The sequence below is a fragment of the Podarcis liolepis genome, assembly GCF_965112155.1.
Source record: "Podarcis liolepis genome assembly, chromosome: 2".
In the NCBI taxonomy this organism is placed as follows: domain Eukaryota; kingdom Metazoa; phylum Chordata; class Lepidosauria; order Squamata; family Lacertidae; genus Podarcis; species Podarcis liolepis.
The window spans coordinates 20,301,130-20,411,468 of record NC_139555.1 but is presented as its reverse complement, the minus strand read 5'-3'; the positions used below and the strand labels follow the sequence as shown (position 1 = coordinate 20,411,468).

Here is a 110,339-nt window from a genome sequence, read left to right as displayed (position 1 = left end):
ATATATCGCAGTAAGCCATAGTGAATGGCTTACTGTGATATGTACTTGACCATAAAGCACAGAACCCTCCTGCTTTTCCATTCATCTGAGTGGCAGTAACAGACCACAACCTCTGGGTTAGCATTATGGCTGAATGGGAGATAATAGTGTCTTACTCCAAACAAACCACAATGTGAAGTTAAGATTTGTTCTTGGTTTACCAATCATGGTTTCTTCGTTTGAAGTAAACAAGTTATACCCCCTGGTTTAGACACAGTACTAAGCCAGGAATCATGGTTTGTTGCCCCCACTCATGCTAGGGGCAGAGTGAAGTGGAAATGCTCTCCCCTTTCACAGTACACCTTGAGCTGTCATACCCACGTCGGTCACAGAGGACCTGTGGAGGTATCGTAGCAAAACCACTAACAGCACTGCACTTGCTGATGTAATATGTCAGCTGAGGTGATCACAGATATGATGCGGAACTTTAAAGCCCTAAACAGCCTCAGCCCAGTATACCTGAAGGAGCATCTCCACCCCCATCATCCAGCTCAGACACTGAGGTCCAGCTCTGAGGGCCTTCTGGCAGTTCCCTCCCTGCGAGAAGTGAGGTTACAGGAAACCAGGCAGAGGGCCTTCTTGGTAGTGGTGTCCACCCTGTGGAAAGCCCTCCCATCACATGTCAGGGAAATAAACAAATATCTGACTTTTAGATATTCTGCTGGGAGCCGCCCAGAGTGGCTGGGAAAATATAATAATAATAATAATAATAATAATAATAATAATAATAATAATAATAATAATAAAAATATCAGTTCTTGTGACTTTGGCAGCTGGAAGAACAGTCCATAGGAACAGCTGACAGACATGACCGTGATCAGTCTTTATATCCATTTTGCCTGTTTGCATGACAGCTGGCCCAGAGATAGTCAAGAATCTGTGTTTACAGATCAAGCAATATGTGAATCAAACCTTAAACTTCCTATACAGTGGACCCTCCAGTTGGTACCGCTCTGGTTACATAACTTTCAGATTACGAACGCAGCAAACCCGGAAGTGTATTCTTCTGGGTTTCGCTGTGTGCACATGTGCAGAAGCGCTCTGCGTGCCACACTCATGTGCCGAAGCGCTTTTGCCGCATGCATGCGCAGAAGTGCTCTGCGCGTTGCGCTCATGCGCAGAAGCACTCTTACGCCGTGTGAGCGCGCAGAAGTGGGCTTCTGGTTACGGATTTTTCAGGATGCGCATGGACCCCTGGAATGAATTAAATCCGTAACCCGAGGCTCCACTGTATAGGGAAGTTTTTAATGTTTTATGTTTTATTGTGTTTTTAATATTCTGTTGGCAGCTGCCTAGAGTGGCTGGGGTAGTATAATAATAATAATAATAATAATAATAATAGTTGCCATCATCATTGAATAATGGCAGCTCCAACATCAAAAGATATAATCTCCTTCCCCTTTCCCATAACTGCTGTGCTCTTCGTTTTAAAAATTGTAAGCATCTCATGATGATCTGATGATATCTGACGTGTTATGGAGCATATTGGGTTGGCAAGCACACTGATTCCTCTCTTCTTCTTTAAAAAAAAGGAAAGGGGGAAAAAAGGGTTTCAGAAACATCAGCAAATCTCATGCCAAAAGCACGAACAAATATCATGAGGTCTGGGAGCACATAAACAAAGCAGTGTTAAAGCTGGCATGGCGAAAAAGCTGTCTCAATGTGATTTGCTCATGCGATTTATGACGCTGGGAGTGGCACAAAGAACTGGATCATATGCAGCTTCCAGCACACTCTGTTCCCCTTTGGCCGAGAGCGATTGGAGTACAACATGGTGATAGCTGTAGCGAGGGGGACGAGAGGGATCAATCATCCAAAAATGTTTAAGTTCAGCTCCGGGGGAGTACACAAAAGTAAATTGCTGGAAAGATTAGGCAGGGGGAGTCTGGGTAATAAATCAGGTAGAGAGAATCGGAAAGCACTCAATTATCCCCTGCATTTAAATCTGAAGCAGCGGCAGTTACACACAAGCACAAATGATGTGTCATCTTAATGTATTATTGCTGCACAACTGAAGAATTGGCAAAGTACATCCCCTTGTTTAATCAAGCAGTTGTTTCTCATTTTCATGCCAAATAACATGAGCTGGGCTTACCAAGGCCACAGTTTGTGTGTGTGTGGTGGTAATTCTGTGGCGATTACCGTATTTTTCGCTCTGTAAGATGCACCTGACCACAAGACGCACCTAGTTTTTGGAGGAGGAAAACAAGAAAAATATATATTCTGAATCTCAGAAGCCAGAACAGCAAGAGGAATCGCAGTGAAAGCAGCAATCCTTCTTGCTGTTCTGGCTTCTGGGATAGCTGCATAGCCTGCATTTGCTCCATAAGACTCACACACATTTCCCCTTACTTTTTAGGAGGGAAAAAGTGAGTCTTATAGAGCAAAAAATACGGTAGTTATGAAGACATATCCACTCAGCCTCTTTTTCAAGAGTTTATTTAAAATCAATGCCTGCTTGGGTTTGTAGTGCTTGCACAACGCCAAGCTAAAACGTTTAACATGGCGGCTAAGAGATTGAGCTGGGACCTGGGGCTGTGGTGGTGGTTCAAAGCTTATGAACTCACTAAGTGGTTTTTAGCTGGATTTATGCTGGCTATGTTGTGTCATGGCCCACGTGGAAGTCCTCACAGACCCATGCTTTCTAGATGTGGGATAAGTTTGGATAATCTGAAAAATGAGAAATGGAAATTGACAGTTTTACCTGTCCATTTTTAGTAACCAGTTTTATGAAACAATACATTTCAAAAAGAAAAGAAGAAGACAAAAAGTCTCTGGAAAAATACAACCTGAAAAGAAATCAGAACAAATACTCAATATAACAGCCAATGTTGTATAAACTCATAGCAAACTTTGTGCAAATAAATCAAGGTGAAATACAACTCATCGCCTAGAAGCAACTACAATGTGTTGTCTGTAAAACCACTCCAGGATTCTCAAAAAATCACTCTTTTGTGTGAGCTGTCTTTAGAGTAACTTGAAAAAACATTTCAGTGCTGTATCTTGAAAAGTGAACTTAGGAATACAGTGGTACCTTGGTTCCCAAACTTAATCCATTCTGGAAGTCTGTTCCAAAACCAAAGCGTTCCAAAACCAAGGTGCGCTTTCCCATAGAAAGTACAGTGGTACCTCGGGTTAAGTACTTAATTCATTCCGGAGGTCCGTACTTAACCTGAAACTGTTCTTAACCTGAAGCACCACTTTAGCTAATGGGGCTTCCTGCTGCTGCCGTGCTGCCAGAGCATGATTTCTGTTTTCAAGCAAAGTTCTTAACCTGAAGCACTATTTATGGGTTAGCAGTGTCTGTAACCTGAAGCGTATGTAAACTGAAGTGTATGTAACCCGAGGTACCACTGTAATGCAAAACGGATTAATCCATTCCAGACTTTTAAAAACAACCCCTAAAACAGCAATTTAACGTGAATTTAACTATCTAATGAGACCATAAAATGAAAGCAATAATTATTGTACTGTACTATAAAATAAATAAAACAGTATTGTAGATGAGATTTTTTTTTTTAAAAAAATCTTACCTGCACTGATGATAGTCATTATCCATTTCTGCAGTCACTCACTCACTCACTCACTCAATCAATCAATCAATCAGTAAAAAGGAAAAAACAAAAGCACCAAATATAAGCTCCAAGTATCACCCCAGAACACAGCAATTGGAAGTGGAAGGCTTGAATTACAATGGGGGGGAAACACAAATTAGCAGCGCAACAGGAAACACAGGGGGACTCAAAATGGATCATGTTCAGCTTCTGAAAAAAAGTTCGAAAACCGGAACACCTACTTCCGGTTTTGCAACGTTCGGGTTCCAAGTTGTTCATGAACTAAGCTGTTCAAAAACCGAAGTACCACTGTAGGGACAAACCAGCCACAGTAAAACGAATGAAAAATACTAAATGCTGCCCTCTGTCAGCATCTATTCCCATTACATCACACCTGAAAAATGCCAAGGCTTAGCCTTTGATAATCCTCCATAGAAGAGAGCTTCAGAATTTCATTCAGCCACATGTCTATCTGCTCATAATATTTGTAACTTGACCGCTGGCCTGGCAATTGCAAGAGATAATTAGCGTAACACTGGTAGCTGGTATTATCGGGCAAGCAAATGCAGACAAGGGAGAAAAATGCTTATAAAAGACAAGAAAGCCATGCAGCAATTTATTACCAAATTTACTAATCTACTAAGGAAGCAATCCTATGATCGCTCTGCCCCCCTGGTAATTCTCACCCCCCGAAGAAAAATCAATCAGAATTGCTCCCACTTCGTTGCTCATCGTTATGTTGGATGAAAAGGTTCATTTAAGATGCTGAATGTCTCCTCCCCCCCCCAATCTTTGGGTCTTTGGCAGCAGCCAGTTACAGAACATCACTGTTTTATTTTTATTTTTCAATAATGCTAGAGGCCCTTTCAGAACACGGAGGCAGCTGGTGTTCACTCAGTTAGGTTGTTTAAACAATCTCTTCATTTTTCGATCCCTGTTCATCTTTACTGTGGTAGGCTTTCTGTTCTCTGCTCTGTGGAAATTAGTGTGCCCAGTGCTATTTTTCTAGAAAAAGAGGTGCCAGAACTCACTATGAACACCTCCCTCATTCTCTTAAAATGGCAATGGTGCCCACCTGAGAAGTGTCGGAACTGAGCTCCTGTGCGTTCCCCCTGGGAAAAAAGCCCCAAGTGTGTCCCAAACAGTGCATATGATTGAATGTACACAGGTTATCAAAATAAAAAAAAATTCCTTCCAGTAGCACCTTAAAGACCAACTAAGTTAGTTCTTGGTATGAGCTTTCGTGTGCATGCACACTTCTTCAGATACACTGAAACAGAAGTTGCCAGATCCCTCTATATAGTGAGAAGGTGGGGAGGGGTGTTACTCAGAAGGGTGGTGGGAATGGGAGATTGGCAGATAGCTGAGATGAGCCTGTTGACGACTCTTAACGACTGCAATAGGTCTTACAGGAAAAGGCAAGGGGTGAGAAGGTGAAAAATGGCTTAGTCATGTATAATGAGATAAGAATCCAATGTCTTTGTTCAGACCAGGTCTCTCCATGGTTTTAAGTTTGGTAATGAGTTGCAATTCAGCAGCTTCTCTTTCCAGTCTATTTCTGAAATTCCTTTGTAGTAAAACAGCTACTTTGAGATCTTGTATAGAATGTCCTGGGAGATTGAAGTGTTCTCCTACTGGTTTCTCTGTTTTGTGATTCTTGATGTCAGATTTATGTCCGTTTACTCTTTGGTGTAAGGTTTGGCCTGTTTGTCCAATATAGAGAGCTGAAGGACATTGTTGGCATTTGATGGCATACACAATGTTAGACGATGAGCAATTAAATAGTCCCGAGATGGTATGTGTGATGTTGTTGGGGCCAGTAATGGTGTTGTCCGGGTGTATGTGGCAGCAAAGTTGGCATCTGGGTTTATTGCAGGCTCTGGTGCCAGTGTCCGTGTTAAGTCTGGTTGTAGTATTATTGTGGGTTAGGAGTTGTTTAAGATTGGGTGGCTGTCTGTAGGCAATGAAAGGCAGACCAACACGGCTACCTATCTGTAACAGGTTATCAAAACAGGCATACTTCATATTCATCTGTCGTAATTTCTCATCCCCCTTTTATTTTAGAATTATTGCATAATACTCTAGCATTAACAGCTTAATACCTTCCCCCTTTCTTGCAGAGCGCTGTTTGTCAACAGACTGAGGTTGAATCCCGACAAGACGGAATACTTTTTCTGGGGGACAGGGGGCAGCCGGTTGTGGGGGATTCCCTTTTCCTGAATAGGGTAACTATAATCTAAAGGACCAGTGCACAGCCTGGGAGTCATTTTGGACTCACAGCTGTCCATGGAGGCACAGGTCAGTTCTGTGTCCGGGGCAGCTGTCTACCAGCTTCACGTGCTGGTACACGGGCTGAGACCCTACCTGCCTGCGCATTGTTTTGCCAGGATGGTACATGCTCTGGTTATTTCCTGCTTGGACTACCAGAAGGTAAAGGTAAAGTTAAAGGTAAAGGGACCCCTGACCATTAGGTCCAGTCGTGGCTGACTCTGGGGTTGCGGTGCTCATCTCGCTTTATTGGCCAAGGGAGCCAGCATTCAGCTTCCGGGTCATGTGGCCAGCATGACTAAGCCATTTCTGGTGAACCAGAGCATCACACAGAAACACCGTTTACCTTCCCGCCGGAGCAGTACCTATTTATCTACTTGCACATTGACGTGCTTTCGAAAAGCTAGGTTGGCAGGAGCAGGGACCGAGCAACGGGAGCTCACCCCGTCGTGGGGATTCGAACCGCCGACCTTCTGATTGGCAAGTCCTAGGCTCTGTGGTTTAACCCACAGCGCCACCCGAGTCCCTATCCGGAAGGTAGTTGGCGCTAGATCTTAGTGTCCAGGCTGGAGAATTCACCTACTGTGTGGAGAGACCATCTTGGCGTTCACCTCACTTAGAAAAAATGGTTGACCGGCGGTATAAAAATCCAGTTGGCCAACCAACCAACTTGGGTTTAATCCACCATGTTAAAAACTGACTAGAATATGGTAGTGAAGTTGTGTTAAGGGAAGCTGCATCAAAACATGGTTTTGAAAGAAGGAACTCTGAGATGCCTGTGGATTCCAGCTGTGTATGCGGAGTCAAAAAACGAAGGTGGGAACGTACTGGAGCCAGATTAACCACGAATGTGTACACAGCCCCAGTCTCCTAGCAGGCGTGAAGAGCTTCTGTTTGTTCAAGCAGCTATTTAGGGAGAACATGTTGGGACTCCTTTAAGTTTTCCTGCCTTGTATACAAGCCATAAATAATTATCAGCTGGGTGAGAGTGGACAGAACAGCAGCTACAGTCATGGCATATCACTCTTCCCTCCACCGCCACCTTAAAGAATCATTTTCCCGTATGCCAGCCCTGACGGGGAAGACTGCAGACAGATGGCTTCATTCAATGTGTAGTTGGAGACAGTTTTCTACTTGCATCTTATTTTGAGATGCCACAACAGGGTGAGGCACAGACCCTGATCAGTCTCTTCTTCTCTTTCTTTTCCACCCTTCCTTCCTACCCCGAACAGTTGTACAACCCCAACATTGTGCGTTCAGTGTAGTGGGCCCAAACCTGTGGAACACTCTCCCAACTGAGATTAGACAGGCAAACTACAGGTGAATGACTAAGACTATCTTGTTCCAACATACATGGAGGTGCAGGTCAATTCTGTGTCCAGGGCAGCTGTCTACCAGCTCCATCTGGTATGCAGGCTGAGACCCTACCTGCCTGCGGACTGTCTCGCCAGAGTGGTTCATACTCTGGTTATCTCCCACTTGAACTACTGCAATGCGCTCTTTGAAGGTGACTTGGAAACTACAACTAAGCCAGAATGTGGCAGCCAGACTGGTGACTGGGAGTGGCCGCCAAGACCACATAACACCGGTCCTGAAAGACCTACATTGGCTCCCAGTATGTTTCTGAGCACAATTCAAAGTGTTGGTGCTGACCTCTAAAGCCCTAAACAGCCTCAACCCAGTGTACCTGAAGGAGCGTCTCCACCCCTATTGTTCAGCCTAGACACTGAGGTCCAGCTCTGAGGGCCTTCTGGCAGTTCCCTCATTGCGAGAAGTGAGGTTACAGGGAACCAGGCAGAGGGCCTTCTTGATAGTCAAGGAAATAAACAACTACAGTGGTACCTCTGGTTCCGGAGGTCCGTTTGTAACCTGAAACTGTTCTTAACATGAAGCGCGCTTTTGCTAATGGCGTCTCCCGCTGCTGCTGCACCGCCGGTGCGCGACATCTGATCGCATCCAGGGGCAAAGTTTGTAACAAGGAGCATCTACTTCCGGGTTAGCGGAGCTCGTAACCTGAAGCATTCGTAAGGAGGGTGGTACGTAACACAAGTTTCCACTGTATCTTACAGTGGAGGTTCCACTGTATTTTAGAAGGCATCTGAAGGCAGCCCTGTTTAGGGAAGTTTTAATGTTTGATGTTTTATCACATTATTATTATTATTATTATTATTATTATTATTCTGTTGGGAGCTGCCCAGAGTGGCTGAGGAAACCTTGCCAGATGGGCGGGATATAAATAATAAACAATAATTTATTATTATTATTATTATTATTATTATTATTATTATTATTATTATTCACCCTCCACCAACAGGTCCCAGAGCAATCTCAGAATTCAAGATTAAAAGCAATTAAAATAGATTACAAGCGCCTTGAAATTTTGTTTTTTTATTTGGTCCTGTTTTCTGTGGATTGTTTCACCCCTGAAATTGAAGGTGAAAGGAGCTAAAAAGGAGCTTCCACTTTGGGTTCTCTCTGGATGTTAAAAAGCTAAGTAAAAACGTGAAGAATACAGTAAAAATAATCATGTAGTAGTCTTGATGTTTACATTGACAAACAGTTTTGGATCGACATCTTGAAAGGATGCTGGAAACCTCATGTACTTTAAATTGAGGTGGCATCTGCATCTTGCTGTGACTTCATCATGAGTTTCTGCCGCCATGTACTCATCCTGGCTTTGGCCATTGCCTGGAAACCAAATCCTGCATTTGATGTTGGGACCATATGTCTAGCTCACCACAGACGGGAAAGCTTTGAAATTATAGTAAGCAAGTGCCCAGGTGTGACTCAGAACTGATTCCCAAGTTGAGCTTGCCGTAAGGCAGACTGGATAACTTGCTTCGGAGTGCAGGTGGAACTGAGCACCACACAGGTAGATGGATATTCAAAATTCTGCACAACAGGTACCACTTTTTAGGACGCTTCTCGTTTCTCCAGTTTTATGCCAAAGCGCCAAGACGCCCAGAAAGCTCCCATGCGGACGTCCTCTAAATAGCATTGGACACCATTCAGATACCAGGACCTCAGGCAGAACCTCATCCAACAACTCATTATGACAAAATAACTTGGCACGCACTTTTTAGGGCTGTAGATTTTCATAGAATCATAGAGTTGGAAGAGACCACAAGGGCTATCGAGTCCAACCCCCTGCCAAGCAGGAAACACCTTCAGAGCACTCCTGACATATGGTTGTCAAGCCTCTGCTTAAAGACCTCCAAAGTAGGAGACTCCACCACACTCCTTGGCAGCAAATTCCACTGTCAAACAGCTCTTACTGTCAGGAAGTTCTTCCTAATGTTTAGGTGGAATCTTCTTTCTTGTAGTTTGGATCCATTGCTCTGTGTCCGCTTCTCTGGAGCAGCAGAAAACAACCTTTCTCCCTCCTCTATATGACATCCTTTTATATATTTGAACATGGCTATCATATCACCCCTTAACCTTCTCTTCTCCAGGCTAAACATGCCCAGCTCCCTTAGCCGTTCCTCATAAGGTATCGTTTCCAGGCCTTTGACCATTTTGGTTGCCCTCCTCTGGACATTTTGCCAAGCAGTTTTCCTTTGCGATGCACAGGCATTGTGCCGCATTTAAACTAATTTAAAAAACACTTAATATTCTAAATATTGAGTTTCCCCATTTCCTTTCCAAAAGGCTCTGGCTTTATTAAATCTATATTATTTCCAAAGCAGTCACTTTTTAAAAAAAGATTTACTACAATTCTTAGTTTTTGTATTTTATCCCTACTTTTTTCATTGCATCCCACTCCCCCATCTCCCATTTTTTGTGTGATTTGTGTGTGTGTTGAATGTGTCTGTTTGTTCGCACCCCACCCCACAAATTTCTGTTAAATTTCCAAACTGGCTTGATATACTTCACACAATATAAACCTTTCCCCTAACCTGAGAGGAAGGCACAGGTGAAGCAGACCTCTTTCTTGAAACGCTATGATATAGAGGTAGTTTGTAACCTCTCAGCAATATTTTTACTGTTCTTAAGGGACGCACACAATTTCTTCTGCTTGGAGTGTTTATATCACAATATCTGATTGGTGTCCATGATGCTAGTGTGAGGGAATGTTTCTTGTGACTTCAAACATTTTTAGATCACGTATGAAAGGGTAAACAGATCAGGTTTTCTCAGTTCATGCAGCATAGTCAGAATAAGGGATGGAAGGATCTGTCACTTTTGGTTCCCTCGGTTTCTCATCTTCCCAGTCTTAAATTTAGTTTTCAACATTCTTTCCTTTCCTTTTCCTTCCTCTGAACTCTGGGTTTTCTAAGCACATACAACAGTGGGTAGCAATGGGTAGTGTTTTGGCCTTCATTTGTTTTTCAAGCCCAGTGAACAGGTATTGTGTCCCAGCAACTTTCAAATGAGAGTACAGTGGTACCTCAGGTTAAGTACTTAATTCGTTCCGGAGGTCCGTACTTAACCTGAAACTGTTCTTAACCTGAGGCACCACTTTAGCTAATGGGGCCTCCTGCTGCTGCCGTGCCGCGTGAGCACAATTTCTGTTCTCATCCTGAAGCAAAGTTCTTAACCTGAAGCACTATTTCTGGGTTAGCGGAGTCTGTAACCTGAAGCGTATGCAACCTGAAGCGTATGTAACCTGAGGTACCACTGTATTTCCAAATAGGAAATGAGAACAGCATCTGAAAAGCCAAGCCAAGCCAAGCCAAGCCAAGCCAAGCCAAGCCAAGCCAAGCCAAGCCAAGCCAAGCCAAGCCAAGCCAAACCAAACCAAACCAAACCAAACCAAACCAAACCAAACCAACACACACACACACACACACACAGAGAGAGAGAGAGAGAGAGAGAGAGAGCAGGACTTTTTTCCAGCCGTAACTTGCCGGAACTGAGTTCTGGCACCTCTTTTTGTAGAAAAATAGCACTGCACACAAGCATCTCAAAAGGCAAATGAATTTTTAGCTAGTCTGAGCTGTTAACATACAGTGATAACCAAGCCGGAGACAGAAATGAAGTAGATGCCAGTGATGGCTCTTGGGAGCAGGAGTTTATCAGCCTCTTCTATGGTCCTCCATTTGCTTTTAGCTATTTAGAAGTTCTGGCCTGGGTAGACTGGCCTTCTCACCCAGCTGCCTTCTTCCACTTTCTCTGCCCCACTCTCAATTTCTTCAGGAAGTCTTCAGGAAAATTGTTCAGCATGTTAGTGTGAATTTCTCCTAAGACACACATTGCTGTCTTAAATTTTTCCTGATATAAACATTTTGCAAAATCCAGAAACATTTTGAAAGCTGTGTTTGAGTTCACATACAAAGTCTGCCATGTTCATTTTGAATGCAAACTGACTAAAAGATTTCTGCAATATCCTTTCCTAATAAGATTGACCTAATATTGATATGTCGGCTGCTTAGTGTGGCTGCCTAGTGTTCTTTAAGTTTATAATTGTCTAAATTGAAATTGAAATTGTTAGGCTTAGTAGTTGTGAAAGTGGCTTGTTTTATTTTTTTCTAGTTTCACTAGGATTGCTTTTTAAAATCTAGCTGATGTTTCTCCCCTCTGGCTGATTCTAGTCAATCACAGATCACACAGTGAAAAACATGATGTCACAATGCTGTGTAGTCAATCAGAATGGGCAAGCCAAGTCATTTGAGGAGAAAGGCCATGCTCCCTATATTAGTCACATCTAATCAGGACAGCAGGACGCGGGTGGCGCTGTGGGTTAAACCAGAGAGCCTAGGGCTTGCCGATCAGAAGGTCGGCGCTTTGAATCCCCATGACGGGGTGAGCTGCCTTTGCTCAGTCCCTGCTCCTGCCAACCTAGCAGTTCGAAAGCATGAAGTGCAAGTAGATAAATAGGTACCACTCAGGCGGGAAGGTTAATGGCGTTTCCGTGCGCTGCTCTGGTTCACCAGAAGCGGCTTAATCATGCTGGCCACATGACCTGGAAGCTGTACGCCGGCTCCCTTGGCCAATAAAGCGAGATGAGCGCCGAAACCCCAGAGTTGTCTATGACTGGACCTAATGGTCAGGGTTCCCTTTACCTTTTAATCAGGACAGCAATGCCTCAAGGACTGCCTCTCTCCATATGAACCTTCCCAGACCCTGAGATCATCATCTTGAAGCCCGTCTTTGTGTCCCCCCTCCACAAGAAGTCTGGAGGGTGGCAACACGAGAAAGAGCCTTTTCTGCAGTGGCTCTCCATTTGTGGAATGCTCTCCCCAGGAAGGCTCGCCTGGTGCCTTCATTATACAGTGGTGCCTCGCAAGACGAAAAGAATCCGTTCTGTGATTCTCTTCGTCTAGCGGTTTTTTCGTCTTGCGAAGCAAGCCCATTGAAGGATTAGCGGATTAGCGCTATTAGTGGCTTTTAGCGGCTTATTGGCTTATCGGATCAGCTGATAAGCGGCTTAGCGGCTTAGAAAAAGGGGGGGGGGAAGGAAAAAAACCCCGCAAGAACTCGCAAGACATTTTCGTCTTGCGAAGCAAGCCCATAGGAGATTCGTTTTACGAAGCACCTCCAAAACGGAAAACTCTTTCGTCTAGCGAGTTTTCCATCTTGCGAGGCATTCGTCTTGCGGGGCACCACTGTACATCTTTAGGCGAAAAATTTCAACCAGGCCTTTGGGTGATACCTTTTAAAATGTGTTTGCGGGAGGGGTTGGGGGTGATTAGTTTGTCCTTGTTTTTATTACGTATGCTGTGTTTTTATCTTTAGCTAGCCCTGGGGATTATCTAAAGCTTATTTCCCCTAAACTGATTTTTGAGTTTTGAATTTTTTTGTTATTCATGTTTTTATACTGTATTTTATGCTGCTTTTATAATTAAGTGTTTTAAATTTGTTGTTAGCTGCCCTGAGGCCGGTTTTTGAACCGGGAAGGGTGGGGTATAAATAAATAATAATAATAATTATTATCTTGAATTTTTACATTGTGAACCACCCTTTAATGAAAGGTGGTATAAAAATTTAATAATAATAATAATAATAATAATAATAATAATAATAATAATAATAATAAACAACAACCAGGAAGCATGCAGTTCATACATGAAGGGTGTTGACATTCTGGTCATCTAGAACAATACCAACTGAGTTCTTCAATCGCTATGGTGTGCTTTTTAAATATTATTTTCTTTCTTTGTGTTTTGTACTTAGAGAGGACACCTGGTTACGATTATAGACAGCATGCCTCGCTTGGTGTCCGCAACGCAGAAGTCTCCCGTGTGAGGAGCCACATTTCCAAAAGCCGTCGCGGCAATACACTTGCTTATTGCAACTCTTGGATTCTTCTTTGAACTCGATAATCATCTGCAGCCTGTCCCCCCCCCTCCATATTTGCCCATGATTACTGGAGGGAGCAGGCTTCCTCATCCTTTCTCCATGGTAATTGGTCTCAGTGCAACCAGGAGAGGGGAAGGAGAAGGAAGATTCCTTCTTTTCCTCCTACCTTAAATTGATTCTTTTGTCTCGGAGGCTAAGCAAGCCTCACTTCCTGGTATGCCCCAGGGCTTGGAAGATGGAGGCCGCTTGATTGATAGGCCCAAACAGAGTAATGGGCAGTGGTTATACCAGACATGACACAGACACAAAAAGTAGTCTGCTACAAGCAGCTTCTGATGGATGTCAACATGAATTATTCACCAATCCGGATGTGCGTTCGACAGTAGCTTTAGAGCAGCACGAAAATTTCATAACGAAAATATTCTGGGGTTTTTTTTGGGGGGGGGGGTGCGTGTGTATGACTGGTGTCCATTTGTTCTTTGCTGTTGTTGTTTAGTCATTTAGTCGTGTCCGACTCTTCATGACCCCATGGACCAGAGCACGCCAGGCACTCCTGTTTTCCACTACTTCCCGCAGTTTGGTTAAACTCATGCTGGTAGCTTCGAGAACAGTATCCAACCATTTCGTCCTCTGTCGTCCCCTTCTCCTTGTGCCCTCCATCTTTCCCAGCATCGGGGTCTTTTCCAGGGAGTCTTCTCTTCTCATGGTGTGGCCAAAGTATTGGAGCCTCAGCTTCAGGATCTGTCCTTCCAGTGAGCACTCAGGGCTGATTTCCTTCAGAATGGAGAGGTTTGATCTTCTTGCAGTCCATGGGACTCTCAAGAGTCTCCTCCAGCACCATAATTCAAAAGCATCAATTCTTCGGTGATCAGTCTTCTTTATGGTCCAGCTCTCACTTACCAGAAGCCCCAAAATAATGTCTTTCTATGGATCCACCTTCTGCCTGATGCACAGGGAGCTTCTTAGTGCATTTCTTAGGCATCAGTGGTGGCTGGTGCTAACTAGACCTGGTGTGCAGCTCGGAGGTCACAGGGCCATGGCGAACAAGGGGTCACAGGGGTGTGGCCATGATCTGGCTCCTCCAACATCTTCCTCCCTTGCAAAGCTACCATTGGCACTTAAGCATTGCGATCTTTCAACTAAACTGAAAAGTGTTTTTCCAGAAGGGGTTCAGACCCTCGCAAGTGTCCCTATTTTCCAGGGACAGCCCCGGATTTGCAGAAGCCATCCTGGTTTCTGATTGGATCCTGGAATGTCCCGCTTTTCCATTGGACATCCCTATTTTCATCAGAGAAATGTTGACGGGTTCGGTAGGACATCCCTATCTTCTTTGGAGAAATGTTGGAGGGGATGGAGTTACGCGACTCCTGAGCCAAGCAGATAAGTAACCATGCAACCTTTAGAATACATCTGAAGGCAGCCCTGTAGTGGGAAGATTTTTTTTAAAAAAATGTTTTTTGACGTTTTTATATATGTTGGAAGCTGCCCAGAGTGGTTAGGGCAACCCAGTCAGATTATTATGGAATAGGATGTTCCTATGTTCATTGGAGAAATGTTGGAGGGTATGAGATATAGACACAGACATTTAATGTGGCTGGGGCAACGCAGTCAGATGGCAGAGTATTATTATTATTATTATTATTATTATTATTATTATTATTATTATTTAGGACACCTCTGTTTTCAAATGTTGGAGGGTAGGGGGTCCCTGTCATTGCAGTTGCAAAGGTTTCTGTAGCCTATACCTGTTTTGGTTTTCACCCAATCTTCCCCCTTTGCACAGAAACAATGGGCACTTTCTAACTTTTCTGGTGTCTTCATGTAATTTTCAAGTGGGAACCTAGAGATGACCCACAACCAGTTGGTTGGAAAAGCAGCGATTCACTCTTTCCCCATAGCCCCTCACCTCATGAGCTTAGATCTTTAGGCCTTCATTCTACTTGGCACCCGCCCACTCTCCCTTGTTGCAAAAAAATAACATTTTCTCAATCTATTTGAACATACCCTTTCCTGGTTACGAAAGTAAACGTTGATCAGCTGCCGATTACTCTCTCCTCCTGCTCCAGAACCTCACAAATAAGTGTGTTTGGTGGTCAAGGCTGATGTGGAAGTCCAGGCAGGCATAGACATCTATTCACCCAACTATTCATTCCACAAGAAAAGCAAATTTGGAACGCTTATTACAAGGTTGTTGACTAAGCACCCCAGGGAGCTTGCTCTGTGGTTCAGTTACAGTCCAAGAGGTCAATCCTCACATAACTGGCTCAAGAGTCATTAGCTGAGTCAATGTGAGAGATAAGTAATTTCCTATTTCTATTCACACGAAAAATGACAGTGAAGTGAATAATAATAATAATAATTTTTTTAGATTTATATCTTGCCCTCCCCAGCCGAAGCTGGGCTCAGAGCGGCTAACAACAGTAAAATGATACAACATTCTAAAATCATTTCATTATAAAATCAATTCAAATCAGATTAATGGCAACCATTGGGCTAGAGTTCCGTGAGGATTGCCAAAGGCCTGGTGGAACAGCTCTGTCTTGCAGGCCCTGTGGAAAGATGTCAAGTCCCGCAGGGCCCTAGTCTCTTGTGACAGAGCGTTCCACATGGCCGGGGCCACAGCCAAAAAAGCCCTGGCTTTGGTTGAGGCCAGCCTAACCTCTCTGTGTCCCGGGACCTCCAAGGTGTTTTTGTTTGAAGACCGTAAGGTCCTCCATGGGACATACCAGGAGAGGCGGTCCCGTAGTTACGAGGGTCCTAGGCCGTATAGGGCTTTAAAGGTTAAAACCAGCAGCTTAAACCTGATCCTGTACTCCACTGGGAGCCAGTGCAGCTGGTATAGCACCGGGTGAATGTGATCCTGCAGCGAGGACCCCTTATGGAGTCTCGCCTTGGCATTCTGCACCTGCTGGAGTTTCTGGGTCAGCTTCAAGGGCAGTCCCACGTAGAGTAAGTTACAATAATCCAGTCTGGAGGTGACCGTTGTGTGGATCACAGTGGCTAGGTCAGGGCGAGAGAGGTAAGGAGCCAACTGCTTAGCTTTGCTTTTTTCACTTTTTGGGATGTTCAGTTTGCAACAAACACCTTAGATTTTCGCCCTGTAGATTTTTCAGCAACTGAGCAGGCCTTACTGCCTGTTATCATGCGCCGATTGGTCATTCCTAGGTAGAATTTCTATCTCTGCTTAAATTGGTTTCCCTCAAAATAAATTTGTAGATTAGGATCTGTCTGCTCTAAGCTTTTTTGGTCCCCCCCCTCCAGGTTGGACTGTTTCATCTGCCAGTCAACCGGGCCATAAACAAGTTGCACCATAAGGATGAATGTCTTAAAAACAGGTCTAAAGTGCTTGACTCTCTCTCGCTTTCTCTTTGGGGCAGCAGATAATTAGAGAGCGGGAGTTAGCAACGCATTAGTGAAGAGTGTTTGCCCTCGGGGTGGTTTCTAATGAGTTTTGTCTTTAAGTTCACAGTGTCTGTTTTCTCATGTTGTTGAGAATTTCACTTCTGCCTTCTTCACTCATCAAGTTTCCACTTGTCCTTTAGTCCGCAGAGAAGCTGCAGCTCATAAGAGAATAGAAGGAGGGAGATCAGACCACAAGTCCATCTAGCCTAGTATTCTGTCACCAACAGTGGGCAGCCATCTGGAGAGGATAGTAGAGACAACCATTCCCTGTTGTTTGCCCCCAGTGTCTCCTTCACAGTTTCCCCAGCTCCTCAGATTCCAGCACAGGTTACTTTGCCAGCCTAATCTAGAGGATGGGCAGCCTTAAAATAGGTTTGATAGACATGTATGGAGCACCATAGTGTAGACTTGCAGAGCTCTTCAATCATGGGTCCCTAGATATTTGATGGACTACAACTCCTATCATCCCCTGACAGGTTAGCCAATAGCAGGGGTGATGGGTGTAGTTGTACAACATATGGGGACCCAAGGTTGAAGCACTTAGTTTCTAAAATGACATGGCAGGGCTCAGCCTTGCCAGGACATTCAATACACCAACTGGCACTCTTATTCCTTCTCCCACCTGTGTGCTTACCGCTGGCAATTTCTCAGGGCTGAGGAACAGCACATTCTTCTTTTTTCATATATTCATTTCACTTTTAATTTGAATGCAGCCTTTCTATATTGCTACACGCAAGGCGGTTTACAAGCTGAGGAGACAACAAAATAGCAGAGACCTCACACCGAATAATCTGATCTAATACAAAAAAGTCGTAATAAAAATGTAACTTTAAAATAAACATATCAGATAAAGCAATATTCAATAACCCATTAGAATGTAATAGCAAGCCATAAAATACCAGCAAATAATAATTAAACAGTTTTCACTTAACAATTGCAATAAAGAATTACTAAACTACAATCAATAAAAATAACGGCAAGTCAAAATGTGTAAAATACAGTTGTATCCTGGAAGTTGAACGGAATCCATTCCGAAAGACCGTTCGACTTCCAAAACATTCATAAATGAAGGCGCAGCTTCCAATTGGCTGCAGGAAGCTCCTGCAGCCAATCGGAACCCGCATTGGACATTCAGCTTCCAAAGAACGTTCGCAAACCAGAACACTCATTTCCGGGTTTCCGGCGTTTTGGAGCCAAAATGTTCGAGTTGCAAAGCGTTTGACTTCCGAGGTACAACTGTACCACAAAACATACAAATCCATGTAAAAGGTTGTCAAACTGAGAAACAAGGGCACACAACTTACATTATTATTAATAATAATAATAAAAATCCCTGAAGTCCTCTCTTCCCAGCTGCTTTTGCTGTTCCTAAAGCCATGGTCTGGGAAAGTCTCCTAGGGTTGGAGGGCAGGGCAAGGCAGGTGCAAAAAGTCATTGCTTGTCCAGCACAAAGTCTCTCTTCCAGTGCCGGGGTCTGCAACTACAAACTGGTCTCATGGCGGAGTCTTGGCTCACATTTAATCTTGTCAACCTCTTAGAATTGATGTGGACAACCTCCTCTGCTTGATGGGGCTACTTCCTTTCCTCCTGTTTCCCACCAGAGGGTGTTGTAAACAAAACCTGCCCTTATAGAGTCTTTTGTAGGTTCTCCATCGGTAGGAGAAAATAACAGAGGCCAACCAGAGAATATTGAGAAGCAAAGCAGCTAGTAAGCCTGATCTTTATTAAAGCTGTTGCAACAGGGTGCTGCCCTCACACAGGAGAGTGGAGGAGGACCCAGCACAAAGGTGTGCCCGCCTTTACGTATGCAGTGGCGTAGCGTGGGTTGTCAGCACCCGGGGCAAGGCAAGTAATTTGCGCCCCTTAACCCGTGGAGAGAGTGAGTGAGCCAGGTAGGGGCAGAGAGCTGCGAGTGCGAGCGCGCCCCCCCCAGATGTTGCGCCCGGTGCGGCCGGCCCCCCCTGCACCCCCCACGCTACGCCACTGTGCGTATGTATACATTTTGAAATTCCCTGCCCTGGAGCTCAAGACCACCCCTTCATACATCATACATACATACATCACAGAAGAGGTGGTCTACAACAGAAATTTGAATGTTGTTGTTTTTCCTGTCTGCCAGGTTATCTGATAATGCCTTATTTGATTGCCTTTTCTGGTAGTCTGGGCATTCCTTTGAGATGGTAATTACTTAATTCCTGAGACAATGGGAAGGTTCCCTCACCCCCTCCCTCCTTCCAGAGAAACATTTGGTCAGTTTGGGAGTCAAAATGGTTTCAGGACGGTCTTCCTGCACTGCTTCAGACATGTAGTTTATATATTTATGTTTGCTTGGTACATTTATGGACATTTATTATATATATATAAGACCTTAATTTTTTTCTTACAACGGCCTGTTGAAATCAACCCTGTACCTAACCCACCTTTTCTGATGATGGCAAAGGGCACTCTGAAGTTGCAGCCCCACCTTCGCCCTTGCAGGTGAGGTGAGCCCTGCCCACATGGAGCTCAGATTCGTCTCATCGGCTTGGACGTTTGACTTTTCTTCCCATTGTTTTCTTTTGTTGTAGCAATGCTGCTGACAAAGCACCATCTTATTCTTTGTTCTGCTTCCCCTCCACCCTGCAGGCTGCTGGGTCATCGCTGAGCAATCAGTCAGACTTGCTAAAAGCCATTCCCTCCATTCCATGTGGCTTTCCTACTTCCAGATGGGGTGAAGAAGGAAGGGAGGGGAAAAAAAAAAGCTATTTCCAGTGTTTATCAAAGGGCTGAGCTACAGTGTGCAAGCAAACCATCATTGTGCTTTATTGAGTGTGGGGCTCATGGGATTTGACATCACTGCAAATCCACGTCTGGAAGAAAAACCCAGTTAGCGGAGAGAAAAAGGAAAGAAACACACACAAAAGAAACACGCACATCACAGGCTAAGCAATTAGTGTGATGCTTTGAAGCCTCTCAGGATTTTATTTTATTTTTTGTTAATGAGAGGTCAGGAATGGGGCTACAGGGCAGAGCCCTGGGTCTCATCTCTGATGCTACTTTTATGAGCTGCTAGGCTAAGAAGTCAGCAAAAATGCAGAGCAGAGCAATCATATCCAGGTACCGCTGGTCCTGGGTGCTGATCTTTCTTATCAGCTTTGTTAAAGGGATAGCTGTACTGTAAACCTAAGCAGGTTTTCCATCAGCTTAACTCTCACAGCTTGCTCCCCCCCAGAGAATTCTGGGAATTGTAGTTCAGTGCTAATTATCTGAGAGAGTTGCCTTCAAAGAATCATGACTCCTAAGATTCTAGGGGGAAAGGGAAGTTGCTATTCAATACAATCCCTATGTCGATTTAAGACTACAAGATCCATTATGCAGTGCAATGGTGGATGGAAACATGCATTAAAATATGTATAGTGTTATAAAAGATGCTGTTCTCATTTCCTACTTGGAAATGCTGTCTTTTGAAAGTGGATGGAATAGAATACCTGTTCAGTGGCTATGATTAGTTAAAGGTAAAGGTAAAGGTAAAGGTAAAGGGACCCCTGACCATTAGGTCTAGTTGTGGCCGACTCTGGGGTTGCAGCGCTCATCTCGCTTTATTGGCCGAGGGAGCCGGCGTACAGCTTCCGAGTCATGTGGCCAGCATGACTAAGCTGCTCCTGGCGAACCAGAGCAGCGCACGGAAACGCCATTTACCTTCCTGCTGGAGCGGTACCTATTTATCTACTTGCACTTTGATGTGCTTTCGAACTGCTAGGTGGGCAGGAGCAGGGACCGAGCAATGGGAGCTCACCCCATCGCGGGGATTCAAACCGCCAACCTTCTGATCGGCAAGTCCTAGGCTCTGTGGTTTAACCCACAGCGCCATCCACGTTTAATAACTAAGAAAGGTTTTCAACCTTTGAAAACCTGAGGTTTTCAACCTTTTTGAGTCCATGGCTCCCTTGACCAACTACATTATTTCTGTGGCACCCCTGTGGGGCTCAGGAGTCCAGTTAGGTCACCCCTTGCCTACAGAACCGGCAGCCCCTCACCTCTTGTGGAGCGTTCTCTCAGCCTTCTCTCCTCTCCTGTCTCATTGGGAGTTCTCAGGGCAGCCACAGCTGCCACCCCGGTCCCCTGCCCCAAAGAGAGGTGCCTCCTCACACTGCCCCACAGGGGCCTGGGAACCACCCACTAGCCAGCCCCAGAGGCACCTTCACCTGGGGAGCTTGTAGCCAGGGCTGCTGCAACAAACCGCTGTGCAAGCCTTTGGGAGGCAGAGACGCAAGAGGGCATCAGAGGAGGGAGGGAAGGAAAGAAGGACAGAGGCCAGTGTTGCCTGGGGCACCCCTGACTATCATTCAAGGCACCCCAGGGTGCCATGGCACACTGGTTAAAAACCACTGGCCTATCTAATAAATACAGCATGGTTTGGGAGTGTTCAAGGTTACATGCAAACCTGGACCTCAAATCCTTTTGTCTGAGAATGTCTGCAGGCACTTATTGGCATGTTTTAACCAGTGTTAAAAAGAGGGAGGAAGGCTTGTGCAGAATGCCATTCCCTCCTCACCCAAAGAAACCCTAGCTATAACCACTATTTCCAACAACCCAAGTTTACCCCTTTCTATTTTGCAAAGTGCCCTGGAATCTGCTTTGACTTATTTAAATGTTAAATCAATATATTCGCCTAAGTTAAACGATTCCACCCTCCCCTCCCCCTGCAATAACCTGTGATTTTTGCTAAACCAAGAAGAAGGGATTTAATTTGAGTCAGGACCCAACAGGACGTAGCACCAGAACCTGCTTAGCATACCATGGCTCTGTCGTCGAACAGGAGCCAGAGCCTGACTGTCTTTCAAGGCCGTCCTGCAAAAACAGCCTGCGTGTATTCTTAGTAACAAAACATGAATAGCTCTTTACAAAGTTTAATCTGCCTTTAAGGGAGAAGTAGTCATATCTGGATCCACCCTTTGGCAGCAGCTATATGTACACACACAATACACACACACACACACACACACACACACACACGTATTTGGTAAAGTTTAGCACATCGAACATCTGCAGTCTTTAGTGGACCTTTGATTTGATTGTGGCACAGCTGTTATGTTCTTAAGAACAGAGCAGGTACACACCCAAATTGCTCCCAGCTTAAATGAGTCTGAATATATGTTGCGCTTGAGCATGCCAAAGGATGAGGCAAGTATATACCAGGAAGTATATATAATATATAACAAGAAGTTGCAGTGTGAAGTTCTGCTTTCCAGGATTCTAGCCACTTTGATTCCACCTATAGGCACCAACTCCTAGGAGCTGAGGTCCCTTAGACCTCCCAATAAAATATTTGAGGGGGCTAGGCCCCTCTAAAATAGATAGGCATTGCCATTAAAATTGTGTGCATGTGCCACATCATGTGATCGATTATGTGGGGCAAACCTAAAGGTAAAGGGACCCCTGACCATTAGGTCCGGTCGTGGCCGACTCTGGGGTCGCGACGCTCATCTCGCTTTATTGGCCGAGGGAGCCGGCGTACAGCTTCCGGGTCATGTGGCCAGCATGACCAAGCTGCTTCTGGCGAACCAGAGCAGCGCACAGAAACGCCGTTTACATTCCCGCCGGAGCGGTACCTATTTATCTGCTTGCACTTTGACGTGCTTTCGAACTGCTAGGTTGGCAGGAGCAGGGACCGAGCAACGGGAGCTCACCCCGTCATGGGGATTCGAACCGCCGACCTTCTGATCGGCAAGTCCTAGGCTCTGTGGTTTAACCCACAGTGCCACCCGTGTCCCGGGGCAAAGCTTAACCCCCCCATATTTTACTAAAGTTGGCACCCCTGATTCCACCTCCCCTTGATTCCACTCTTCACCATTGCCAGTGATTCACCGTATTTTGTGCTGTTTCCAAAAGGACCAAAACAGTCTCTCTCCCCCCTCTCTCTCTGCCCCCTCTCTCTCGTGCCCTGGCAATTTAAATACAGTGGTACCTCGGGTTACATACGCTTCAGGTTACAGACTCCGCTAACCCAGAAATAGTGCTTCAGGTTAAGAACTTTGCTTCAGGATGAGAACAGAAATCGTGCTCCAGCGGTGTGGCAGCAGCAGGAGGCCCCATTAGCTAAAGCGGTGCTTCAGGTTAAGAACAGTTTCAGGTTAAGTATGGACCTCCAGAACGAATTAAGTACTTAACCCGAGGTACCACTGTACTGACATTCTGGGCACACCTGAACTAGAGTATACGCTTGCACTGGTGGCAGGGCACGTATTTTGGGGTGGAATTCAATCACATACAGGCAAATTCCTGTTGCACAATTAAAGTGGATTTGGAACTCTAGCAGAGCGACCCTTTTTCACCCAAAGATTGGACTTGTTGCGAGAAGGGAAGTGACAGGAAAATGGAAAGTTTTAGGATAACACTTGCTCTGCTGCGATGTAGCCTCTAATCTCCCTGAAAACAGTTCAGGATCAGTGCTAACTAAACTGGTTGTCTGAAACCATCCTGACTTTGGAGTAAGCCTCAGTGATCACATCAGGACTTAGTGTTTAGTAAACATGCTTAGGATCATAGAATCAGATCACAGTCTATGCCACGTAGAGGAGGACATGACCATGTATTTGAATGATAATCCCACCTGAACGCAGTTCTCTGCTTTTACTCTTCCCATTCCTCAAGCAAAAACCCCCCATTTATCCTCCATAACGATGTGTAATGGGGTTTCTGCTGCAGAAACAGCCAGGGCAGAATTAAGGGACATTCGACACGTTGAAAAATAGGGTTTGCTAAAGAGAGGAAAAGCAAAGCTTGATTGTGAAAGACAGCACAACATGTGTTCTGTAGCTCCACTTTTAGGACAGCAATAAAGACAAATGCAAAGTTATGGGATGGGAAGGCTAAATGCGGCATAATAGCTCCATTTATTTTCCTTTCACCCTGTACACATTAAATGTTGGCACCTAGAGCTGACAGCTAAACAAACTGTGCTCTCTTTTAGAGAAGACTCGGAACAGCATTGCACGTTGTCAGCTTTGCGGGCCAAAAAATAACAAACACAGATGTACGAGACAGAGAGAGAAGAGCTGGGTGGGGGGACGGCCTCTGAAATTGAGAATGAGAGAAAGAGAGAGTCAGAGGGGCTGGGTGTGTAGTGCTGAAATATGGGCATTCCACCTCATTTATTAAAGCGGGTTTAGCTTGGTTGCTGTAAGGCAGTGGTGGTCATCGATATACACAAGGAAAAGCCGGCAAATATCTTTTGAGGGCTTGTTCACAAACTCCAGCCTGAGAGGTTACTGTTGTAACCTTTGTCTGCATTGACAAAACAATCAAACCAGGAGTTGGGTTCCAGGGTCTCTGAAGTTGCATGGGGACCCTGTGGACCCCACAACATTTTTTGTGTGGGTGCTTGGTATCTATCATCTATCTATCTATCTATCTATCTATCTATCTATCTATCTATCATCTATCTATCTATCATCTATCTATCTATCTATCTATCTATCTATCTATCTATCTATCATCTATCATCTATCATCTATCTCTATCTATCTATCTATCTATCTATCTATCTATCTATCTATCTTAAAGGTAAAGAGACCCCTGACCATTAGGTCCAGTCGTGACCGACTCTGGGGTTGCGGTGCTCATCTCACTTTATTGGCCGAGGGAGCTGGCGTACAGCTTCTGGGTCATGTGGCCAGCATGACTAAGCTGCTTCTGGCAAACCAGAGCAGCGCACAGAAACGCCGTTTACCTTCCCGCCGGAGCGGTACCTATTTATCTACTTGCACTTTGACGTGCTTTCGAACTGCTAGGTTGGCAGGAGCAGGGACCGAGCAACGGGAGCTCACCCCGTCGCGGGGATTTGAACCATCAACCTTCTGATCGGCAAGTCCTAGGCTCTGTGGTTTAACCCACAGCGCCACCTGCGTCTCTATCATCTATCTATCTATCATCTATCTATCTATCTATCTATCTATCTATCTATCTATCTATCTCTATCATCTAATCTATCTAAAAAAAGAGGTGCCAGAACTCACCATGAACGCCTCCTTTGTTCTCATATAATGGCAACGGTGCCCACCTGAGAAGTGCCGGAACTGAGTTCAGGTGACTTCCTGCCAAAAAAAGCCATAGTGCTTGGCCACCCAGAGCCCCTGATGGTTGGTGTCCCTGCCAACTACATCTGAACCATTAAAGAAATGAAAGCCACCTAGTCTAGACTATTGACCCGAAATTTGCCAAGCAATGGAATGGTCAGCCAGAGGCCTGAGCTACCTATACCACCTCGAAGTCTGGATAAAACATGCACTAAACTTATGTTGTTGCACGAATACAGTTGCAAGAGAAATGTAAACTAAGTCACAGTGAGCTTGTAGGAAAGTCTGGAATAGAACTTAGTTTTTCTGGCTCCCAGGAGCCATCTCCATATGTTCTTAATCAGAAATTATTTCAGTACAAAAGCACTAGTTAAAAATTACGTGAGGTCTCAAATGGAGCTAAGAAAAATGATGTTAATTAGGGAATCATTGTGGCACAGTTATTTATCCCAAAGTATAAATGCAATTAAATTTTTAATCCCTGCCCTGCTATATTTACGACACATAACAAATCACAAGTTGTCCCTTTTTATAATTTACCACCCAGCAGATTCTAAATATTTTACTTAGACCATGCTGAGTGGGAAGTTTCATTTATTTTTTAAATGTATCCTGCCTCTTTCTGGGTAAAAAAAACCTAGAAAGAGGGAGACAGAAAGGAAGGGTTATCTTAACTTCTGAATATGTGTCATCTGGCCCTGATCCTACCTATGTTTACTCAGAAGAGTGAGCAGTAGCCAGTGGAGTCATTCTGCAAGGAGTTAGTCTTCAGACCAGCCCTCTGCTAGGAAGCCGGACAGCTTCTTAACATGGTGATGTCAGACCTTGGTGGAAGGTTTAGGTTAGAGGCTTCGCTGAGCTCACAACTCTTGCCTGGATAATTCCCACATCAGGGGTGGTGTTTGCTTGCTGAGACCCCAGCTTCTTAGAAGGAAGTTAGCAGCCAATTCACTGCTGGAAGGTGGGTGGTGACTTGCAGCGAGGGCCGGAGATAGTTTAATTGGAGACAACATGTCTCTCATATGTCACTGGACTTTTTCAGACATATGAGGCTGAGGCCAAAAGCAGCAGACGAGATCCTATGTATTCTGTTAGAGTGTAGAGCGAGTGTTTCACATGTTCTTGGGAATCCTAGGAATAATAATTAGCAGCATTTCTCCCATGCCTACTCAGGCATTGAAGATATTGTCCATGCCAGCTGTTTTCCTGGGGACGTGTCTCTTGACATAATGGGAACAGCTGGTGAAGTCAGAAGCTTATCCACAGAGGACTCCCCATCTAGGGCTCCCCTTCCAGGTTGCATGCTGGGAAAGCCAGTGGTGTTCCATGAAGGGGGGGGGACTAATTTCCTAGCCATGCTCCTCATAATACCAAGTCATAAACAACAAGGAGCAAGGTGCATTCTCTACCCATTAGAAGATAAAGTTGTACAGTGGTACCTCAGGTTACATATGATTCAGGTTACATACGCTTCAGGTTACAGACTCCACTAACCCAGAAATAGTGCTTCAGGTTAAGAACTTTGCTTCAGGATGAGAACAGAAATTGTGCTCCAGCGGCGCGGCGGCAGCAAGAGGCCCCATTAGCTAAAGGGTGCTTCAGGTTAAGAACAGTTTCAGGTTAAGAAGGGACCTCTGGAACGAATTAAGTACTTAACCCGAGGTACCACTGTATGTGGATGCTTCCAGACGAATGTTTGTTGTGGAATCAGTGCTACTCATATACGTGAGTTTTTCACACCCATCATCAAAATGCCAGCCCACTATTATGCTATAAGATCCACTATCCTGTAACATTACATATGGTATGTACAGTAGTTTAAGGTTTTTTTAATATCATTTTTGCTGAAAAATGTGTGAGATTACGATATTGTATTTATTTGCATTACCTAGAGCCTGTACTACTGATGAAGCCTAGGATGACGAAACAAGGCTAATATTCCGGAAATCCTTGTCTTAGACTCTGTGAAAAGATTCTGTGGAACTGTAACAACACTTCATGTGGATTATTGGACTCTATGAACAGACAGGTGGAATAGATACTTATACATGTATGGACCTTATGCATGAACTGACTAGAGAATGAACTGATCCACTGGGTCTTCTGCTTTTTTTGTTGAACTTTATGAGACTTCTGTTGAAATCTACAATCTGATACAATGAATAGTATACCTTATTTATTCAGAAGTACAGCCAGTTACGTCTTGTGTATTTATTGAGTATGTTTCACGTAATCATAGGTTTGATGTTGTTTTGCTGATGTGCCTGAACAGCATGGAGCATGCAGTGGCAAGGAATGACATTTCAGGTACAGCACGCATGCTTATGACTCCTCCCTGAATGCTCTCTGGCAGTGAAAACAGCTCTCCAATGGAGCTGTAACAAAACTGATTCTGTGAGGAGGCTTTGGGATTTTTTATTTTTTAATAATCAGTATCCTCCCCTGTAGTCCTCATGTGTGGAGAGAGGGTTGCTTGTCAGGAGATGTGGGCATTTTGCACTCGCTGGCTTTGTTTTTGCAGTTGTCTGCTGTTCACAGAGCCTCCCCGCACCCCTAGATTTCTCTGTACGGTCACATTGTCTGATCGTGCGCAGACAACTGTCTAGACTCCGCAAGGGGAAAAAATATTAATGCATCTGCTACACCGTAGTGAGTCTCACAGGGGGACACAGAGCGCAGGCAGAGATGCATGAAGACACGGCGTGGAAAAGATGTGCGAAACCCAACAGCTGCGGAGGAAACATGCCGGTGGCCAGGCAAGAATAACAGTGCAGCTAGTTAATAATCAGGCCTTGACTTATCCATTAGTCTTTGCTAAGCCGCATTTTTTAGTCAAAGCTTACCTCAGGTATTCTATTTCTGATGATTCACTGTTGGCAAAGAGTCAACAGTGGCAGGGGTTTTCCCAACGGAGAACTGTTGGGATGTCAAGAGTATCCTATAACATCTGTTCTTTTTCTGTGGTGTTCTGTGGAAGAGCAATGTTCTGTGCTGTGTTGGGAAAAATGTAGAAAAACTAAGCTGAGATCTGATGCAACGGCATTGTTACAGGGGCCTAAGCTCTCAGTCTTTGGCACCAGGTCTCCTGCAATTTTCCCTTCCTTCCTTCCTTCCTTCCTTCCTTCCTTCCTTCCTTCCTTCCTTCCTTCCTTCCTTCCTTCCTTCCTCCCTCCCTCCCTCCCTCCCTCCCTCCCTCCCTCCCTCCCTCCTTCCTTCCTTCCTTCCTTCCTTCCTTCCTTCCTTCCTTCCTTCCTTCCTTTTTCCCTAGCATAGAAAGCTACACTGCAAAGTGCAGTCCTGAGCAAACATTCACCATATTTCATACAAATTGTTTCACAGCCTGCATAACAACACCTCACAGTGCTCTCGCTGTGGTGACGCGCAGGCCACAACCAATTTGGCATCAATCTGGGCATGCGCAGAGTAAGACCTGTATGTGGGGCAAATTTCATTAGCTTAGCGGGTAGCGCTGTGGTCTAAACCATTGAGCCTCTTGGGCTTGCCAATCAGAAGGTCGACGGTTCGAATCCCCGTGACGGGGTGAGCTCCCATTGCTCTGTCCCACCTCCTGCCAACCTAGCAGTTCGAAAGCATGCCAGCGCAAGTAGATGAATGCGTACTGCTGTGGTGGGAAGGTCAAATGGCATTTCTGTGTGCTCTGGTTTCCATCATGGCGTTTCGTTGCACCAGTAGTGGTTTAGTCATGCTGGTCGCATGACCTGGAAAGCTGTCTGTGGACAAACGCCGGCTGCCTTGGCCTGAAAGCAAGAATGAGCGCCGCAAGCCCATACAGTGGAACCTTGAGTTGCGGACGTAATCCATCCCAGAGGCATGTTCGCAACTCAAAGCGTTCACATCCAGAAGCAATGCGTCTGCGCACGTGTGCAGCGCTATTTAGTGCTTTTGCGCATGTGCGAGCGGTGAAACCCGGAAGTAACATTCCGGTACTTCCGGGTTGTCGTGGGATGCAACTTGAAAGACGTAACTTGAAGCGGACACAACATGAGGTATGGTCTCCTTTGACTGGACTTAACCATCCAGGGGTCCTTTTACCTTAAATGACTATTAAACCAGTTTTCACTTCTACCAATTTTCTAGTGCATAAACAGCACACGTTTCTCATCTCTCTCTCTCTCCCCCAGGTGAAAGAAGCCTCCCACACCATCTAGAAAATGTTTTGGTCACTGATCCTCTAAAATAAACCCCAAATGTATCCAAACTGTTGCAGTGGGATTAGTCAGATGACCTTCTTAAAAACTCCTGACAAGCTCTGCATACTCTTAATCCATGCAGATAAACAGTTCTGGCACCGATTAGATAGCAGTGCCGCTTCCACGAAGAAACGCCCCCCGATCTGGTTTGCCTGTTGGCTTTAGGCCTTGATGAGTCAGCAAGAAAGAACACAGCTCCTCTTCATGCACATGTATTCCCACCCCTTCTGTTTTTGCATGCATTGACCTTCTGCACCTTTGGAGTCACAAGATTTATTGCACACTCACATTGCAGCGTTTGGGCGTGTCTGTTTTCTGGCATCCTTCATTCCTTTCGCATCTGGGGAGTCTGGATTTCTGTGACCAGAGAATCTGAATTTTTGGTTTATTTGTGCCGTATAAAGTGTTTTTATTTAGTAAAATAAAATCAGGTTTTTTAAAAACCTGATTTTTCATTTTTATAGAACTACTCGAACACTGGATGTGACCTTGCTTGGTGGCTGCATATGAGTTGTGAGCCGTGAAGTGGCCACTTGGGTATAAAGCCTTTAAGAGTGTTTCTAGCACGATGGTCTAGGGACGCGGGTGGTGCTGTGGGTTAAACCACAGAGCCTAGGACTTGCCTATCAGAATGTCGGCAGTTTGAATCCCCATGACGGGGTGAGCTCCCGTTGCTCGGTCCCTGCTCCTGCCAACCTAGCTGTTCGAAAGCATATCAAAGTGCAAGTAGATAAATAGGTACCGCTCCGGTGGGAAGGTAAACGGCGTTTCCGTGCACTGCTCTGGTTCACCAGAAGCAGCTTAGTCATGCTGGCCACATGACCCGGAAGCTGTATGCTGGCTCCCTCAGCCAATAAAGCGAGATGAGCGCCGCAACCCCAGAGTCGGTCACGACTGGACCTAATGGTCAGGGATCCCTTTACCTTTACTTTAGCATGATGGTAATGAGCCAGCAGTGGAATGCGGGAAATGGGGACTGCTGAAAGTAGAAGCTGGGATTGGGGTACACCAGGTCGCCATGCGCCCCACCTTATAGAGGACAACCCTCTGTTTGAAGATGCCCTCTGTTTGAAGGTCTGTCCAGTCCAAGTCCAGATTTTACCTTTAATCTGGATGGTGCTGGTATAGCTCAGTTGGTAGAGCATGAGATCTCAGAGTTGTGCTCTCAAGCCCCACCTTGGGCAAAAGATTCCTGCATTGCAGGGGGTTAGACTAGATGACCCTCGTGGTCCCACCCCAGTTCTCTGATTCCTTCAAGCCAGACCAGGAAGGGTCTTGAAGTTGCCCATTGACAGTTATCACATGAATGAACAGCAGACTGAATGGGTGCACAAGTCATCGAGTCAAAGTCTTTCCGTTAAGCTGAAATGTGCAATATTTCCACTGCAATGATAGATAGCAATTAAATTATTTCTACATTTGTAGTTGTACATGAAAATTAGCGTACAGTCATACCTTGCGTTGCATCTGCTTCATGTTGCGTCTTTTCGTGTTACGTCCTGTGGCAACCCAGAACGGGTTACCTCTGGGTTTCACCGTTCGCAGATGTGCAAAGTGCTAAATTGCACCATGCACCTGCACAGACGCAGTGCTTCGAGTTGCGGGCATTTCACGTTATGGACTGGCCTCTGGAACGGGGTCCCATCTGTAACACGAGGTACCACTGTATGCAGATTTCATGTAAATCACGGTCCTCCTTTTGGGAGATACATTAAGTGGCTACTGTAGGGATTGCTGGATAGTACCGTTTGGTCATGGCAGCAGTAGTGTGGGAATGCAGAGATGGATCTTCAACCAAGGAAGAATTTCAAATTTCACTGGTAATTTCCCTTAGCGAGCTGTTACACTGAGCAATATGTTTGACTTGGTCTCCATCCTCTGGTTCTCTCCTGCATCTCTCTGCTCTGGATACTTCCTCCTGTCCTCTACTCACCTGGGCTGCTTGGCTACCCACTGGCTCAGCAGCTAATCACGCGGTAGCTCACAGTGCCACCTGTCTGTGGCCAAGCGAACTACAGTGTGGCGACAACCTTATGATTTTTTAAATATATATATCAGAGAGACATTGGCAAGGAAGTGTTGCTATTCTTACAGGTATGCCAATGTTATTAAAAAAAAATTCCTTATTGTTTGCTTCTCTCCTTTTATTGCCATCTCTACCGGAAAAAAGAGAAAAGATTACACTGCTTTTCCATTTGACACATCTTCCCTTCTCCCCCCGCCTTCTCTTTGGTTTCTATTCCTTTGTTCTTTGAAATAAAAGATTAAAAATTAACCCTAGTAGTCTTTAGAGCTGAATATGGAATATTGTATTATTATATCTTTTTTAAAAAAAGCAAGAAAAAAGAAAAAACACAAATACCAAATTACACACAGGAATAACCATAGACACATAATTTTCTTAACAAACAATAAAACATATATTGGTCTTAACACTAAAGACCCAACCTCCCGTCTATTCCATATTTCGATTTCATATTACTTATTGCCAATACACACTTTTATCATAATTAAACTTTTTCTTAATATATCTAATTTCTTATATCTACCTTGCAACTATTACTGAAGTTCCTCGAATGCTGCAACAGAATTTAAACTGCTATATTTATTTTTCAAATAATCTTTGAAAACCTCCCATTTTGAAACAAATTCCTGTTTTGATTTGTTCTTTATTTTTTCTGATAGACCGTCTAATTCGGCATATTCTGTTAGCTTTTGGATCCAATCTTTTATTATACCCATTTTATTGGCACAAAGGGCAATTTGAGTTTCAGCAGATTGCTGTTGGCTGTGATTCAGCAGTAAAGAGCTAGGTTTTGTGGGGAAAGCACCAGGGCAGAAAAAGAAATGTGCTCAGACAGAGAGCTTTAAAGTGCTGTTCTATGCCTAGAAGCAAATATAAAGGTGGATGAGCCCATCTGTGCAAGCCACATTTTACGACTGCACTATATTTGCTGCTTCTACTCAGTCCGCTCCTTTATATTCTCTACACGTACGATTGTGTCGCTACTCACCCTAGTAATAGGGTTGTCAAATTTGCAGATGACACAACTGTGATTGGGCTCATCCCTGAAAGGGAGGGTGAAACGGATTATAGAGATGAGGTGGAGCGGCTGACAGAGTGGTGCAGAGCTAACAACTTGCTCATAAATACAAGGAAGACAAAGGAGCTTGTGGTGGACTTCAGGAGACAGAAGAGCAACGTCCAGCCACTTTTGATTGATGGGGTCTGTGTGGAGAGGGTAACAACGTTCAGATTTTTGGGCATTGAATTACAAGAGGATCTGTCCTGGAGTGTCAACACAAGGGGGCTTGTGAAGAAGGCGCAGCAGAGACTGTACTTTTTGAGAATACTAAGGAAAAACCATCTTCCGCAGAAACTGCTGCTTGCCTTCTATCACTGTGCCATTGAGAGCGTGCTCACTTATGGCTTATGTGTGTGGTACGGAAGCTGTACTACCCAGGACAGGATGGGGTTGTGCAGGGTTGTTAAGGCAGCAGAGAGCATTGTTGGCTGCCCACTCTCCACCTTAGAGCAGATTTATGCCACAAGGTGCCATAGGAAGGCACTGGACATAGTAAAAGATCCATCGCATCCTGGTCACTGTCTCTTCGAGCTCTTGCCGTCAGGACGGAGATACAGGACGATGAAGACAAGAACGAGCCGTCTTAAGAACAGCTTCTTCTCCAGAGCGATCTCGGCCCTGAATGGGAAGCCCGGACTTTGAAAGTCATCTAATCTCCCTTGCTGTATTATACTGTATTGTTTAATTAGTGTTTTTATGGAGCAGTCAAGTAATTTCGTTGTCCCCGAAGGGGGCAATGACAATAAAGATATTATTATTATTATATTATTCTAGCTGCTGCATCAAGCATTAAGTGACACACTCGTGATGAAATCTTTGCTTTCCAAAGTTCATATGAAATTTGAACTATTGACCACATATATCCACACACTGAGGATGCTGTATGTCACCCGTGTTATGCAATGCAGTAATAACTGGAAATTCCCTAGAATTACTGCATCGGACAGATCCATCAATCTTTGGAAATATCCAAGGATTTCAACAGTCTCTGCACCGTTGTAGCTTATTCAGTTCCTCAACTAATGCAGTTAGAAACCGGAATCACCACCGGTTGATTTTCTTGAATTTCTGTCTAAGGCTTAGAAGATGCTTTGAATTTAGAGGACCTTTCAGCTGAGAGAAAACTCTAGATTTTATTTAGACACAATATGTCCTTAAAATTACAAAGCCTCTGGGTAAGACCTTTAATGGCAGCAAAACTGTTTATAGCCACCAAATGGGGTGAAAATTGTTACAGCCACCAATATATCTTTTCATTCTGGCCTTCAGACCTTCTTGAGGTTGTCACCAGATTTGATCTGTAGAGCAGTCTATGGAATTGTTCCCTTGTTGCTGTTTTACAATTGAAGACGGTTTTATGGTTTTCTATTTGTCTGTTATGAACTGTGTGATTGCTGAATCACCCTGGGAAATTTTTTTTAAAATTAAGGCTCGTCTATAAATGCATTTAATAAATAGAAATAAATAAAATATCTAGCACACCAACATAAAAGGAACGGATTAATATTAAAATTCCTTCAGTGGTAAACCTAACAGAATTTGTTTATGTGAAAGTAGACAATAACCGCTCACACCTCTGACTGTGGGCACCATTTGCGAACCAGCACACAGCACCTCCGATGCCCCTTGTGACATGCCAGGTTTGTTGGAGCTGGCCTGCCTTCCCAGCGCTGCAGACCATTGGGGTTCCTGCCAAACCCCCATTCAAATGAGCCAATCCGTGGCACCGCTGGGGGCAAGGCCAGGTGAGAGGACCGAAAATGAGTCGGCTTCACTCCGCTCCGCTCCAGGGATTTATAAGCGAGGCAGAGAAACAAAAAGTTGCGCAACTATGCATGCCATTTACAGTGGTACCTCGTGTTGCGTAACTTCCTGTTACAGAATCTTCAGGTTACGGCCGCAGCAAACCCAGAAGTGTATACTTCCAGGTTTTGCCGCATGCGCAGAAGCGCTCTGCGCATCATGCACATGCACAGAAGCACTCTGCATGCCTTGTGTGCGCATAGAAGCACTCTATCACGCCAAACACATGCACAGAAGCAGCACCTCTAGTTACGGATTTTTCTGGGTGCACACAGCACCCCAGAAGGGATTAAATCCGTAACCAGAGGTACCAATGTATTTAGCATATGAAACAGCTCTGTAATGTGGATATTTATAAAATAAGTTGAGCTTTCGCCCTCCTAGTATGATCTGGTTGCTAACATAACAGCTTAATGAGTCATCTATATATCTAATTGTCTACATGCAAATTGAGTAGGTAGCACCCATTGGTGTTAACTTCCTTTATGACTATTACCCAATATAGTTATATACTGTGCATTTTATATAGTTACAGGTATCACCATGCTATTACATTAGCCTATGGCGTGCCTACAGATTTAGAATATTGCGGTCAGCTGGATGACCGTCTCAACATGGATGTTGAGGATTTAGAAGAGATCATGGAAAAGGATGACTAAAATGATTAAGTGATTGGAGCATCTTCCCTTTGGGAACTGCAACAGTTTTGAATCGGAATAAAAAACTGTGTCAGCCAAGGAAGAAAGGAGTAATGGGGAAATTTACAGTTTCATGCTATATTATCTTGCATGCAGTATCCTTAGATTCTATACGAGAGAAAGAAAAAGGAGATGCAGGAATGTTTTTTTTGGCTACAGCCTTGCATCTCCTATTAAATTTAATTCATCAACTTTGGAATGTGCAAGTTCATAGTACGAAGTGCTTATTGGTAGCATAAGACTGGGAGGGGTCTGTACAAAGACAGTTAACAGAGCCAGATGTACTGCTGTATTAATATGTATTAAGATTCCCTTTATAGTTCTGGTAAAGTTGCCAAGTACTTCTTTTCTTTAGGAGATTGGCTGATAGGTCTCAATAGTTGGATCTTCATCAGGTCATCTGAATATTCTGTTATCATGCAAGCTATTTCTCCCACAGCAGAAATCAAAGGCAAAGGACCCCTGGATAGTTAAGTCCAATCAAAGGCGACTATGGGGTTGCGGTGCTCATCTCGCTTTCAGGCCGAGGGAGTCAGTGTTTGTCCACAGACAGCTTTCCAGGTCACGTGGCCAACATGACTAAACTGCTTCTGCTGCAACGGGACACCGTGACGGAAACCAGAGTGCACGGAAATGCCGTTTACCTTCCCGCCGCAGTGGTACCTATTTATCTACTTGCACTGACATGCTTTCAAACTGCTAGGTTGGCAGGAACTGGGACAGAGCAATGGGAGCTCACTCCATTGCAGGGATTCGAACTGCTGACCTTTTGATTGGAAAGCCCAAGAGACCGCAGCGCCACCCATGTTCTGGAACACAGCTGGCTGGTGGGAATTTAGCTCAATGGGAGCAATGGGAGCAATGGGAACCATTCCCCACTGTACCCTTGGCTCTGTTCTCCTGGAGCACAGGATCTCGCCCACAAACTGGCACCCCTTCCAATATCAAAGGAGCACAGCATGAGTGACTTCAGATCATTTAGTCAAGTATTGGAGTGTCCTTGTAAAGTATTCAGGGAGCAGCAGAATGAGACCACTGCTTCCCGACAAATGGAGTTTTATTGAGAATGAATAACAAAACAGCAATTTGATAGGTAACTGCAAAGGCTGTCCTAGAGATCGAAGGGAAATCTGGAGAAATGTGGAGTGAGGCAGCTGCTAGCCATAGAGGCCGCTTGGTGGATTGTTTCCAGGGAAGAAGAAGGGGAGAATTGATGCTGAAATTAAAAGCTGACCAAGGTGATTGTTGGGGGGCGGTGGTGGCGAGCTGTACCTTTCCATCTATATGCTGTGTCCACACAGCAGAGGGTCTGAGGATCCTTCATATCAGAGTAAAGAAAAAGAAGATAACCAACCAATCAACCAAACAAACCCATTGGTTTCTGAGAGTATTATCAAGTGCAGTTCATTGGAAGTGGGAATGCAAAATGTAGCCCTCAGAGCCAGGGGTGTAAAGTCAGTCTGGCTGAGTTGATCCATCCCGGCAAGAGCTTTCCAGAATCAGTTTGGGGGTTCAGAGATGCAAGAACAGGTACCCAGCCAGAAAGTCCAAAACTTTAGGCCGAGTGTGTGCCAGCAAACAAAGGACACGTGGGGGAAACTTGGGGGAAAGAGAGAAACTTAGTGGACGCCTCAAGGGAGACTCTGAGCTCAGGAGTTCTGGGTCTACAGTGGTACCTCGGGTTACATACGCTTCAGGTTACATATGCTTCAGGTTACAGACTCCGCTAACCCAAAAATAGTGCTTCAGGATGAGAACAGAAATTGTGCTCCGGTGGCGCAGCGGCAGCAGGAGGCCCCATTAGCTAAAGTGGTGCTTCAGGTTAAGAACGGACCTCCAGAACGAATTAAGTACTTAACCCGAGGTACCACTGTATTGAGGGACGCGGGTGGCGCTGTGGGTAAAACCTCAGTGCCTAGGACTTGCCGATCGTCAGGTTGGTGGTTCGAATCCCCGCGGCGGGGTGCGCTCCAGTTGCTCGGTCCCAGTGCCTGCCAACCTAGCAGTTTGAAAGCACCCCTGGGTGCAAGTAGATAAATAGGGACCACTTACTAGCGGGAAGGTAAACGGCGTTTCCGTGTGCTGCGCTGGCTCGCCAGATGCAGCTTGTCACGCTGGCCACGTGACCCGGAAGTATCTGTGGACAGCGCTGGCTATAGAGTGAGATGAGCGCACAACCCTAGAGTCTGTCAAGAGTGGCCCGTACAGGCAGGGTACCACCTTTACCTTTACTTTACTACCACTGTATTGAGAAAGACACTCAAAATATCAGGACTCTCCATAGACAATTGATATATAATTGCTTTGATCAGATGAGGAACTGTAAGAAGACTGGACATTAACGATTTCAGGAGGTCCAGTGCTTCACAGTTTGGACAGGAAACATTCAAAGTGCATTTTGTCTCTGTTTGTTAGATCCTTTCTAGACTAATTAACTTTTCCAGAGGAAATGCAGGCTTCTGAGCCAAGATGCTCATAAGGGGATGCCCGAGATGGTTGCAGAATAGTGCTCTGGCAACTTCTTTCCAAAGAAATTAAACCTGAGACAGAGCTGGACCCCAGGAATCTCTTACCGCTTGGAAAAGTGGTTCAAGCATAACAGTATATTGAGATTCTGTAGCTAGTGAGGGTTTAAGTCATGGTAGGCAAACTAAGGCCCAGGGGCTGGATCTGGCCCAATTGCCTTCTAAATCTGGCCCACGGACGGTCCAGGAATCAGCGTGTTTTTACATGAGTGGAATGTGTCCTTTTATTTAAAATGCATCTCTGGGTTATTTGTGGGGCCTGCCTGGTGTTTTTCAATGAGTAGAATGTGTGCTTTTATTTAAAATGCATCTCTGGTTTTTTTGTGGGGCATAGAAATTCATTCATCCCCCCCCCCCAAAAATAGTCTGGCCCCCCACAAGGTCTGAGGGACAGTGGACCGGCCCCCTGCTGAAAAAGTTTGCTGATCCCTGGTTTAAGTCAACCAGTGGATCCATGGAATTGTTAAAGCACACCACAGTTGATTGGCGAAATAAAATGTAAATGGGCCAGTGACAATTTAATAATAACATTAAAAAATGGCACCTTTAGTGGGTTTCCCCAGGATTCATTATTTTTCTCAGCGAACAAGGAGAAATAGCCAAGGTTTGCTGCTATTTGCCAGAAGAACTCTGAAGGGGCTGGCTGTTCCTTACTAAATCTGACTAAGCCAAGCATTCCTGTACTGTCATTTATGCAGCCTTTGGGAATGGAAGCGGACGGCCCTCCAATGGTGTCATTCAGTAGATGTAGCACCTTTCCCTGTACAAATAACAAGCCGAAAACCTGGCACAGTAAAAGTGAGATATGCCGAGCTGACCCCAAGCCCTTATTATGCAACACGACTTGATCTGGATGCTGCCAAGCTTCACTGTTAAAGAGAGCAGAGAGGGACCTCTGGAATAAATTAGGAGTTCGCATCCTAGCTCCCAGTTCCCAGAAATGCTGCAGCGGCATCCCAGCTCCCCTTAAAGGGGACATTTGCACGCTTCCCCCTTTGATAGGCCAGATGTTAAGGCTGCAAATCGGAGTCGTGCAGATAGCCAGGTTGCCAAGGCCCGTCGCGAGTCTCATAATATCATTCATGGTTTTCCCTTGTTGGAGCCCGGTTCACTGAGTCATGCGAAAAAAATCTCTCGGCTTTCAGGCGCTTCCTAGTTTCCATGGCTCAGGAGGCTAAATAAATATGAATCCTCAAAGCTCTCAAATCATGGTTAAAAAATAAAAATTTAAAAAAGCTAACTGCACCAAATAGAGCCAGGTTTCCTGTCGTAGAGCAAAGTACGGTTTGCTGAAATGGAGCTGTGCAGCAGCGAGTCATGTTTGCTAATCCTGCACAGCAGTGCTATGCAGACCAGATTTATGCAGCTCAGGTGGATCAGCTGGAGCCCTGTGCAAAACAGTGACTCAAGGGAGCGGACGTGGATGTTTGCTGGAACACTTTACCAGCTGTGCTCCAGCAGTCCCAGTCGCTTCAGGTCTTTATCAAAGCTCCGAAGACCTGTAGCAAGAGAAATGGATGAGTTATGCAGAATTGGCTAAATTGACACATAAACTGCCTGATAAGGACAACTGTGACTTTAAGGGACAATGGGAACTTTTTACAAATTATCTAAAAAGACAACAAAATGAACTAGACTCCTTGGCAGGTTTTGAATAAACATACACAAATGTATTGGTTGATTACATGATAGATAAGGCAAGGATATATATAATTTTATAACATGCAGAGAACAATATGTGCGGAGAAATCAGAGAGAGGAGCTGAGGGAAGTCTTTGGGGGGGGAGGGAGGGATTGAAGGGGGGAAAGGGGAAAAAATAACGTATGTGATTATATGGATTGACAATTTGTTATGTTGGAATTGTTTAATAATATTTTTTTTTTTAAAAAAAGAAGAAGCTCTGAAGACCCCATTGTGTTTGTCTGCTTTTTTCTTGAGTTGTGTTCTGCTGACAGTTATTATTATTATTATTATTATTATTATTATTATTATTATTATCATTATCATCATCATCATCATCATCATCATCATCATCATCATTTTTGTAGCTACGTACTGCATTTTTCTATTGTCTGGGCTGCATGTTTACGTTTTATTTCTACTGGCTTTTATGGGTTTGAATATCGTGGCTGTATTTTAATAGTGCACTGCCTTAGGAGTGTCTCTCCCCCCCCCCCTTAAAGTCGGTGTGAAAATATTTTAAATAATTAAGCAAAATATTTAATATAAAAAAGACTTCCACTTGCATCCTGGGGCAAAGTTTGCTACTGGGAGCATCTACTTCCGGGTTAGCGAAGCTTGTTACCTGAAGTGTTTGTAAGGAGGACGGTATGTAACCCAAGGTTCCACTGTATTTCTTATGTGTTCCAATATCTAAGAAGAAGATTGGTGGATGGTGGTCTTGTAGGAAGGTTGAAGCTTACTGGGAAATGGTATACAATGAATTGAAAAGGATGTTCAAAATAACTTTTATATATATATAAAAAACCAAAATGGAAGCTTTTCTTTTGGGGAATTATAGGGACAGAACAACCTAAATTGTATAGAAATTAATTCATGTATGTGACTACAGCGGCAAGAATGTTACTTGCCCAAAAGTGCAAAGAAGCAGAAGTCCCAGCAAAGGAAGAATGGGTACAAAAACTTGAGGAATATGCAGAAATGGCGAAACTTACCAGAAGAATAAGAAATCAAGATAACAAACTTTTTATAAAGGAATGGAAATGGTTTATTGAATATTTACAGATAAATTGCAAACAGATAAAAACATTGGCTATTGTAATAAACCGCAGCTTCATAAGAGTATATTTAAAGTAGATAATTAAATGAGCAAATTAAATGAATTTGGATATGCAGAAGATCTTAAAAAATAAATTTACGGAACCGCAGAAAGAGGGGGAAGGAAGTCAAACTTTGAAATGTTAAATTGATTGTAAATCTAATAAAAGGTATAAACTTGAAAAGTATAAAAACTTTTTTGTTAAAAAAAAGAAGAAGATTGGTGGAACGAATGCTGTTCTCTGTTGCCAGGTAGCGTAGAATCACCATAAACAGCGACGATAGCAGCAAGCACCTCCCCTAGGGCATACCATGACCACTTTCCCATAATTGTTGACTCTGAAGTTCCTCCAAGCCATACCAGCATTCCTTCTGGATAAGCTTCAGCAAACAGGGAGCAAAAATTCAGAATTATGGTAATGGGCTCAGAGCAAGCCCATGGATCTCAGGTTATATCTCAGGTCAGGGGTCAGCAAACTTTTTCAGCAGGGGGCCGGTCCACTGTCCCTCAGACCTTGGGGGGCGCGGACTATATTTGTGGAGGGGAGTGGAAATGAACAAATTCCTATGCCCCACAAACAACCCAGAGATGCATTTTAAATAAAAGCACAATTGTACTCATGTAAAAACACCAGGAAGGCCCCACAAATAACCCAGACATGCATTTTAAATAAAAGCACAATTGTACTCATGTAAAAACGCCAGGCAGGCCCCACAAATAACCCAGAGATGCATTTTAAATAAAAGGACACATTCTACTCATGTAAAAATATGCTGATTCCCAGACCGTCTGTGGGCCGGATTGAGAAGGCGATTGGGCCGGATCCGGCCCCCAGACCTTCGTTTGCCTACCCATGTCTTAGGTTATACAGCATCAGCGACAGTGACAGCTATAGCAACTTTTTAAAAGGGGCTGGGATGGTGTCCAGGAAAGAGTGTGTCAGGGGGAAACCCATATCTTGACCCTTTGAGGCAGTTTCCTTCGAAGCCCCGTAGAAACAAGGGAAGATTATGCTTGGGAGAGCTCTTGCTCCTGCTTACGGGGACGCATAGCATTCTCCAGATTTCAAATGCTTGCAGCAACTGTACAGTTCATATTATGCTACTGAATACTCCCCGGAGACAATGAGAATGAAAAGAGATCCACTGTGTTCTCATCGCGCCGTCCCCATCTGTTGTCAGGAACAGGGGGAGTTATGGAAGCCTTGCCTCCGCCGTTACATCAGGAGACTGTATTAATAAACTGCTAAAATGTAATGCAATCTGCTTCTCAGCACCTGCCTCGGAGCATCTGCTTCCTGACACTTTAATGGCAAGCAGGTTATTCATTAAGTGGCGCTTGCAGTATTGCCTTTGCTAATGAGGTTCTACTCTGGGGGTTCTTGGTTGGCCATTAAAAGCTCTCAAAATACTCACAGCCACTGGCTTGTAACCGATATCCAAAGAAGATCTGATGGCAAGTGTGTGGTTTTTCCCCTCCTGGAGAACCAGTCGAGGGAAGGGAGTCAAGTGACAAGCAGGTTTGGTCGCTGAAAACATCCCTCCTGCTCCAACTTTTCCAAACATGCATGCCGGCACTGTAATTAATCTCAGTGAAATGGAATGTCTCGTCCTGACCAGTTCAGCTGGTGTGGGCCAAAGTGCAAAGGAACAAGCAAAAAGAAAGAGGAGTTCAGTCTCTCGCTTCGGAGGGCACAGTTCGGTTTCCCTAAAGATTAATTCTGACACAACTCCTCTTAGTGAAAGGAACGGGACCGTGGCAAGAGGCAATGATAGATTCCACGAGGCTGTAGAGAGTGCAAAGATGAGACAGGTTGCTGTTTTTTTGAAACGCTATTCTGCTCGGCAGGATCTGCAATGTTTAGAATGTGTGGTGGGATTTGGGAACAGGCGCAAATTAAACTTTTAAACGCACACACACACAGTGCAGTTACTCACAAAGTGTGCAGAATAATTAAGTTGGTATGTGTGGGGCAGCCAACCCCCAAACCCAGAGACCCCATGAAGCACTGGTTCTGCGCCCCCTAACCAATATGTCGGAAGGGAAGGAAGGAAGGCATTATAAGAGAACAAGGAAGCGTTCGTGGTGAGTTCTAGCGCCTCTTTTTCTAGAAAAACAGCACCACATGTGATTCCCAAGTAGCCTACCTCTCTTTTAAATCAGAACCAGTGAAGGAGGTGAAGGTCCTGTGTAAGTGTCTGGAGGCGGTTGGAGGATGGATGGCGGCTAACAGATTGAGGTTGAATCCTGACAAGACAGAAGTACTGTTTTGGGGGGACAGAAGGCGGATTCCCTGGTCCTGAATGGGGTAACTGTGCCCCTGAAGGACCAGGTGCGCAGCCTGGGAGTCATTTTGGACTCACAGCTGTCCATGGAGGCGCAGGTCAAATCTGTATCCAGGGCAGCTGTTTACCAGCTCCATCTGGTATGTTGGCTGAGACGCTATCTGCCTGCAGACTGTCTCGCCAGAGTGGTGCATGCTCTGGTTATCTCCCGCTTGGACTACTGTAATGCGCTCTACGTGGGGCTACCTTTGAAGGTGACCCAGAAACTACAACTAATCCAGAATGGGGCAGCTAGACTGGTGACTGGGAGCGGCCGCCGAGACCATATAACACCGGTCTTGAAAGACCTACATTGGCTCCCAGTACGTTTCCGAGCACAATTCAAAGTGTTGGTGCTGACCTTTAAAGCCCTAAACGGCCTCGGTCCAGTATATCTGAAGGAGCGTCTCCACCCCCATCGTTCTGCCCGGACACTGAGGTCCAGCTCCGAGGGCCTTCTGGCGGTTCCCTCACTGCGAGAGGCCAAGTTACAGGGAACCAGGCAGAGGGCCTTCTCAGTAGTGGCGCCCGCCCTGTGGAACGCCCTCCCATCAGATGTCAAAATGATAAACAACTACCTGACATTCAGAAGACATCTGAAGGCAGCCCTGTTCAGAAAAGTTTTTAATATGTGACATTTTAGTGTATTTTTCATCTTTGTTGGAAGCCGCCCAGAGTGGCTGGGGAAACCCAGCCAGATGGGTGGGGTACAAATAATAAATTATTATTATTATTATTATTATTATTATTATTATTATTATTATTTAGCCTCCCATTCAGAAACTGATGAGTGTCTGAGGTGTTTAGCTTCAGTAAGGCCTCAGTGCCTCAGGAGTCCTCAAGCCAGTCAGGAGAGGTGCTGGAACTGAGTTCAAGTGAGAAGTGAGTTCCAGCTGGAAAAAACGCGCTGATCACATGTATGCTGCCTTGAGTTCCACAGCTGAAAAAAGGTAGTGTGTACTTTTCAATGTTTTTTTTTAAAAAAATAATCTGTTTTTTCTGTTTCTAGTTGTTTTATTAGACATCATCTTAAGATGGTTGGATAAAATGTGATTAATAAATCAGTGGTGGGAATGTTCTTAATAATAAATTTACTAAATAAATAGCCCATTCACTTGTTTTTTCTCATAGCCTTTAGTATCTAGCTTCCCTTGCCTCTATGACTACCACACAGCTGTTTTCCTTGACACTGACCTTTGCTTGTGTCTTTTGACCATGGGATATCTCTCTGACTCCCATCAACCCAATCCAGCTGCTGGCTTCTGCATCACAGCCAGCTGGGTTCTGCCTGTCATTCTGACCATTAGTCTTCTATTAGACAGCTCTTTGCGTTGTCTGTTTCAAGGATCTATGTAAAAGCCCTTAATACGAAAGCTGAGTATCCAGTTTTCGAGTGCCGGTGCTAGCTTGATGCGAAACTGACAGCAGCAGCATGTTTTTGACCCATAAACATATTAACGGAAGACTTTGTAGCACATCTTGGTAGGTTTCCACAAGCCGCATGAATATTCAGCACCAACGGGGGAGTATTCATCCATTGTAGAGAATGAATATATATTTCTGAACTCCTCACTTGAGAATCAAGAAATTCCCATCTCAAGGTCTTCCAGATCAGCCAAAGTTCAAGTTCTTATTTCTTCACCTTGACAAATATACGAGGCAGACGAGTATGATACACAGTTCAGAGCATCGCTGGGTGATTCAGTAGCAAAGTCAAGAGGAGGCGAAGGATGAGCAATATTATGTAAATGCAGCCGGGCTGATTTACAGGCGCAAATGGTGTTAGATTTCAAGGAATAAAAATATAAAACCAAATTCCTACAATTGGATTTTAGGATGGTTAGTCATCCACATAAATAGAATAATGACGTGCCTGTCATTGAAAGGACCTTTTTATGAGAAGAGTAACTTTGGACTCCTGTTGAATGCTGATTTCCTCATTGAAACTCACCGGCAGGATGGAATAAGAGGGCAGATAAAACAGCAGTCACCTGTGGAATGAGCAGCCCACCTGTTCACTGGCTTACATTGGGGTTCAGACATCTATTGCATTAGACGCTTTGGATGCAGGGTGAGGGTGTATCCATGGGTGTAGCGTGGGTTGACAGTACCCGGGGCAGTGCAGAAGGGGATGGGTGGGAAACAGACAGAGTACACATGCACATTCAATTGCCCAGAGTCCATGTCACCCAGGAAATCACAGCCGCAGAGATAAGAAAAGAAGAGTCATTCCGTAGTCTGGAGAGGTAATTTCCTGGTTTGCGTGAAGAAGCTGTTTGCAACGGAAGTGAGCAGCTGCATTGAGGCAGCACCAGGTGTTGAAATTTCATGCCCTTAACAATTTTGTGCCCAGGGAAACAACCCCTGTGGGCCCCTCACACTACGCCACTGAGGGTATCAACACTAGGGTGACCCCCACCATGTGACCAGTGCAACCAACAGGACAAGGTACATGTGCACACATGTGTGTCATGAGCCCCGCAGTGCTGCTGGGGTCGGGCTTGGATTGACAGGCTGTGACACAAGGAGGAGGAGGAACAAGAAACAGGGGGTGTGGACTCAATGGTGGGTGGAGGAGGTGGATATCTCCTCTTTCCATACTGACTTCATGCCAGCTCTCTCCTCCAACCTTCCTGCAAAGCAATGTGGGCTGGGGAGGACTTTGGTCAACTGAGGAGGGAAGCTGGAGGTTGCAGTATCTGAACAAGTGTCTAAACCGGAGGGTGCAAGTTTGTTGCCTAGAACCAATTGCCACCTTCTCAGATGGGTTCAGACCTTCTCACCCCAACAGAGCATGCATTTGTAATCTCAGTATTCCCGCAAGGCGAGAGAGCCTTGTGAGTGACTGCAACATGCCTCATCTTCAAAAGCTTGGCAGGAGGGACAGGGAAACTTATTGGGACATCTTTGTTATCTCCATCCAGTTCCAAACTACTTGCCCTCCCCAGCACCTGACTCACGATTCCTTAACACAGTGTTTATTGCCAGACCTGTACCACGACTTGCCTGAATAAAGAACTCCTTTTTACTTACAAGTAAGCGCCTCTGTCTGCTTGTGTTTGGGGTGGGATCCAGGACAACCTCTATAATTTATTCCCCCCTTTTAAGTGGGAGAGGATCCCATGCAATCTGTTCCACATGGTACACATGTGGTACTGTAGCATGACCTGGAAAGAGTGGGAAACAGCCCTCTGAATTTCATTCTGATAGCATTTTTAAAATTGCATTGATGCCCGTACATTCTCATGTTATCCATTAATACAATGGGATGGTGTCCATTTCATATTATACCAGCAAAATGCCCATGGATGGCAGGCTTCTATGTCACAAAAACTGTTGGGATGCTGTGCATCTTTGAGTGTTACGTGACTAGGATAGGGTCTCTATAACGGAGCTCAAACCTGGAGTCAAAGGTAGAGTGCATTTTTCTTTCTACAGCAACATTGTTCCAAGTGCCACATTTTACTATCCTCTAAAGCAATGAATGGGACACAGGTGGCGCTGTGGGTTAAACCACAGAGCCTAGGGCTTGTCAATCAGAAGGTCGGCGGTTCGAATCCCCGCAACGAGGTGAGCTCCCATTGCTCAGTCCCTGCTCCTGCCAACCTAGCAGTCCGAAAGCACATCAAAGTGCAAGTAGATAAATAGGTACCGCTCTGGTGGGAAGGTAAACGGCATTTCCGTGCGCTGCTCTGGTTCACCAGAAGCGGCTTAGTCATGCTGGCCACATGACCCGGAAGCTGTACGCTGGATCCCTCAGCCAATAAAGCGAGATGAGTGCCACAACCCCAGAGTCGGCCACAACTGGACCTAATGGTCAGGGGTCCCTTTACCTTTACTAAAGCAGTGAATGGTATCCATTTATATGGATGTTTTGATATGAGTGCTCAAGAATACCATGCACACTGGGACTAAACTGACTTCCTGCCCTTGGTGTCTGCATCCAATTGAGTGTTTGGTAATTTGCATAGCCCCACCCCTTTCTCTGCCCAGCACAACACTAGGTTTGGTTTCTTGGTCATACCACAGTGAACTCAGTTTTATGTCCCTCTCTAGGCACCAAATGAGAGAAGGCACAGCAATGGAAGGGACCACCAAGATATATACAGGAATATTAAGACCTGCTTCCTTATATCCTAGTGGGGACTTATGGCTATGTAAGCATCCAGCCTACACTGTATTTTTCCTTTAAACGTTTTTTAAGTGCTTCCTAAAATTCTGAAATCTTTTCGGTTCTCTTTAGCATCAATTAAGCTGACCAGGTTTTAAACAATCTGCTTCTGTGTGTTGCTGCACAGCTGACAGCTTCAAAGGGAAGATTATCACTTCCCCAGATTGACATTTGCCTCGTTTACATTGTTACTTTGCAAATCATTAAGCCCTGGCAGCCTACGGTGGTGTTTGGTTACCTTGTGGGGGTAATCAGCACTTTGGAGAGCTCCTGTTACATTGCAAAGAAGGTTGGAATGCCCCTAAAATGAAATGTATATGTTGGTGCATGAAATGAGCAAAGAAACTCACCCTTTAATTTTGAAATTATCTATTGGTCTTGGAGGTGTGAAGGACTGGGGTGGGGGGAGGGAATGGAAAAATAGGGAGAGGGCCACCCCACTCCCAAATTTCTGGCTTTTTTTTACCCGGCCTTTACATCTCTAATTGGCCTGCATAGATTTGACCTTCCCTTTGTAAGACATTTGTGGGTGAGTTGAGAGTTCTTTTAGAGCCTGGATAAGAGCCAGCAGGCTGAGAGGGAGGGTGTGGCCAAAAGAGAAGGAATCAACATTCAGTTTTTATTTATTAGTAAATTTGTATTAATGTGACGTGTTTATTTGTATCTGTGTACTTTTGTAATACAGTTGTACTTTGGTTTTCGAACAGCTTAGTTCTCAAACATTTTGGCTCCCAAACGCTGCAAACCTGGAAGTGACTGTTCCGGTTTACAAACTATTTTTGGAAGCCAAATGTCTGATAGGTCTTCTGCAGCTTCCAATTGGCTGCAGGAGCTTCCTGCATCCAATCAGAAGCTGCCCTTTGGTTTCTGATCGTTTTGGAAGTTGAACGGACTTCTGGAATGGATTCCGCTTGACTTCCGAGGTACGACTGTAATTCCAATATTTTGTTATAAGTTGTGGTTCGAGGACCCGACCCCAGCGAAGTGAAATGAAGACACAAGGACATGTGATATAAGGTTAATGGGCTAGAAAAGGCCACAACCTTATTGGTTACAGCAATGGAAAAGGTATTGGCTTAGGCATTGGTTGTCAGTTGTGGCTTCAGTTTTCTGTACACCACTTAGGGGTATTTTTAATATATTAAGCAGTTTGGAAAGGATGTAAATAAATAAATAATTTCAAACCCATGTTAGGGAGTGGGTGGCACTGTGACCTAAATCACTGAGCCCCTTGGGCTTGTCAATCTGAAGGTCGGCAGTTCGAATCCCCACAACGGGGCGAGCTCCCGTTGCTCCTTCCCAGCTCCTGCCAGCCTAGCAGTTTGAAAGCACACCAGTGCAAGTAGATAAATAGGTACCACTGCGGTGGAAAAGTAAACAGCGTTTCCGTGTGCTCTGGTTTCCGTCATAGTGTTCCATTGCGGCAGAAGCAGTTTAGTCATGCTGGCCACATGACCCAGAAAGCTGTCTGTGGGCTTCAGCCTGAAGAGAGATGAGCACCGCAACCTCATTGTCAAGTTTGACTAGACTTAACCATCCAGGGGTCCTTTACTTTTACTTTACCTTTATCAAACCCTTGTATGCACTATCAGCCAGGGACAGTTACAGCTATGTATAAAGCAAGCGATCACACCTTGGGAAGCTACAGCTCATTTTGGGTTCCCACTCTGGGAATATATGGTAAAATACAAGTGTGGATTCCCATGGGTTTTGCACTGCATTGCAGCCAACAAAGTCGCTCCCATTCACACAAGAACTTCCATTTGTGCAATGGAATTTCCCCTTCTGCTTCTGTCATTTCATGCCCTACCCCAATTCTGTTCTAGAGGTTTGGGGGACACTCAAAACAGCTTTGGGGGAGCAAAGGGAAGCAGGTGAGGTAGGAGCAGAATTTTCATTGAGCAAGCAGATGAGAAATGACTGCAAGCAATTAATCTGACATTGTGAAATAATCCTGTTCTGTACCGGTAATATTTGGCTTGTTTACAGGGGGTGAGAATGCCACCACATATATTGACATGAATCAGCATCTATATGGTATAGTGAACTGTCCATAGTGTTGCTCAGTCCTTTTCCATCAGAAGTAAATTCCACCGAGTTCAGTGGAACTTACTCCTGGGGAGTGAGTAGCAAGCAAGGGTGCAGAAGGCTGCAGAAGTACAGTTACAACAGTGTGGTCCTATTTTTAAAAACTTAACGAAAGGAGGCCAGGAAAGGCATTCTCCAAAAATGTGATCCTGCAAATAAAAGTCTCCTGGCCCTGATTAACCCACATAATTGATGCTTTTAAAAAAATTATTTTTATTGAATTTTACAAGAAGAGAAAGAGAAAGAGAAACAAAGAACAATACATAACACTGTAAACACATTTATATACATCTTTTCCAAAATACAAACTAAAAGAAAAAGTCAAAAGAAAAGGAAAAAATATACTTTTCATAACCAATAATATTACCAAATTCATGCTTCAAACCTTACAATCTATAAATCCTAATTAAAGTATTATAAAAGACTTCCACCGCATTCACTGCACGTCTCTTAGTTATCTTGCTCGCCTTTACACCTGTTCTTCAATCATTTCCCTTCCTTAGGTTCTTTCATAATCTGTCAAATCTTTATGTTCTCTATATTCTCCACAAGGTTAGTCTAAGCACAACCAAACTTTCGTATTTGAGCCCTGCTTGTATAAATATTCATTTAAGCATTCCCATTGTTTCTGAATTGTAGTTTTGGATTTATGCCTTATTAAATCCGTCAATTTTGCTAACTCCAGGTACTCACATAGTTTACTTAACCATTCCCCTTTTGTTGAGATATAATTTCCTTTCCAATGACTGGCTACCAACATTCTCGCTGCTGTTGTTGCATACAGAAAGATGTTAATTTTGTCTTTGGGGATATCCTTACTCAAGATTCCTAGCAAATATGCTTCTGCCCTTTTGATATATGATACTTTTAAATTGATGCTGTATTTTTAACACAGAGGAGAAGTGCAATACAGACACACAAAGGTGCACTGCACTACAAAGTACCAGCAGATGCCTCAAACTCAAACAAGTGAGCCACACTACTACCCTGCGGTGGTTTTTATATAAAAGTCTTTCAGGCCCTTTGGAAAGATGTCAAGTCCCGCAGGGCCCTGGTCTCTTGCGACAGAGCATTCCAGCAAGTCGGGGCCAGTACTGAAAAGGCCCTGGCCCTAGCTGAGACCAATCTAACCACCTTGTGGCTTGGGACCTCCAAAGTGTTGTCATTTGTGGACCTTAAGGTCCTCCGTGGGGCATACCAGCAGAGGTGGTCTCATAGGTATGTGGGTCCTAGGCCGCGTATGTAGCTTCATCCTGCCCTATTCATCCTCTTGCCCACTCTGCCTGCTGAGAACAGAAGTGGACCTCTCTTTGTTACACCAGAGGGGTCTAGCAAGGCTGTGGGTCAGAGGAGCAGTGCCATATTTAATTGCTTAACCCCTTAAGTTTGGAGACTCACAATAATCGTTCAGCGACAAGATTTCCTACGGTGAATAAGGTGGTACCTCTACCTTGCATAAGAAGAAATGGATGAACAGAAAGGAGGTGCATAAGACTTGCATGTGCTTGTTCGTATGAATAGATACAAATTTGGAACTGATTAAAGGTAAAGTAAAGGGACCCCTGACCATTAGGTTCAGTCGTGACCGACTCTGGGGTTGCACGCTCATCTCGCTTTATTGGCCGAGGGAGCCGGCGTACAGCTTCCGGGTCGTGTGGCCAACATGACTAAGCCGCTTCTGGCGAAGCAGAGCAGCACACGGAAATGCCGTTTACCTTCCCGCCGGAGTGGTACCTATTTATCTACTTCCACTGGCGTGCTTTCAAACTGCTAGATTGGCAGGAGCTGGGATGGAGCCATAGGTGCTCACCCCGCCGTGGGGATTCGAACCGCCGACCTTCTGATCAGCAAGTCCAAGAGGCTCAGTGGTTTAGACCACAGCGCCACCCGTGTCCCTTGAACTGATTACTCTACTTTAAATAGAAAGACAGTGCTGCTCTTCAGATACTGCTGGACTACTAAAACATTTGCAGAGCCACCAGGTTGGGGGAAGTCTGCCTTAAGGAATGAGGTTTCACCTGTCTTCTGAACGGCGACATTTACTTCCAGGCTGCTCTGACACCAGTAGTTTGAGGCAATGGCGTAGCGTGGGTTGTCAGCACCCGGGGCAAGGCAAGTAATTTGTGCCCCCTAACCCATGGATTTTAGCAGGGGGCAGAGAGCTGTGAGTGTGAGCGTGCCCCCCCAGATGTTGCGCCCGGTGCGGCCGGCCCCCCCTGCACCCCCCACGCTATGCCACTGGTTTGAGGACAGGACATCAAAATGATCCATGGCTTCCCTTTGCTTTGCCACTAGAGGGGAAAAAAACCTGATTGCTGTGCGAAACCAACCGGTTCTGTTTTCTGAAATAGATTTTGGGACCCAACCCAACGTAGCAGTTCCCCAAGCTGAATGGGATACGCTGGGAATGCTTTGCGAAGCAAAGTTCCCAGGCTGTGTGCAGAAGATTTACCACTCTTTTAATTCAACCTGAATGAAAACACTGTGAGCCAAGTTACTTACGAGACTTGTTTCTGGAGGGACATTTGATCCCTTTAACTGTGCACGGAAATTTTAGACGGAGATTTGGCTTGGGGCAGGCGGGTGGCTTTCCAGATGCAGCTTTTTCAGATAGGAAAGACGCAGTCGTTGCGTGGGATCCAGAACTTTTGGGAAATTCTTGCTTCTGCTCAGAATTAAATAAAACACAACAGTCACTTCCAGACAACTGATTTATTGAACATTTATCCTCAAGGCCAGTTCATCTATGGTGCAAGTTGAGTAATTGTCTCAAGGCCGATACCTGTAAAGGGGCCCAGAATCTGAGCTTATGTTATTTTATTTTTTAGAAAGGTGAGTCTCTATGCCTTCCAGGAGGCGAGTTAAACTCTCTTGGGAATCAGCAGGGTTTACCCCCCCGAGCCCAAGGTGTGTGGGGTTAGGGTTGCAGCCTAAATATTTGAGAATCTGAGTAATTTATGAAAAAATTCACATTCTATCTGCGTTAGTTCTCAGACTTGTTCTCGGGTGGATCATTTTTATTTCTTGTTCTGGGTCTGAAGCAAGCAAGAATGCAACTTTTGGTTATAGAAGGTGGGGCTGATGGAGCAATGATCAAAACATGTGCTCTTTTGCCCTCCTACCTGCCCGTTTGACCTGTTTCCTGCTGTTGTGCAATGTACTGGACACATTTTCTTGTTTGCTAGGGAAGTTGAGGGAGTCTGCTCTATTTGTCAATAGCTCCCCCTCTCAATGTGGGTGTGATAAAATGACCATGCCAGAATGTAAAGGTAAAGGAACCCCTGACCATTAGGTCCAGTCATGACCGACTCTGGGGTTGTGGTGCTCATCTCACTTTATTGGCTGAGGGAGCCGGTGTACAGCTTCTGGGTCATGCGGCCAGCATGACTAAGCTGCTTCTGGCGAACCAGAGCAGTGCACGGAAACACCGTTTACCTTCCTGCTGCAGCGGTACCTATTTATCTACTTGCACTTTGATGTGTTTTCGAACTGCTAGGTTGGCAGGAGCAGGGACCAAGCAACGGGAGCTCACCCTGTTGCGGGGATTCGAACCGCCGACCTTCTGATCGGCAAGTCCTAGGCTCTGTGGTTTAACCCATAGCGCCACCCGTGTCCCTATGCCAGAATGTACAATTGTGTAAATGTTTAGACTACCACAGGAGTCACATACCGTATTTTTCGCTCCATAGGACGCACCGGCCCATAGGACGCACCTAGTTTTTTTGGGGGGAAATAAAGGGAAAAAAATTTTATTTCCCCCCCAGGTGCGCTGCACTAATCCCGAAGCTTGGGCGTGCGGAGCTCAGCGCGCCCCAAGCTTCTGGGTGCTGGCAAGGTCTCCGCTAGCCGTGGGAGAGCCGTGCGGCTCTCCCAGGGCTAGCGGAGCACTGCGCTAATCCCGAAGCTTAGGGCGTGCGGAGCTCAGCGTGCCCCAAGCTTCTGGGTGCAGGCAAGCTCTCTGCTAGCTCTGGGAGAGCTGGGTCTCCCACGGCTTGCGGATAGCTTCCTGAAGCCTGGAGAGCAAGAGGGGTCAGTGCGTACCGACCCCCCTCGCTCTCCAGGCTTCAGCGAAAGCCTGCATTCGCCCCATAAGACGCACACACATTTCCCCTTCATTTTTGGAGGGGGAAAAGTGCGTCTTATAGGGCAAAAAATACGGTATGTGGCAGTCTTGGAAGATGGTCCACTTAATCCAGAATGCAACTGCCAGGAGACCAACAGGGGCCAATTGTTGGGAATATACCTCACTGGTGTCACAGGTTTCCCATCTACTCCGGAGCTGCCTTCAAGATGCTGATGTTTACCTACAAATGTAGGTAGTAAAAACACTGATAACTGGGAAACACTGGCCTGTGAGTGCTCCAATTGGAGAATAGCCTTTACCAAAGGTGTCATGGGCTTTGAAGACACTTGAATTCAGGACAAAAGGGAGTAACGTGCTAAAAGGAAGGCACGCTTGGCAAACTCTCACCGTGATCAACTCCCGTCCAACCTATGCCCCTACTGTGGAAGGACGTGTGGATCCAGAATTGGCCTCCACAGTTACTTACGGACTCACAGTTAAAACTGTGTTCACGGAAGACAATCTTACTCGGCTACGAGTGATTGAAGAAGAAGAAGAAGAAGAAGAAGAAGAAGAAGAAGACCTATGACACTCCAGATGTTGTTGGATTCCAATGCCCATCAGCCCCAGCCAGTATGACCGGTGGTCAGGGATGATGGGAGCTGTAGTCCACCAACATCTGGAGGGCCATAGCTGCTTGGGGAAGATGAACTGACAGTTGTTGGTTCCTTACAAGCTCTTTGTTGGCTCAGAGCTTTTCTTGTTCTGTTCTCTCTTAGTATAACCAAACAGACCTTCCAGGGCCGTGTCTTACTACTAGCATGCAAATCATTCTCTCTCCTCCCACCTAGCCTTGTGTGCAGGGGTGTGCCAAAAACACATGCCAAAACACAGTCTTCCCATTGACTTCATTCACTTTGGGATGAGGCAAAGTTAATGCATTCTCTGTAGAGGCTACATTATAAATCAGAAACCCAATAAATATCTTTCAACAATGGAGCTGATTGAGGGGAGGGGAATGCCAGTTGTGAGTACAATAGGCTCACAGTGTCGTCCACACAAATGGTTTTGACTCCTACAGAGCCTCACACAGAGAAATCCTCAGTCAAGTCTTGGGCCTGTATTATGTTTTGCTGCTTGACTACCGTACCAAGAGGTAACTTGCTTGCTGCAGCTCTTTCACAGATGTTATGTGAACCAGTTGGTCTTTCACCACAAATCTGGCACTGCTTCACCTGCTGTTCTGGCAGCGATCTCCTCTTGGTGCTTGAAGTTCCTGGATCGAATGCCTATCCTAGTGACTTCTCACCAGGCTGCATTGTATTGGGGCGACATCACCAGGCCTCTGCCCCCTCAAGATTGGGGGAGGGGCCCTGAGCCCCATCCCAATGGACATTGGGGGCCTTCTTGGTAGTGGCGCCTGCCCTGTGGAAAAGGACAACAGGACACTATCTGACTTTTAGAAGACACCTGAAGGCAGCCCTGTTTAGGGAAGTTTTAAATGTTTGATGTTGCTGCTTTAAGAATAATAATAATAGTAACAGATAGGTAGCCGTGTTGGTCTGCCATAGTCAAAATAAAAAAATTCCTTCCAGTAGCACCTTAAAGACCAACTAAGTTAGTTCTTGGTATGAGCTTTCGTGTGCATGCACACTTCTTCAGATACACTGAAACAGAAGTTGCCAGATCCTTCTATATAGTGAGAAGGTGGGGAGGGGTATTACTCAGAAGGGTGGTGGGAATGGGAGATTGGCAGATAGCTGAGATGAGCCTGTTGACGACTCTTAACGACTGCAATAGGTCTTACAGGAAAAGGCAAGGGGTGAGCAGGTGAAAAATGGCTTAGTCATGTATAATGAGATAAGAATCCAATGTCTTTGTTCATACCAGGTCTCTCCATGGTTTTGAGTTTGGTAATGAGTTGCAATTCAGCAGCTTCTCTTTCCAGTCTATTTCTGAAATTCCTTTGTAGTAAAACCACATTCTTTTGTAGTAAAATCTCCCAGGACATTCTATACAAGATCTCAAAGTAGCTGTTTTACTACAAAGGAATTTCCACCCTTCTGAGTAATACCCCTCCCCACCTTCTCACTATATAGAAGGATCTGGCAACTTCTGTTTCAGTGTATCTGAATAATAGTAATAATAATATTCTGTTGGAAGCCACCCAGAGTGGCTTGGGAGACCCAGCCAGATGGGCAGGGTCTAAATAAATTATTATTATTATTATTATTATTATTATTATTATTATTATTATTAGTAGTAGTAGTAGTAGTAGTAGTAGAGGCCTTAGCCCCATAGAGTTGTCACGCCTGCTACTGAGGTAACCCACTGCCTAGACTTGTGCTGTTTGCTGTTCAGAGTCAACTTCCACTAGGAGTGCATTGAAATAGCCTGTTTGCGTTAGCTCTTTGGGCCTCATTGGTCCTTAGAACTTTTGCCTGGATCTTAGGCTTTGAGGAGCTGCCGCTCACCTCCCCATGCAAATACCAAAATGTCCAGAGTCTTATTAACGTCCTTCCCACTCTCTTGTTCTCCATTAACGGCCTCGTCAGCCTCAACTGTAAAATTTGACATGTGGTTTAAAAATAGCTGCTCCAGAAGAGCTAAGAGTTCCTCAGAACAGTTTGCGGTGGGGGGAGGGGGAGGAGGAAACCCTGGGCAACTTTGCAGCGGTAAAGGTTTCCAAAATTAATTTTCCATGTCATGGACTCCTCTTCCTTCCCCCTCTGCTGTTCAAACAGCCATGGAGCAGAGGACAATGAAAACAACCCACATTTTCAAATTGTTATAGGAAGAGAGGTGGTCGCTGATCTGGTCTCCAGTCCAGAGATGCAGTGATTGAGATCTATTTATCTTAGCATAAAGGCAATGAACGCCTTATACACAAAGTTTAAAGTGGGAGGGATATTTGTGGAGAGGTTGGCACAAGAAGGGCAGAGAGAGTTCTGGGAATTTCTGGAGAGCTCTGGGGGCCTCAATGTGTGCCAGATGTTGTCCTGAGAAGTGATGTCATTAAAAGACAGGTCATATCCACACCATAAATTTACAGCACATTTAAAGTACATTACATCCCCTGAGGAATCCTGGCAAGTGTAGTTTGTAAAGGGTGCTGGAAACTGTAGCTTTGGGAGGGGTAAGCTTCAGTTCCCAGATTTTTTTGGAGGGCATGCACTATAAAAGTGTGGTGTGACCTTTGCTGGGGAATGAAAGAATTTCAGGTCTCTCTTGGGAGACAGAACTGCGGTTTCTTGTCTTGCCGCTCAGGATACTTGAGCGACTTTCCGAAACTGGGGGGATCATAGAGGGGAGAGAAATGCTATAATGATCCCGACCTCCATGACAAAGCAATTCAGTGGTTGAGCGGTTGGAGGATGGATGGTGGCTAACAGATTGAGGTTGAATTCTGACAAGAAGAAGTACTGTTTTGGGGGGACAGGGGGTGGGCTGGTGTAGGGGACTCCCTAGTCCTGAATGGGGTAACTGTGCCCCTGAAGGACCAGGTGCGCAGCCTGGGAGTCATTTTGGACTCACAGCTGTCCATGGAGGTGCAGCTCAATTCTGTGTCCAGGGCAGATGTCTACCAGTTCCATCTGGTATGCAGGCTGAGACCCTACCTGGACTCTCTCACCAGAGTGGTGCATGCTCTGGTTGTCTCCCGCTTGGACTACTGCAATGTGCTCTATGTGGGGCTACCTTTGAAGGTGACCTGGAAACTGCAATTAATCCGGAATGTGGCAGCTAGACTGGTGACCAAGACCATATGACACCGGTCTTGAAAGACCTACATTGGCTCCCAGTACATTTCTGAGCACAAATCAAAGTGTTGGGACGGACCTTTAAAGCCCTAAACAGCCTCAGCCCAGTATACCTGAAGGAGCATCTCCAGCCCCATCGTTCAGCCCAGAAACTGAGGTCCAGCTCCGAGGGCCTTCTGGTGCCAACCTCACTGCAAGAAGTGAGGTTGCAGGGAACCAGGCAGAGGGCCTTCTCAGTAGTGGTGCCTGCCCTGTGGAACACCATCCCACCAGATGTCCAGGAAATAAACAACTATCAGACTTTTAGAAGACATCTAAAGGCAGCCCTGTTTAGGGAAGTTTTTAATGTTTGATGTTTTATCGTGTTTTTAATATCCTGTTGGAAGCCGCCCAGAGTGGCTGGGGAGGCCTGGCCAGAAGGGCAGGGTATAAGTAATTATTATTATTATTATAATGCATTTATAATGTTATGAATTGACCTGTGTAGCTGAGTTCAGTGTTTGCCAACCTTGGGTCTCCAGCTGTTTTTGGACTACAATTCCCATCATCCCTGACCACTGGTCCTGCTAGCTAGGGATGATGGGAGTTGTAGTCCAAAAACAGCTGGAGACCCAAGTTTGGGAAACACTGATTTAGGTTGTGCACAGGGGAGAACCTTCTGTTGTGCTAAGAGAAATCCTTGGACTGATGGAATAAAAGACTTAGAGCTATGTTGGAATCCACCCAGAAAACAACAGGCTATTTGCAGTTTGGAAAGTGATGGGAAAATGTGCTGAAAAGCAGAGGATGAATGGAAAGATGTGTTATGCTCATATAACTACCGTGTTAACAAATCCCGGTGAAAGCTGAACAAAATCAGATTGTCTGGTGGAGCCCTTGGGAAGGTTTTCATGCCTTTTAATAACTGAACAGGAGTGAAGAATTCAGGTGTGGCATCTCCTGTTGTGGTAATGGGGGAACCACACCCGGCAAACATCTCCCTACCTCTCTGCTGTTAGGGCAAGAAAAGAATTCAAGGAAAAGAACTGGCAACCCAAAGACTGGCGCCTCTCCCTCCCTCTCCCTCCACCCTTGCAACTGTATTGTGGTCATGAGAAGTACAGTGTGTGAAATGGTATCGTGATAAAGTTCTTTCATGCACATTTTTTAATCTCCTCCAGTCCCTGAAAATTCTCCTGTTCCTGTGAGGAATGTTCTGCCCTGCAGGTTGCATTCAAGCTAAGCAACGCCAAATTCCGACGCAACACTCCCTTCCCATGGGAAACTTGGGAATCAGAAAGATCCTGGACTTGTTGGCACCTCACATTTGGAATGGACTTCTGCCCACATTCTCTCCAGCAGGCGGGAGTGCCATGTTAAAATTTTCTGTCCTGTCCTACAGGCGTCTCTGGTGTTTGTGCATCTTCAAAACCATCCAGCTCCTTCTCTGTGTAACTTTCTGCTTGTAAGAGATGGGGGGTGGAGGAGGCTGATGCAAGCAAGCTTGAGACTTCCAACAAGGCAGGGGTGGGGGACTCGTAGATCCCCAGATGTGGAGAGACCACATACAGCACATACAAGATGGTCCCAGCTCCAATCGCTGGCATCTCCAGGCACATCTGGGAAGCCCTGGAGAGCAGCTGCTGGTTACGTAGACAATACTGCGCTAGATGGATCATTGGTCTGACTCCAGTGTGGTGACGTGGTTAAGAGCGGTGGACTCGTAATCTGGTGAACCGGGTTCAATTCCCTGCTCCTCCACATGCAGCTGCTGGGTGACCTTGGGCCAGTCACACTTCTCTAAAGTCTTTCAGCCTCACTCACCTCACAGAGTGTTTGTTGTGAGGGAGGAAGGGAAAAGGAGAATGTTGGCTGCTTTGAGACTCCTTCGGGTAGTGATAAAGCGGGATATCAAATCCAAACTCTTCTTCTTCAATGCAAGGCAGCTCCTGTTAAGTTCCTCCTCAGAGCACTAAACAAAGAAACAGGTGCTCCGTAACCTTGCAGGCCTTGTATCCATGACTAAAACGGATTTGGAACAAGGGGGGGGGGGAATCTACACACAGATTTAAAAAAATGCTTTGAAATTGCTTTATTTTATTATTATTTTTTAAAAAAAACATTTTGAAAAATACATTGAATTTGGCGTAGCTCATTTTTGCCATCTATACATTTGTATATTTCACTTTACAATACATTTAAAACTTTTTGTTTGCAGCTATATAGCTGAGTCCAATTTCTCACTTGAAGATCATAACGGAGTGCAAAGAGATAGTGGGATTCTGGGAAAATATCTATAACGAACTGAAAAAGATGTTTAGATTTTCGTTTCCTTTCCCGGGAAAATCAGAGGCTCACTATGTCAGGTTCCTATTGGAAGACCAGACAAACGCTTGAACATTAGCAGTGGTGAAGTTTTTATCGGTGGTTGGAAGAACCAATGATCCCTGTCTTTAAGTCTGAACAAAATGCTTGTTTAACCTGGAGGTAGGCTGTCTGAATTGTGCATTGCTTTGTAACAATTTGTTGGGTCTCTGGACCGTAATAAAGATTGATTGATTGATTGATTGATTTGAAAAAAACAAAACCAGAATCCTTTCTCCTAGGTATCATGTCAGAGGAAATAAAAAGAATGGTCAGACCAATATTTATGCATGCAACTATGGCGGCAAGGTTATTGACTGCCAAAAATTGGAAAAGTACAGCTTCCGGGTCATGTGGCCAGCATGACTAAGCTGCTTCTGGCGAACCAGAGGAGTGCACGGAAACGCCGTTTACCTTCCTGCTGGAGTGGTACCTATTTAACTACTTGCACTTTGATGTGCTTTCGAACTGCTAGGTTGGCAGGAGCAGGGACTGAACAACGGGAGCTCACCCTGTCACTGGGATTCGAACCGCCGACCTTCTGATCGGCAAGCCCTAGGCTCTGTGGTTTAACCCACAGCACCACCCACATCCCCCGAGGATCACCTAAGAAACACCAAATCACAGTACTTTTATATGTAGGGAAACAAAACAAAATGTGATGTGGCCTGGGATGTCTCACTAGGTATCTGGGGACAGGAGTGTGGATAAGATATGCACTGCAGAGTCCTTGATTTATTGGACCAGAAATAATAATTAAAAATTATTTACTTTCATTTTAATTTACACCCCCCCCTTTTTAGTACTTTATTGTCTGCCAGTCTTATGCTGTGTCAGTTTGTTTCTATGAAGCGCATAATGGTTTTGACAGCTTGATATTTTTTCTGTTTATTTTCCCCCTGTGTTTTAAGATTTAATAAAGATTAATTTAAAACCAAAAATGATTGTCATTAGCCAGAAAGCTAAGAAAGAAGGACGTTCAACATCAAGTTAAGACACATCTTTTCCTTCAGGCTTATGAAGATGGATGATTGATGTGTGTGTGTGTGTGTGTGTGTGTGTGTGTGTGTGTGCAGCTGGATTGCTTTTTTATGGTATTTATTGGTTTTGGGGTTTTATATTAGGAGTTAAAATGTTGTATTTTAAGGAATTGCTTGTGTATTACCCTGGGAGCCTTCGGGTAGAAGGGCAGGATGATGATGATGATGATGATGATGATGATGATGATATGGATTCTAGATGTGGAAACTGGGCACAAAAACCTTCGACAGCGATGATCTCTTGAGTGCCATATCTTATTTCAAGCCTGTGGCTGGTCCTGTAAACCACAGTAACAGAGGGGACACAATTCAGCTGAGATTAATGCTTTGTTGCATTGAAACAAGAATGTACAGGACAGGTGAGACATTTCTTTTTGAAGTTTCAGGCTGTTTCAGGCTGAAATCTGCCTGTTTGATGAAGGAGAACAGTTTTTGAGCATCTAAGCAAAGTGCATTAAATAACAAGATGTCACAGCTTAGCAAAGCCTCTGAAATTTGGAGCAAAGGAGCTGTGAAGCCCTGATAATATCTATGTTATGTACTGAAGTTCTCACCCTGAGCCAGCAGGGGGATACTGCAGATAGTTTTCACTCAGGTCCACATATGCAAATAAGGGATTGAAAGTGACATCCAGTGATTGGATAGTTACAGGAAGTTGTTACAGTTGCGTTGTACTGGAGCTCTATATAAGCAGACTGGCTGAACCCTTTAGTTCAGTTCTGTTCTGGCCTGTGAATAAACAAGAGCTGTTTGAAGAATTGCTGTGTCGTCTGATATGTTCACCCACAACTTAACAATCTAAGTTTAGGAAAATTCCCGAAATGAATTTCTTTGTGGGTGGGGCTGGGGTCGAGCTGTTACCAGTCACATGAGCTGGGCAAGGCTTACAGGAAGTACAGACCCTCCAAGCGTCCCTGTTTTCCAGGGACAGTCCTGGATTTACAGAAGCTGTCCCAGTTTCTGATTTGATCCTGGAATGACCCGCTTTTCACTGGAGAAATGTTGGAGGGTATGGAGTTATGCGACCTCTGAGCCAAGGAGATAAGTAACTATACAACCTTTAGAAGACATCTGAAGGCAGCACTGAATAGGGAAGTTTATTTTAAATGTTTAATGTTTTATTATGCTAAATATGTTGGAAGCCGCTCAGAGTGGCTGGGGCAACCCAATCAGATCGGTGGGGCATCATCATCATGGAATAACTCATCCCTATTTTCATTGCAGAAATGTTGGAGGGTATGGAAGTACAGTGGTACCACCTCAGTTTTCAAACATAATCTGTTCTGGATGTCTGTTCGAGTTCTGAAATGTTCGAAAACCGAAAACTCTATAGCCGACGGCTTGGCCCAGGATCTTGTACTCAGCGGAAGCCATGTGGCATGTTTGACTTCTGAGGTGTGTTCGAAAACCGAAGCATTTACTTCCGGGTTTATGGCAGCCTTGTTTAGGGAAGCTTTTAATGTTTAATAGACTTTTGTATTTTAATATTCTGTTGGAAGCCACCCAGAGTGGCTGGGGAAACCCAGCCAGATGGGCGGGATGTAAATAATAAATTATTATTATTATTATGGCGTTCGAAAACCAAAATGTTCGTCAATGGAGACGTTCGAAAACAAAACCAAGGTACCGCTATGTATAAATGGGAAGCTGCCAAAGTTTCACTTTGGCTTTCCAGATTTTGGACAAGAGAAGATGCATTTCAACAAAGAAAGAAAGTGAAAATGAAACAGAAACTGTTTTGGTTCCACTTTAGTCTACAGATCCTTCTTCAGGGTCCCAGGATTAACTCACCCTTGTTTGCTTTCTGGTGACAGCGACCATTAATTTGTACCATGAACGTTATTGAGGGCACACTGACCTACATGAAGCTATTTAGATGAGAATCTGGTTTCTCTGCAGACAACAGACTCCGATTCTCCCTCGCTCCACCCTACAGCAACACAAGGACATAACAGCACATCATCAACAGGAAGAATCTGCCCCCTTTCAAAAAATAACTTTTCATTTGATTTTATAGACAGGGATCATAGGAATATTAAATGATACAAACAAACAGACCAAGTTTTTAATGCCATTTGTACATCGCAAAAATAGCACAACAAATTTGCAGTAATAGCGACAACATATGGTTCATTACTAGTGCTCAGTATATAAGTTCTTGCTTCATGGAATTGTTTAAATAAAAATAATAGCAAAGGGGAAATGGAATAGAATGGAGTTAACAGATCGCATTTGTCAGGGCTGCCACCCAGTCCCAGCTCACATAGGACCAAGTCAGCCAGCGTTCAGTTTCAAAGAGTCTTTATTGGATTACAGGTTCCATTTCCAAACTGCAATGTGCAGCCCTACTTCTTCTAGGTCAGAACGACGAAGACCCGTCTGAGTCTCCGCCTCTAGCGCACCAGCTTAATACCCTAGCCTTGCTCCACCTCCTGCGCCTTTCCTTCCGTCTCTGGGTCCTTCTGCCCCCCTGGGTCTCTCCCTTCCTACTCTCTTCTGACGCGGACCCCCCTGACCCTTCCGCCTCCTTGCGGCGGGCTTTGGGACCCGGCTCACTCTCTGGGCTGCTGCCTGCGCCAGCTTCCGCTACATTCGAACTTGGCGCGCGCGCCCAACTCTCCACTTTCCTCTTGATAGTTTCATCGCTCCCCGAGGTGGGCGTGACTACTCCTGACTCATGCCCTCCCTCCTTCTGAAAGTCTCCGGAACCCGATATCTGGTCCCCTTTCTCCCCGCTGCTCCCGGCTGGGTACGTGGGTCCCGATCTCCAACTGCTGCTCTCTGATCCCTCTCTGGACCCTTCTTCCTGGGGTGTCCCCCTGCTCTCCCCCCTTGCCCTGGCTGCTGGCGCTCCCCTCTGGGAATCCTCGGACTCGCTAGACAGGCTCGGTGATCTCGGGTCGTCATCCCCACTCATCCTTCCTTCGTATTCCTCCCCCTCGCTCTCTGTCTCCTCCCTTCTCTGCGTCTCTGCTCCTGAACCCCTGACAGCATTCAACATTGCATAGCTAAACAGCTAAATCAGCAGCCCTTGTGGTTGTGCTTAGAATAAGCACGAGTAATAGTCATGTTTCCTCTTGTGTTACCAATGAAACAATGTAAAGTGCTGGTACATTGATGAATTTGGGAAGGTGGTTCCAAGTGAAGGTAATAATTTATGCTTAAATTAAAATTTAGACCAACCAGATTGAGCCAAGTGCTGATGGCAGGGATTGTTCATTTTCTGGAAAACTGGCATATGTTACGAAGTTAAACCACACCATCTTTCTAGATCTGTCCACATGCCAACTGTAGCTTATTTGTTAAGGAGAGCTATTTCCCAAAGTGTTTTGTACCAATTGTCTACCGTTGTCAGGGGCGCCGACTTATAAAAAATATTGGGGGGGCCCATACCGGGGTCCTGCCGCTGGTTCGCTCGGGTAGCCGGGAGAACGCAGTTCGAGGTGACGGTGTTGGGGAGAGACCCTCGCTCAGGGCGCCACTAGACTTGGCGGCCGGCGGCCTATCTGGGGGGTTTTGGAGCGTATTTCGGCGGAGCGATTGGGGAGGAGGGGGCTTGTTGCCGGATTCTTCAGCTGAGCCGGAGATCCGCTGCTGGGGGTCCCTGGGCCGAGTTGTGAGCACGGCCTGCTGAAGGGAGATCCAGCCGATTGCGCGACGGGGACGGCCGGCTAGGGCGCGCGGCTGGCTGGCTGGCGAGGGAGCAGGTGGGGAGGAGGTGGGGGTCCTCACTCTCTTAGGAAACGCACCCGTGCGCCCGATTGCCACAAAGTCCGAAGGGTGCGTGTGTGGAATTAAAAAGCAAAAACGAGATACGGGCAGGGCAGGCAAAGAGTTTTCTGCAAGAGGATGGAGGGCAGGTTGAAGAGAAAATCACTCAGGATGAGACAGTCAAATCAGCCATGATAAAATGGGCTCAGGATATTGGGTATAACATCATGTTTGAGGACTGGGAAAGGTTATGGACCACCGGAATGAAATTCACGGCATGTAATGCCTTGAAGGAAAATATTATGAAAATGATTTATAGGTGGTACATGACCCCAGTCAAGCTTGCAAAAATATATCACCTGTCTGATAATAAATGTTGGAAATGTAAGGAGGCTGAAGGGACATTCTTTCACCTCTGGTGGACTTGTCCAAAAGTGAAGGCCTTCTGGGAAATGATCTATAATGAGTTAAAAAAGGTATTTAAGTATACCTTTCCCAAGAAACCAGAGGCCTTCCTCTTGGGCATTGTTGGCCAGAAAGTGTTAAAGAAGGATAGAACTTTCTTTATGTATGCAACTACAGCAGCAAGAATACTTATCGCAAAATATTGGAAGACACAAGATTTGCCCACACTGGAAGAGTGGCAGACGCAATTGATGGACTACATGGAACTGGCTGAAATGACTGGCAGAATCCGAGATTTGGGAGAAGAAACAACGGAAGAGGACTGGAAAAAATTTAAGGACTATTTACAAAAACAATATAAGTTGTATGAATGTTAAAAATTTACACGATTCGGAAACTATAGCTTCAGCAATTAGATTTGGGAAACAGGAAATTATATTTTAAGTAAGAAAAGGTCAAAATCTAAGGTAATACTATGTTTAATTTAAGATATAAGTAACTGATGAAAAGTATGTTAAATTTAGAGGTATAGTATTTGAAAAGTACAAAATAAGGTACGAAACAAGGTAATAATTTGCTGATATCTTTATTATAAAGAATGCAGGGTAAGGGAGATGCGAGGAAGTCCAGTTAGTTATATAAAAAATGTGTTGAATGGTTGGTTTTCTTTTCTTCTTTTTCTTTTTTTCTTTTTCTTGTTCTTTTACTTTTTTCTTCAGTGTATGTTTCTAACTTTGTATTTGAAAACTTAATAAAATATTTATAAAAAAAGAAGAAGAGAAAATCCTTTCGCTTTTCTGGGGCGCAGGGAAGTCTCAGAGCCGGAGGTTGGGGAAGGGACCCCCTTTGCTCTGCCCTCTTCTCCCGTCTTAGATTCGCATGGGGGTCCCCGCCCGAGCTTGCCTGGCCACCGGGCCACACAAGGGCCACGCTCTACGCGGCGCACCTTGCTAGCCGCGCAGCTGTCCTCCGCGGCTGCGGAGCGGCCCTGCGCCGGTGCCCAGCCCCTCTGGGCGCCCGCTGCGCTGCCAATGACAAGCGGGCGACGTCGCGGGCGGGGAAGGAGTCGCTTTCTTTCCCGATCCTTCATCCTCCCAGTCTTCCAGCCCTTTTTTGGGTTGGAAGCTCGTCTCGTTTGCCCTTCTCCTTTCTTCACCCTGCGCGCAATTTTCCTCCCTCGTCTCCCTCCCCATTTCTCCTTCCTTCCTTCCTTCCTTCCTGACTGACGGGCTTGGGCTCGGGCTCAGGCTCAGGCTTGGGCTCGGGCTTCGGGTAGGGCTCGGGCTCGGGCTCGGGCAGCCACAGCGTCGGCGGTGTTGGCGATCGGCGGCGCGGGGGGATGGCCCTCCCGGGGGAGCCGGCGCTGCTCAATGGGGTTGCCAAGGAGACAGGCCGGCCGCCCCCCTCCCCCGGCCCGGCGCCCCCCGCCGCACCAGTGCCCGTTATTGAGCTGGTGCGCGCCGGGCGCCCTATAAAAGCCGCGGACGCGCCCACCGCCGCCCGAGATTATTGGGGGGGCTGAGCCCCCCAAACGAATTTTTGAGGGGGCTCGGGCCCCCTCAGGCCCCATGGAGTCGGCGCCTATGACCGTTGTGCCAGAAAGGTCTTTCCGGTGTCTGGTTATGTTGAAGACTGCACTTTTGACATGATCAACAGCAATTCCAGAAGGTTATGTCCATATTTATCCCCCTTATCTCTCCTTTGGTGTAGCTGAATAATATTTTTAATGGAGCTGTGGATGTTGCTGTTTAATGTCAAAGGCATTGTCATTAGCCAGAAAGCTAAGAAAGAAGAAGGTTGAACAGATAAACACTGATATCCCCTCATCTGTTTCAAACATGCCTATGAATACAGATTAATATAATACCATTAAATATGCCTCTTCGCATCATGTTGATTGGAAATGTCCTCATAGCTGCAACTCATGAACCGCTTTCAAATAACACTCATGCATGTAGGAAGAAAGAACAGCAATTTATCCAATGCAGCAAGGAACTAGCATAGGATACCTTGGTACCTGATAAATATGTGTGGTTATTATAAATAGTATATGTTCTGAGAAGGGCATTCCAATTTTCATTGTGATGCCACACATAATACCAGGACACACATCTGACACCCTGTGTTGCTTCCAGCATTGTCTACCAGGTGAGATCTCAGAGATTTGCACCTCCCCGTATCTCAGTTCCTTAGCTACTTCCAGCATCACCAGCAATTTCCTCTCCCCTTTCCGTTCCCAATGGAATTCTCCAACATCACACCCTCCAACATTTCCCTGATGAAAATAGGATGCCCTATTCCATCACCATCCTAATTTTCTTACATATACCCTGCCCATCCACCCAGCCACTCTGGGCACCCTCCAATATATATAAAGGTAAAGGTAAAGGGACCCCTGACCATTAGGTCCAGTCGTGGCCGACTCTGGGGTTGCGGCGTTCATCTCGCTTTATTGGCCGAGGGAGCCAGCGTACAGCTTCTGGGTCATGTGGTCACCATGACTAAGCCGCTTCTGGCGAACCAGAGCAGTTCATGGCAACGCCATTTACCTTCCTGCTGGAGCGGGACCTATTTATCTACTTGCACTTTGACGTGCTTTCGAACTGCTAGGTTGGCAGGAGCAGGGACTGAGCAATGGGAGCTCACCCCATCGCGGGGATTCGAACCACCGACCTTCTGATCGGTAAGTCCTAGGCTCTGTGGTTTAACCCACAGCGCCACCTGCGTCCCTCCAACATATATATATATTAATGTTTTTATATATGTTTTTTCTCTCCAACATATATAAAAACATTAAACATTTTTTTAAAAGCTTGCCTAAACAGGGCTGCCTTCAGATGTCATCTAAAGGTTGCACAGTTACTTATCTCCTTGGTTCGGGGGTCGCATGACTCCTCACCCTCCAACATTCCTCTGATGAAAATAGGGACGTCCTTAGGAAAAGCAGGACATTCTGGGATCAAATCAGAAACCAGGATGGCTTCTGTAAATGCAAGACTGTCATTGGAACATAGGGACACTTGGAGGGTCTGAAACATCCTTAAGCCTTGTTTTGCTGCAGCTGCACATTGTGGGAAGCTTCTGCATGCGTACCTGGCTTGAATGGGAGCGAAACATCAGCATATGTAGCAGATCCTTGCTCCGGCAACCAGGAAACTTCAAGCGTACCTGGGAGCATGTCAGGTTAGAAGGTGACACGCCTCTTCCAGGGCCACTGGTGGCTGCTCTGCATGGAGCAATTTGCCAGCATTCTGAACTGGCTCCATCCCTCTATGAGGTTATTGTACGGGCAAAACGGGACAATAGTTATTCAATGTACTTCAGGCTGTAAAGTGCAGCAGAACAGATTGAGCACATCTCGTAACGGGCCAGCGCCACCTTGGATTGAAAATGCAAATAATAATAATAATAATAATAATAATAATAATAATAATAATAATTTATTATTTATACCCTGCCCATCTGGCTGAGTTTCCCCAGCCACTCTGGGCGGCTTCCAATCAAGTGTTAAAAACAGTACAGCGTTAAATATTAAAAACTTCCCTGAACAGGGCTGCCTTCAGATGTCTTTTAAAGATAGGATAGCTGCTTATTTCCTTCACATCTGAAGGGAGGGCATTCCACAGGGTGGGCGCCACCTGTAACCTCACTTCTCGCAATGAGGGAACCGCCAGAAGGCCCTCAGCGCTGGATCTCAGTGTCTGGGCTGAACGATGGGGGTGGAGACGCTCCTTCAGGTATACAGGACCGAGGCCGTTTAGGGCTTTAAAGGTCAGCACCAACACTTTGAATTGTGCTCGGAAACGTACTGGGAGCCAATGTAGGTCTTTCAAGACTGGTGTTATATGGTCTCGGCGGCCGCCCCCAGTCACCAGTCTAGCTGCCGCGTTCTGGATTAATTGCAGTTTCCGGGTCACCTTCAAAGGTAGCCCCACACAGAGCACATTGCAGTAGTCCAAATCCAGCTCCCGTTCCCCTCTCTGCTTTCGATTCCACGTGGTGAAATCAGGACAAGAAAGAAATGAAAGGCGTATAGAAAACTATATTTGCTTTTCTTTGCAGAGGCAACACTGACTCGCTTAGGAGTTCCCGACACATTTGGTCTATGAAGGACCTTGGTCTCCTGCCAGGTTTAATACACTGATCTGTCGCCGGCAATGTGGGCAATTTTAAACAAAAAGTTTACATTGCCGGCTCTATTACATGTTACATCGCTAGGCTGGGGGAAGTGGTTTTCAATTACCCAGTGTTCTGTAGTTGTGACCGCAGTTAGTCCGGGGGAACAGCCTCCTCTTAATCACACACTTGAGCTACGTTTTTAAAGCAATTTGGAGAGCAGCGCAGCAGTAAGGCCAGCCCTTCCATCTGGGCTACTGTGAAAGCAGGGCAGGAGAGAGGCACCATTTTGGTGGCGGTGGGGATTAAGCTGTTTGTTTTACGGATAAGTATAGTTACAGCTATTTCCTGCACATTCCAGCTACACAGAAGTTGCCCCCCCCCCCATCACATCCCACAGCCTGCCCTGGCCAATTTGCTCTTGACATATTTACAGACAGAGAAAGCCACCTCTGGTCTAGTTCTTGCAAACATCGTGATCTGTTATGAAAACGTTCCTAAGGGGGCAAAGGCTTTGGGATACGGACAAAATATATTTCTCTGTCCCGCGTGGCAAGAGCCAGAGAATATGCTCCAGCTCCACACTGGGGATAAACTGGATTAATCCTACCGCTTGCTTTTGTTCTTTTCAAAAGAGGCTGTGCTACACGTCCATTTGTGAGAAAACACACACACACACACACACACGGTTTTTCATTGGCATAACAGAAACCAGAGTTCTGGCTGGTTCTCTTCAGCTGGTGTCCAAAATGAGATTAAATGATTAATATTTCCAAGGAGGAATCAGCTTCAGAGAGGCCTTGGGTATATGTTTCCTTTCCTAACAATGGATGTCTGGAGTCTGTAAAGAAATCAACTTGTCCGTAGGGGCAGCGCCTGCACATGGATTTGTGGCACTGAGGAGACGATGCACTCGCTCAGCGTGTCTCCTGTTGGGTCCCCTGCCAAAAAGGAGGGTTTTGGTGGGGCCAATAGGGGCCAGGGCACCTTTATTTATTCATTTGACAAGATTTATAAACTGTTTAATCGACAAAAGCCTCTCGGCCTCCCTTGGCCAATAAAGCGAGATGAGCGCCGCAACCCCAGAGTCGGTCACGACTGGACCTAATGGTCAGGGGTCCCTATACCTTTTTACAGTAGACCCTCCTGTTACGTTACTCTCGAGTAATGTAAACTTTGGGATGCAAAAGCGGCAAACCCGGAAGTATTTTTCTGGATTTTGCTGCATGTTCATGTGCAGAAGCGCTCTATTGAGCTGTGTGAGTGTGCAGAAGCAGTGGCTCTGGATACAGATTTTTTTTTGGGTGCGCACGGACCCCCAGAATGAATTACACTGAGAATGGATTTTTGTGTGGAAGACTGTGAGTTCAGTTCAGTTCTTCTTTTTTTAAAGAAAATATTATTAAAACATATTTATTCTAAAGTTACAATACAACTTTGTCCAGAACATGATCACTCCAATCCTCAATTCCTCATCACTGTCATGTTAGCTCGCCAAATACCCTCACTAGGAACCCAATTACCGATCTGGTTTGCTAGATGTTTTCAATGTGCATTGATTGGAAACGCCCTGTTAAGTTCTGATATTCAGAATAAATCCCTGCGCTCAGCAGATGCTCAGAGGCACTGTGTTCTTTCATTTTCAGAGTATTTTTCTTGCATCTGGCTCTAGCTGGTAGATCTTTGGGGTGATGGTGGTTATCCAACTTGTTCATTCCATCAGAACAAGGATTTACCCTTGAACAACAAAACTCGCCCCCCTCCTTCCTCCTTCGCTTGCACAACCCCTAAATCTGCTCAATGGGTTTCCACAACCCATCGTGCCATCGTGGCCCCCGCAGGCACTGCGCCACGCCCTGCCGGCGCCACACAACATCCCCATGAAGTTGGATAACCACCATGAAGCTCTGCCCCTGGACAGGGGCAGGTTCTGTTGCACAAGGGTAAATTTCTGCATTGACAGAACAAGTTACTGGATACAACCCTGAGATTCTAGCAAAAAAAAAGTAATCTTGAAGCCCTCCTTCTCCTCTTGTAGGATATGTGCTGTATGTTTGACATGAGATTATGCATAGTGGACTCTTGTCCTGCCTCCACCTTCCTTTCCACCCTGTGAATATGGAGAATTCTTCCAGATCTGCAGGCATTCCTTCAGATTGAGTGTCTGTGAAATGTGGTTTCTGAGCTAGTTGACTGCGGTAAGACATCGTATAAGTCTCCCTGTAAATGGCTAAGTGTATACACACACACACACACACACACACACACACACACACACACACACACACCATATTTGTGCCATGTAACTACTTGGAGTGATGTTTTAAGAGTTTGCTACAGAGAGAAAAAAGGGGGAAAGAAAAAAACAACACCCCACATTTGTAGCTGAGCCAAGACCTTGTCTCTGTTCAACTTCATCCCCCAAGTGAACCGCTTACAGCCAAGTTATAATCCCCTGGAAAACTGAATTGTAACAGAAGTGCCGCTAACTGCTAACTTAATCCTAAACGTAAACCACATTGCTTTACTAAAAAAGGGCATGGCTACTTTCTTATTGAACATAGTCATGACTCAGCAATGTGGACTTTATAGCAACCCGATGTTTAAATTTCTAGCGCTCTTGGCAACAGGTAGATGTCTTGTCATCAAGGAACACAAACCTTATTTGCACCCGTTCTATGCTTATATGCTCCATTCACGGCACTCATTCAGCTGTCACAAACGCCAGGGATGAGATTTCTCTGATGTGTGAGCTTGGCACGGCAACTGCCTCCTTCTCCCTTGGTCTATATATATATCCTTATAAGAGAAATGACAGTTCTCTGAAATGAACATTTTTTGTGTGTGTGTGTGTGTGTGTGTGTGTGTGTGTGTGTTTAAAGGAAGCTTCTCAGAAAGAGTAGGATCGCAAGATTCTTAAATAAATGGGGGGGGGGGGACAAATTAACTGATTAACTAATTAAAAGCCCAGAGATAGCAAGTAATATAATAATTTTGTTAGAACCTCAGTTTCTGGATTTTTCATAAATGAAATTATTTCCAAGCATCTGTACCTTCATTTCCAAGGTACAGACAACAATAATGATTAACTGTATTTTTAGATTATTGTGGCTGTCCAAAGTATGGTGACATTCACCAAATGTGGACACTCCCAGCTGAATTGTGTGAATGCTTCTATTCTATTCTATTCTATTCTATTCTATTCTATTCTATTCTATTCTATTCTATTCTATTCTATTCTATTCTTACAAGATGCCCTCCAGATACTGAGGAACTTGAACTCCCATGGTCCCTGACCATGGACCACGCTGGCAGGGGCTGATGGGATTTGTAGTCCAACAACACCTGGAGGCTCCTGCCAACCTAGCAGTTCGAAAGCACATCAAAGTGCAAGTAGATAAATAGGTGCCGCTCCAGCGGGAAGGTAAACGGCTGCTCTGGTTCGCCAGAAGTGGCTTAGTCATGCTGGCCACATGACCCGGAAGCTGTACGCCGGCTTCCTCGGCCAATAAAGCGAGATGGGCACCGCAACCCCTGAGTCGGTCACGACTGGACCTTATGGTCAGGGGTCCCTTTACCTTTACCTTAACATTTGGAGGGCAACTAATTAGCCACCCCGATCTGTAGATACTTAGAGGTGTATCACACACATACACATTTTGATGACACACAGACCATTCAGGCAATTGTTGCAACTGAGTGATGTTCTTTCCCAAGCTTTTAGAAATTCAAAAAGTTGACCAGGGATGGTCAATGTTCGCATGTGGACCAAAGTTTGGACATTCACTAACACATTTGTTTCTAGTGTTTTTTTCAGTCTAAACAGTGGCTTGTTGTAGAAGCCATGCCCACTACGTGCTTTTTGCCATTGCAGGCATTTTTAAAACACAGCAGTTGTGAACAAATGGATTGGCTTTATACAGTGTCAGACCATTGGCTTATCTAGCCCAGGGTCTGGTCAGGATCTTTCCCAGCCCATCTACCTGAGGTTCTTTTATTTGGGACCTTCCAGGGACCTTCTGCCTGTAGAGTTTGCATTTTACCACTGAACTGTGGCTCCTCCTTCTTCCTACAATTATAATTTCAGTTTTTATGCTCCCCGTTATCAAAAGACCCCAGGACGGTATACAACACTGAAACACATTACAGAACAACAGTGATAAAAAACATAGTAAAAGTCTACTGACAGCCTAATAACAAAACCACCATCATAACAACAGCCTTCTCTTATCCCCAGACATCAGGTGGCAGAGGAATCAATCCCACGGCAGGTTGCCAGGAACGGACAAGACAAGAAAAAGTCCTTACCATCGGCTTTTATTCGATATTCACTGAGAGAGGCCTTGGAATGTGGCCTCTCAGAATAACGGCGTTGCTCCGAGTAAAACCCCACCCCCTCCGTCTCTCCAACTTCCTCATGAGTCATCGCTACGGGTGCTGAAAATCTCCCTCTGCCTTTGAGCTCTTTGCTCTCCTACTTTCAAGGCCCGCCATGTTCTGGGAGAGAGGGGGTCTGGAATGCTTTCTAAAGACACTGAGTCCACCAGCTGTCTCTACCCTGCTGTTGCTGCTGCTGCTTCTTCTTCTTCTTCTTCTTCTTCTTCTTCTTCTTCTTCTTCTTCTTCATCTTCATTTCTTCTCTCCCATTATTTCCCAACTTTTCACCTCATCTTCCTCTGAGCTGTGACCTCCCTCAAACCCCTGTTGTAATTCTGAACTCTCTCCTTCTTATCTGGAAGGGTCAGGCTGGGGAGCTGCTCCCCACGGTTCCTCCTCTGCCCAGTCCCTGGCACCAGAATGCTTTGATAAGGGTTGGGGCATTAGCATGGTGTGAGTAGACAATGCCTCTTGCTGCTACTATTGGTCTTGCAGCTCAACCAATTCTCCTTTAAATAGGTACATATATCACACCAGCAGCTAGAATGGTGACTGGGAGCGGCTGCCAAGACCACATAACACTGGTCTTCAAAGATCTACATTGGCTCCCAGTACATTTCCAAGCACAATTCAAAGTTGGTGCTGGCCTTTAAAGCCCTAAACGGCCTCGGTCCAGTATACCTGAAGGAGCGTCTCCACCCCCATCGTTCAGCCCGGACACTGAGGTCCAGTTCCGAGGGCCTTCTGGCGGTTCCCTCACTGTGAGAAGTGAAGTTACAGGGAACCAGGCAGAGGGCCTTCTCGGTAGTGGCGCCCGCCCTGTGGAACGCCCTCCCACCAGATGTCAACGAGAAGAACAACTACCAGACTTTTAGAAGACATCTGAAGGCAGCCCTGTTTAGGGAAGCTTTTCAGGTTTAACAGACCACTGTATTTTAATATTTTGTTGGAAGCCACCCAGAGTGGCTGGGGAAACCCAGCCAGATGGGCAGGGTATAAATAATAAATTATTATTATTATTATTATTATTATTATTATTATTATTATTATTATTACTACTACTTCTCATTAGCATCCCCAACCCTGCTTTAAAGAGAGAGAGAGAGAATGAACTAATATTATATATTAAAGAAAACATATCTGATCATATACTGGCTGGGTATAAACCATATACCATATTTTTCTCTCTATAACACGCACCAGACCATAACACGCACATAGTTTTTAGAGGAGGAAAACAATAAAAAAATATTCTAAACGAAATAGTGGATATATGATTTTGTGGTTCATGCTGTGCAGTGGCGTAGCGTGGGGGGTGCAGGGGGGCCCCGGCCGCACCGGGCGCAACATCTGGGGGTTAGGGTTAGGGGGCGCAAATCCACGGGTTAGGGGGCGCAAATCCACGGGTTAGGGGGCGCAAATTACTTGCCTTGCCCCGGGTGCTGACAACCCACGCTATGCCACTGATGCTGTGGCCACAGACATGTGATCTGACAGTGAGTTTGGAGTAGCCCAATGCAAAAATCCTGAGGATCCATGTGGATCCATGCTTTGTAACCACGGAGGAGGGAAGGAAGGGGAGCCATGGATCCTCTGCTCACGACTGCAGCAGATCCCCACCACCACCCGCAGGCATTCGCTCCATAACACACACAGACATTTCCCCTTACTTTCTAGGAAGAAAAAAGTGAGTGTTATGGTGCAAAAAATATGGTATTTAAAGCATATGGTTTCCTCCGATAAATCATGGAAGCTGTAGTTCGCTAAGGTTCTTAGGAATTGCATCCCTATGAGAGGCAAACTACAGCCCCCAGAATTCTCTGGGGGAAGTCATGTGCTTTCAATATATGGTGCGTATCCAGCCGCAGAATATTTTCCCGCTGGACAATGTGCTATAGCAGCCCATCTCCAAACTCTTAGAAAGGAGGAGAGCTTCCTTTCAAGACAGTGGGCAAGGTTCCCATAGAATCCCAGAGTCTTGGAGACTGTCTTTTTGAAAAGTAAGCACCAATTCCCTTCTCCACTTTTCATCCAGCAATTTGCTTTGAAATTGAGCTAGTACAGATCGTACCAAGTCGCTTCCATCAGGGGCTATCAAGAGCTGCCTTCTATCAAGCTGAAAGCTCGCTTAATTCTAGTCTGTTCTATTGTGTGTGTGTGTGTGTGTGTGTGTGTGTGTGTGTGTGTGTGTGTGTGATGGTTAAATTGGAAAACATGATATACTATGCATGCTATTACTCAGAGTCAGTGAGTCAGTGGAACACTGGATTTTAATTAATTCTGTTGGTTTTCTTTAGGAAGGGAGACAGACAAGTCAGGCAATTCTGGCATTTATTTGTGAACGCTTTCCAAACAAGCAGACGTTTAAGAGCCAAAGATGAGAGAGTTGGCTGCAGAAGAAGGGGCAGGGCACCGGAACAGCACATTTACCTTACCTTGCTGCCTGCTAGTCAAATTCTTTCCATTTGAGCCCTGGTAGGGTGGTGCGAGGGGTGTTCTGGAGAACTTGGCAAGATCCTGCTTTACAGAGCAGTGGTGCAGACCTGTCTTCTTACTCTCAGGTGTAGGAATCCTTGAGGGAAATCAGCCTCCTTCCTTTCTTGCACCTAAGAACATAAGAAGAACAGGCTGAAGCAGGCCATAGTCCAGCACTGTTTTCGCAGTAGCCAACAAGGCACCCATGGTGTCAGGAATGAGCCAGCGCCAAGCGAAAGTTTGCAGCTAACTGCAGAAAATAGCCAGGATCAGAGAGGCTGCTTTGATGGTAGTCAGACAGAAGAAAACCGGCAGCTGCATACTCCGGCTCCTCCTGACCTTGATGTGCAAGCTGATAAGACAGTAATGGAGAACAGGCTAGAATGCAGTCAAAACTCGCCTGAAGCACAAACAGGCAGGAAAGAGTTTAGAGACAGCGTCTCAGAGAATGGGGAAGAGGTGGGAGCTGCCCCACTTAGTCTGAGCTCTCAGCGAATGGGAAGTTGCAAGATAGGAAGCAAAACACAAGATGTAAGAAGCGGAAGTTCAGTTGCTTCTGGTCACGCTGGAAGCAGTCTTCAGAAGGGTCATCTTGATTGATGATTGCGGCGGCTTTGTTAAGTCATACGGAGCTATCTGTTTGTTTTGACAATAAATCGTCCTTATTAATTAACTGTGCTTACTGTGTTATCAAGCTGGGGACTGGACTCCTGACACATGGGAAACCTGAGAGAAGGGTAAAGGTTAAAAAGGTAAAGGAGCCCTGGATGGTTAAGTCCAGTCAAAGGTGACTATGGGGTGGTGGCGCTCATCTCGCTTTCAGGCCGAGGGAGCCGGCGTTTGTCCACAGACAGCTTTCTGGGTCACATGGCCAGCATGACTAAAACACTTCTGGTGCAACAGAACACTGTGACGGAAGCCAGAGCGCACGGAGATGCCTTTTACCTTGCCGCTGGAGCAGTACCTATTTATCTACTTGCACTGGCATGCTTTCAAACTGCTAGGTTGGCAGGAGCTGGGACAGAGCAACAGGACCTCATGCCATCACGGGGATTCGAACCGCTGACCTTCTGATTGGCAAGCCCAAGAGGCTCAGTGGTTTAGACTACAGCGCCACCCACGCCCCCAGAAGGAGCAGAGCAGCAATCTGCACTTCACATTCCTTGAAACTGGTATTCAGAGTCATACTGAATGCCATTGTCGGTAGCAGCTACTAATAGCCTTCCCACTGCAATTTTTTTCTTCTTCTAACCATGGAGTCGGTTTACAGACCCTCCAAGTGTCCCTATTTTCCAGGGATAGTTGTGGATTTACAGAAACCGTGCTCGTTTCTGATTTGATCCTGGAATGTCCCACTTTTCCATAGGACATCCCTATTTTCGTCAGAGAAATGTTGGAGGATTTGAGTTTAGAGACGGGCCACTGCAAGCTGGACAGTGGCCTTCCTTATCTCGGAGACATGATTCAGCCGCTTTGCTGGAGATGAGCAGCTCTGGGTTTGCTCAGTGCCTGGATGGAAGACTGGCTGATATCATTCACCGTGGGTAGGCAAACTAAGGTCTGCAGGCCGGATCAGGCCCAATTGCCTTCTGGATCTGGCCCGTGGACAGTCCAGGAATCGCCGCGTGGATCGCCAGTATGCACGTTCTTTCCCTCTCTCTCACACGACGACGTCAGCGTCGCCTCCTCCCTCCCTCCTCCTGGCTTCTCCCTGCCCTGCCTAGAGGAGGAAGCGGGCTGGGCTTCATTGGTGCCAGCAGCAGCAGTGCTTGATTGGCCACCATTTTAAGCAGCCCCTCTCCAGAGCCCTTTTGCGCGCTGCTCATCGTCCCTCTACCGCCCCTGCCGCTCGCAAGACACAGGTAAGCTGCCACCGGGGCTAGTGGTGCTCTTGCATCATCCCCCCCCCCAAAAAAATATAGTCCGACCCCCCAGAAGGTCTGAGGGACAGTGGACAGCCCCCTGCTGAAAAAGTTTGCTGACCCCTGTCACTCACTATGCAGTGCCGCGCCCATCAACTGCTGCTCCATGGTAGATTCGGCATAAAAACCAGCGTGTGAGGATATACTGCAAACAATAGGCTTACCAGCTGCAATAGTGGGAGAGTCAAGCATAACTTCACATAGAGGCATATCATTGCTTACTTCAACTCACCTGTGGAAACAACTCAGAGGCCATGAAAGAAGGAAGGGTAACAACAGGAAGATGTAAAGGAACTATTGGAAACTCAAGGCAGTAGAGATATAAGATGATCAGAGCCCCACCTAACTTGAAGCATGGGAAGTCCCAATAAAAAATTATAATTTGGCGGAATATTTTGACTATATGATATGTATTCGTATAATTTGGAATATTTAATGTGATTTGATTGGATTGTTAAAATGGAAAATTTAATAAAAAATATTTTAAAACAACAACAACAACAACTGCAGCTCCATGGTAAGAAGTGGGATACAATTGTAAGATAATGAAATCCTGAATGGCCAGTACCTCTCCCAGTAGATATCTTACTGAATAAAATTTTATTCAAGTGAAATAAACATACGGGGGGGGGGGGGAGACGAGCTCTATCATAAGAGTTTTTCTATAAAGTGACTAAGGGTACTGAAACTTTTCTCTCATACCTATGCATATTCTTTTTTTGTAACCCCCCCCAAAGAAAAACATTCTTCATCAACCTGCTTCCCTCCAAATGTTTTGGACTAAAACTCCCAGTAGCGGTCCAAAACATCTGGAGGGAAGCACATTGGCAAAAGCTGCCCTGAAACTTTAAAATGCAGAGAAGAAGAAGAAGAGGAGGAGTTTGGATTTGATATCCCGCTTTATCACTACGCGAAGGAGTCTCAAAGTAGCTAACATTCTCCTTTCCCTTCCTCCCCCACAACAAACACTCTGTGAGGTGAGTGAGGCTGAGAGACTTCAGAGAAGTGTGACCAGCCCAAGGTCACCCAGCAGCTGCATGTGGAGTAGTGGAGACGCGAACCCGGTTCCCCAGATTACGAGTCCACCGCTCTTAACCACTACACCACACTAGCTCTCAATTCCCCAGCACAAAAATATTCAAGAAATGACTCAATGATACAGGGCATGTCTGAAGTCTCAGGGCTTGTCCCCACTTCTGGAAAGAATGGGGCCAAGCGTTTTCCCCCTTGCCCCACTCCTTTCCAATGGAAAACCTGCCGTTTAGTGCTAAATCGAAGCAAATGTCAACCTGGAGAAAATCTGAATTGCCATTTGTTCCGATTGAGTATTAAAGAGTGGTTTTCCCCAGAGGAAAGCAGCAGGCGAAGGGGAAGTGTGGTTAAGCCCTCAGTGAGACTAGTAATTCTGCACAGGACTGAAACCTAATATTTCAAAATGTATGCAACAAAGCTGGGCAATTGCCATGACCTACATATCTATTTGCACAGAGTTATTTTGCAACGCACTGTGCCGTTTATTAATTGCTAATTAAATTGTAGGAATGATTCCCGAAGTAAAGCATAAAAGGGCCAAAGGATCTTTTAGCAAAGCACTCCCTCAGCCAGCCCCTCTTCCTTGTGCCTCTTCCATCCTTAGGAAATCGGGGTGAAATCCCCAGAATGGATGGAATCTGTGGTAAAATCCCAGCTGAGTTTGCTGGTCTAGCTAGCAATGTAGGAAGAAGTTGTCCTAAAGGCAACAGCTCCTCTCTGTTCATCAACAAAACAGCAGAGGACATCTGTCTTTTCTAGAGATTCAGTTTTTCACGGAGACAGGATGGTCACACTGCTCCGTCTGCCCTCAGAAAAACTGGTAGAAAAACCAGTATCCCATTGGGACTGAATCCAGGGCTGCCGCAAACCTACTGAATGGCCGCTCCATTGATCTCAACGCTGAGTGTGGCTCCCTTGTGGAAATACAGGAAGTTCTGTTGAGTGTGAGCTTCTGCGCACATGCGCAGTAGGAAAGGCTCTTGCCATCACGGCGACCATTACCACCAGATGACTTGTGCATTTTTGGGACGGCACAGAGGACTCACAAGTATCCAGACTTGTAACTCTGAATGTCCCAATCCCTTTTGCTGCCCACCTCCCCAATAAACACATGGCGAAATCCGCTGCTCACATGACCGCTGCATCATAAACAAAATGAGAAGACAAACTATCCCTGGGGAATGACCCGCTGTTGAGTGTTTCTTCGGTTAAAATAAATTCATGGATGGCAAACAAGCAGAGGAATCTCACGTGAACTTTGCCACACTATTAAAATGTATTTATAGTTTGTTTCTGCGTAAAAATATACTTTGGTCTGGCACACAGGATATTTTTCTTGTGACCCTCATTAACCCATCTCGTGATGACTCCTGGTGTATATGTGTGTGTGTGTGTGTGTGTGTGTGTGTGTGAGAGAGAGAGAGAGAGAGAGAGAGAGAGAGAGAGAGAGAGAGAGAATCCACTCATTGAAGATTCCTGGCTTAAGTCTGAGAAGCCTTAAGCAAGTAGCTTCTGCTCTGTTTGGCTGCCAGTTGAAAACTGATCTGTTTCATACAGCTTGCCACCTAGAAATACCGCATTTTTCGCTCTATAAGACGCACCAGACCATAAGATGCACCTAGTTTTTGGAGGAGGAGAACAAGAAAAGAAAATATTCTGAATCTCAGAAGCCAGAACAACAAGAGAGATCGCTGCGCAGCAAAAGCAGTGATCCCTCTTGCTGTTCTGGCTTCTGGGATAGCTGCGCAGCCTGCATTCGCTCCATAAGACACACACACATTTCCCCTTACTTTTTAGGAGGGAAAAAGTGAGTCTTATAGAGCAAAAAATACGGTACTTCCTGCCCTGCATGCTCACCTACTGCCATGTGTACCATATAATACAGTGGTACCTCGGGTTACAGACGCTTCAGGTTACAGACTCCACTAACCCAGAAATAGTACCTCAGGTTAAGAACTTTGCTTCAGGATGAGAACAGAAATTGTGCTCTTGTGGTGCGGCGGCAGCAGGAGGCCTCATTAGCTAAAGTGGTGCTTCAGGTTAAGAACAGTTTCAGGTTAAGAACAAACCTCCAGAACGAATTAAGTTCTTAACTCGAGGTACCACTGTATGCAATACTGGTTTATACAGACCCACCAAGTGCCCCTATTTGCCAGGGACGGTCCCGGATTTACACAAGCTGTCCTGGTTTCTGATTTGAACTTGAAATGTCCCTCTTTTCGTTGAGTCCTAAGGAAAAATGGGACGTTCCAGGTTCAAATCATTTCATCGGAGAAACATTGGAGGGTATGGTGTTATATGACCCCCTGAGCCAATTAGATAAGTAACTATACAACCTTTTGTAAACAACTGAAGACAGCCCTGCATAGGGAAGTTTCTCTCTCTAATGTTTAATGTTTTTATATATGTTGGAAACTGCCCAGAGTGGCTGGGGCAACTCAGTAAGATGGGAGGGGTATAAATTATAAAAATCACATAATTGTTGTTATGGAATAAAAAGGTAAAGGGACCCCTGACCAGTCGTGGTCCAGTCGTGACCGACTCTGGGGTTGTGGCTCTCATCTCGCTTTATTGGCCGAGGGAGCCAACGTACAGCTTCCGGGTCATATGGCCAGCATGACTAAGCCGCTTCTGGCGAACCAGAGCAGCGCACGGAAACGCTGTTTACCTTCCCGCCGGAGCGGTACCTATTTATCTACTTGCACTTTGACGTGCTTTCGAACTGCTAGGTTGGCAGGAGCTGGGACCGAGCAATGGGAGCTTACCCCGTTGCAGTGATTCGAACTGCTGACCTTCTGATCAGCAAGTCCTAGGCTCTGTAGTTTAACCCACAGCGCCACCCGCGTCCCTGTTGTTATGGAAAAGGACGTACCTATTTTCATCAGAGAACTGTGGGAGGGTATGTTTATATGGATCACATCTAATGTCTGACTCCTGTGATTTCCCTCCTCTTATGCATATCAGCCATTCCACTTGTTAAATGGGGAAGTAATGGCGTCTCCACCTTCATCGTTCAGCCCAGACACTGAGGTCCAGCTCCAAGGGCCTTCTGGTGGTTCCCTCACTGTGAGAAGTGAAGTTACAGGGAACCAGGCAGAGGGCCTTCTTGGTGGTGGCACCTGCCCTGTGGAACGCCCTACCATCAGATGTCAAGGAAATAAACAACTACCTGACTTTTAGAAAACACCCAAGGGCAGCTCTGTTTAGGGAAGTTTTTAATGTTTGACATTCTATTGTGATTTTAATATTCTTTTGGGAGCCTCCCAGAGTGGCTGGGGAGGCCTGGCCAGATGGGCAGGATATAAACAACAACAACAATTATAATAACAATTATAATTATAATGAGTAGATGATATTCCTGGCTTGCTGGGCTCATGAACTGGCTTTCAGCATTCTGTGGGATTGTGGGGTTACAGAACAAAGTAGGCATCCAGAATGTTTGCGGGATCGTAACTATTTGCAATAAGCGACCCATTGAGCAACAGGACTGTGTTCAGATGTTTTTATTTGGAACTAAACTCGGCTAGAGAAATGCCTGGCCCGCCTCTCTGCTCCCAATAAATCTGCACACCACACAATAAAACCTAATTTTTATATGGTATCGGGGACAAAAAGCATATTTAAAATTTGAAATACAGAATGCAGAGGCACTGTGGGGTGAGTTTTTTTGTTTCGTTTTTTGAATCATGGATTTGGCCATCAACAGCCTGTACTCCAAGGATGACTATGTGCACAGAGTACAGACTGTCTCTGTTAACGGAGTCACTTTTCTGTTCTCAGACCCAAACTACATGTGGAAGGAGACTGCATTGTACTGCTGCCAGTCTGCACTTCCCCAGGAACACAGAGCTGATGTGGTCTGCTGCATGCTGTCTTTAGCAGCGGCTAATGAAGCAGAGCAGGTTGCGATCATAAAGAAATACTAATTATAGTGTTGTCACATTGCACGGTTTTTCAGCTTGCTTGCAACCAGGCAGCGTGGCCCATGTGTCTCAATGCAAGGTCTCACCTGGACCTCAGATGCTTTGCTAGCCTCTTTTCTGCTGACGGTACCTACCTCTCAGAACACTCCAACTACACATGAAATCCCCAGTTATGCAAGCCACCCCAGTGATGCCCTTAAATCCACTCAAAACTATTTTGCGAATGCCTGAGCTCATGCCCACACGCTTCTGCAATGAAGGCTAGTGTAAGGATGCCCTCCCAAAGATAGATCTAATCTCCCTATTTATTTTTAATTTTTAAATTAAATTTTATTAAATACAAAAAAAGAAAAGAATATCAAATAAGAAAAGAAATAAAGAAACAAATTTCATACATAGACACCTGAACATAATTATTTATACATCTGTAAAACAATATTCAAAAAGAAGAGGAAGGCGGGAAAAAAGAATAAAAGAAGAAAGAAAAGTTAAAAATACAAATTTAGAGAATAGAAAAGTGTTCACCATAAACAACAATTTCAGATCTATACTTGCATACAATTTTACATTTCCATCTTGCAAAATATCAGTCTTAATTAAAATGTTTTAAAATACTTCCCTATGTCCGTGTGAGTCCTCTGTAGGGACGGGAAAATCTGCCCATTTTCTTTTCTCATTTTTCCAATTTTCAGTTGTCCATGTTTCCACATCAGCATTTTTTTTTAAATCCTCATGAAAATTCATTAGTATTTTACTGCAAATTTCTCCTAATCTAGACATGTTTGTATGCAGTTTTGTCTAATAGACATATTTTTTGCAAAGCAATTTCCCCCAGTATAATGCACTTGGCATGTTATTTCCCCCCACCATGGTTTACCCCAGTAAAGGTAAAAGTAAAGGACCCCTGGACGGTTAAGTCCAGTCAAAGGCGACTATGGGGTTGTGACGCTCATCTCGCTTTTCATTTTTGAAAAGCAGGGAGCTGGTGTTTGTCCACAGATAGCTTTTCCAGGTCATGTGGCCAGCATGACTAAACCGCTTCTGGTGCAATGGGACACCGTAACAAAAGCCAGAGCGCACGGAAATGCCATTTACCTTCCCACCGCAGCAGAACCTATTTAAACTGGTGTGCTTTCAAACTGCTAGGTTGGCAGGAGCTGGGACAGAGCTACGGGAGCTCACTCAGTTGTGTGGATTTGAACCGCCAACCTTCTGATTGGCAAGCCCAAGAGGCTCAGTGGTTTAGACCACAGCACCACCCCTAGTATATGCATCTCTGTACACATTATTTGACTGAAGAACTACATTTGAAAATTCAGAGAAGAGCGTATTTTGAAGAACGGCTGTGATTTGGTTTGCACGGTGTTTCAGGAAGGGAGAACTAGGCAGGTTTGCCTGGAAAGGTGAACTGAATCAAATTTCTCCCCACCTCCTTGCTCTTCATAATGTTCATGATCCACAAGGCTATTAGTGACTCCTGACAGCATAAGAGCAACCATCCTGCAAATAACTATGGGCAGGGGACTTTTGCCTTTCTGCTACAGGGGTCTGCAGGTCAAATGGGGACCCTGAGAAGATTCACACAGCTGTTGAAAGCAACATGTGTCTCCTCGATAGAAAAGAGGGAAAGCTTGAACCCGGTAATAAAAAATTGAAACGGTTGCTTTGTAACAAGTTTTGGGATAACATTAACTGTTTGAAGCAGATGTCTTAGCACATTTGCAGATCACAGGGTGGGTTTTCAGTTTGCGACGTGTGCTGCAACCGGATTTACGCTGCGATCCTCGGCAAGGGTATTGCTAGGCCAGAAATGGAAACAAGAAGAAATTCCGACGAAAGAAGAATGGCAGACGAAATGAATGGACTATGCAGAATTGGACAAAATGTCAGGAAGGATTCGAAACCTGCGGGACCAGAGATTTACAGAAGATTGGAAGAAGTATATGAATTATTTGAAGAGCAACTGTAATCAACAAATTACGCTAGTAGGACTACAAGAGGTTTTCTAAGGAGAAATATATGAAGTGTTATAAAGTAGAAAAAGATAGAGATATCGGTCATGAGTTTGAAATGTAATAGGGAAGATAAGAAATGCATACTGAGAGATTAGATTGGAAAATTTTCAGACAGGATTGATGGAAGTCAAAAATTGGAATAAGATGTAAAAGTATGTTTAATTACTGTTGATATGTTAAAAAAACTAATTATATATATATATATATATATATATATATATATATATATATGTGTGTGTGTGTGTGTGTGTGTGTGTGTGTGTGTGTGTGTGTGTGTATGACTTATGCTGCAATCCCAAGACTCAGTTTGGAAACTTTCGTTTGAAATTTTGCATTGTCAAAAACCCAAGTTCCGAAAAGACTAAATTCTGAAACAGAGCAGGTTCAAAGTGTAGGCGAAATGTTGTGTACAAATTAATTTGTATAAATGAAGGCAATCACTCTCTCCCTCCCCACCCACCCACCCTGTGATCCACATCTGGCTTCCCTTAACATTCTGAAAGATGACAAAGACCCTTAATAACTCGGCAATCAGACACTTCCTGTCCCTCTTTTTTTGTTTGCTTGTGTTTTGGGAGGCAGAACATGAGGAAGGGAGAAAGAGCAGCCTTACAAAGCAGAGCTGGCATGGAAATACCAGGATGAGCTGAGAGAGGAACAAAAAAACAAAGTTTTGAGGTTCTCACCGCTTTGCACTAACATTTCCATCAGTTATGAATGTATGCAAGTACAATACGGGAGCTTGTTTTTCTTCTCGCTCTCAAAGCTAAGAGTGGCTTGGTAGCTGGGGGCAGATTTCATTTGGGGAAATGGCCTGGGAGGAAGAGTTAGTAATCCTTCCCCTTTTGCAGCTTCCCTGTTCAGAACAGAAGCCCTCTGTGGCTGCTTTGAAGTAAAGAGAAAGATGTTAAGAGATCTGACCTAGCCCTTGTCCAATAAGGCAGTTCTCTGGCCAGACACTATCAGACTGCAAGAATTACTCACTGTCAGTTGGGAATGCAGCGCCAAGCCAATGAGTTCAGAATTGCACCTCCCTTACCACAAATTCTGACCCAGTTCTTGAGAACGACAATTGCAAGCTGCATTGGTCTAAATCAGGCTTGGCCAAACTTGGCCCTCCAGATGTTTTGGGACCACAATTCCCATTATCCCTGACCACTGGTCCTGATGGGCGTTGTAGTCCCAAAACATCTGGAAGGCCAAGTTTGGCCATGGCTGGTTTCATAGAATCATAGAATCATAGAGTTGGAAGAGACCACAAGGGCCATCGAGTCCAACCCCCTGCCAAGCAGGAAACACCATCAGAGCACTCCTGACATATGGTTGTCAAGCCTCTGCTTAAAGACCTCCAAAGTAGGAGACTCCACCACACTCCTTGGCAGCAAATTCCACTGTTGAACAGCTCTTACTGTCAGGAAGTTCTTCCTAATGTTTAGGTGGAATCTTCTTTCTTGTAGTTTGGATCCATTGCTCCGTGTCCGCTTCTCTGGAGCAGCAGAAAACAACCTTTCTCCCTCCTCTATGTGACATCCTTTTCAATGAATCAATGTCCAACAGACAAAAACTAAGGGATTACAATAGACCAGAGACAAAAATAGCTATTCTGATAGATGTTGCAAATTACTTTATTACTTTATTTATTTATTTATTTTACTGAGGAAAATGAGAGCAATGTTGAAAGAATAATTCCTACACATCCCAGCCTTGGAATTCAATATTCTCTGCAAACTCTAGACACTTCATATGCCTCCTTTATCTCAGCTCCATGAGTTCTTCCAAAAATTCCCAGAAGCAAAATTTAAAGGAGAAGGCATGTGATATCATTTCTGTTAAATGCAATGCAAACAGTTGTCTGTCTCCGGCCTAGAACCAAGACAATGAGTGCCAGGAAAGCAATTTCACCTGCAGTTGTATCGTGTCTCTCAATTGTGGATTGAATCAAATCTGCAGGGTGCCTTAATCCTGAAATTAAACCAGGGATCGCCAACTCTTTTCCTTCCACCTTGCAAACCAACCAACCAACCAACCAACCAACCAACCAACCAACCGGATCACCTCCCATCCCATTCCCCCAGATCTCATAGGTGTTCCTAGTGCCACCTTAACTGAAGAGAATGCAACCAGTAGCAACAGAAGATTATGCTTTTGAGTTCTGCTTTCCTGTTTGGATTTTCCCAGGAGTGGGGGGATCTGAAATTCACTCAGCACAAACGGGTTGTGGTTAGGATGGGTTATGGTTCAGGGCAGTGTCATGTGAATGATGCCCAGAAATCTTGGGCTCAAAGATCCTCCAAACTCACAGTAAAGCCCAATGTGATGACAAGACCTGTGTCATTCCTGGTGGCAACTCTCCAGGTTGCTTCTTGAGGAGCTTCCTGGATGCAGCTCTGCCTTTCTGATCAGGATTCAACAGCGGTCTTCTTTTTACACGCTGAGAGGAGTGATTTTCATGTAAGGCTTGTAATATCTAATCAATATGAAGACAGTGTTGATGCAGTTAGGAAGACTGATACAACGGACAGTCCAGCCAAATAATAAGCAATGCTCCCTTTCTGGCAGACTCTATGGGGGTTTATCAGTGATACCACAGTGTTAACACGTCCTCCAGGTTTTGGAATGTGTTGTAGATACCAATTAGCTGCTGTTCTCCAGGGAGTGAGATTTCCTCCAGCTCAACTATAAAAAATGAGCCAAATGAAACAAATGAATAAGGTAAAAGTGAAGGGACCCCTGACCATTAGGTCCAGTTGTGACCAACTTTGGGGTGCGGCGCTCGTCTCACTTTATTGGCGTACAGCTTCCGGGTCATGTGGCCAGCATGACTAAGCTGCGGCGCACGAAAATGCCGTTTACCTTCCCGCCGGAGTGGTACCTATTTATCTACTTCCACTTTGACGTGCTTTTGAACTGCTAGGTTGGCAGGAGCTGGGACCAAGCAATGTCCCTCCAGATGTTTTGGACTACAATTCCCACCATCCCTGACCACTGGTCCTGCTAGCTAGGGATCATGGGAGTTGTAGGCCAAAACATCTGGAGGGCCAGCAGTTGCCTATGCCTGTGCTATATGGCACTGGTGTTACAATACAGGTGTGTGTTGCATTCATAGTTGTGCTATGCATTTGTACAGTTTGACGCACACCCAAAACTGTGATGTGTGAAGCGGCCCTGATAGACGAAATGTGGTTTCCTGGCTGAAAGCTGAGCAATGCGTTGTCATGAAGTCCTCGTGATGGCTCCAGCATGTTCTCAGATTGTGGTTCAGCAGGCTGCCATGAACCTTCTGAAACTGAGCCACACAATCCTGAGGTGAGCATGTGCAACCAGATGGCCACGTTGCCACAGGGCTTGTTGCTTCATCGCTACATAAGGTTTCCATCCCTGGATAGAAATAGCTTAGCCAGAGTTACTCCTGCTCCAGCCACCTCCTGCTTCGACTACAATGCAATACATTGCATGTGGGTCTGCCTTCAAAAATAGTTCAGAAGTTGTAGGTGGCTCAAAACAAGGCTGCAATACTATTAGCTGGCATGGGACATTTTGACCGGATTATACCAATGCTTTATCAGCTGCACTGTCTCCCAGTCTGTTTCTGGGGCCAATTGGAAAATATTTACTTTCCTACTTATTTACTGGATTTAAGCCACTTCCTTTAACCCCAAAGGGTCCCCCAAAGGCTTACAAAAATCAGTTCTAAGGCTGTGTCTTGCAAGAGGAGAAAGGATTGGGAGGGAGGAAAAGCAAGCTTAAGCACAAGTCAGCAGCCGGCTCCTTGCGAACAGTAGTGGCGGTCTGCTCCTCAGCAAGTCAGGGTAAGCTCCCCCCATTTTCTAAACTTGGAGTCCCCCAAAATAGGGGTTGTCCTATACATAGGGGCGTCCAATACACGGAAAAATATGGTATATAGCTGCCCATCAATAGTCCAATCAAAAGCCATCCAGGGAATATTTAGTGATGGGCAGCTATAGAAATATAATGCAAATACAGTCTTCCAGTCCTTTTGTGACTAAAGGACGTCACATTTCCCATTCTTGCTTCCAGTAGCTCACATGGTGAATTTCAAAGAACAAGCAAGTTAGTTTCTCTTTCTGGTATGCATGATCCTCTGTAAACCACAAAAATGCTACTTCCTCTTGGAAATGGCCTTTCCCAAACCAACGACTTGTTCTACAAGCAGCTCTTAATTTCCAACATTACGTTAACGTTCTTCCAAGGATTTTCTCCATACTACTTCCGTTGTCTCAAAAGCTGCCTAGGTCAGATTTTTCTCCTTCCTATTGTTTTGATGTGCTCGATTTTGGGGACAGTTCTCTATAGAGCAACTCTGTTGCTTATAGAAAACATAACGCACAAAAGTCGGGGCTCTCTTGTTTTCATTTGACTATGAGGTAAATAAAAAAAGCGGGGAGAAAAGTTCAGAGAAGGGTCTAGCGATGAATGATAACAGTCCCCTGCAATCGCTTGTCAATTGGTTGGCGTTGGACTTTATCCCACAATAGATGGTTAGAAGGTGAGGTAATCACATTACTAGAACCATAGCTGTCAACCATCCCTTATTTGGCGGGAAACTCCCTTATCCCAGCGCCGTGTCCCGCTGCTGTCCTTTATTGATGATGTCCCTTAAATTTCCTGGGTTTCAAAGGAAGCAGCTCCTTTCCCTCCCTCCCTGCCGGCCAGGGAGGACGACTGGGGGTAGAGCTTGCATGCCTTGTGCCGATCAAATTGGCCGCATTGCCTGGGGACTCGCCTTTGCTTAGCGCTTCCCAGCGGAGAGGTAACGGTGGTTTTCCTTGCTGCATCCCCTTTGCTGGGTTGCTGTGCTGTGGGAACCACCCTTGCGGCTTCGTTTGCAATCCTGTATTTCATGTGACTCAACACTTAGACCGTAGGGTAGGGATGCAGAACAGAACAAGAGCCCTCCTGGATAAGGTCTAAGGTCTAACTTTCTGTTCTCGTAGTGGCCAGCCAGATACCTATGGGGCCTAAACACTCTCCCTTCCTGTGGTTTCTGGCAGCTGGCATTCTGGGGCATACAAACTCTGCTAGTTGTTATATGAAAAAAAACCTGCTCTTTTTCCCTTGTGGGGTATTCCAGAGCCCTTATAGAGTCCTTAAGTGGGTTCCCTATCGGTAGGAGAAAATAACAGAGGCCAACTAGAAAATATTGAGGAGCAAAGCGACTAGTACGCCTGATCTTTATTAAACAGTTGCAACAGGGTCCCCACTCACCACATGTAGAAGGGAGGAGAGAACCCTGAACAATGGTACAGAGGCCCTTATATAGACTCTTGAAATTGCCCGCCCTGTAGCCCAAGACCACCCCCCTGAAACATCATGCATACATCACAGCAGGAGGCGGTCTACAGCAGAAATCCTGCCTGCCTCGCGGTCCCTTCCAACTTTAAAATTCTATTATTTTGAGTGTCCTTTTCTGAATCTTATCCAGCTCTACAGTATCATCTTTGCTGCTCAGCTGCTGGAACTACGGGTCGATTGCAGGGTGTTCCTGGTCGATCATGGTCGATTGCAGGACCCTGACCCACCCAAAAAGCTCAACAAATTTGATGGAACTTCCCTGGTATACAGTATTCTGGCAGTTCCCTCATTGGAGAAGTGAGGTTACAGGGAACCAGGCAGAGGGCCTTCTCAGCAGTGGCACCTGCCCTGTGGAACTCCCTCCCACCAGATGCCTGGTCACAGCACAGGTTTTTATACAAGGCAGAAGATCTTTGCCAAACCCCATTTTCGATTTAGGTGGTGCCCGCTGCCAAGAATTGCTAGGCCCTTGTGACTCTTTAGTCACGAGGCAGTGTGGTGCAACAGTTATGGCGCTGGGCTAGGACCTGAGAGAGCAGGGTTCAAATCCCCACTCACTGGGTGACCTTGGGCTGGTCACTGCCTCTCAGCCTAACCTACCTCACAGGGTTGTTGTGAGGATTAAATGTGGAGAACTGCGAATATTACCTTGAGTTCCTTGGAGAGAAACAAGGAGCTAAAGTTTGTTGTAAACTAACTAACTAACTAACTAACTAACTAACTAACTAACTGACTGACTGACTAACAAACAAGGATTTGACATGAATAACCTCTACTGTTCCTGGTACAGTGGTACCTTGGGTTAAGTACTTAATTCGTTCCGGAGGTCTGTACTTAACCTGAAACTATTCTTAACCTGAAGCACCACTTTAGCTAATGGGGCCTCCTGCTGCTGCGCCGCCGCCAGAGCACGATTTCTGTTCTCATCCTGAAGCAAAGTTCTTAACCTGAAGCACTATTTTTGGGTTAGCGAAGTCTGTAACCTGAAGCGTATGTAACCCGAGGTACCACTGTATTGTTTTTCACCTTGCAACTCTACAGTGAGATTTCATCATGCTACTCTTGGGTTCAGCTGTCAGCCAATGTCACCCCATGTATATACGGTTCTTAAAAGCTTACAAGTGGGTGATTTAAAGACAGTTTCTCTCAGCCCACTTGTAACTAATGAGGTACATGAATGCCAAAAATTATATATCCAATAATGGAACATCTAAAGGTTACTCCTTGTGCAATCCACTATAGATGTAAACTTGTGGCTTCCATTGCATAATCTTGGGCACATGCCTAACATCGCTCTCTCTGATCAAAAGGGATTACTCGTTTGTTAGATGTCTTAATTGTGATGAAAGCCCTTTGGTGCTGGCTGCTGGCAAAATGTCATAACCTGGCACAAAATGGTCTGCTAAGCCTGTCTTTGAGGGAGACTCTTGGGGGCAGGGAGGCAAATAGTTGGCGCAGTGGTGTACTAGAAGGAGTTTGAGATTATGTGCTCCACCCCAGAAGCCGTCCATAAAGAATGTCACATTTTTCAAAAAGAACAAAAAACCATCGGCAACTCTGTCATTCTTTGCCCAGTTTTAAGCAACATTCCATTTCCTTCCTGTATCTCAAATTCTGCAACCTTCCTGCTGCTCAAATGATGCTTTTAAAGATGGTCTTACTCAGTGCTATTTTTCTAAAATAAAGAGGTTCTGGAATTCACCACAAACACCTCCCTTGTTCTCTTATAATGGCAATGGCACCCACCTGAGATGTGCCGGAACTGAGTTTCGGTGAGATCTGGCTGCAAAAGCCCTGGACTACAGGAAAGATGGTGTTGACTAGCTGGAAAACCAAAGGTACTGCCTTACTTAATTTACTGAACTAGATAAAAGGTAAAGGTAAAGGACCCCTGGATGGCTAAGTCCAGTTAAAGGCGACTATAGGGTGCAGCACTCATCTCGCTTCCGGCCAAGGGAGTCAGCGTTTGTCCACAGACAGCTTTCCGGGTCATGTGGCCAGCAAGATTAAACCACTTCTGGCACAACGGGACACCGTGACAGAAACCAGAGCAGTGCACAGAAACACTGTTTACCTTTCCGCCGAAGCAGTACCTATTTATCTACTTGCATTGGTGTGCTTTCGAACTGCTAGGTTGGCAGAAGCTGGGACAGAGCAACGGGAGCTCATCTCATTGTGTGGATTCAAAATGCCAAACTTTCAATCAGCAAGCACAAGAGGTTCAGTGGTTTAGACCACCGCGCCACTCGCTTTCTAATGAACTAACACTACCCATAGCTAATGTACATAACCAAAAGCTTGGTTTTGTCTCAAGCCAGTTACAACATCAATAACAACAGCAATAATTTCCCACCTATCTGACTGGGTTGACCAGCCACTCTGGGCGGCTTCCAACAAAATATGACAACACAATAAGACATCAAACCTTGAAAACTTTGCTATGCAGGGCTGCCTTCAGATGTCTTGTAAAAGTTGCAAAGTTATTTATCCCTTGACACCTGATGGCAAGTCGTTCCATTGGGTGGGCACCACTACCGAGAAGGCCCTCTGCCTGTTTCCCTGTAACCTCAATTCTCGCAGTGAGGGAACTGCCAGAAGACCTTCGGAGCTGGACCTCAGTGTCCGGGATGAACGATGGGGGTGGAGACGCTCCTTCAGGTATACTGGGCTGCGGCCATTTAGGGCTTTAAAGGTCAGCACCAACACTTTGAATTGTGCTTGGAATGTCTGTAATAGGTTGATAGATTTTAACAAAAAACATCCAGTCCCTTTAACCCCTCCTATCATGAGAGTGGGAATTAGTGTTTGAGGAATGCGGAGGAGATCCAAATGGTAGTTTAACAGTGAATGGGAAAACTGTCTGGCTCTGTGGGAGGAATAATTGTAGCAGTAGCAATAATAAAACCTGAAAAGCCTTTAATGATGCTTCCTCCACCTTTATCTCCTTATTACATCTGAATAATTAGGTGATCCCCACTGGAACTATTTAAGAACCCAGCCTGGAGCTATTCAAGATGGGTCAAGGTGGAATAGGGAGCTAATGATGCAGAAATGTTAAGGGAAGGCCACTCTATCCACCTCTCTCTCTCCCCCCCCCCTTTTGTTGTGATGAAAAATAATGGAATAGAATGAAAACACAGCATGAATAAGTACAGGGTGACTGGCTTGATTCCCCCCTGGTAAAATTCCATCCACCCCTACAATTTAGATTTCACAATTTAAGTTTGACTCTGAAATGTTCTATTGGGGCTATCCTGGCTGTGTATATATTTTGGGAAATGTTTTCAAATGGTATTTTGACTAGCATAGGTGCCAGGGTTGATTTTCTAGCTAGCAGGGGGCATTGGAGCTCTGGATTTGCTCCAATCTGTGTTGCTGAAGTTCCAAAATGATTCCTTTGGTTTCTGGAAGAGCTATACTGCTGCTGCTGCTGCTACCATGACTATTAAACCACAGACGTTGCACGCAGAAAAAGCAGTGATGGCCACGGACTTGGATGGCTTTAAAAGAGGATTAGACACTTTCATGGAGGAGAAGGTAATGCTTCTGAATATCAGAAACATCAGGAGGCAGGGGCGTAGTGTAGGGAGGGCCAAGGGGGGCATAGCAACCTTACTGTATGCTTGTGAAACATGGACCACTTATGAATGCCATCTCCAACTCCTTGAAAGATTCCATCAATGGTGTCTCCGAAAAAATTGTACACATCACGCGGGAAGACAAGCAAACTAATGCCAATGTACTGGAAGAAGCAAAGGCCACCAGTGTCAAAGCAATGATTCTTCAACATCAACTTCGTTGGACTGGTCATGTTGTGTGGATGCCTGATGATCGTCTTCCAATGCAACTGCTCTATTCCGAACTTAAAAATGGAAAGCGTAATGCTATTTTTTTTAATGTTATTATGTTCGTACTACCACTGCGGCTGTTATTGCTGCTACTATTACTTCTTGGGGTTTTTTTGTGAATTAGGAAGTGGTTAAGTAGCAGGAAGAGGAGAGTAGGAATAAATGGACAGTTGTCTCTGAATGGAGAGGTGTAGAAAGTGAAATCCCCCTAAGATTGGGATTGGGACCTGTGCATTTTAGGCCTGGGAGATGTACCTGTAAGGCTTTGGGGATTCAGATCCCTCGCACGATGGCAGCAAAGAGGCAGATTAAAAAAGAAGAGTTCTTACCAGTGATTTTTTTTTCCTGGGGGGATGCAGGGCTACACATGCTCCTAAACATTTTGTGAATCTTTATATTTTTGTCCATTTACTGTATTTATTTCCCCCGATTTGAACTAATAATAATAATAATAATAATAATAATAATAATAATAATAATTTATTATTTATACCCCGCCCATTTGGTTGAGTTTCCCCAGCCACTCCGGGCGGCTTCCAATCAAGTGTTAAAAACAAAACAAACTCCGTTTGTGCTCATTTCACTGACGTTTGTGCTCCCCGTTTGCGCTCATTTCACTGACGCACAAGGAGGTCTGGAGCGTAACCTCCAGGTAAACGGGGTGCGGTCAGTACTGCAAATAGAGTAAGTAATAAAACAGAGTTAAACATCAATCGATAAAATCAACTTAATTAAAAATTTAACAGCTTACCCTTCAAAAGGGGTAATTACTGAGTGCGGCCCAGCCAGTTATTTACCTAGATTTATATCTCCATCACATCAGTTTCTAATTTTAGTTTGTAGATAGCTACTGGTAAAAATGCAACATACAAAAATAAAATGGCAATAATTAAGATGATTAGGGCTTCTCCAGTGGTATTGCCTGCCTTGTAGGAATTGGCTTGTGCCTTGGCTACTGCCTTTTTAAAGGGGGATTTTAACATCATTTTCAGAAATCAAGAAATTGACCAGTGGGTGCCATTTGTTAAACAAACCAACAAGAGAGTCTCTCTAATTCCTTGTATCAGTGAACAATTGAACAGACACTCTGCCAATCTACACAAACTGCTGGGCGGCATTAATTAGAACCAAGCAAACCTGAGTTCCTTCCTTAAACAAAACATTGATTTTAAGTAAGCAACCTTCTTGGCTTGGTTTATTTTTAAGCAAATTGTACCAGTGGGATGCCTTTACTGACTCAAGAAATGCAAACTATTTCTGCATAATTTGTGCATCATTTGAACTCCTTCTTGGCCAAGACAAGAGCTCTGAAATTTCTGGATTATACATGGGTCATATTTTGATACCAGGATTTCTTCCTCAACCACCGAAAAGTCAATTGTTCCTGATTGCCAGATGGTGTTCTGGCATTCCCTTATGTTTGAGCCAATAATTAAATATCTGCTGAGAGATCTTCATGGACTAGAGAAAAGATCCTGTTACCACATGCAAATACTGGATGGGGCATATGGGAGCGTAGTCCCTTAAGTTTTATAAGCGCAGAATATTTTCTGGATGCTGTCAGCAGATCTAGTAAAGCAATGTGGATTTCAGTTAAGTCTGCCCCAATTTTCAAGGCATAATTCTGCATTAGTGGAACTTAAACATTTTATCTCACAGATCCAGCTAGGCAGAATCTGGTGGCAATTGATGTATCAACGGAATTGCCTTCCAGCTTTTTGCACTGGGTAAACCAGCCAATGTTTCTTTCTGTTTGTGTTTTGCTTTGAAGTGTTTTGCAGTGTTTGTGTTTTGCTTTGGCCTTCTCTTGTGGGCTTCCCTTCCGTCGTTGTCCATGGCCTCTTGAAGTCAGAAGACTAGCTTTGCACAGTGGAATTTCCTTTCCAACCAGGCAGGTAGACCCATCTCCTTGCCCTGGGATCACGGACTTTGATCCTTGAAAACAAAAGGGTATGAGTAATTACTTCTCGATCCACCCGGCCCTGTGTGAAACTTTGAAGGAGAGCTATGACTTCATCGCTTGGCGCCCGTGGGTTGCAGACACCACCCATGGGAAGCCTGGGTGATCTCACCACTGTCCTTACAGAGCAGCATACAAGGAGCTACCTTGGGCAAATGGAAAGCTGTCTGATCTTTGTATAAAGAGGTTGTAGGTTTGCAAGCAAAGCAGTTACTTAGGATATATTACTGTCTTCTGGGCCAAGTTCATAACTCCTTGCACAGTCCTCTGACTCATGACTCAGGATTTGAGGAATTTTGCCATAAAACGCTGGCAGCAAACAGAGCGTCCAAGAAGCGCTAAGACACTCTGTGTGTGCGTGTGGAAGAAATGCCCTTGTAACTTTTAAAATCTGTTTATGCTTGGAGGTGACTTTCGAAAGGACTAGATAAGCACGACTCTTTCTCTGATTGTTGTGACATGGGCAGTACACAACAATGTGCAACGCAATATGAGGGATAATCACTTTTCCCTGAGATAATTCTTGGGCCGTGCCTGAGGAATGGAGTGCCACATTTGTGTGTTCTTGTGTAACTATTGTTTATTGCGATGTACTTGCTCAGATGTACCGCGTGGATTGGGCTACTGGGAAGTAGGGCACAAGAAATGATGTGCAGAATAGACCGTTGTTTGCCATTCCCTTTATCTCCCAACACTTTGGGAGACTGCATTTCTCAACGTTTTGAGGACTGAAGATTTGATTTCGAAAATGAAATCAAGAGAACCAAACCAGTGCCAGAGTTTTGTCCTCTGCAGCAGTGGCGTAGCGTGGGGGGTGCAGGGGGGCCGGCCGCACCGGGCGCAACATCTGTGGGTTTAGGGTTAGGGGGCGCAAATCCACGGGTTAGGGGGCGCAAATTACTTGCCTTGCCCTGGGTGCTGACAACCCACGCTACACCACTGCTCTGCAGCACACATGAAGAGATGGGGGCCACAGCTCACCCTGTCTGAGATTATCTCTAGATACTGCAAGCATTGTGAGAGCTGGCCTTTTGTTGTGCTATTTTGAAACCGTGTGGCTAAGACCGCAAATATCTTTGTTAGACTTTAAGGTGCCAGAAGACTCTTTCTTGCAACATTTCATTTTGTCCTCCTTTTTTTTTTTGCTGTCAGATGAAATCAAGTAGTAAAAGCAGTTTCTCTGTGCTTGCAACTATCAAAATGACCACTGACGCTGCTTTGAATCGTGTCTGTGTTTCTGACTAAATGACCGCTCTCTTCTCTGTTACTGTTGCTGCTGCGGCGGCTGATATTGCCCTAAAACCATTTTTTTCATCAAGGTAAAGAGCAGATGCTATCTCGGGCTGAGTTAAATCGCCTTTTTGTTTATGCGATCTTCTAAATTCAGTGTTAATAGGCTTCGAAGAGGAACATATTCTGCCAACACAAACAGTTTCTCGGAAACGCAAAAGAAATGAGTTCTTGCTTGCAGGAGTCTGCAGCAAGAATTATGAAAGCTATAAAAACAGGCGTATGAAAAGTTCTCACTGAAGATCAGAAATGACTGTCAGGGGGGCACTTCAAACAGGCCACACAAAGGTATAATTTTATGCTTCTCGGAGGAGGGGCATATTTAAACACAGCACCTAACTTGCTTTTGACATATTGCCCAAACTTTGGAGGTCTGTAAACTTCCTGGAGGAGAATAAGAACTGAGCGATCAAAATCAAACCATGGTTCATTCTGAGTTTTGGAAGGCATGAATCTGAAAAGGAGAAAGACAAGTTCTACTCAGATTAATCTGCTTGCAATAAAATAAAACAGATTTCCCCATTCTCAGGTATGAATGCAGATGGGTTTTGTGATAATCAGTGGGAAGATGTAATAGTATTTGAATTTAGCAAGTTGTTGCTTCGGCTTCAGGCAGGTATCACACTGCCTGTTCTCCTAACTGTTGACCTCATGTTCTGCTATCACATCTAAGTTCTACTTATGAGCTTCCTATAGGTATCTTGTGAGCCAATGTGGCTAGATAGGTCTTTGGTCTTGATCCAGCAGGGTGTCGCGAATTCCTCGCGGTGCTTTTAGCAGAATGCTCAGAGTCCCAGGTTCTTTAGTGCAGTATTGTTTAATGCAGTGTTTCCCAACCTTTTTTGGGCAAAGGCACACTTGTTTGATGAAAAAAATCTCGAGGCACACCACCATTACAGCCCCGTGACGTCAGCGCGCAGCGTCATGCCGGGAGGGACGCACGAAAGTGTAAGTTTCAATTTTTTCCCCTCCCCCTTGCCGGGGAACCTCCAAGCTTTGGGGGTGGGGGGGAGGAGGCAGCAAAGCGAGGCAGGAAGGAGAGCGCGGCTTGGCTGGGTGAGCTTTGGCAGGGGCAGGGAATGAGAGCCGTGAGGCGGGCGCTGCGGACGGAGGCGCTGCCCGCCGAGCTCGCAGGCAGCCAGGCAGGCAGATGGCGAGAGCCCCGCGCTGAGCGGCCTCTCCTCGCCGCCGCCGCCCCGCCTCTCGCCGCCCGACTCGCCCGCCTCCCCCCAGGCAACATCTCGCGGCACACCAGGCAACATCTCGCGGCACACTAGTGTGCCGCGGAATAGTGGTTGAAAAACACTGGTTTAATGTGAGCTAAATATATATACAGATATTTACAGAAGCAGTTCAGACAGAGTACCTACACCTTGAGGCAAAAGAAGACTCCACACTCCACCACACCACCACCACCGCCATTGTTGAACAGGCTCTACCTTTAAACCGGTGACAGCCAATCACATTACTGCTGAGTCATTCCACAGAGAGTATTGCATCAGCCTGTTGCAAACTGAAGCCTGCAGACTTACTTACACAGCATTCTGTGAATCCCAACACAGGGCTCTTGGTAGGTTTGCAACCATGGTTAGGAGCACTCAGCTGCATCCTCCCCACCCCATACTATCATCTGGACATCATTCTGCTTACTTTTCAGTTTGGAAGTTAAATTATGGTTTATCAGTTAATACAGTGGAACCTCGCTTAACGAATGTAATCTGTTCCAGAAGACTGTTTGACTTCCGAAACATTTGACAACCAAGGCACAATGGGAGGTCGGCAAATTCCATTCAGAAAAATGGAGAAATGCGCCGTGGAAGCCGTTCAACTTCTGATGCACGTCTGAAAATGGAAATATTCACTTCCGGGTTTTCAGCGTTTGGGTTCCGAATCGTTTGGCCTTCCGAGACGTTTGAAACCAAGGTTCCACTGTACCAGGTAGTGTCACGTTTGCATGTATGGGGATGTTAACTTTACAACTACAGCTTGTGATCTGAATTAGAAGGGGATTTACAAACTATGGTTGAGGCTAGCTATGGTTCGTGCTAACACTGATACAGAGGCAGATGAAGATGATGGACTTTATGGAGCTGGCTGATCTCACTGGGAGAATCTGCGACCAGAAAGAAGAGGAATATCAAGAAGACTGGAAGAAATTTAAAGATTATTTGAACAAATACTGTAACATTAAAGATTAGTAATTACTTGAAAGAACTAAATAGGCCTAGGATTAAATTAGGATTAAATAAATAATTGAGAAATAGAACGACATGAAAAGTTAAGAAATTAGATTATAACCGGAATATTGTTTTTTGAATAATAATATTGGAAAACTGCTACATTCAGTTACATGGAAATTCAGATGGAAGAGATTAGAGGAAGTCAAGTAATATGTTTATGAAGTTGGAAGCTTAACTAACTAATTAACATTACAGTGGTACCTCGCAAGACGAATGCCTCGCAAGACGAAAAGAGTTTTTGGTTTTTTGAGTTGCTTCGCAAGACGCAACTCAAGACATTGAGAAATGTCCCTACTTTCATCTGAGGAATGTTGCAGGTCTGGATCACGTCTGGCTTTAACCCTGATGCAATGCTCTCTGAACTACGGCTAGGAGATTGGGAGTACTCCATAGAACCTTGTGCTCATTTGGAGAAATAAGCTGATTTGGACTGAACTCTTTGTCAATGGGGCACCGCCAGCTGAAAACCATTATGTGGATTTTACTGATCAGTAACAGAGCAGTGTCAATGGGTAAAAATCAGAACAGAACCAAACTTCCACCCACATTTCTGGGCTTCTTTCCAGTTATTTCCAATCACCTCTGGAAGCCCTTTCATAGAAGTCCTTTGAGGCACGAATCAGAAAAAAACCTTTGATATTTTAAGGATTTTTTTCCTTGACCCTGACACTAAACTTAAACTGCCTACAAGAGCAGTACAAACCACTCCCAGGAATTCTACATGAAAGTACCACCCCAAATTCTACTCAGATGATATTGTGAACCATTTTGAAACTATTTCAAAGAACTTACGGATGCTTCCAAAGAGTCCAGCACCTCCATGAAGATAGATGACTCCTCTCCTGTTCCCAGCATGTGATGTCTTGGGCCAGTATACCCTCACGGGCACCTCATCGAAAACCAGGTCCTTTATGATCAACTTTGAGTCCTTTATTGGTGGCATTGCTTTGTACACAGCCCTCTAGATGATATACCTATGGCAAATGCCCAGTTTTTCCAGAAGCACTCCCTGTTTAAACCAAAATATTCAGAATTTATTATCAGCCCTCAGCCTTTGAAAGTTTTGCAATACTACCACTACTACTACTAATAATAATAATAATTAAAAAAAATTATTTATACCCTGCCCATCTGGCTGGGTTTCCCCAGCCACTCTGAGTGGCTCCCAACAGAATATAAAAAAACACAATAAAACATCAAACATTAAAAACTTCCCTAAGATGCCTTCAGATGTCTTGTAAAAGTCAGATATTTATTTATATCCTTGACATCTGATGGGAAGGCGTTCCACAGGGTGGGCACCACTACTGAGAAGGCCCTCTGCCTGGTTCCCTGTAGCTTCACTTATCATAGTGAGGAAACCGCCAGAAGACCTTCGGAGCTGCACCTCAGTGTCCTAGCTGAACAATGGGGGTGGAGACGCTCCTTCAGCTATACATGGCCAAGGCTGTTTAGGGCTTTGAATTGTGCTCGGAAATGTACTGGGAGCCAATGTAGGTCTTTCAGGACCAATGCTATATGGTCTTGGCGGCCACTCCCATATTTGCATATATACGCAGCCTGTGGAACAAACCCCTCACATGTGAGGAAACTGTCATACCTTCCAACAGTTTCCCGATGAAAATAGGGATGTCCTATTTAACAACAACAACAACAACAACAACTTTATTATTTATACCCCACTCATCTGACCGGGTTGCCCCAGCCACTCTGGATGACTTCCAACATATATAAAAACATAAAAAAACATTAAACATTTTAAAAAAAATCTTCCCAATACAGGGCTGCCATCAGATGGCTTGGGGATTGGTTAACTTCATACCCTCCAACATTTTCCCAATGAAAATAGGGACGTCCTAAGGAAAAGCGGGACATTCCGGGATCAAATCAGAAACCGGGACGGCTTCTGTGAATCTGGGACTATCCCTGGAACATAGGGACTCTTCGAGGGTCTGCACTCAATGACAACAACAACAACAATTTATTATTTATACCCTGCCCATTCTGGGTGGCTTCCAACAGAACACTAAAATACAATAACCTATTAAACATTAAGAGCTTCCCTAAACAGGGCTGCCTTCAGATGTCTTCTAAAAGTCTGGTAGTTGTTGTTCTCTTTGACATCTGGTGGGAGGGCATTCCACAGGGCGGGCGCCACTACCAAGAAGGCCATCTGTCTGGTTCCCTGTAACTTGGCTTCTCGCAGTGAGGGAACTGCCAGAAGGCCCTCGGCACTGGACCTCAGTGTCCAAGCTGAATGATGGAGGTGGAGATGCTCCTTCAGGTATACTGGACTGAGGCCGTTTAGGGCTTTAAAGGTCAGCACCAACACTTTGAATTGTGCTCGGAAACGTACTATATCCTTTCATTCACCACTCAGAGATTGGGGTGGCTTGAAGATGTGTGTGTGTGTGTGTGTGTGTGTGTGTGTGTGTGTACATAAGAATGTAAAAAGAGCTTGTTGGACCTGGCCATTGGCCCATCTAGTCCAGCAATCTGTTCTCACAGTTCCTGTGGGAAACTGCCATGCAGGATCTGAGCACAGGAGCCCTCTCTCCTTCTAGCAACTGGTATTCAGAAGCATCGTGGCCTCCAGTTGTGGAGGCAGAGCACAGCCATGGAGCCTAGCAGACATCCATAGCTTTCTCCTCCGTGAATTTGCCTAATTGCCTTCAGAAGCTATTCAACTTGGCAACCATCACTGCCTCTGGTGAGAGTGACTTCCATAGTTTGAATATAGAATCATAGAATCATAGAGTTGGAATAGACCACAAGGGCCATCAAGTCCAACCCCCTGCCAAGCAGGAAACACCATCAGAACACTCCTGACATATGGTTGTCAAGCCTCTGCTTAAAGACCTCCAAAGAAGGAGACTCCACCACACTCCTTGGCAGAAAATTCTACTGTCGAACAGCTCTTACTGTCAGGAAGTTCTTCCTAATGTTTAGGTGGAATCTTCTTTCTTGTAGTTTGGATCCATTGCTCCGTGTCCGCTTCTCTGGAGCAGCAGAAAACAACCTTTCTCCCTCCTCTATGTGACATCCTTTTATATATTTGAACATGGCTATCATATCACCCCTTAACCTCCTCTTCTCCAGGCTAAACATGCCCAGCTCCCTTAGCCGTTCCTCATAAGGCATCGTTTCCAGGCCTTTGACCATTTTGCTTGCCCTCCTCTGGACACGTTCCAGTTTGTCAGTGTCCTTCTTGAATTGTGGTGCCCAGAACTGGACACAGTACTCCAGGTGAATATGTACTGAATATGTCTGGTGTGAAGACATACCGTATTTTTCCGTGTATAAGATGCCCCATCCTTATATTTTAAACCCCAAATTAAGAAATTACTTAGCTTTTGGGATGGGGGAGGTCACTTCCACCATTCGCTCACCTGCCTGCCCACCACTGCCGATCGTTTGCCACAGCCACTGCCGATCGCACACCTCGCCGCAGCCGCCAATTGTCTGCCCGCTCAACACCACCAACAGCCCACCCACCCACTTGCTGCAGCCGCCAATCACCTGCCTGCCTTGCCACAGCCTCCAATCGCCTGCCCAGTTGCCACAGCCGGAGCCAATCACCAGCAGGCCTTGCTGCAGCCACCAATCACCCGCCCAATCGACGCGGCCAATCTCCTGCTTGCTGCTGCCATTAGTTGCACGTCCCCCCTCTGCATTCACTATTTGTGTATAAGACAACACCCAATTTTTGCCTAATTTTTTTTTTAGCAAAAAGCATCGTCTTATACATGGAAAAATACGGTACTTGCTTTTATCCTTCCTGAATCTTCCAACGTGCAACTTCACTTGATGTCCACAAGGTCTGCTTGTCATAATTGAGGGAGGAAGACTTTTCTCTATGTTATGCATAATTTTATAAACTTCTATCATGTCGCCTGTTACTCGCCATTTCTGTAAACTAAAATATTTCAGATGTGGAACGCCCTCTCATCAGATGTCAAGGAGATAAGGAACTACAGTGGTACCTCAGGTTACATACGCTTCAGGTTACATACGTTTCAGGTTACAGACTTCGCTAACCCAGAAATAGTGCTTCAGGTTAAGAACTTTGCTTCAGGATGAGAACAGAAATCATGCTCCAGTGGCGTGGCAGCAGTGGGAGGCCCCATTAGCTAAAGTGGTGCTTCAGGTTAAGTACAGACCTCTGGAACGAATTAAGTACTTAACCTGAGGTACCACTGTACACAGATTTCAGAAGACATCTGAAGGCAGCCCTGTACTGGGAAGTTTTTAATGTTTGATTGTTTTACTATGGTTTTATATTTTGCTGGAAGCTGCTCAGAGAAAACCCAGCCAGATGGACGGCATAAAAATAATAAAATTATTACACTGGGCAACAATTTTTTTACTTTTTGAATGTTGTCTAGATTTCTACAACTGATTTAGGGTATTTTTGCACTGCTGAATCAGGAAATGGCATCCGTTTCTCTCCATCAGGTCAGTTTTACTGTAAACTGAATGGTGGACATTGATAAAGGTAAGTACATGTAAATTGCATGTTGCTTCACCATTTTTCAAACTTCAGGGCTTGAACTTCCGTTTCTTGGAACTCCTGGAATGCTCAGTGGCAGGGAGGTCTCTCTTCAGCTTGCCAGTGGGGAGAGCACGGGTCCTCCACTACCCACACCCTCCCTGCGCAGAAGACTTCCGCGCAGGGAGAGTAGGAGGAGACTTGGGGTCAAACAGCTTTTATGCTGGAAAAGGTTTAAGAAACGCCCACTGACGGATTCTGCTAGCGACTGAGGCAGCTATGAAGTGAAGGGCTGTCCAGACAGAAAAGGTTTAACAAGGCAACATAGCCAGGAGTGGCGGCAACTTACACACGAGCAACCGCTATATTCATTACAGCAATCCGTCAGTCTCTGACGTTGCTTGTGCGCAGCGACAGGCAGGCAGCATCATGAGCCAAACCGGAGAAGCCGGAGCTACGGAGGGAGCAGCTGGAGTGCAAAATCTGGTGGAGAGGAACCGAGAGTTGGAACAGCATGTGGCTCTTCTGACGGCGCAGCTGGAAGAAAGGCGGGCTCACGATGCACAGGTCAGACCCACCCCCGTAGCAAGGAAAGTACCGGGACTGGTACACAAGTTTGGAGGGAAGCACCAGGACTACAACGTGTTCCGAACGGAAATAGAGTACACTTTGGAACTGCAGCATAAGGATTTTGTGGACGATGGGGAGAGGGTGGCCTATATTGTCGGACATCTGCAGGATGGGGCCAGGGAATGGATCAGGCCCCTAATGGCAACGCAGAATGCCGCCTTGAAAGACCTGAGGAAATTCTTCCAGGCGATGGATGCGATGTATTCCAGTGATGTACAGCAAAGTGTGACTCGGCGGGAACTGATGGGCTGTAAACAGGGGAACCAGTCAGTTAGAGACTACTGGTCACGCTTTGCAATGTTAGCCCACCGGCTCGGGTGGGAATTGGACTCTGAACCCATTCAGATGTTGTTCGAGGAGGGGTTGTCCCCAACGGTGAAGGACGAGCTTTCCCGCGCGCCCCGCCCACAGTCGATGGATCAGCTGACCAAGGCTGTGCTTGCGATTGGTGTAAGGCAGGAAGCGCGGGCTCAGGAGAAGCGCGAAGGGAGAGGGGAATGTTACCATGACTACCGCATTCCTGAAATACCAAGGCAGCCTTCCCCGCCGGCGGAGCCAATGGAAATAGATGGCGTGCGTGCGCGGGAGGTTTCAAACGCCAGTGAAGGTCGCAAGAGGGAGGGAAAGGATTGGAAAACCACCAAGAAGTGTTTCCGCTGCCAGCGGCCAGGACATTTTGCCAGGTTCTGCCCTCAAAGAAAGGCCTGGCAAGGGATGGTGGGAGCTGCAGGAGGTGAGGAGGAGGTGGAAAAGGGGCAGGAGCAGGGAAACGCCAACACTTGGCTGCCACTCAGTGGGCACAGCAGCCAGGCCAGCAACCAATAAAAGTGCCCCAACCGGACCCCCCCAGGGCGGCTATAGCCATAGAAGTGGTGCTAGAACTCCCGAATGGGCACCCAGTCAAGGTGAAAGGGCTGTTGGATTCAGGCAGTTCCTGCAATTTCTTCAGCAAGGACTTCACACTAGAGCACCAGCTCCACCTGCTGCCCCTGGATTTTCCCTTGCAAGTGACCACCATTGATGGCAGGGAGCTTCTGGGAGGGGAAGTGACGCACCAGACCCCACCAATGAGAATGAGCAACCCCTATATTCATTACAGTACATAAAACCATACCATAAACCCTATAAAATTTAAACGAAATCTTTTGTATTTAGAGTCACATAACTTTAGAGTTTGGTCCAGGGACTGCCGGCTCATAAACCACACCTTGAAAGACACGCACGCCTCCCAGAAGCACTAAAATGGTGAGTCCGCAATACAGCACAGCTGAAAGGTTAGCATCTCTTTGGACAGTGGCTGATGAGCCAGATACTATGTCAGGGACATCAGTCATTCATAAGCACACTCACTCAAGGAGTCTGTGTCTGACACCGCTGGAACCCTGCGCCACAATTGCCACAATCAGTCCATGCAGTAAAAAGGTAAAAGGTAAAGGACCCCTGGATGGTTAAGTCCAGTCAAAGGCGACTATGGGGTTGTGGCGCTCATCTCGCTTTCAGGCCGAGGGCTTGCCGATCGGAAGGTTGGTGGTTCGAATCTCTGTGACGGGGTGAGCTTCTGTTGCTCGGTCACTGCTCCTGCCGACCTAGCAGTTTGAAAGCACACTGGTGCAAGTAGATAAATAGGTACTGCTGTGGCGGGAAGGAAAACAGCATTTCTGTGCGCTCTGGCTTCCATCACAGTGTTCCGTTGCACCAGAAGCGGTTTAGTCCTGCTGGCCACATGACCCAGAAAGCTGTCTGTGGGCAAACGCTGGCTCCCTCGGCCTGAAAGCAAGATGAGCGCCACAACCCTGTAGTCGCCGTATAAGGGTCCTTTACCTTTACCTTTTTTTAAATGGCAGGTGGTGGCAGCTGCAGAAGCTCAGACTTGATGACCTGGGTCTGCACTGCAACAGCCAAAATGCGGTACTCTTGTTGCAGCAACCAATGCTATAACATTGGGGAAGCATCACAGAACAACTGATTAAGTGGAATGAAGTGTGGACGGTCCAGCATAAATCCACCACTAATGCACTTTTATTGTGTCCATGACGTGGTGCGGAATGCATCTGCGAAAGGATGCTGGCCAATCAGGAGGGGCCCTGACTCTGCCCTTTTGAATTGGCTACGTTCCAGCAGGAGGATGCCCAGTTCTGTCGATTTCCTCAAGCAAATCCAAGCTTTCACCTAAGAAAGCTTGGATTTTAAGCAGAAAAGACTTTTTATTTATGTGACGACAGTCGTACGGATGTTCCTAGCCCAGAGATGGAAAGAAGGCAAGGTCCCTACCAGAGAAGAATTGCAAATTAAACTGTTGGATTATGCCGAAATAATAATAATAATATAATAATTTATTATTTATACCCCGCCCATCTGGCTGGGCTTCCCCAGCCACTCTGGGCGGCTTCCAAAAAAATATTAAAATACTGTAGTACATGGCAAAACATGAAATGGCAAAACTGACCGGAAAGCAGGAACCAAGAGGACCAAAACTTTAACAAAGAATGGGGATTTTTTAAAATTTATCTTGGAGACCAGATGAAAACATTAGCAGGATTGTAGCAAATATTATGGACAAAATGGAGTGATATAAAATATGGGCTGTTGAATAATATGCAGTTGAAAAGGTTAACAATAGGACCCATGGAAGGGAATTTCGAAAGTCCAGAGATTTGGAGGAATCTACAAATGTGGATGTGTACGGTTGTATTGCTATAATTTTATACTTGTAAAATCAAATAAAAAATATTTTTAAAAAGAAAGAAAAGAAAGCTTGAATTTTATATTGTTCCCCCCCCCCGTCCCGTCCCCAAATTCCTCTGCTCCCCCTCCACCCCCTGCTTTTGTAGGCTTTGCTATTTTCTGCTACCTGGAAAGCCTCCCAGAAAAACATGGCATGGAGCCAAGACTCTGAAAAACTGGTATTTTCCAAGTATTTCCAGAATCTGGATAACTCATGCTTCAGAGTTTTCTCAGTTTACATAGAGGAAAGAGAAAGCAAAAAAGAACCGAGCTGAGGTAATGCTTGACACTGGGTGGCTGGCAACCGGGCAGACTGGGAAACTGAAGGAAAGCTGTGTTATTTCTTAGAGAGGAGGCTTAGTCTCCTCATGTCATTATATAGCAGAGTGTATTGCTCACCATGAGCATTCATAGTTTATGCACCGCTTATTAACCGGCAGGCATCGCAGGTTTCTAGACCTCATGCTTGCAAAAGCAAGTCTGCCTCCAGCCACTCTGGATGCCGTCCAACATATATAAAAACATAAAGGTAAAGGGACCCCTGACCATTAGGTCCAGTCGTGGACGACTCTGGGGTTGCGGCGCTCATCTTGCTTTATGAGCTTCCGGGTCATGTGGCCAGCATGACCAAGCCGCTTCTGGCGAACCAGATCAGCGCACAGAAACGCCGTTTACCTTCCCGCAGGAGCGGTACCTATTTATCTACTTGCACTTTGACATGCTTTTGAACTGCTAGGTTGGCAGGAGCAGGGACCGAGCAATGGGAGCTCACCCCGTCACGGGGATTCGAACCGCCGACCTTCTGATCGGCAAGTCCTAGGCTCTGTGGTTTAACCCACAGCGCCACCGGCATCCACTCCGGATGGCGTCCAACATATATAAAAACATAATAAAACAGTAAACATTAAAAGAAAAATTCCCTATACAGGGCTGCCTTCAGATGTCTTCTAAAGGTTGTATAGTTACTTGTCTCCTTGGCTCGGCGGTTGCATACCCTCTCCATACCCTCTAATATTTCTCCGATGAAAATAGGGATGTCCTCTTCCATACCTTCCAATAGGCTAAGGAAAAGAAGAGATTATTTATGTATGCAACAACGGCAGTGTGGATACTTCTGGCCCAGAGATGGAAAGAAGATAAAGTCCCAAGCAGAGAAGAATGGCTGATAAAGATGATGGACTACGCTGAAATGGCGAAAATGACCGGTAAGATTAGAAAACAGGAACATAGAAATTTTAATGAGGAATAGGGGAAATTTATAAGTTACCTCGGAGAACACTGTAAACAACTAAAAACTTTGGCATAACACTTGTAATGTCACAAGTACTGTGGTTAAAAAGGGAATTTTAAGAAAAGATGGAGAATGTTGTAAGACGCCATTGAAAAGGAACTTGGCAATGGAACCCATTGAGGGGTGGAGGGAAATGCAAGGATTCAGGGGATCATATGTGTATGATTATGGCTATTATTTGAATATAAATGTAAATTGTAAAACCGGATTATGTCCTGCTGGATTATGTCCATTTGGATCCCTCCCAATCAGGATTCAGGCCTCATCATAGGACTGAAACTGCCTTGGTCGCACTGCTCGATGATCTCCGGCAGGCTAGGGACAAAGGTGAGAGCTGTTTCCTAGTTCTGCTGGCTCTCAGCGGCTTTTGACACCATCGACCATAACATCCTTCTGGGCCGTCTAGAGGGGCTGGGAGCTGGGGGCACTGTTATACAGTGGTTCTGCTCCTTCCTCCTGTTCTGAAAGTGGTGGGGGGGATGAGTGTTCAGACCCCTGGGCTCTGTCCACTCCCCCATGCTTTTCAACATCTTCATGCAGCCTCTGGGAGAGATAATCAGGGGGTTTGGGCTGGGTGTTCATCAGTATGCGGATGATAAATCAGAACCAGTGAAGGCGGTGAAGATCCTGTGTCAGTGTCTGGAGGCAGTTGGAGGATGGATGGCGGTTAACAGATTGACGCTGAATCCTGACAAGACAGAAGTACTGTTTTTGGCAGACAGGAGGTGGGCAGGTGTGGAGGACGCCCTGGTCCTGAATGGGGTAACTGTGCCCCTGAAGGACCAGGTGCGCAGCCTGAGAGTCATTTTGGACTCACAGCTGTCCATGGAGGCGCAGGTCAATTCTGTGTCCAGGGCAGCTGTCTACCAGCTCCATCTGGTATGCAGGCTGAGACCCTACCTGCCCGCGGACTGTCTCGCCAGAGTGGTGCATGCTCTAGTTATCTCTCGCTTGGACTACTTCAATGCGCTCTATGTGGGGCTACATTTGAAGGTGACCCGGAAACTACAACTAATCCAGAATGCGGCCGCTAGACTAGTGTCTGGGAGCGGCAACTGAGACCATATAACACCGGTCCTGAAAGACCTATATTGGCTCCCAGTACGTTTCCGAGCAGAATTCAAGTGTTGGTGCTGACTTTTAAAGCCCTAAACAGCCTCGGTCCAGTATACCTGATGGAGCGTCTCCGCCCCCATCGTTCTGCCCAGACACTGAGGTCCAGCACCGAGGGCCTTCTGGTCGTTCCCTCGGAACCAGGCAGAGGGCCTTCTCAATAGTAGCACCCGCCCTGTGGAATGCCCTCCCACCAGATGTCCAAGAGAAAAACAACTACCAGACTTTTAGAAGACATCTGAAGGCAGCCCTGCTTAGGAAAGCTTTTAATGTTTAATAGACTATTGTATTTTAATATTCTGTTGAAAGTCACCCAGAGTGGCTGGGGAAACCCAGCCAGATGGGCGGGGTATAAATAATAAATTCTTCTTCTTCTTCTTCTTCTTCTTCTTCTTCTTCTTCTTCTTCTTCTCCTTCTCCTTCTCCTTCTCCTTCTCCTCCTCCTCCTCCTCCTCCTCCTCCTCCTCCTCCTCCTCCTCCACAATCCCTGGGTTTATAGTCAGGTTGACGTGGAACTACTATGGGCAGCGGTGCAAGCTGAAAGTGCAGAGCAGCGGCAACAAGAAGATCATAATGGAAGATGCCTAGCAGGAGTTATGCAGTTCTTCAGAAAGATTCGTTTGCTGGAGGATTTCAGATCCAAATTGTTCAATTGGTGGGTTTGGCAATGACTTATTTAAAGGGTCAAAGCACAGCCGCCCCATCAGCATGTGAACCAGAGACGGGCCTTCTGCAGTCCTTTCAGAAAGCAAAGAGTGCGGCAATCAACACCTGCGCAGGTGTAAAGATGGTAGAATCATAGAATCAAGAGTTGGAAGGGATCCCAAGGATCATTTAATCCAACCCCCTGCAATGCAGAAAATCTGCCCTCAGCCATCTCTGAGTAGACGTTGGATGTTCAGTTATGCTGTGTGTGCTACAACAGAAGCCTGTATATTGGAGCTTTTAAAAGTTAAATGAGCGTACCTTTGGCTAGATTGTGCCCATAATAATTTGTATTACATGGTTGTCGCTTTTATCCATTCTGCATGAGCCATCCAGTGTGTCTGGATTGGTGTACAGAAATCATGGGAAGAACATCATCAAATGCCTTGGCTCACCATTATCTAAGTGCCTCTGCCTTTTATCTGAAGCTCTGTTTTAAGTAGAAAATAACAGCCATTTAGAAAATATAAATCTTGTGAGCTAGTCTTGTGAAGTTCTCCAGTGCATACAAAGTTCTCTCTGTGCATGTTTGTGTGGTTGGTTTTTCCCTCTTTCTTTTCAATTAACAACAAAGGAAACCCGCTGACACAGTGAATTTTGATCTGGAAAATGAAACTTGACATAACAGGTAGTTAGCTACATTTTTCTTAATCTCTGGTAGTTGCCCAGAGGCTGCTTTTAATAAATCTCCCTCCGTCTGCACCTCCAAAGAAACAATCTGACCGCATTTCACATTAATAAAAGAGCATCTATAATAACCCTCCCAAGTCTTATAATGTTGCCAATCCACATTCTGTGGTTTTGAAAAAACAAACCAAAAAACGAAGACTCAGATATTGAATGAAAAGTATATATATATGTTTTGCCATTGGCTTCGGTGGGATCAGGAGCACTCTATTTTTGTGCAGCGCTTTCAAACTAGAATCGTGTAACTTCCGGCACTTGGTGGCTGAAAGTAGTTCCACTCTTGCTACATCCAGAGCAGAGAGGGTTGCAAGTTTTTAAAGTATTCCCCCACCCTTCTGATAGTCAGTGGGTGCGACCAGGCAGGTAGAGCAGGGCAGATCTTGGGAGGGTACATGTGCACTCTGGAGCAGAAACAAGATAGAATTTGGTGGGACCTGGCAAAGAGGGACACTATGAAATTTGGTAGAGCCTAGGGACACGGGTGGCGCTGTGGGTTAAACCACAGAGCCTAGGGCTTGCCGATCAGAAGGTCGGCGGTTCGAATCCCTGCAACGGGGTGAGCTCCCGTTGCTCAGTCCCTGCTCCTGCCAACCTAGCAGTTTGAAAGCACATCAAAGTGCAAGT

At 45.4% G+C, this 110,339-nt stretch overlaps 2 long non-coding RNA genes across 2 annotated transcripts; both read right to left on the bottom strand.

Annotated features, from left to right (window-relative positions):
* Positions 1–17,247: 17,247 nt before the first annotated feature.
* On the bottom strand, positions 17,248–38,631 carry LOC310700752. Its single transcript, XR_014522790.1, has 4 exons — positions 38,327–38,631; positions 27,403–27,550; positions 18,923–19,197; positions 17,248–17,896 (listed from the first exon to the last, which is right to left on the bottom strand). It is a non-coding gene; the product is annotated as an uncharacterized lncRNA (long non-coding RNA).
* A 33,350-nt stretch (positions 38,632–71,981) lies between these two features.
* Positions 71,982–78,747, bottom strand: LOC310700697. Its single transcript, XR_014522728.1, has 3 exons — positions 78,620–78,747; positions 74,478–74,664; positions 71,982–72,598 (listed from the first exon to the last, which is right to left on the bottom strand). It is a non-coding gene; the product is annotated as an uncharacterized lncRNA (long non-coding RNA).
* Between the last annotated feature and the right edge of the window lie 31,592 nt (positions 78,748–110,339).